General features: G+C 42.2%; 1 protein-coding gene and 1 long non-coding RNA gene across 2 annotated transcripts; both read right to left on the bottom strand.

Moving 5' to 3' along the window:
* Positions 1–39,542: 39,542 nt before the first annotated feature.
* UNC5D (unc-5 netrin receptor D) lies at positions 39,543–88,893 on the bottom strand. Its single transcript, XM_042886340.1, has 16 exons — positions 88,857–88,893; positions 80,741–80,959; positions 75,156–75,299; positions 74,968–75,071; positions 61,064–61,244; positions 60,543–60,710; positions 59,406–59,570; positions 52,282–52,467; positions 50,352–50,729; positions 49,338–49,422; positions 47,310–47,478; positions 46,068–46,295; positions 44,640–44,789; positions 43,019–43,183; positions 41,426–41,604; positions 39,543–40,113 (listed from the first exon to the last, which is right to left on the bottom strand). The coding sequence occupies exons 1-16, from the start codon at positions 88,891–88,893 to the stop codon at positions 39,909–39,911; spliced, it is 2,763 nt and encodes a 920-aa protein (XP_042742274.1). The 3' UTR covers positions 39,543–39,908.
* Positions 88,894–98,476: 9,583 nt separating this feature from the next.
* LOC122188178 lies at positions 98,477–131,130 on the bottom strand. The gene is made up of 3 exons (XR_006181500.1): positions 131,107–131,130; positions 105,899–106,092; positions 98,477–98,538 (listed from the first exon to the last, which is right to left on the bottom strand). It is a non-coding gene; the product is annotated as an uncharacterized LOC122188178 (long non-coding RNA).
* Between the last annotated feature and the right edge of the window lie 13,049 nt (positions 131,131–144,179).

Here is a 144,179-nt window from a genome sequence, read left to right as displayed (position 1 = left end):
AAACTGTTGCTGTCATGAAGCTTAATAAATGTTCCTTTGATTTTTTGTTAATTAGATCAGATGATAAACTGCCAGGGAAGGACAGCTTCAATAAATCTGTTTTGAAAAGATATTAGAAGTCACCAGTCCTGGGCAAACATCTGTTTGTCATGGAGTCAAAGGCAGGGCTTCCTAATTACGTGCCTGCTTTGGCTCTGCAGCTTCCCAGTGTTGTGTTCCTTGGCACAAGGAGTGAGCTGCCAGAATTATGCTGACCATCCGGCTTAATAAACAAGATATGAGGGTTTAAGAGGAATCTCCGACAACACAACACAGTCTCATCTTGATAGCAGTGTATACTTAACAGAAAGGAAAAGAGCAGCCTGCTTTAAAGCTCTACAGAATGATCAGCACTTCTGGGATTAGCACTCTAATCTCTGCCAGGATGTGGGTGCTTCTTTGCCTTGCAGTCTGAACGGCTTTAACTGATGTGTTTCTTCAATCTAATGTAGTACTGTGTTTATTACACACACGCACAGCCCTTCTTTGAGCAATCTGAACATGAACTGTATGATGTCTTGTCCTGAATTGCACAGGCTATGCAGAAACATTTGCTAAGAATCTTCCCAAACCGCACGCTTGTTCACTGTCATTTTTATTCTCAAATGTTAATTTGCTGTGTAATGTAACATACCACTTTCCCCTTCTCTATTGATGGCTTTTTCTTCCCACCTCCTTTCTGAAATAACCCATTGTACTTTTGATAGTGTTTTCTCATACAGAAGTTTCCAAGGCCTCTTGCTGTTTGCACGTTGCTGTAGTAGCTCAGCTAAAGGTAGATGGGACTTCTTTTAAACAGCTGTTTTATTTTCAGTAGTAGTTCTTACCATGTTTGTTTCATCCGGAAGATAAAGAATTGCTGTACTGAATCAGACCAGATCAAAGCTAAATGCTGTCTCGTATTCCAGCCTCAACTCTTTGTAACAGATATGATGTACATGTATGCCAGCATAAGAACAACCATGCTTTGAGCTCCCTCGTGCCTTTGATAGACTTCAAAGTTAGTATACCTAATAGATATTGATGAAGCCACTGTACTCCATTAATGAACCTCTGTAGGCTTCTGGCCATACAGTAATGGGTGTTGAGTTCTGTGATTTACCTGTGAATTTTGGGAAAGAAATAAAAATATATTTAATTGCTCTTCAGAAACAGAATTAGGCACTGCAGCTTATAAGTGTTGATGCCTTACAGTGCAGCTTGTGCTTTGTTTGGGCCATGGTTCAGTGGGGTTTCAGTATATCCTTTGGGATTCTTAATGATTCTTCATTTGGTTTGAAGCCAAACCTAACTTCTCAGTGTTAGAATACTGCAGGATTTGCTGTGCCACTATGGTAACAAAAGCTTGCCATATCCAAGCTTGCTTTCACTCATTACATATTGCCTGAAGAAATCAAACCCAGTCCTTCTCACACTCACTCTGATTTATCCAAGAGGGCACCACTAAGTGGTACTAACATGAAAATAATAACTGGGATGGAGAGTCCTGCTAAGAGTTTTTTCTTCCTATTCCATCTAAATGTTGTGATTGGTTCCATGTGGCAAATACTGATATTAAGCTCTTTGCTGAATTCTCAGTAGTTCATTGGTTGGAGAGCTGGGGAAAAAAAAAAAGAGAATAAGATACTGAATTATATGAATTTTTTTTTCTTTATTTTGCCTTGTTAGTCCAGTGACTAAAGTGGAAACCCTCTGTTTCTCTGATTTGGATGGAGCTGTTGAGAACTTGTTTCTCTTAATTAGCATCTCTGCTTTGTTCCCTCAGTTTAGACTCGTTCTCAACGTGCTGGTTTTGGATGTGTGTTCTGATCTGTGTTGAGATTGTTTGGGAGGAAAGCTCAGGTTTTACCTGCCAAAATGCCCCTTGGAAAGCTGTGTATAGCCTAAGTCTGGACTTCTTTTCTGGTGTCACAGCAATAGAGTAATAGGCAGCTGGCTTCATTAATGTCTAAGTCCTTGTAAACTGAGATTTGTAGCCTTTATGAAAGGATATGGCCTGCTCTGAGTTAGCTGTAATGGCTGCCAGATTGCTTCCCTGTTGAAAAGAAGACTGTGCCTGCATATAAATAATTACTAGAAACACTGCCAAGATGAGAAATCCCTCTCTATGAATCAATTCCATGCAGTTTGAAATCTATATTTATAGTTGCTTATTTTCAATGAAGATGCCTTCTGAGCCAAAATTCACACGTGGAACTTTAGGGTTAAAATTGTCTTCAGCCAAAGTTGAATTGGATTTTGGCTTAAAAATGGAGAGAACTTCTGATGTGGAGAACAGAGGTATAAATCAAGTATTTGTACTGGCATACTGTTTCTTAGGCTAAAATATATTAAAAATAGATTGCAATTCTGTAGAAGTATTAAGCCAATCTGGGATTGAAGTCCACTGTATAAAGACATGGAAACCTTTCGTAAATCACAATGGGAATGGGCCAACTAATCTCTTATACAGCACTTGTTTATTTTCTGGTTTTTTAGCTGTGCAGACAACTGCTTGTGCGTACCTTGTCGAATAGCAAGAAAATAAAGAGAAATGTGGCCTTTATCATCTTCACCAGTAATAGCTTAATTGATGGAGTTGGGCAAAGTGCTGTACGTTGGATAGTCAATATCTCCAGTTCTTCCCGCTCCTCCTATTGCTTTGCTGGAGCTCACCTTGAGGTGCAAATCCATTCGGAGGAGATGGTGACAAGAACAATATATTACTGACAGAGCGTGAGAGAATGTTAGGAAACATCATTCCAGCTGTTAGAGTCAATGAGCAAAACTGTGAGTCTTGTCAAGTCCTTTTGCCATCTCGCAGCACAGAACTGTCACCTCATTAATCAGAGGAGCGTGCTGCCGTGGTGCTCCAGATGAATAGCATTTATTGCTGATCTTGTCAATTTCTTGTGATAAAACTACGATGTGATAATCTCCTCCTTATGTGTTTGAAACTTTTACAGTGGAATTCCTGGTTACTAGGGATCAGTCAGACTGGTGAGAATGTAAATACGTGCATTAGAAAACAGAATTAAAAGACAGACAGCTAAGAAGCTTGTCAAGTAGGGGACTCGGGATGCTTGGAGAGTAATCTTTCAGATGTACGCAGTTCTGATATGGTTGTAAAGCACCTTTGTACTCTGAGAAGAGCTGCAAGGTGAACGTGGAGGGGGAGCAAATAGTAAGGAAGTAACTGTTCATCCTGAATATACAATAAAATGAGCTAAAACTGCAGCATGGTCAGTTCTCAGCCTAAAGAGAAGGCTTTCAGTTGGCTGTGAAGTATGGTCAGTCTGAGGTTGATAGATGTGAACTGCCTATACAAGGTATAGATGCAGCACCAGTTCCAGAAAGCAGCTCAGGAAGCTGCTGGGGAGAAATTGAGGAATGCTGCATGACAGCACCTCAGTTGTTGGTGTGTTTTACAAGGACAGTTGATATTGTGTCTGTAATATCACCCTTCCTTTAAAATAAGTTGATAACAATGGTCAGGCAATCAGTCTGTCTATGGAGATATTAATTTGTGTTCTTCCTTGGAGAATTCTAGGCTCTGGCTTTGTGTTCCTCCGCAGCTTTTGATGGTGTCCTGTGAAAGTAATTTGCTTCCCAGTGCAACAGATGCCTTCAGCACGATCCCATTAAAGAGGAAAGAATGACTTAAAACTACACGCATTTAAACATGTCACTTCTCATAAATGCCATTAACTGGTGTGTTATGGCCTCGGCGAAGCCAATAATTTATTAATAATTTATCACACAGTTACAGAAGCAAATATAAAGCCATGCTTTGATTAAAGCCACAGAAGCATAAGCTTAAGAGGTTAAAACGCAAGAGTTAAATGCTTGATCCTAACTGCACTGAAATAGTAGTAGGCTGGAGAGGGGTTTGGAATTGGATGATAAAGCTCAATCACCTCTAAAATATCCCACATCAAAGTTTTTACAGAGGTTTGTAATAAGCAAGGTGTCTCAGGGCAAGAAGCTGAGGTTTGGGACTGCTCAGGCCAATAAGAACCAGCCCAACAAACAGCAACAAAGTTCAAGCAGCCCCTGGAACCTTCTTATAACAGTAGTTAGGGCTGAAAGCCATTTTCCTGACCAGCAAAATAAAACAAACAAAAAAACCTCTATAGGCTTATGTGATATGGAACGAAATCAGTACGTTCTTGGGTATAGTGCTACAGCAATGCAAGGGGAGCTCCACTCTTAGCATAATGAGCAATTTGTTTAATAGATCTTAAAACCAGCAACTTTATTCTTGCTTTCAAGGTTTCTTATTCCTAAAACTGCATGTATGGAAGGTCTTCATTTCTCTTGTGTGTGTGTGAAGAGTATGCATGGCTGTAAGATAGTAAAGAATATTTTATTTAACCTGGGGATTGCAAAGTCTTCCTAAGGGTTTTGTTTCATCTTCCTCTCCCTCACTGCAGATGCTCATACAGGAATGTGCTGCCAGCCCTGCAAAGCAAAGAGCCTGCAGGTGATGGAGGGCGCTCCTGGGGAAGGAATGGATAACTGTGTGTGTGTGTGCTCAAGGGGAGAGTCTGCAGGCTCCATAACAGCCTACATCTGCAGGTGGGCTCAGGTTATTTGGTGGGTTTCTTTCAGGATAGAAATCTGATATAGGCAGGAAATGCTACTTGATAGCAGATGCATTGGTTTGTAGTTGAGATGCATAACAGCAGCTCTTCGTTTATATTGCTCTGTTAATAAACAGTCTCTGATAGAGATAGTGTTTCTGCTTCTGGGTCTTCTCTAATATTAAAGGGCAGATTTCTAGTTATAATTACATACGCATTAGGCTCTTCTCCTTTCAGCAGATAACATTAAGCTGTTCTGATAAAGAGACAAAATACAAACAGACCAAAAATATCATGTTGATCACATTTTAATTCAGTGTCTTTAGTTTTGTCAATGTTTATAGATGTCTGAGGCGACAGAGTAGGATATGAATGCATAAATACCTTCACTTGTTTATAGCAAATGTTCTAAACCAGGGACACGTTTCCTATTGCTGGAGGAGATGCTCTGGTCATCTGATGAGCTACAATACAAAGTGTAGGAATCTTGCAGCCACAGTTGGTCTAGAGAGGTAAAATGAAGGCAGCTGTGCTGTCCATGTGTGCTGATGCACCTGAAGTTTTTCTCCTGCTGCTTGAAAGTAACATTTGTTGATGCTTTGAACTTCCTTGTGTAGGGATGTCAGCAGTTGGAAGAAAATGAAACCAAGGTTGATGTTTTTTATCTTTGCACTGAGCTGCAGGGTTCAGAATCAAATATGTATGCTATTAAAGATGGAGAACTATACTTACTGGTATGAGAGTCAGAAAGAAGCCCCTGTGCATCCCACCTTTCTCTGTTGTTGAGAGGATTTTAGTTTCCCACCGAATTGTGGCAGCTCAGTAATAAACCTTAATCTATAAATCATAGGCAGTTGTTTTTTTGTTTTTTTTTTTTAATAAATGGTTAAGCATGTAGAATATTCACCATTCAGGTTTGGTAGTCAGAAGAATTAATCAAACTGTCAGGCTTTAGAGCAGATGCTGCAGAGAATACGCAGTGGTTTGTCATGGTTACTTAGCAACTCTAGCTGAAGAGGTTAAGGTGGAAAATACTGTCATTTTCCTATGCTGGAGATCCACCTCATCCCAAATTTGGATGCTTGTTTTTCCCACAACAGATAAAATCTTTTATATGCTTTAAATCATCTTTGTTACAGCTTTCAAAAGAACTCTCAATTTCTGTAGATCAATTGGAGTGAAATGAAGAATGCTGAGTATCGAAGTGTTGCTTGTAAGAGCAACAATCTCCACATATGCAAAAAAGTAATAATAATAAAATCTCATTCTTTGAATGGGAAGGTATTTAATTTTACTGTAATATTTTTGCTTTAAAAATAGAGATGAGAGAAGGCAAGGGTGGTTTGGACTGAATCATTGAGACAATGTTCTGCAGTAACAGCAATGGAAGTGGGAACTGCTCTGCACTTATGTTGCTGGTGGTAGTATTTATTGCCCTGATAAGGAAATTGAGTTTGCTTACTGGGAGGAAATAAATGACCTCTTATAAGTGCATTCTGTTGGAGGATTTGCCTCCGGCAGTAGGTTAAAAATAATAGCAGTTCTGAAAGTTTTATGAAAGCTTCAGGGTAAGTGTTACTTTAACATCAGCAGCTAAAACACAAACAAGCCTTAAATTGTGCAAGTTATGAAATGATAATGAGAAAAGAATCCAGAATTTCCATTGTGTTTCTGAAGGATGTGGATGAAAGCACAAGAGTGTGTTTGTGCAGATGTAATCTATACAATGGGAGCCTTTGTGGAAGGAGCAGCAAGGGAGCCAGGAGCCAGATGTAGACTTTGGGGCCATTCAGTGCTATTAATCTTCTGCGTTAGCCAAAACGATTGTTGGTTTGGACAGGAGCTGATGAAGATTGGAACCTTCTTTGTATGGGTTGGGACTGCATAGTTGCTGTTGTGTGCTAAACCAGCGTTTGTCAGGCTAATCAGCACTGACTGGAAGGCCAAAATTGAACCATCTGAAAGTGCTGTGCCTTCTGTCAGCTTAGCTGGCAGTCAAGGGGTCTCTGAACGTGCTGCAAAATGAGCACCTTTATACAGATGTAGGAAAAAACACCCAACGCCCAACTATTTTTTCCATCTCCGGAAATGTTTTTGTTGTGAATACTGGGTTTTTTGTTTTTTTGTAATAGATTTGCATGTCTCCAGGTGATGAAACTCTCAGATAAATGCTCTGTATCCTAAGATTCTCTAAAATAATGAGGGAAACTCATCGCTTCTATAGCAACCCTGAGAGGCAGAATGGATGTGTGTGGAAAGAAGATGCCTAACATCAGACCATGGGACCACAGAGGTGCTTAAAGACAGAGTTAAGTGGGCAGTTACAGGTGAATCAGTGCAGAAGAAATGGAGTCTCTTTAAGGGCGTGTTGTTCCTGGAAACCAAAATCACATGCAATCAGTTTAATCAATACATTCTATAGGTATATCATCTGTTAGCTTGCAGTTATGTATGCTCTCTCATTGTTTAGAGAAAGACTTAAGAACAAAGAAAAAGTTTAGTTGAATCACTCTGGAATATTTTAGAGTTGATAGCGTATGAGTCTTATGAGTCTGATTTGATTGCCTGATGTATTTGGTTCCTTCAAGTACTGGTCCTAGTGGAATAAGTGTAATTATGCCACAATAGCCTTTCTGGGGACCAGGGATAATGTGTGTTGCATTCAGAAAGGAAAGGAATTGGCTGTAAATCTGGAGATATGTGGTATTTAAGGGAAATGTGAAGTCTGGACATGTTGTGTTTGTTGGCTTTTATTTTTGGCCAGCTAAGGTGCTGATGTGCCCAAGCTCTGCTTTAGACACAGGTAGCAGAGTAGTCCCTAAATATGGGTCTGGTTTATTTACTGTTTGTAGGATTTTTCTATCCTGGTGTTACATCTTGTGATTCCATTGATTTTAATGGGTTGTGGAATTTAATCGTATGTTAGAATTAGAATTTAGAATTGCTTTCTAGAACTCTACATCTGTTTCTGTAATCACCCAGCTTTGGGGTGGGTGTTATGTGAGAGAGATGAGGAATAGCTATGAAATCCAGGTCTGTTCTTGCCAAGTTTATTCACCAGTTGCTTTTCCGCTTTCTGTCCTTGTTGGTTCGTGGTTGGCATTTGGTTTTCTTCTTATTTACTAATAGTTATTTATTACTTTCTCTGTGATTGCATCAATTGGGGTGGAAACAAACTAGAATTAACATGCCATGTGGTCAGGAGCTGTGGTCATCAGGTTCCTCGTGCTGAGGGAAAGCAATCTTTTGTGCAAGGTACAGTCTTGGCAAGAATTCACCGTGTTTGGGTGAGGAATCCTCAACAGCTGGAGGGGGGAACTTGGCACTGTAGGATCATTGCCAATCCATAGTTCTGTTGTCTCCTGCCCAAAGCAGATGCTCCCAGTGAGCCCATCAACAAGCCCTCCCCATTGCTGCACTGCACAGGAGGCAAATGAGGAGCAGATGGACAGTGGGAGGAGGTCTCAACGCAGCCCTACAGGCTTTCATGGTGCTACCAGAATTGATGGGCAGTGCAACTTATGTTTTATTTTTTCATCCATCTCAAAATATAAAGTGCAAATCAATGTAGTTTTGAGTGTCTGCCTAAATGCACAGTGACTGAGTTGTTTTTCTAATGTCATAGCACTTCTGAAATGCTTTTTCTTTGTATAGCATCCAATTAAACTGCATATTGCCAATGGCAAGAAGGAAGTTTGTCTTGAAACTGCAAACAGAGATTGACGCTGTTAAGCATAATACTACTTTGCAATTGCAAAGAGCTAGAACTAGTAAACTGCAGGCAGTAACTGTGGGTGATTCAAGATGGATGGAGATGCTTAAGGACAGGACAGTGAGATAGGTGCAGCAACTTGCTTTTAAATAGAAAAAATGATAATTTAATGAAAATGATAGAAGAATTAGACCAAATAATGATGCATTTCTTTAAAGGTGATTAAACACTTGAACACAATGGGAAACATTCTAAGGTTGAATGATTGGAGACAAAATATTGTCTATGTCTTTTGATTCATTATTTATTGTGCTGTGGCTGACCCACAGATCGATTCCTCCTCCCCTCTGCCCTTCCCTCCATGGCTCAGGTTTTACTCTTGCATGTCATGGCTTGTGGTTATGGGTGATACATGAAAGCACTGTATGCAAAAATGAGAAACTGCTCTCATGGAGGAAAAAAATCCATGCTAACTGATGACTTGTGAAAGCTGGAACTGGGGCATCCTACAAGTCTTCCTCTGTGCATGGAAATCCAGCTCATGAGTAAGGGGGCAAAGTCTATTTGTAGTAGAGCAAGTAATCTTCCATGTAGTGCCATATGCAGCTAGCTAGGGAAACCAAGGAAATTGTTGCCCCTTCAACACTTGGTGCACAATTTTCCAGCTGGTTGCTTTAACCCAATGTTTGGGTAAACTTGGTTTAACTTCCCTGCATGACTTTGGTCCCATTAGAATCACACAGCATCCCCAGTTGGAAGGGAGCAGAAGTCTGATGTGCTTTCTGACGTGTAACAGCACATGCAAGAGAAAATGTTTGTATGTCCTCCTAGGTCTGGTCTATTTGCTGCATGTCTGTTGAGAAGCCATTTCTTTTAGAGGAGGCAGCTTCAGATTAATGAGCCATCCATGAGTAATTAAAATGGTTTCTGTAGAAGTGTTTTGATCTAATGGGCCCAGATTCCTGCCCCCATTGCTCAGTTGGGATGGTGCAGATATAAATGGTAGCAAAGCTGTCGGGCAAAATGTACTTGTGTTAAAGCAGTTAGGAGCCTGTAGTTCTCTGAGATACCGTGTAGCCTGCGTGGTGGATAATTGGTGTGCTTCATAAAAGGAAGGCTGACTTCAATGAGACTTAAAAGATGCTTTTAGCATTAGGCTTATGTTGTAAATGCATTCTCCAGTTGAGGTCTTGGCTGTTTATCTAGGACAGGGACTGTCACAATTGCATGTTCATGTAGTGCTTAGTACTGTGGTTTGCCTGTACAGTAATATAAATAATGCATTAGAATCTCACTGGGTGATCTCATGAAAACAGACCATGCCATCTTTATAGATGCGTTGTCTAAACACCAAGCGTTGCCTGGAAGAGATTTCAGGAACTCTCAGAAGTTCTGAACAGAATTGCAATGCAAATGTCAGCTGTTGTCAGCATCCGTTCAGGGAAAATTTCCTCTGCTGGAGTAATTGGTTGGTGTAAGGACATCATGTTTGAAGCCTAAAGAAGAAACTGTGTCCCATTGTGGGCCTTTTTTTTTTCTTATTTATTGATTGCTATATTTTTTAAAAGCATTGCTTGCACTCAATTTACAATAGATTATCATGGTATGTTTATATCCTCTGAAGACTTCCTGACAAGAGAAGAGAGAAAATCATTGTTTGAGTATTTCCCGACTGTTAAATGGTTTGGAGGTGTTGTTATTGATGTGATTTTTATTGGAGCTATTTTCCCCAAACAAGTTCTCAGCAGCAGTCCACTAGAGTGCAGTTAATTCATTAGAACAAGAAGAACTTGAGTTAAATGCATTATAGATGAACTGTTTGCATGTAATAAGGTCAGCTCATACAGGGCAAATGCTCTCCTGGTTATCAGTGTTTGTTACTGGATCTTAGAAATGCACGCAGTTGTTTTACCTGAGCTCAAGACAATTTCTGCACAGCTGTTGACTGGCTGTGCTTAAAGTCCCTTTACAAATCCTGGTGAAATCTGTAGGTGATGCTGTTCATTTAATGCTCAGATAAACAGAAATGTGGAATCAAGCTTTAGGCTGACATAGAGATTTATGTTAAAAAAAGGATACTACTAGGTTGCTCCAAAAGTAATGCTTCCTATTTATTTCCATGGAAAATATAACAGATACATAGAGCACACTAACACTATTTACAAGGGGAAATGGTTTTAAGTTGAAGTAAGGAAGATTTAGGTTGGATGTCAGGGGGAAGTTCACAGAATCACAGAATTGTAGGGGTTGGAAGGGACCTCCAGAGATCATCGTGTCCAACCCCCCTGCCAAAGCAGGTTCCCTACAGCAGGTTAAGTTCTTTGCTATGAGAGCGGTGAGGAGCTGGAACAGCTGCCCAGAGAGGTTGTGGATGCCCTGTCCATCCCTAGGGGTGTTCAAGGCCAGGTTGGATGGGGCCCTGGGCAGCCTGGGCTGGTATTAGGTGTGGAGGTTGGCAGCTGTCAATGTGGCAGGTGGGTTGGAGCTTCATGATCCTTGAGTTCCCTTCCAATCCAAACTATTCTATGATTACTTGACTGTTTGATAGAGAAAATTCTCAGCTGCAAAACATTATTATTTTTTTTTTTTTTTTTAACATAGCCATGACCATTAGCCAATCAGTGTGAACAAAACTGATCAAGACAGTCTTCATTTCATAGTGTGTTTGCTGTGCGTGGCTATGGATTGTCTTTATGTCACTGATGGCACTGCTGAAGCACACTGCCCCCATGGTGGGGAAGGATCAGCCTCTGCTGCCATCCCACCAATGTCCACCTCTCATGTTGTGGGCCAATGCAAGGCTTTCAGAGCAGCCCTCATATATGGCAGCATTGATGTAAGTGAGCTTCTACCTTTATGTCAAGCATTGCTTCAAAGCAATTCAAAGCAAACAAAATAATGATAGTAAAAACGTGAGAAATGGAAGAAGGACAATCTCTACGTAGGCTGTGATGTCTCAACTTCCTGATGACGTTTTTTAGAGGCAGCTGCTTCCTCATGCTCTTTATATTTGCTTCTCCAAGCTTCCTGATAAGACGTGCAGGGTGTTGAATACTTTGTACAGTAATAGTCCCAATCATTTTCTACGTGCTTCAAAGAAATACCTTTGGCCCAATATAGCTGTGACCTCAACTTCTGTGAATTGGCAGAGCTCCCTTTCCTTCTGTGAAGCAGTGTTGATTTAGGTGTCTGAACTATTAGAGTGCATTGTGCAGGATGGGATTAGGGTAAGAATGGGATCAGCACTGCTAGGAATGTTGTTTTGTGTTGCACTGGGGGGGGGGACAACAGGTTTTATTAGCTGTTTTGTGAAGGGTTACAGCAGTGTTGTAGGTCAGCATGCTGGTTTTCAAATCTCATCTCCCCTGGGAGAAAAGCCAGAAAGGACAGAAATTGAGGAAATATGAACAGATAAATAGCAGAAATGATTGTTTGTGCTTTTCTGTGCACTGCTGTGTGTCAGTCATTAAGTCCATGGTTACAGCATTGAATAACATGGATTGCTTTCACATTACATGAGTATCTGGATTTGGTTCTTAACTAATCATTAGATCCATTCCTACTTTGAGTCCTTAACATCACTTATTTCCTTATCTGTAAGCATTCCATGCACTGAGCAGTTCTGGGCAGTTCTCAGAGCAGCAGTTTTCATGGGGAATACACATAAGTGATGGTCAGGTGGGTTTTTGTCTGGGTTTTATTGTTTGGTGGCAGTTACTGTGATCCACTTACGCTCTTGATGTGTAAGAAGTGTTTCTTTAGTGGCTTGGGAATGGCCATATGGTGTTATCAGGCCTGGTGGAACTTTAATAACCTCTCTGATAGTGGTTAGCACTTATGGTTATGTTGCAAAATGATTCTGTGCACTTCTTAATGAAGACCCTTTTGCAGGAAAAGTCCTAATCCATTAGAGGTCGATTTATGCCTTGAAGCAAGATCAGTTTTCCTTTCTTTCCTTAAATCTCCGTGCAGAGGTAGATTTTCCTTAATCTGTATATATAAATCACTTTTTTTATCCTGTTATTTTTCTGATTAGCACTTCTTGGTATAACTCATGGCACAACAGAACGAATCATAGATTTTGTTCTCAATGTTTCCTCTCCCCTGTCTCCCTCACTCAGACTATGAGAGCTTTGAATGAAAGTGTCTCATCTACCTTATTTGTGCTCTTTAATGCAATCTCTTTTACATATAAGTAATAAATACATATATGTGCAAACACAACATGTGTATATAAGAATACATAGAAAAATGCCAGTGGTTACAATTATTTTTATTGCTGATTCGAATGCAGTTGTGAAATTGCTGATAGGAGGAAAAGAAATCTGAGCTCAGTACAGAAGCTGTAAGTTCATAGGCATCCCTGAATTTGCCAAAATCACTGAGCTCTGCTGTATCTGACACAGGCAGTAGGTGAGCTCTGCTGTTTCTAATTGCTTAAACCAAAACGTGATGAGGAAAACAGAACGTTTTTTTCTTTTGCTGTGCTTTTCAGCAAGATGTTTTTGGAATTCTCAGCAGCGCTTTGTGCCCCTTAGAGATGTCCATTCATGTATAATGTGCTGTAGAAGAGCAAGTTGCTAAACTAACCCTGATAATCCAGGCCCTTAGAGACCCTCGCTGTGCTGGTGAGACATGGATTAATTCCTTATCAGATTCTGTTCCACAAATGCTGCCAAGGTAAAAATAATGTCCTGTTCCTACAGCTGTGTGTGTACAAAAGCTGAACAGAGGAAAATGCTATGAAAGAGCCTGGAGAAAATTCTGGATGTGTATAAACCCAGCCCAGTTCTGATTCTATATTATCTAGAGCTGGCTGGTTAATATCTGATGTTAAAGCCTGTTGATTCCTAATTATTTAGCAATCAGCTCAAGATTTTTGCTATTTCTGGCTCTCTCATTTGTTGGGGCATTTGCATGAGCGTGGCAGATTTGTCTATGGGTGTACAAATAGGAGTTCTTCAACATGAAAGAAAATGAAACATTCAGGCGTACTACTGGTGATCCACGTGTGGGGAAAACATGTTTTCAGTTGTGATACTTGAAATGAAAGCAGTTTTTTCAAGTAGTTTCCATTTGTGCCAGAATGAGGAGGGGCTTTCCAGCTCCCATTCATACTTGGATGTTTCTAACGCTGTTTTATAGCTATGAATAGTTAAGATCCTGACACAAAACAGGGCTGCAAAATGGACAAAATAACTCTTGGTGATCACAGTGCCTACAGAGGTGATGCACCAGTGGTCTAAATTGAGTTGTAGTTGTTTTCTGATCTGACTTCCAAAGTATGTGTGAGCTGTATGGCTTTGTGCAGTTGTCTGCCTCAGTAATGTGAGTGCAGAAAGCTGAGCTGAAGTTCATAATTTGGAAGTGCTTGTGGAGAAGGAAGGCAAAATTGGCTCAAGCTCTGAATACCCTGACTTGGATTGGGCATCTGTCTGTGGGACAGGCTGGGAAATATCCACCTCTGGAGAGTTAACGTTGTATATCCTTGAGGGAGTGCAACCAGGGCTTTGCTGCAATAAAAATTTCCCCTCTGCAGACACCAGGGTTGTTCAGGGCAAGAGAAGGAGCAAAAACCACAATGACAAAGTAGCAGCTGGTTTGCAAAGACAGATGAAGTTGTTCCTCTGGAGGGGAGCTGCTATCTGCTGTCCAGCTTTTCCAACTTCTGATTCATCATTCACATTCACTACTTCTCACATAATGGTATTATATTCTCTGAAGGTTTTTGATTTGATTTGATTTTTTTTTTTTTTCCTGCTCTTGCTCTCCAAAGTTCAAGCTGCTCTCCTGGAACTTGAACTTAACCTTTAAGAAACAAGCTGAAGTGTCTGCCTGTGACCTCGAAGGATGAGGGCAGAGAGGTTAAGAAATATCACCCTGTCTCTCTAAAGACACCTTTAGAAATATCTAACGAGGCATTTCATCTGAAAGGGGAGAAAAGGGCGTGTGATGTGACAGGATCCGGGAGGGGAAATCTTGCCATAGAGACTCAAAGTCCCCTCTAGGACAAGCAGTGACAGGCAAATGAGCTGGAAAAGTGGTGTCTCTTGTCATGTGAGGCTGCTGAGCAAATGCCAGAGAAGTGAGGGTATGAGCAGTGCAGGTGTGGAAGAGAATGGGAGCCAGTTCACATGGCAGGGTGATTTTTGCTAATAAATGTAAAGGTTTTCAGATGATAAGCTGAGACAAAATACCATTTTTCCTCATGCTTCTCTTTCTTTCTCCTTTTCTGTTGCTCATTCAGTGCTGTGGTACAAAGGGGGGAATATTGCATCTGCATCTGTGATGCAATAAATCATTTGCTCATGCAAGAAAGCAAAGCAGCAACTCCTGCAGTAATGGATTTGCTGCCGCTCCCATCAATTTTTGACATAATTAATTTGATAGTAACCTCAAAACAGGCCTTATCCACAGATGGGAGCAGCTGATATTTTGGATCTGTAAGTTGCTTAGGAATCAACCAGGAGTCCTGATCTTACGGATCGTGAAACTGAAGCACAGACAACAGTTTGAGTGACTTTTGTGCAGTGTCACAGAAAACCTCTGATAGAGCAGAATGTTCTGTTGGGTTCAGGTAGTTGATCTCTACTGCTGAGGTCGTGCAGGTCAGCCTGCTGTAGCTGCAGGCCCTATGAGTTCATTCATTCAGTGCAAAGCTGCAGTTCTCACCCAAACTCTCTTCCTCTGCACCTGTCGCGTTGCTGTTCTAGCTCAGAATGGAGCCAGTGGAATCAGTTGTGTCGAGTCGATTAGTCTGGCATAAATCTATTGCTGCTGCTCCCGTGTTGCATCAGCCCTCAAGAAGCTTCAGGTTGGGTTGAGCTGTAGGATAATTCATGTCGGTGGTGACCACTGGCCTCAGATCGGGTTAAGCACAAATCCATTGCATCAGTTGTGTGACAACGACTGCACAGCGTTGTTATTTTTGTGATACCTGTTCTCTGCTTCACTTTCAGTACAAGAGTTACCTGCTTCTCTCGTAAGCACTCTGCACCTCTTTGTGGATCCATAATTGAGTTAGGAAGGTTGCCATAGCAACTGCTGCGATTAATTAAAGTACTTAGGCATGGTAAGCTTGTAGATGCAGAAAACATTTCCATGTATAAATAGTACAATCTGTTTATGCTCGAAGGATTTGCCCCTTTCCTCTGTTTTTCTTCCAATCTCAGCTCAGAAATTGGGCTTTTTTTTGTGTGTGGTGGTGGTTCTTTGGGGCAATTAGCATCCACTGGAGAGCTAATGAATGCTAAGTGAGGAACCCAGCATTGCGTTCTTCATGCAAGTGTTTTGAGGGCTGTGAGGACAGCAAACTTGTCCACTGTCCACACATCTCTTTCTGTCATCCTGTGGTAATGTAACATGGGCATTTTGCTGCTGCTTATCTTATCAGTTCTGCAGTCCCACTTCCCCAGTCAGCCCCTGCTCAGTCTCCTGTCAGTCTGTTCCCAGCTCTGCCACAATCCTGGCTGGTTTTGCTTCTCATAGGTTTGGAAGCAGCTTCTCCAGAACACCACCTAAATTTATCCAATTCCTTACTGCCCAACAGCTTGTGCTGTTGTATACAGTTGGATGGTTTTAGGTAGAAGTCTTTGCCTAATGAAAGAAGAATCTGCCTTGCTACTGAAGCTGAAAGGGTTGCATGCACCAGAGAACTAATTCCTTGCTGCTGCGGTTTTTATGTAAAGGGGCATCTGAAATCAGAAGGCAGCAGCACTGATAGTGGATGAATATAAGCACGAGAACTTGTCTGAGCAGACAGCTTGCTTTTGGTGTTTGTTACATACTCCATTTCACAAGGGAGGAAAATTGCATGCAGCAAGACAAGGCATTTCCATTAGAGCAGAAAGTCAAACTTTTGAGTTCTAACAGAATCCTTTTCAAACTCTAAAATTGGACTTTAATTATATTGGCTTTCCTGGTTTTTTGGGGTTAGTTTTTTTTTTTTCTCTGAAAGACCATTGCTGGCTCTGCTGAGTTGAAGACAAGCTTTTCCTTTGCGTGCTATTTGTGGCCTGATGTGTGCTTTCTGTTGCAGTGGCAGCTGAGAGGTTTTTGAGAATTTGCTTTGACTCTTTTTCTTAGAAATGCTTGGAACCAGTCAACGTGAGAGACAAGATGGATGGTGAGAATACATAGCCAGCAATTGGTCTGTGTTTCAGTAAGTGAGGTGAATCTGTAATATCTGACTGAGATGGGACACTGTAACTGTGAGGACCCCATGAACCCCATGCAGTATTTTAATCAAATGTCTGGTCAGTAGAATTGCCTTCATCAGTGGTTTGCCAGATAAAAGGGGTGAAGGCAAAATCCCACTGAAAGAATCAGCTTTTTGTGCTCTCAGCTATGAAATTATGTTCTAAACTGATCGGCTTCTGTTTTAAGTCCATTCCTGAAAGCTTGTTCATTAGTCATTATCAGAGCACTGGGTGTAAATAAACTCCTTAGTAAAATGTTTTTGGAATATAACGTAACGAATTGTTCAGTGCAACATTAACAGATGCTCGTTTGCAGACTGAAAGCTTTCCCAGCAAGAATAGGAAATCAGGGAGGGTGCTTGGAATCCCTGGTGGAGCAGCAATCGCAGGACAGTTGGGCCAATCCCTACAACTGGCACCTAAAATTTGGCAGTCCTAGGCCCCACAGCAACAGTTTGGTTATGGCTGTTAACAACTGTGTGCAGTTACGACCTGCAATAATCCATCAGCATTCTTGAAGGTGGAAGCACTGCAAGTGCAGCATCTGTTTATTTTCTTTGTTTCTCTGCTTAGGGATCTCACTGCATTGCAGGGAGTTGTGTGCGGAGCCTCTAAGATCCAGTGATAGAATGACAGATCTCTTTTAAATACTGAGGCATTTTGTGGCTTTATGATGTTGTAAAGCATTCTCTAGGCATGACGAGCACAGGCTGACAGGGACAGTTTTATGTGCATTGCAATGAAGGATAAGTGCCATATTGGTCAAGGGTAACAGAAGGAAAAGTAATCTCTAAGAAGACAGAAGAGCTCCAGAAACAAGTGGGAAATAAACTCAGTGCAGAGGAGGTAATTCCCATTAGCTAAATAACTACTGGAGGAATGGTTTGTGTTTTGTGTTCTTTCCAACTATCTGCCAATTTTGTTCGTGTTGGAGTCTTTAGATGCAAGGTGGATAAAGTCGATAGAGCCATCTCCCATAGTGGAAACTTCCAGTTGTCCTATTAGAAATTTCTGAATTAAATCTGCCCACAATCTCAGTGTAATCTTCTGCATGCCCGAATCCGTGTGTTTTTCTGTAGTGGGGAAAATGCAAACTTCACTTTCCAAGCACTATTCCATTTCTCCCTATTATTTAGTCGTTTTATCATCGTGTAATCAAACGCACTGGGGATTTCTAAATGGTGTGTAAAATGAACATCTGCCTGTTGGTGGGACTGGCACATCTGGAGCCATCAATTCTTCATTATTTCCTGATGTTGGAGGTCAGATGTTCATAATGTGGGAAATTGCAAGAGTTTCAGCTGGTGAATTTAAGGTCTGTGAAGCAGATAACTCAGCTTACAAAGGCATTTTAAAGAAGCCACCAAATCCACAACATAGCAAACAGAAAACCCACCCTATAAAGATTTGGTTTGTCTTAAATACAAGAATTCTACAGTATTTATATGAACTTCAACCTGTTTATAACTGGCAACAGTTTAGGCAACCAACTTCTTTTTATCCATTCTATAGATGAATGGGGGCTCTCTTCTAGTATTTTCTGCTTGTGTGCTTCATTTCCCATTGGTTCCAAGCAGGGCAAAAGGCTTCATGATGATTCTGAACTGGAATAGTAAGGTAGAGTGACATCTATTAAATATGCAAAGCTAGTAGTTTGTAATAAGATTAACACATTTGGGTGCTAAACACCCAATTTGGTAACAACCCAGATGTGCCTTGAGGCCATAAACATAGGGGCTTTGTAGAATTGTCAAGGCAGAATTATGCTCCTCCAGTGAAGAATAATCAATAAACCTCATAGTTATGCCCCTCACTTCTCAGTTTCAGTGCTTTGATTTAAGGAGCCTTCCAGAATCACGAGAATTAGCACTCATCACAGCAGTCTTTATCATTCCCTGCTGCAGACATGGTGCTGTATTAAGGGATGGTTACAAGGAGGAATGGTCTCTCCTGGTACGCATATGCAAAGAAAATGTCACACAAAGGTCATGCAGCATCCAAGTGCTTCTCTAAGATGGATGTTGAATTTCAATGATGTATCTTCCTTTAAAAAAAAAAAAATAGGAAAGGAAGACAAAATAAAAAAAAAGTTCTTAATTTTTTTGGCATTTGCTGTATGTTCAGAGGTGCTGCCTCAGGCTGGCCTTGGTGTTGGGAGTACAAACAGGGAGACACAGTCTGCAAAGCTGAATGTTGTTCCTACGTTGTTTATTCCATTCACCTAGAAGAAAATATAAAGGCAGAGAAGGCAAGAATCTAACTGACAGCGTGACAGAGGGCAAAGTTTCTGCCTCAATTTAACGGGAGTGGGTATATCTCTAAAATGCAGGGGAAATCCCTTGTGTGTCTGCTTCCACCTGCTATTTGCTTTTGTCTTTCCATTGGCTCAATCAACTCTTCTCTGATTTCCTTTTCTCAATTTAATGCCACAAGTTGGGCATGGGCTTTGGATCTGAGTGCTGAGGACCAGAATCAGGAATGCCCATTTACTTAAGCAAGGTTGTGGCTCATTCCTCACATTGTGCGCTGGTGGCACACGGTTGATGAGCTCAGTTTTGTCAAGCTGGTATTTCTGAATCTGTCTGTTATCCATTGGTGCTTTGGGTAACAGCAGCACAGGTGTGTAAGTCTGCTATCAGCCTGACTCTGTTCTGAAAACAGAGAAGGAGGCCATTTAGAGGCAATGTTTCTGGGGGAGGGTTTTCACTGTGTCTTGTTAAGAGCCCAGAGGTTGAATCGGAGATCTGGTCCAGTGCAGCTCTTAATGTAGCACTTGACACTTAATGACAAGCTTGGTTTTGCGTTGGAGAAATGAATGACTGTGTCTTCTTGCTGGCTTTTCACTGGGCTCTTCTCCATTTGCTTCTTATCCCAATCTCTCTGCCAGATGTCAGCCTAGCATAGGAGTAACAATCGCTGCTGGTGAGACTTGAAGTGATAAATGATGCTAAGAGCAGAAATGGTGCTTTCCTGTGTTGTATGTAAACTGTTTCTTGTGCTCAGTCCCAGAGATTTTCTTTGTTTCTTGGCATTTGGAATAGCTAAAGGAACAGCTCTCCTACCTTCTGGCTCACACCTCAGACCAACGTTGTGTTGCATGTCTGATGTAATGAATATTCTTAGGAGTAGCTGTAATGGGCAGAATTTAGCAAATGAGGAGAGAGCAAGTGTGTGGGCTTGAAGCTTTTGATCTCTGTGAAGGCAAGGAAACAACAACCACTTGGAGAAATGAGGAGGCAGTGAGCTGCTGATCACATTCAGGTTTCTATTTGTGAACAGCAGGAAGAAGTTTGCATATCACAAATGTTCCATTCACACCAGGCTTGTGTTATTTCTACTGGGAAATCTAAGAGACGAATGGAGCCTGCAGTGTAGCAATGCAGTCAGCCTAAATGGCAGAATGCTGGTGCTGCTGAATATTTAAATGGCTGTCAACTACTTGTTGCTTTGGGAAAAGGTTTAAAAAAAACAAACAAAAAAAACCCACAAAAACCTACAAACCAACTCCCCCTGTGTGTTTTGGGTGGTTTTTCCTCATGACTACAAAATGAGCTCATCAATGGGCAACATAGAGAGGGACCCAGAGCAGAAGGAAGGTTCGGTCAATGGCTGCTGTAGGGTTATTTTTCCTGTTATTCACCAGCTAGAATCTGGTCCAATTGCTTATGTATGACTTGTTCTGTCACAGGTGGCTGATGGCTTGTGCTAAATTAGTCTGTGGGAAATGGGTCTTGGTATAGTTTCCTTGGATCGGGTCTGTCTACTTCATTGACAATCACTGCAACAAGGCTCTCATGCAGTCATGATGTTATTCCCCTTTCTTTAACTTGACCCGAGTTCATTTCCCCCAGGATCAAGAGTTTAGCTCATGAATTTTAAGGTTATTCTAAATTTCTCTGCTATTCTGTGACCTTGGTTGTCCTTTCTGGATTCTCCCCAACACCTAACCTTCTCAATGACAGATTGAACGTGTATCACCATGTTCTTGTTCTCTTTCATTTCAGGTGTAGCCTTTAGACTTGAGCTGAAAGTCACATCTCTGAGTGAGGCTGCTTTTAGTGACTGGTAGGAAGGGCAGTGTGATTGATTGATTGATTTATTATAACCACTGAATTGAATTAATTAAAATGATAGGTTTAAAGTCTCTGCTTTGTAAGTCATAGAGGAAAATAGAGCAGGCTTTGAGATTATGATATCTGTTCAACAGTTGCTAGTTTTCTTTGTGGGTGGCTTGAGGGAATCTCTTTGATCTGGCATGACATCCAGGACGTATTTTACAGTGGTAAAGGCTGTTGCAAGTAACCAAAATTTGCATGGGTGTGTTCAAATGTGCATGCAGGGAGAAAACAAGCCAGGTTTAAATTACAGTCTGCAGCTGCCTTAAAGACAGCAGCAGAAATAAGCGGATGCAATTTGTTACTTTTGCACTGCTGCCAAGATTACGGCAGAATGCTGTCAGCAAAGGCAACAGCAGCAAACTCACTTCTGCCAACTGTTCTGCATCTTGAGAGAAGGTGCTGATTCATGAAGCTGAATGAGCTAAGCCATTTTGCAGCATGCATGATCCTTTCCTCACATCCAGGCCCTTAATGACCTTACTGGTATTGTGCTGATTGTGTACCACCATAACAGCATGCCCTCCTATGCAGGGAAGCAGCTCTGGAACTCTACCCACAGCAGTGCTGTCATGTTCCAGGTGCTCCATCAGTCACACGAAGTAATCTGTGTATATTCACCTAGATTGCACGGTAAACCAACTAGAAGGAAGGTAACTCAAAATAGTGAAATACGTGAGGCACTGGAGAGGAACAGAAACCACTTTTAAGTTGGATCTTGGCCAGGTTGGATGGAGCTCTGGGCAGCATGATTAAATGGAAGGTGTTCAGCCTGGAGAAGAGAAGGCTGCGGGGTGACCTCATTGCAGCCTATCAGTACCTGAGGGGAACCTACACCCAGAAGGGGAGTAAACTCTTCAAAAGGGCTGACAATAGCAGGACTAGGGGAAATGGATCCAAGTTGAAGGAGGGAAGATTTAGGTTGGATGTTAGGGGGAAGTTCTTTACAAGGAGAGTGGTTAGGCCCTGGAACGGGCTGCCCAGGGAGGTTGTGGATGCCGCGTCCTTGGACGTGTTCAAGGCCAGGTTGGACGGGGTCCTGGGCAACCTGATCTAAATGTGTATGTTTGGTGGCCCTGCCAGGCAGGGGGGTTGGAACTACATGATCCTTGGGGTCCCTTCCAACCCGGGTGATTCTGTGATTCTGTGTCTATGGTAAGGGATTGGAATGAAATGTTCCTTAAGGTCTCTTCCAACCCAAACCAGTCTGTGATTCTGTGATCTTAAAGGAGATCTGCTTGCACTGCTGATCTGTGGCTGATTCAATGATGCTGTGGCAGAAATACATTTTTCTAGCAATATAAATGAGGAACACACAACACAAAAAGGAGCAGCTGATAATCTTGCCAAACCTCCTGGGTGCCCAAACGTTGAATTAGAGTTGCTCTTCAGTACTCCAAAACCAAATTTGGACTAGAGGCCTCCGAAGTACTGAACCTGCTCGATTTAAAGTCCATTAAAGATGTTAATTTTCACATTCAGAATCCAACAGAGGTGTTTAAATTGTGTTGATTGCCATTAATTTCCAGAGCAATGTATCACTTTTAGTCATTAGTGCATCGCTTTTCCGTGGGGGAACTCTGTTTTAGCAGCCTGTAATATTAACAATTCTCAGATTTCCAGGATGAGTTTACTCTAATTTTAATAAAAGGCCTCAACGGAAGGGTCAGTGAACTGTAAGAAATCAATCTTTCATAAGCAGTCTTTGGTTCTCGCTGAAATATTTATGAATGATAAAGCTATCTTGACAAGGCAGAGTTCAGCCTCAGAGGCCACTTGTGACAACATGGCAAGGTTTCATAACGGACAATGTGTATAATTAAAGCAAAAATGTAGAATGAAAACAGAAGATGTGTCTGTTTCATTAGGTAAGTCTTCAAGGAGTAGTAATGTGATCTGACTGTGCCTTGCAAGAGGCTGTTGTTGAGTCTAATAAAGGCTTCTCAAAGAACATAGCTGGGAACAAGTGAATGGAATCATGTATTTTGAGTCCCAGTTGCAGTGAATTTTCTTCATGAGTCCCTGAAAGCTTAGTCCAGCTGTGTAAATGTGTGTAATGGGGTAGGTCAACAATTCTTCCTGTTCTAGCTCACAATCTCTTGGCCCTGAAGCGTGACATTAAATGCATTTTGCTTTGTAAAAAGGAAAAAAAAAAAATTATACATAATAGCTTTTAAGATCTCCTCCGTTATTTAAAAATGTTTTTTTGTCCACTGGCTCCCACAGATTAAATACAAACTGCCTATGGGATTCAGCACCAGAAAATGCTTGAGAGGCAAATAAATACCAAAAAGTGAACTACACTTAATCACCCACTGGGAAAACCAATGCTGTAGTATGAGTACTGCACTTGAAGCTGCTTTTCTCTTTGTGTTTGATGTTTTGCACAGGATTCTGTTCTTTTCCTGTGAAAATCTGTTCAATTTAACCAGAGATGGTAGCTTGTTGGTGTAGCCATCCCCAGCTGTAGGCTTCTATGCGCAGCAGCAGCAGGAACTGGTGGATCTGCTGGACCTTGGGTGCCATGCTTGGAAGTGAGGGAAGGAAGGGAAGTTTGGGACAGAGCTGCTGCACAGATGTGCCTTTAGAGCTCCCAGTTGTGATGCTAAGAGTTGTTATCAGCAGATAAATGGCCGCAGCAACTGCTTTGCCCACAGCGGCTATTTTGGTGCATTAACTTCTATTTGTGATGGGATTTTACGTCTGATTGAAGGTTTAATTTACTGGTAAAATTCACTTGAAAGCGTTTGTCATTTAAACAATGCAATCTCATGCCTTTGTCTTCTAATCCAGTCGATAGCATGCCTTGAAGCAGGAGGTTGTCTTTTCCTGTTTAGGAGGCAGTTGAGTGAAGTGCTCAGCTACAACTCACTGTTTGGCATTGAAGTATTACTATTTCTGTTCTCAGGAAGGGCATCAACAGCACATGTCAGATATTTCAGCAGGTTTGATAAGGAGCACAGAGACAGAGTAGAACACAAAGGCCATCACCAAAGACATCTTTTGTTCTTCCCATCACACCTCTTCAGCAGTGCAGGGCACTGAATGCTCCTGCTTTTCCTCTGGGCCTCAGGGAGCAGCGTTTGCAGCTGCTGTGCATTGACAGGGAGCCCAAAAAGCTGCTCTGTCCACACTTAAGCTTTGGCATTCGGGTTGCTAAATAAAAGAAGGTGTAATGGCAGATGCTTGTCTGTAGGTAGAAGTGCCTATCTTCAGTTACTACTGTGTTTTTTTTCTTACTTAAGTGGCAGCGTTCACAAAGAGTGCTGGAATCAATGTGTAAGGGATGGAAGAAGAAAGCCAAATAAGCTGCAGTACAAAACACAGTCTGCAGCATGACTACGTTAATTTAGAGTGAAATTAGCAACTGTCTGCTAACAGAATAATGAATAGCTGTAAAGTTTTATCACATTCAGAAAATAAAATGAAAGGAAAAGCACTAATTGTATTTGTTATTTCAGAACCTCACCACTATTGTGAGGAAAACTAAATGTGAACAAAGCAATAATGTGCCTTGTGTTCTTGGCAACTGGCACAAACGTTGGTTATCCGTGTCCATTATTTCAACAGATCTCATCTTAATTAAATGAGAAAGAGAGAGAATGAAAGAGCCATTTCAGATTAGACAAAACTGTTTCCTTCCTAAGTTGTTTAACAGCAGTCCTTCTAGGGGTTTATATTGCTCTTCTGCTTGGTTCTCCCCTTCACGTGGGGATGGATGCACTGCAAATTTATTTCTGAACTCATGCTATTTCTTAATTCTTTTTTATTGTAGATGTAGGGTACAGATTGTCTTTTTTTTTTTAATGATGAATTTTCATTTTTTGATGTGTTGTGCTGATCCAAATGCCTTCTGCTATTCTGTCTTGTATTGTGACTTGTATGACTTAATGGACGTGCCATTACCTCATCTCAAGGCATAATGACAAGGGAAGGAGTCTGTATGCTGCTGCAATAGAGTGAGATCTGTAAATGCTAAGAAAGAAATGTTCCACAGTGATTTTATTCTGAAAAGTCATAGAATGACTGAGAAATGAATCCGTTGTGTTGTTCTTCCTTTCATTGTGTGCCTCTGAAGGGACCATGTTCCTTACTTAGCCAGGTAGACACTGCCACAATCCTCACATCAGTGGGATGACCTGCACAGTTCTTAAGGAAGTGTATTGGTCCAGAATTGAGTGTTCACAACACCTGGAACGTGATTGATTTCAGTCACTGGGCCAGAAGTGCCCTTCCAAATCGCTGCTTAAGAGCTCTGCTCAGGGAAAATACAGACACCAATCATTCCCCAAAATAAAAAGGTCAGCTTGTATTGAATTAGTTCATTTACAGAACTCTGTGGAATTAGCAGTGTACTCTTAAATTGCTTCTTGATTGAGGACTTTTGCCTCATTAATCCCAAACAACCTATGAATGCCATTAAAGCCTAATAGAATAATGAGACTTCAGAGGCCGTGCACACATACTGTACTAAAGGCAGCCACAGGCTGCCTACTGATGCTGAAATGCACAGCCAACTGTAGTTCAGTGCTGTAAAGAGCATCACTGTCTGTAATAGAAATCCTATCCCCTGCTTTGGCCATGACTCAGGCTCATGTGAAGTCACATCCAAGCAGTACAAGCACATTCAGACAGCTCTGGTAGATGGTTCTGGGAGAAACAGTGCCTTATTTTCCTGATGTTTCCCATGAGTTATTTTCATTTCTAATTTTCCTCTCTTCCCCTTTTAAGAAATGCAGGGCCAAACCAACCCTAGGCCAAGCTTTGGTTTTGCTGTTGTTGGTGATCTCTCTTTGCTGCTGTCTGTGTGCTGTTATCCCAGCTCTCTGACCACACAGAGGGTTGTGGTCGAATGCGAAAGGTTTTGCAGATTGCTGTGGTTCCATAATGTGCTGTTATTTCATGTTGTTTTGCAATAGTTTGCTTCTCCCCTTCCGTTTGCTTGTTCCCTCCCCATCCCTTTCTCTTGGCTGTTCAGGTATCACCACTTCATCCAAATGTTGCACCTGGTTTGCATGTAGAAACAGCAAACAGTGTCATTTTATTGCTCTCACCTTCATCTTTCCTCGTCCATCTTTAGAGGCGCTGTTTTAGTCTGACCTGGAGCTGCATGTGCAAATTGCGCTGTAAACCCTTCAACTCTGGGAGTAGGGTTGTTTTTTTTATCTGCTCTGTAAATTACCTCAGAAAATTTCTGGCGCTGTTATGAATAATAATGAGAATAATGAGGCAATTTCCCTCGTTAATGGTGGGGAAAAAAATCCTGAAAGCATTGGGAAGAATGAGAGGAATTACTGACTGCTGCTTGCCACTTCCCCACAGCCAGCAGGAGCGTTCACTTGGCTTGTCAGCAGTAAGGAAGAGCACTGTCTCTTTCCATTTATTTTCCCCCCCTCCTGCTCTTCTGTGGCATCAGCACAGCTACTCTGCTTCCCTGTATGTCTTCACAGGTAACACCTCCTTTTTTTTTTTTTTTTATTATTATTAATGCCAAAAGACATTTTCAGCCCTGCGGGAGACAGACAGCATTACCGTCTGGTCTCACGTTGAGTTATTAATTTATCCCAAAATTTCAATTTCAGATAGCCTGAGGTTAGTCTCCTGCATTGGCACCCCCTCCTCATCCCAGAAGTGTCCCTAGCAATAACCTTTGCCTGCCTCATTACTTTTTTGCATGCATAATAGCACCATGTACTGTAGGATTAAAATAAGGAGGGGTAAAACGGTGCGCAGTTGTCTGGGATGTTTTATGACTGCTCATTCACTCATCCAGAAAAATGACATTCTGTTCCACGTGTTACTTCTGCTCCCAGAAATATAATGGAAAATTCATTTTTCTTTTTTTTTAAAAGCCCATCACTCGTTTTGGTACACATCTGTAATCTCTGTTCTGCAGGGTTTTAATGAGGCTGATATTTGCAAAGATCTTTCTCCAAGTGTATTAGATGGCAGAGGGCTTTGAGCAGGAAGAGTAATTAGTGGAGGACAAAATGCAAGGAGAAAACACAGCACCTTTTTTCTAAGTCACATTTTAATTGAATTTGTATGCAGCAAAACTGTTAAGTTCTCTTTCCCATAAATATTAAGCACAGAGGTTTCACGACTCTGTATTACAGCCCCATAAATTAGTTTGATCATAACACCTTGTTTAAACAACCGTTGCTTCCTAGAAAAGTTTGTAAATCAAGCCTAGGCTTAATGTACTTCCCTTCCTTTGAATTTTAATGGTATTGGTGTTTCCATAAAACCAGGGTCTCTGCTTCTCACTGCTGTTTGCCTGAATGCCTCTACATGAAATAGGGATAAAGAAACTCAGGGCTCGGCTTTCAAAAGCGCTCATCACCCACAAACAGGATGATGTTACTCAAAAACCTCAGCTTTTAATTAGCACCTCAAAAGTCAGGTTTTTCAATAGCTGCGTGTCCCCATAACTCTCAAATGTGAGAAGAATTGTTGGTGTGTTTCAATGATGCATCTCTAGGGAAGACCTGGATGCAGTGCACACCTCAGGGCTGTTGGTGAGCGCTGTGCTGTGCTGCACATTAGGCTCCTGTTTCTGGGATGTCCCTGTCAACGTTAGGGCAGCATTATAGAATGAAGTATAAAACATAAGGAAAGAATGCAAGGAAGCTGTGGATGCTCTTAATACCATGGACTTGAGAATTTGTGTCATCCTTCAAATCACGTGCAGTGCTTACTGCCTCTAATTACACACAGCACTTTGATAGCCTTCTCAGACTCTTAATAGCTGTTGAACCACATTATTGAGGTACCATGTTGTTACCCAGAGCTGAAGGTTCCTCCTGCAGGCAGTGATGGGCCCAGGACGTGTGGTCACCAGATTCTGTGTGAGACGGATCCATGTATCTCAGTGGCTGTGGCATTGCTTTGCCTCTTCCCTTTTGGTTGCTCTTTGACTCGATAGGGGACTGCAGCATGTCTGTTTTCTGGGTGATCGCTGCTCTTTTCTGCTTTCACAACTGCTATGGTGGGCACTGTGCCACGTTTTTCCATGATGCTGTCCTCAGATGCCTTCAATCTGGGCTGTGCTCCACTGACTCTCCGTGCTGTTTGGGTTTTTGACTTGAAAGGAAAAGCGAGGACAGGAGTTGGGGGCATCTGAGAGGGCGCTGTAATGCTTACAACTGATGGAGATTTGTGTTATGGAGCAGCAGAGAGGAGAGCTGCTGGAGAGGACTCCCTCCACGTGTGGATGTTGGGCCCAGTGCTGCAGTCAGTGAATGCTTCTGGAGTGCAGGTTTATCTGGAAGGAGTGTTTTAATGGAGAAGTATTTTTTGTGTTTTATTTTGGAGCTGTCCAGAAATTCCTATATGAGGCTTTTGTAAAGGGTTTAAAGATGTTAACCTCGAATAATTTGCTATGGTGCTTCCTGTGTGTCACCTCCTGGCCACTTACAGAGCTGGGGCTGTCTGATCATGGGGGTGTATCTACTAAATAGAACCCCAGGTCTGGTCCTCTGTGAGTCATTAATTATATTACATTCAAAACTCTAACCTAGCTGCAAAAACTGAGCTTGCTTAATAATGCAGAGTATGATTCTACTTCTTGACATCACTAAGGGCAGCTTTGTGCCATAGGGAATAATGGTTTTAACACTTGCAGAGGTATTTACTTCTGTTGTGATGGCAGCAGCCCTTTCTGCTTTCACTGGGATGCTGCAAAGCACTGAATAATCAAATAGGTCATTTCTGCTCAACTGCTCTAATTTATTGTCCCTCCGAATCCAGGTTTTCACAATGTTAATGGAAAAAAAACTACCTTTCACACCAGCTCTTGCCATTCCATTTTATGACCTTATTAAATCTTGCACTTACTTATCATGCAGTGACAATTACCAGAGTGTAGGACAGAACTCCTTCTTTGCATCAGCCGTGGCATGTTGGCTTTCTCCTGTCAGCAGCACAGGCAGAGTGATTTACACCAAATGAGCCGTCCTGAGAGAGATCTTTGCACTCCTGACAGGATTATATAGCGAGAGAAAGGCCATTAACCAATACAAAGGAATAAGCAGAGGGGAGAAGGCAGGTGAGGAATGGGGAAGTAAATCTCCAGATCTGTCACTTCATAATAAAATAACCTTCATGTTGAGATTTAATGAGCTGGTTCTCCACTAAAGAGGGATTAAAATGCTGTCATCCTGCATATCCCAGGGATTTTTGGCACAGTTTGTATCTGCATCCCAAGGCAAAATGTGTGATACCCGTATGCTTCCCAGTGCACAGCCCCTGTTAGTGTGAGCAGCCTGAAACAGAAACGTGGTGACTGCAGGCAGAGCAGAGCTCACGCTCTCCTTGCACTGATGGAATAAGACTAGAAGACCTCAGTAAATGTTTTATTTTTATATAATGCCACAAACCAGTGTTACTTTCTTTCCCCCTATCATGAGAACTTCTTAGCTGCTGCACTCATGTCACTTAGTTACCATTCATCCACCCTCCTTGTTAATTCTGCGAAGTGATGCTTGTAATGGGCATGAAGGAGAAGTGAGGGACAACTCTGGATTTCTGGGGCAGTAGTGCTTCCAAAAGCACAAAGTTCCTAAGAGTTTTAATTAAAACTGGGCAAAAGTGTACAGAAATGATGTCTTCCCCTCTTGCTGTGGGAGGAATGATGGCATATGGGCACCAACTCCAGCAGCATGGCAGCAGCTGGGATTGCTTCCTTGTGGTTCTCTTCTCCATGAATCAAGATTGCTGTGGGACTGAGGCTTTGAGCACTACTTGGGTTTGAGTCTGACAGTGGCTGCTGTTACTTATTAAATAAAAATGAACATGGGGGGGGGAAGAACAAAAATATAATATGGGAAGATAGCCTTGAAGTTGAGGTAAATATTAGAGGGAACCCCGACTCCATAACATCAAACATCTCACCAGTAGAAGAGGGGGGATGTAACCAACCCACCCAAAAGCACAAGGCTGCTCAGCAGAGGACAGATTGGGATTTATTCCGTTCAGTTTCAATCAGCCCATGATGTTTGTCACCAGCAGTTCTCTCCGTTGCTGCCTCCTGTCGCAACAGAAGGGTTTGAGGATTTGAGTAAGCAGCCAAATGGCCTTAAAACTAAACAAAAACATGCAGGGAGAGAATCCACTTCTCTCCCAGTTTATTTTTTTTTCCTTTCCTCTATCCATCCAAAAGCTGCTCCTCCTGACGTGGGTTCTGTATGAGCTTCGTCGGTGCTGTGAGAGCATCTTCTGCTCTGTGTGGAGGGCACTGAGGAGAGGTGATGTCACTGTGACCCATTCAGGTCTCTGTGCTGCTCCTTGCAGGTTCTGTTCTTGTTCCCAGTTCTGAGACAGAGCAGGGCTGAATGGGGGACAACCATACATGGTGTGTGTTGAGCTGAAGTGTGCTCCCACTCCTCGGGGGAGCTCCTGTTTGTTAGAAGGCCCAATGCTCCTTATATTGTATGCTTACCCCCCAAATAGCCTTTGTTCTGTAGGAGGGCATGAAAAGCAAAAGGAAGCCACAGTTGTTGGGCGTTTGCATTTCAGTTCAGACCTCCAGCTTCTTCCAGTGGTAGGTGTGATGTTCCAGCAGTGTCACCTTGCTTGTAGAGACACATCAATGTTTTTATAGTTGAGCTTGTGAGCTTACATCCTCTCCGTGTTCCAAACAGGTATTTGTGAGCAGGGCATGTTTTAATAAGCCCTAGTCCTACAGAAAAATCCCCACATATGTACAAGATGAGGGTGAATGAGAGTAATTATGTAACTCAATCAGTTAAGATTACCTCCGGACTCTGGCAGGTGGGAGATGGTGACTCGTGCTGGGTTCACAAGCTGGCTGTTCAGAAAAGTAGGAATTAGTTTCAGTCTGATAACAGATTTACCCGGTAACAGTGAGGTTCTTTGCTAATCTGGCTTTGTCTGGAAGCAACAGGGGAGTGCTTGCATTTGCACAGTGTCTGAAGAAACCACTTCTTGCAGAAATATGAAGATTTGTGTGTGTGTGTGTGTAAGGACTCTGCCAGGTTCAATGCTCCCTTGGGCTCTGCACTGTGGGCTTTGTGCTGTAGGTGCAGATGGGGGGGAGGGAGGTGGGGGAAAAGAGTAAGCAAGCAGAGGGAAGATGTCCAGGCACAGTGCAGGTAGGAGAGACAGATAGGAGTATTTTTGGATTGCTGCCTCCAGCCAGGATTCGATGTCTGGCACTTAAGTTTCATTTGTAAAATGTAGGAGCAGTGCTTTGGGAACACACAACAGTTGATGCCTTGTATTCTTGTTCCTTCTCCCTCCATGTTCTTTTTGGATGAAGCACCTCATGTGTCTCATGTTGTTCTGTTCAATAACCCAGGTCTTCTTTTCATGGGTTGTTTAACAATGAGTTTGGGAGTTTCAGCTCCATCAAACCAAGCGTGTCTGTTATTGACCCTGTGGGTCCTGGTGTAACTAACTAAATTTTCAACCTCATTAGAAAATGAAGATACGAGAAGCAGAGTTTCTATTATGCCCTGAGAACCATGCTTTCAAGGTGCAGTAGGCACTGGATTTAATTGTGAACAAAAGGTACCTGCAGAGCTCTCTTGAAGAAAGCCTTTCTTTCTATATGGAAGTTGAGATGGGAAAAGGCTTTGGATGCTATGAGGAACTCCTCACAGCAACGTACATTATTTCTCTGCAAACACAATTGATCTTGAGTAATTTTACAATGAATGTCTAAGGCAGTTAACAGGAGAGATGTATTTTTTATAAAAGGTGACCATTACATTGTATGGTGTAGGCTGTCCCAGGGGATAACTGAAACGACTGTGATGGAATGTTTGAAATGTGTCTTGATTTATAAAAGCTTGTCCTAGCATCCCATGGTAATAAATATGTAGTAATGATATCTTTTATAACACTGCACTTAATGTTTTTGCCCTCTCCACGTTCTCATTTTGTCAGGCTAATGTATTTGTAGATGATGCTTAATTGCATGTGTTAATGTGGCAGCCGTATCTGGAGAGTGGATCCAATCAATCCAGAAAAGAGGTGTATATTGTGCCAAACGGAATGCTGAAAGTTTTGTTTCTCCTTTCTGACTTTATGAAACACAGCATCTGGTTATAGTGACTGCAGTAAGGATTGTAAGGAGGTATCCCCATTGCTGAGACAGTTGAAGCTGGCAGTGCACAGAAATGCAGAGGTCGTGGTGGCTCAGTCTGAGGTTTTCTGCTGGCAGGACCCAGCGCTCTGTTTTCCAGCTATTTCCAGTCTTCTAAGAGATCTAAAGTTATGAGCCTTTATGAAGACAGGCTGAGGGAGCCGGGATCGTTCAGCCTGGAGAAAAGAAGGCTGTGGGATGACCTCATTGGAGCCTTTCAGTACCTAAAGGGAGCCTACAAACAGGAGGGGAATCAACTCTTTGGAAGGGTAGATAACAGCAGGACAAGGGGAAATGGTTTGAATTGAGGGAGGGCAGATTGAGGTTGGATGTCAGGGGGAAATTCTTTGCTGTGAGAGTGGTGAGGTGTTGGAACAGCTGCCCAGAGAGGCTGTGATGCCCCGTCCATCCCTGGAGGTGTTCAAGGCCAGGTTGGATGGGGCCCTGGTCTGGTATTAAATGTGGAGGTTGGTGGCCCTGCATGTGGCAGGGGGTTGGAGCTCTGTGATCCTTGAGGTCCCTTGCAACCTGGGCCATTCTGATTCTATGACTCTGTGTAGGGAGGATTAACTGAGAAACGAGTTATCAGCTGATGCTTCTCAGTGAAGGGTGTTACAAACCAAAAGATTACATTTGCATAATAAATGGGTGAGAACTCATTGCAGTGAGATGGGATTGGAGGCACAGCCACTTGTTGAGAATAACAAAGAGGAGCATCTGTATTTTGGCGGTCAGCTTGGGCAGGTTTTCCTATCCTGCACAAAACAGCATAGATGTTGGTTTTGCAGTGCTAAGGACAAAAACTTCCTTGTCCTAGATTAGAATGTGTGATTTAAGATAATCCGCTGCAGTGCCTTCTATAGTTGTGTGCACAAACAGTTTTAAGTTAGAATGTAATTTGCATTGTTTGGGTTGGAGCTCAGATGGGTGTGAAAGCAAAAAAGATATTCTTGAATTGGTTCAATGCTGGCAGCAGAGGGTAAACTTCAGTTCTGGTTGCATTTCCTGCAGGGTTTCTGGGCAACGGTGCACAATACGCAGCTTTCCATCACAAACTTCCATACAAAGCTCACTTACCAAACCAGTGATGCTCTCATGTCAGAACATCTTGTTTTAACATAGAAATCAATGTGCCACTCGGACTGTCATCTGGGATATCAGTAAAAGACTCTTTATTCATAAATAACTGATATGCAGTAATTTATGTCTGTACATTTATTTCCAAAAGGCCATAGCCATACGATTTTTGCAAACTCTACATAAAACATCCAAACTGTCCATTATTACTTCTTCAGTACAATATAACACAGCTGTTTGGCATTACCAAATATATATATGTATATATATTTATATATGTACATGTGCTGAAAAAAGAAGCCAGTGCAGCCTTTTCCTAGGAGTCTTTCCCAAGTATTTTACTGTACAACATTCAGAATTTACATCGATAGAACAAGGCACAGAAAGTGTGGTATGAAGCCAAGGCCATGCTTTTTATTTAATGTTTTCTGTCTCTTTCCTATTCCTTCAGCTTCATACTAAAGAAAGCATTCAAACCTCTGCTCCTTTTTCAGTCCTAAACACGCTTAAACCATGGGGAGAAGTGGGGGAGGGAAGAATGCTCAACAGACTGAGCAAAAGCCAACATTTCAGAACCTGTCTGTTGCAAAAATGGGGGAGCAGAAGAGAAAAGGGGTCTCGTTATAGAGGAATATTATTAATATTTATGTATATATTTATGGTAGTGTGTGTTTGGGTTAAAGCATCTGCCCCTCGTTTTGCCAAAAGGCTGGTCAGTAATTTTGGAAGTTGGAAACGCATGGAAAATGTTTGGTTAGCTCTGGTTGTGTATTTGTCTCCACAGACTGACCAGCATTCTGTCCTGCCTCCTCCAAATTAACAAACTTCTGAAGTTCTTGTACCCACTTACAAACTGAGATCAGTGGGGATGAATTTTGAGCAGGAGGTGGGAGGAGGCAGCTGCGTTTCTGCAGTCACGAGTTGTGTGATGGTAGCTGGTTGTTCCCAAATATATACAGGTAGATGGGTGCTGCATGCCCAGCAAGGCACTGTGTTCTGCTTACTGATGTGTTGGGAGATGTCTGAGGGTCAGTAATGGTATCTATCTGCTCTTCAGATTGAAAGGGGAAGAATGGATGTAAAAAATATTCCTCCCTCCCCCCAGTAACTGGAGTGTGTGAATAGGGGAAACTGAAAGAACAAATGTAATCACTGCCATTATGGTAACATTCCACATTTCAGTAAGGGAATTGCCAGGTCTTATGATTTTAAACTGCAAAAACAAAGCTTCAGGCAGTTCTAAGTGAGGATTTGTTAGGAATCTCTCCTGTTCTCTGTATCAGGCACACCTGTTGTTAGATCCATGTCATCCCCCTCCTGCTGGATCAGAAAAAAACTTACACCAGGCTTGGTGCACAGCACCCTTAACTTCCTATTGTGCTACACGTTTCCTTTTGGGATTAGACAATAAGATTTATATACAGAGACCAGATAACACGGGGGGGTGAGGGGGTTGACATCTGAAATCTGCAGAAGTACATTCTCAACCAAGGTTATCACACCGGGGCAAACAAACTAAGCAGCTGCTGACGAAACCACGGTTCTACGGTAGGTGAGTGGCTAATCTCATTAATTACAGGACACTACATTACAGATCAGGGATGGGCTGTCTAATCTCCCTATCCCTTGGCTACATTTTTCACAAGTGACTTCAGCTCTAGTTACCCTGTAAGGCAAGGAGGCTGCCCATTGAACCCCAGCTCACCTGGATTCCCTTGTAAAGCACAAACCAGTTAGTCAACACAACTCAACAGCTTATTTAAAAGCAGCTTTGCAATAGCTTGAAAATTACAAGACACCCCTACCCACCCGAGCCCCAGACAAGAAGCACTAGTAAAGTTTGTACTATTCACCTCTAATACAAAAAATATAGTGTCAAATTCCTAAACACTTGTTTTACTTTTGGACAGAACAGTGAAGGTGGATTCCAAGAGGGTTTTCTCCTGCAGCAATGAGTGAAACATTGGTTCTGTTGTCTGCTTTGTGGGCACTGTTACTATCCAGTGATTCTGTGAGTGGCCCTTTAGTCTTAGAGAGGTTGTTCTATTTGTCCATGGTGGAAAAGAGATTTTTTGGTACTGTATATGTTAGTATTGGTAATGAGAGAGAGAAGGACGGGGCTGTGGTATCAGAAAATGGTTTGCGGTCTTTGCCAGTGGATTGAGGGTTTTTGTTGTTGCTGCTGCAGTTCTTATATACCTGTGCTATACTCCCACTGCTTACAGTCCTGTGTTCATCCAGGAGCCCTGGATGTTCTTGGCAATTTTAGCTAGGCAATGATTATCTGTGCAGGAGAGGATATCTGTGCATTTTATACACTGCTGTGGAACAGCTGCCAGCCTCTCCCCAAGCAGGAACAGTGCCAAGGGAATAATTTCCCCAGCACATATCACAGATGAACGACCCACAGAAAACACTTTTTCAGCAGCTTTACCATGAAAGAAGTTCTTGGCCAATGGCATCAACCATCTCTACTGCTGTGTAAGATGTGAGGGTTTCCCGTGTACAGCTCAGCATAGTAAAGGCTGGAAGGACAAACCTGCAGTTCATTCACAGTTGTTAAGGATGAGGAGGATACGGTTCCCTGTTTTCATTCAGTTAATCTGAGATGGAATGCAGTCCTTTGCTTCAGGTCTATATTTCATAGGCTCAAACCCCGAGGATGATGAGAATTGCCCCAACAGTTTGTGGCTTGTTTTTGTTTTGCTGTATCCACACACGATACTTTTTCTAGTGGGAAATAAGAGCTGGAATGTTACTGAATGTTTTAAAACCTACTCATGGAACTGTCATTCAAGTGGCATGAAAGGAATGGATTGCAGGGCAGTGCTAAGGGGGGGGGCTGGCCAGGAGCCCTTCCTTGCTCTCATTGCCTGCAAGGCCTTGGGGGGAGCAGCTGTTGCCAGGGATAAAAATAATAACAGCAATACTTCTGTGTGCTATAAGAGAATAGCACTGATATCTTTCCATCTGTTACAAAATGCCCCAGTAATGTTTTTGTAGGAGTGCATGGTGGGTTTATGGCATTTGCTGTAGTAAATGAAGTTAGAAGGTAAACTCACAGAGTAAGGCTCTTTTCTTTGTGGCTTAATGTCTCTTCGTGTAAACTACGGGGCTGCAAAAGCAGTGTTGCAAAGCTGGATATCAGCTTTCTGATACTGCAGTTCTGGCAAAAGCTGTGCAGTGTGTCACTTTGGTGGAAAAAGAATTGTTTAAAGTCATTTTAAAACATATGAGTCTGAAAGGGGTCACAGCACAGAACTACCTGGGAGTCTTTGGGAAGATGGAAAATAGAGCAAGGCTGTGTCACCATGGCAGCCCTGTGGGACCTCCAGTGAGCAGCACTGCAGTTCTCCCTGCTGCCTTTTGGTTTGCAAGGAGGCTTCTGAGTTATTTTTCAAAGGGTCATAATTTATAAAACAGAGGAAAAGAATCAGATTTGGATTTCTGGCCCCTAATCCTGCATTGGGAGCTCCTTTACACAGCTGGGTTTGGGATCAAATCACAGAAACGCAGTTCTCAGAAAAAAATATAACATAGATGTTAAAAAATATGCTCCTGGAATGTTAAGATTGCAGATCCTTGTCAACATATCTATTTATGTAAAATTTACATACTAATTCTAACTTATTCTGAGTGAATATTGTATTGCAGAGCATCCTTGCAGCAGCCTTTGGTGGGGAGAAAAGCTGTGTTTTAATGTGAAATAGAGAAATTAAAGCACCATTTAACATCTCCTGTTGTACTGCCTTGCTGTTAATGGTAACAAAATCCATTTGTGGCTGCCTTGTTAAATGGCAGCAGAGACATTTCCCCCTGAATGTTAACATTTCTCTCTCTAAAACTGGGACAACACAGGAAGAAGGGAGGATAACTGGTGCAAGCCTCTATAATTAAAAGTGCTAAGTTTTATTAATATCATCCCATGACACTAACATAAAACAACAGAAAGAGAGCATCTGAAAACAGCCGTATCTGCAGCAGATATCTAAGATACAAGAAATGCAAAGTTCCCAGGAGTGGGAGAAAATGGAACAGAGAAGTCTGACTTAAATACTTGCTGTCTGATTGCTGCCCACTAAGACCAGCGTCATCAAGGAGAACAATTTCCTCTCTATGGAAAACGTTTGTGGTATGATGCACTTCTTTGTCACCTCTCATGCTTATCTTTTAAGCTATATGGGGTTTTTTTTCCTCACCATTTTATTTTCTGGACGTTCAGGCAATTGCATCCTCTCTGATGATGCTGGAGTGATTTGCGCTGCAAAGTCACTTACTGTATCCTAGGAGTGCTGCACTCTCACAGCTGTTTCTTGTGGTTTTATGCTCTAGCAAGATCTTCATCCTCTGTGATTGATACTGAGTGTGTGAATGGTGAGAAATGAAGGGTTTGAGGCTGTTCTCCTATCAGGTAGCAGCAGTGGGCTGACTGAAGAAGCCCTTTAATACTGAACTCATTTCTTAGACCACTTCCCTAGACTTGCAGTGCCAGTCGCAATCAGAGATACTGTAAGGCTAAAAGGATGTTTTCTATGGTACAGTAGGGCATATCCTATACAGCACAGAAGTACAGCCAGATCAATACAAGTTAGAAATGTAGGCTAGAAGTCCAACTCCTATTTCAAATTCCTTTCCACTGAGATAAATGGATTAGAAATGTTAGAGTAATATTTAAACAACTAAAGGTCATGAAAACAATACTAGGTTAGAAGTCAGTTCTCAGTGTAGATTCACAAAAGGAAGGTCAGCAGCAAAGAAGCTGCTTTGGCATAACTGAACAAAAGCCAGGAAACAGAATAACAATTCTCTACTGAGCAAAGCAAAATTGAAATCTTACCTCAGGCCCAAAACAGAACAGTTTCTGTTCCAGCATTTTAAAAAAAGAAATGGCATTCTTTTCAGTACGTAATTCAGAGGGCAGACTTCATGGGAGTTGGGGTTGGATGTGGATTTTGGTATCAACCCTGATCCCTTCCATCTGCAGGTTTGGTGCACACAGAGGAAATCAGGCTGGACAGGTCTGGCATCTCTCTGCTGCACAAATAGTAGGCAGGCAGAGCTGGATGGTTTCTCACATCTCTATTCCAGTCCAGGATGTAAACACTGCATGTTTCCTGAGTGAGGTGGTGAGGGCTGAGCTCTGCAGAGCTTTGACCCCTGTGTGTGGCTTAGCAGATTGGGACAACAGAAGCAGGAGCCACACAAGAGCTCTGCAGAGCACCACAGCAAGCTGTGGCACTGCCAGGGGATTCGTTGGGTCGTTGCTGGGGTGGCAAACTGGAGTTAGATTGAAAAAGCAGCAACCAAATTAAAACTGCATCCGAGGAGATGCTGAGAACAATTAACTGCTGGAGAGAGTGGGTTTCCCAGACAACCACAGCTCACGAAAATTCTGTTGCTTTTCTAATGATGTCATTGGCAATTTTTTTTATTCATGATGTTTTGTCCAATGAAAAATAAGTTTCTGGGGAGGAGGAATGGAAGTCACTGCAAGTATAATTCAAAGAACCACGTGCTGCTGAGAAAAGTGACAGCTTGCTGCCTGCTAAGCTGGTATTTTTGTCTTGGTCTTAAATATGCTTGCAGCAGTTATGGGTTCCCATTGCAAACAGGAGTGCTGATGTCACACTGCATGAAATACTAACATTTAAAAAATGGTTGGGAAAGTCCAAGTGTTTCTAAGTCTGCCTGCTCAGCTGGGAAAGCCATGAAATTGGCTGTTTCAGGTCAACAAGAGCAAGCGAAGTCCCATTCACAGCCATTGATTGTACTGTTCAGATCTGGGATCCCAGATGAAGAGATGATTTTGGATCTTTATGGATTTCCCCACTAAGTACCTGCCCTGTCATGCTGCTCTCAGCCCAATACGAGTACTATGGGTAATTCTCCAAGACAGTACAAGTGAGAACACTGGTGGTGTTTGGTTTGGTACCAGTTCTGCCAGGATGCTGACTCACAGTGACAGCTTTTCTCTTTTTTTTTTGGTTCAGTTGAAGCAATGAATCATATTTGCATGAGATGGGTAAAAAGTGATGAGAATTCACTAGCTCTGTTCCAGATGTGGGGGTAAATAGACCAAAGGTAATGCAGCCAGCTCTATCTCCTGCACAACATGCAAGCTGTACAGTAAATCAGGCTAATTTCTGGTAGTGATAAGTGGGGGTTATTGTGTTGGTATGAACCTAAAGCAAAATTAAGGTGTGCAGATTGAATTTACCTCCAGCTTTCAGTTCAGGACTGGCAACCTCCTGCATTTTATTTGGTTGTTTAAATCCTCCCCAAAGCAACAAGTTTTGTACCTCATGAAATTCTGCAAATGGAGAACTTTAGGGCATTGGTCACACATGCTCACAAACACTGACTGCACAGAGAAGGGCTTTGCTCTGGTTTTGTTATCAGAACAGCCAGGAGAATCTGCAGCAAGGCTACATTCATTGAATGACTTTGTAAAAAGAATTGTTTGGTTGACATTTGATATCTATTAAATACTTAGACAATCTATTAATTCCTCAAATCTCTGAACAGGAGAAGGTCAGATTTTCAGTTTTCCTTTAGCTAAACTGCAGCAAATGCACAGAGTCAACATGATGCCAGCAAATGACATTTACATCCACTTTTCAGGTAAGTTAAGTTGGAAACTGGGGGACTCAGGGCCCCAAGAACACAAACTCTTACACTGAGATTAACCTCTAGTGGCTCTAAATACTCACTGCTTAGCACTAGGCATTGTATTTTAGTAGGCATTGTATTCTTCTTTAGCATCACTGTTTCCTAAATATAGGATGTCATAATATTTACCTTGCACAGCTCTGTACCTCGCTCCTTCCTGCCCCTGGGAATGATTGATGTGCAGTCTCATTTTTGAATCTGAAACATGAATTTTAAATGAAAGAGGACTGTAGCACAGGGACAGCTTGTTTTCCTTATTACGGAGATGATTTTTAATAGGGCTGCTTCTGCTCCTCCAACTGAAAATGGCATTGTGGAGACGCATCTGCTTCCTTGGGCAGTGTGCAGAAACCCTTATTTCCTCCCTGCCAAAGAGATTTTCAGGTGTGAAAGTCAGCTGGCCATCGGTTCTTCAATGGAAATGAAGGATTAAAGTCCATTCTGTCTGCTGTAGTTGAAGTCAGGCTCCTCGATCTCAGTTTCTGTTATGTCTGAGATTTTAGAGTGTGTCCTTCCTATTTCCTCCAGGGCACAAGCGAGGGAGTCGAGGTCTCCATCATGTTGGTGTCGGGCTTCCCAGAGGTCCAGAATGACTGCAGATGGGCTGCTTTGTGTGGCAAAATAGGAGAGATTCCTGAGAGGAATAGGGAAAGGTGGAACAGACGGATTAGAGTAAAGAAACCTGCAGCAAGATCTAGCTGGATGAATAGAGGGAATCCTAGTGAACAGCTCATATGTGCATATGTGTGCAGTACAAGTTTAGCTTTGAAGTCTCTTATAGCAAAGCTCCTAACTGACGGTTTCAGAACTATGAAAGAACAGATCCCTGTCCAGAATGAGGACTTAAAGCCAGAATGTCACTCCTGTCAAGTGAAACTGTCAGCAGAACTACAGCTATGGCAGTGCTCCATTTTCTGATTATTATTTTTAAATAGATGGGGGAAATATGATGATGATGTTAATAGATTGCAGCTGGATGAAGGTTGGTGAAGTCATGATTTTTGTTCTACCCTCTGAATTTTATCATTTCATGTCTACTTATTTAAACTGCTTGAGAACAGTCTTTTTCTACCTCTGAATTTGATTGATAAAAGTGCATGCTGCACCATCCAAATGCATCCAAGGGAGAATCAGAAGTTAAAGAACTGTCACAAACTCAGTCTTGCACAAACCATTGTAATCTCTATTCTGCACTGTCCTTCAGTTTCCTGAGAAAGCCAAAATTCCTCAGGATTGAAGAGCATGACAATGCATAGCAAACGCTGCTAGCTAAAGCACAGTGCTGTGACTCACTGCTGCCTGCCTGTAACTTCATTCTCTTCTTTGGTTCGGTTTTGATTTATTGACAACCCTGTGAAAAGGAACTCGTCAACAGGAAGCTGTTTTGTTTCATCCTCTGTGCTCCTGGGCATGTACTTATGGAGGTGGTGACAATCAGAAACTATTTGAGTCCAATGCCTTCCCCAGTTCCGTTTAGCCAAGTGGGAAACGCAAAATAAGCAGTGAGTGAGTTTTTAGAGTGCCTTTCCGTTTTAATAATCATAACGTTATTGCTCCTAACAGTAGAGTGTAACTTTCTTTGAAATATTTTTTTTCCTTAGGAAAAAAAAAAAAATCTATGAAACCCATAATTCAGTTTGGAGATGGCAGCCACACAACAGCTGCTGTGTTCACAATCATTTCTAAGTGCTCTGGTGGGTTACAACCTGAGCTCAGGATAACACCAGGTGGGATGGTTCAGAGTGGAAGGCAGGTCCTGTTTTCAGTCACTAGTAGTATATAAAAGAACATACCAACTACAGTTTATCCTTGAGAGGAGGAAAGGCAATTACTATTTATGCATCCTTAATACCAGCAAATAAAAAAAAAAACCCATAACACAATAGCAGCAAAATTATTCTTGTTGCATATGTCAATGTTCACCTTTCAAAATTGCTTCCCATTACCTGCTGATGCTGTTTTTCTGTGCTAGCATCTGCCAGTCTTTGCCTTTGGCATTGGGTGTGTCAAATGTTGCACAGATTCTTTGTCTGATGGAGTATGGGATTTTAAATGCTTTTGCACCCATCTGTGCGGGGAAGTTGCTGTCGTCATGTGCAAAGAAAGCAATGGTTTCTCTTTCGTTCTATACAGAAGATAAAAGCAAAGCAGTTAGTGCAGCACTGGGTTCTGATCTGGAGATCTGCAGGCAGCTCTCCATTGCAGAAACAGTACCATCAACGGTCCTGTTCAGGAGCCAGAAACTGAGACAGGAGTTTTGCATGGTCTCTTCAGTACCAGAGTGCTGGGAGTGCACTCTTATGCAAGGATCTGCCTGCAAGCAAAGCATGTCTACATACATACATGTCTACATACATGTGCTGCTGCCCCAAGGCTGCTTGTGGACAGAGAATGCATGCAACTGTATCTGAGGTCCCCCTGATAGTTTGCAGACGTGACAACAGAAAACCAAACAGCCAGGAGGGTGTTTTACCTGACTTGTGAAGGAACTTTCTAAAGCGTTTAAAATAGTGTCATTTTTCTTTCACAGGAGTTTTGTTTATGGTGGGGTTACAAAGTGCGATAGAGCAGTGGAATTCAGGTTCTTTTGGTGGACTGGGCCTGTTCTGTTCCTATGCAATTATACCAGACTTATGTAACAGTCCCACTTCCATGCATTACTTGTTTCAGTGCAACGCGACATAAATATTAAATAACAGTGATGCTATAGTCTCTTCATATAACATTTATGACACATTCCAAAAGTCATCCATGCAGAGTACTAGAGGTGCTGCACATATATCACAATGTCTGTTCAAATTAAACCTGCAGAACAATGGTAGGTTTCATACCCTGCACTTGTGAGATAAGCTGCTGCTACCTGGTTAGTTTGGTGCATCTTAAAGCTGTGAACAATTCAAATACTCAGTTGTTGATTATATTTACTTTACAGTCTAATTATCCCCACTTTTCTCTCACCTTTTCAGAAAGCTGTGTCAGCACATCTGCTTGAGGGGACAATTGTGGCACTCTGAGGCTTTGTGGACAGGTATGTCCCTTTTTTTTTATTATCTGAATTACATTAGAGGTTTTCTTATTTAGATCTACATTCTGTGCATATTGCTGTTTGCACAGACACAGATCTTGAATCCAGAAGTTTCTGCATACTTTCTAAACAATCAGCAAAGATGCTGACTAGCCTAAGCATCTTAGTTCTCCTAAGTTCCATAAGTTCTCCTTGCCCTTTGGAGGCATTGACTGCTTGAACACCATTGCTGTGGCCAAACAGCATCCAGGCAAGCTATTCTTCTTTAAACTCTCAAGATACTCAAAAACTTTCCACAAGAAAAATATCACCATCATCTCACATACGTATAAATTATTTTTAGTGTTCTAGAATCTCAGTAAATGCTGGAAATAGAACCGAATGCTCTGTGCTTGTTGCAGCGTTAAACAGGGCATGAGAAATGCCAATGAGGTAGAAGGGGCAAAGACAGGGCACAGTTTGTCTCATGCTACACAGCCTGACAAAAGAAAATGAAAAGGAAAGGATGCTTTACCTCGAGGATGGAGGTCTGGATCTGTAGGATTTGCTCGTGCCCCTTGACTTGCCGGACGCAGATCTTGCAGGACAGCTGTGTGGTTGCAGGAGTGTAACGCTCCAGGGAGAAGGCACAGTGCAGTGGCTTCTGGTTACTGCACCACACACGGGAGAATGGGACCTCCTGGGAGAGAAACAGCCCACCAGAATGGGGGAACGAGAGTGAGATGCTGGATCTTCCAAGAGGTAAAGATGCCAGGAAAACAGCTGCTGTTAACCCTGGGTGTTGCCTCTGGTTCTTACCATGCTCACCGCGGCCCCTTCCTGCTCTATCAGCCCAGTTGTCAAGGTTTCCCCTTACTTATATGTCTGTATGGTGGGAAGGATGCCAAGCACTGAGCACCTGCTCCTGTAGAAAGGCCAGGACAAACAAAGGCACTAACAGTTTCTCTGGGCTCTGCTGTCTGCCACCTGCTATACACTGCTTTAACGCTGCACTTTTACATGGTGCTGATTTGTCCCTTCAAGCCTTGAAATGGATTTTGCTAATCTGAGAAAATCATTAACATAAATCATTTCCTCATCGTAGTGTCTGACAATGGTTTCATTGCATCAGCTCTTTCAGTTGTTCTAGACAACCCAAACTTAAAGCCTTGGTATGTGGGAGAGAAATGAGTAAACACTCCAAGGAGCCACAGCAGAAAACATTTCACTGAGCCAGTGCAAGTTGGTCAGCAGTTTCTGTTAAGAAACAATCATCATCTTCCTCAGCTGCCGTTCAAATGGTACTCAGTTATAAAATGCAAATGTTTCTTTGCCTTCAGTATCAGCATTGTGGCACCGTTCTGCCAGCAGAGGATCTTCACACCCTTCTCAGAAACCTCGAGTCCTTGCTGTGCTCAGAGCCTTCCTTAAAGCAAACACAGCCCCACAGTCTTCAATGATCAGACAGCAAATCAAAAGACAGGGCTGTTTTTATAATACAAGTTGAGGCAAAACCTGATTTGTTGTATTAATAGAAACCTTCCATGTCATTACATTGAAGACGTGTTTTTTTTTGCTAAAAATCAAGATGAAAGACATCTGTATTTTAAAACACCAGCTCACTCTATTTGCCAGCACATGGCTTATAGCTTCCAGTAACCAATACATTTGAAATTCATCTTATGTTTTGATTTACACTTTCCTGTTTTCAACAGCCTCTCTAATTAATGTCTTACAGGAAAAGTAATTTGCTCTTCATCAGTTCTAAGAATGCGTGTGCTGTAATTTGAAGTCATGACATTTAAATACTGACATATATCCTCTCATTTTCAGCCATACATTCATAATTATACTGAAATTGGAATGACAAAGATATCAAAAATGTTTTCAGTAGCAATAAACACCATTGGAGGTAGTTTAAATAAGGAAATGCACAAGCTTGCTTTCTATTAAAAGATACTTGTTAAGTATTCTGCTGCATTTGAAATGTTTCATTCTGCTTTTGACAAAATCATAATGCAATGCATTTTTATAGCATCTCAGAGATTAAAACCACACCATTCAAAATTAACAGGGAGTTGTCCTGTTATGTTTGTGCCAGTGGAAATTCTTACTGCCTCCGAATTAAAATGCAAACAATTAAGATGGACAATTACCTGACAGGCAGTAAAAGGTTTGATTCTCCAAAGGAAAGGAGGGATATCGAGGACAGATATCTGGAGACTGAAGGTATTCCCTTTGAAATGCAGAAGTTTGGGTTCATCCAGTAATTGTCCTCCTTGGAGCCTTTCATCCAGAACCACTTCCTGCAATGGCAGAGGAGAAAAGAATTCTTTACTATTAGAAACAAACACCGACTGTGATGAAAATTCATCTTTGTGAAAGGAACTGAGGCCATCCACAGCAGTGGGGTGTTTCTGTCACACAGTGGGCTCTGCCATTTGTGCTCCACCACTGGACTTCCAGGGATGCCATCAGGCTCTGTCAGCTCTTTTGCTGTCCTTGATGCTACTTAGGATTATTTTCTTCACTCCCTCAGTGTCAATGCCAACACACCTTCCCTAGGACTGCAGTAATTGAGAAAGAGACCACAAGGGTCCTGCAGCTCTTTAACGCCTGTCTTCATGTTTCAGTTCCAAGTTGAAGCTGGGCTTTTCCACTGGAAGTTACTTTGGTGGCTCTGCTGAACGTCACAGTTTGAGAAACAAGATTATTTTTATACAACTCGAGAAATTATAGAACATTATAAAATTGTACATTAAATATTAACTAAAAGCATATAAAAACATAAAAATTACACTACTTAGAATTTCATTTTTATGAAATGCTATAAAACTGCTACACAATACTAAATGATTACAGCTAGGGCTTATTCATAACCGATGCTGAGTCACTGAACTGTGAACACGAGAGCCAGATTTTCCTTTATATGTTCAACAAATACCTGAAGAAGGAATTTGGGCCTCTGAATTTCAGGCAGATACATCCAGGAAAATACTTCCAGCCCACAAATTGTGTGAATAATATAAAGGGTATAATTACAAAGCTACTGTAAATCTTTAACCATCCTTTCAGTGGCTTTGATTTTATTAGAGCACAAAGGCGTTAGCGTGTGCTCCATTAAGATTTGTGTCTTTATTCTGTACAATAGGAAGAGGAAGTAAAAAAATTTGGTTACAACCGTTTCCATTTCAGCTCTCAAAAGAAAAACACTTTGTTAAAGCTTCTTGAATCACCATGGCTACAATAGCCTGCGAATCTTATTGTTTTGCCTTGGAATGCAAAGTCATACTAATTTTAATTTACGCTTGGGGATTTTTTGGTTTAATTGTTTTTTTAAAGGAGAAATGCACAACTATCTTTTCCTACAAGAATTTAATTATAAGAATACAATCTCTTCTTGCTCATATTATAAAAAGGAGAGGAATCTCTCAAGTGATTAATGACAGCTAAGGGTAATGAGCGTGATAAAGGAATACACATCACAGTTCCGAACTGCTGCTGCAGCCCTAGGGATAAAGAGATGCTAATATTCTATAAGGGAAAAAAAATTAAAACCAAAACATCCACGTGAAATTACATACCTGAAATGCACAAGGTGTGTTATCCATGCAATACACTCTCAGATTGTAATCCAGAGAATTGCAAGACAGGCAGCCAAAAACCGCTACTTTCAGCTGTCGGACGGCACACTCAGAGATGGGTTCTCCAATAAGTGCATAAGTTCCAAAGCTGTTTAAGAGAATGTGACAGGCATAAGGATCCAGCAGGCAGTAGCAGGAAGTAGTTTCCTCTTCCACAGACATCACTTCCTGCAAAACGAAATTCAAGTTTAAAAAACAACCACCAACAAAAAGGCTTTGATAATAGATGTCATGACATCATTTGTATACAACTGGAATGCAAAGTTATTCCCAAGAGCCAGCTTCATGTCCTTAAACTCACGTTGATCTCAAAGAATGAGGAAAATTGTCTAACTATGCAAGTGAATAGCCTCCATTTAGCCCTGAATCAGCAAGAGGATTTCTGACAATACACTGTACAGAATTCAATGCATACAGCATATAATAATGACAATGCCTAAGCAATTTGAGCTTCTTTTTTCAAGTGTTCTTGACTCCCTATCTAATTTTTTTTCCCCCAATGTCAAGGTAAGAAATTACCTCGAAGATTGAAGTCAATAAGCAAACCTTGAACAATCGCAGGTATTTGACATCCTTTCAGAACATCCGCTACAGTTGTTTAGCTTCATCAAAAAACTACCTAACCCACTCTTTTGTATTTCATGCTTAGTTCTGCATTACAGCATCGTTAGATGAGATATCTGAGCAAGCTACAGCCTGGTGTTACGCTCCTCATTAATTCTGGGCTGCTTGTAACCGACACTGATGGGGCTGACAGTGGATTGAATGAATTTTATGAGGAAAACGAAGCTGAATTTGAAATGGTTTAAACAAGAGCCACAAGATGGTGGTTTACAGGAGGAAACGGATAGAGTTAAGGTATCCACAAGCGTTTTAATGACTCTTTGTTTTCTTTACAATGCAGGGAATCAAACAGTTCCATCAGGAGCAGTGCAATAAAGTGTTGACCCTTTTCCTCTATCTTTCAGTTCAGCGCTTGAACAGAATTCAACTACTTTGAAACAAAATGCAAAATCTGTTTCATTTTTTTTTTTTTAAAAGGAGAAAAGATGCTTCCTTTAAAACTGTTTTGACTGTCCTGTCCCTTGCACCATCTTCAACCAGCTCCTGCCTGATTAACAGCAATCATGTTTTCCATTTAGTGTATATAACTTTTCAGTGGGAGCAGAAGGATGAACGTACCTCCCATTTTCCTTGCTGAGTCCTTTTCTTCAAGTGGATATTCCAGTGCTCTGAATTTACTTCTGCACAGTGTGGGATAGTCAAGGCAAATGGAGAGCTGACAGAGACATCCGAAGGGCCACATGTCACTTCTGGTCCCAGGAGGACATCTGGGCCTTCTGGCTGTAGGCTGGGGATGAATAACAACACTTAAGGACCTTTTTAAATGAGTGAAAATGTACTCACACTAACTGCAATACGAATTTTAAATGTTTTAGTTAAAAATCCAAGTAAGTGCTTCGTTCATCTGTTGCAGAAAAGATAAGCAAGCCAAACTACAGCACTAATTTTCATATAGATTTGGTAGCAGGAAGCGAAACAGAACTATTGGGCCACAAGTACTTAAATCATTGGCTGCCTTTTTAGGTTCTGGTCTTTAAAATACATTTTGATTTGCTTAAACAAAATGAAACACTGGAAACTATACAAGTAAGCCTCGTGTTGTGCACCAGCTGGTAGTGCTACCATCTAATTCTGCCTGCAAAGAATGCCATTAACAATATTTCCACAGCAGTGAAGATTAAACAATATTTCCCCAGAGGAGATGTGAATAGAGTTTTGGTTAAGTTGTGCCATTGGTGACGATTCCTATCTAAAAAAAGCCCTGATTTTTCAAGGCCCAGGAATGAAATAAAACACTGCAGATACAAACAGTTCCCCCCCATCACCTCTGTTCCTATCAACATATATCTCATACCAACCTATTTCAACGTGTGAACGAAGACTAGAATATAAGTGACAGCTAAACCATTCCCAATTAACCTAAATCAGAACAATACCACCCTTGTTCTCTCCAACACATTTTATATTGACTTCAAATCCTTACAAGAACCACAGAAGTCTCCATTCTTGTATGCATCTACTTATGTGGTTAACTCCTGCGTTAAATTAAATTGCACTGAGCACGATACGATGTGCACAAGGTTTCATTCAGAATCTACAACACGAGCTGCTGTATTTTTAATGGTTATAATTCTTCTGCTGGTGAGGTACAGCACAGCTATTCTCTCCCTCAGTTCAGACGGGTGAAAGATGCATCAACATTGCCTCAACTGGCAGTAAAACAGCCTGTGATCATTTTCTGTTGGGTTTGCTCCCTCCGTTTCTGCCCACGATAAAGAGGAAAGCAGTAGGCAAAATTTGCTGCTTGTATTTAATTAACCTATTTTAACTCCCTTCTGCAGAGCCATTGCAGATAAAACAGCTGTGGGTTTGTTGTTTTGTGTGGGGGGCCCCCCCCCCCCCCCCAACTTCTTCTTCCCTTCCTTTTACATATCTTAATATTCCACTGAGAATGATCAAAAACCTGTAGCAGCAGATGGGGACAGAATAGGAAAGTTCTCACAAAGGAATGCAGATAAGAGGGGGAAGAAAAATTAGAATAGATTTCAGATTAAGTTTCAGAAAACAGTTCCAAGCTTTAAAATTCATAGGAGCTTTGTATGATTCAGTTTGCTCTCTTCAATTCATTTCTTAAAATCTACCTCACAAAAAAAAATAAAATAAAACCACACCAAAAAACCTCCTACAAAACTAAAACAAGCACCACATCTGAAAACAAAGACTGTGTTCCACCAACCCTGGCAGCTAAAAGCCAACTGGGAAGTAAACATTTCTGTAGGAATGACTGTAAAAAAAAAAAATCTAAAATAATCTGCTTCTCTGACTGTGCTTTGTCATAAAAGAAAGGAGAGGACTCAATCCCAAGCATCTGACTTGGGACCAAAATCTCTCAGCCTTCTAATATGGAATGAAGGCCACTGAAGTGATTGCAGCAGAGTTGATGAAAACACCCACAGCTGCTGCTGGCAACAGAATTTAAAGCCATGTATCTAACAGAGCATCGTACATCACAGCAGTGTGGCCCTACCAGCACCACTGAAGACAGATGTTCCATTCCTATAGACAATCTTCACATGAAATCCATGAGATGAGCCACTTGCACACATTCTGCATGCTACTGACGTGGGCTTTTTACATATGTTTTACCTGGACTCTCTTGGGTTGATAGCAAGATAGATCTCCCATGAGCTCTCTTCAGGAATTGCTCCATGTGGCACCAACAGACTGACTCCTACAACAGAGCAAAGGCAGAAGTTACCTTTGGGAAAGATGCTGAATGTAAAGCTGAGTTTAAAGGAAACCCTGAGTAAAGATCATGAGAATTCAAACAATAACCTGCTAGCTAGAAATGGGGGCATCCAACCATTATAGAAACTACTGAGTGTGAGAGTTTATTCAGCAAAGTATGAACATGGTGGTGTAGTGCAAACATGCTGCAGGAATATGATCTCAGCATCCTTTATTTGATGTTATATGTTCCCAGCTAATTTAACTCAAGTGAAAGTCTCAAATTCTGTCTCACAAAACTCTCAAGTCACAAAACAAACTGTACTCCTTAAACAATGCAAATTGAGCATTCCTCTTGCAATGCTTCAGTGCATAGCCCAACCTTGAAGTGCTCATCTCAAAGAAAGAGAAAACCAGAAAGCCAGGAGCACAGTAATGAAAGCCACACCAGAGTTCTCCTATTTCTCCTGAGACGCCTTAATTGTTATGTGCTGCAAACTTTAATAATATAATGAAGCCTGACAGTGTTAATGCAGTCAGGTGCTGATGTGTGTAGACTCTGCTTTGAATTTGACCCCATTATCTGAGATCCTGATCCAAGAGCAATTTCCTTTCCGGGGAGTGCTTCGTTTGGATCAGGATCCAAGTGAGCTACAGCTTTGATTAATATAACTTTCATGCTAAAGACATCAAGAGGTGGTAATTTGTAGCAGTTCAAATAGGCATAATATGTCTTTACTACTAATCCCAAGCTTTGTTTTTTATCATAGCCACCTCCTGTGTGGGCAAGAGGCTCTACTTCACAGACTTTGCATTATGGAAGCTCCTACTTTTTATGTATTTAATTCATAGAATGAATGGATAGAACACTGCATCAAGCAAAATGAATTTCATATAAAATTATGTGCTATTAATAGGAAAGGATCTACTCACCTGTATTTGGAACCACTAAACGACCTCCCAGGTGTCCAAAGATAGCAGTTGTCTTCAGCTCATTTCTTGTTGAAATTGAAGACAGGTTCTGAATATATGCAGCCTTGTTTCTAGCCTGCATTGTTCCAAAACCTCTAGCATTCCCATGAGGAAAAGTTCCAGAATGTGCCTTTCCAGGATATTCAGCCCTCTCTGTCACCCCTAGGGAAACCATGAACGAACTCTGAACTTTGACTTTGATGTCTGACAGTGGGTTAAACAGTGAAGACTCTGTCATTAGCTCCTTGTCCATTGGATCCTGCAGGCAGATAGGTCCACTGTACGTTCTGCTCACTGTCAAGTCAGGCTGCATGGATGAATTCAAAAGCAGGGAGTTACCTGGTGAAATGAAGTGGATCAGGCAGTTAGTTACTGTATTGTAGAGCATGCAGTGAAGCAGAATAATGCACCTAGATAACACACTGCTGAAGAAATGATACTGTGGATAGGGAACATTCCATCCATTTTGTGTAGATCTTCATAAATCACAGAGAAGTGGGAATGTGGAATCTTGGACTGCAATCCTAATCATGCACTGAATTTGAGTTACAATCCTGAAATGAATAGATGTCTTTGATTTAAACTATGCCCTTAGGTTACAAGAGCTGCATTTACATTGAGAAGTGAGAAATAATAGAGACATGGGTCTAAGTAGCCCAAGACCCATGACTCATGTCTGATTCATGCATCGTGACTGGTGGTGGTGTGTTTTCTTTACTAAACAGCCATGGAAATGTTTACATACTGTATGATATTCCATGCACACCTGCCTCAGTGCCCCATTAACCCAACCCAAGTTCCAGCCTGAACTGTGCCACTAAGCCTGCTGCAGCTAATTCCTCCCTCCTTAGCAATGTCTGGAGCTTAAATCACTCTGCACTCGAGAGCTGCCTGCAAATAAAAAGTCAGGCCTGTATTTCACTGTCACTTTCAGTGAACCATTAGATGCATTTGTAAATCCTAAGCAGTACTCAGCTGCACTTTGATTTCCCCATCTATAAATTGGAGCTAGACAGGTAAGACTTAAGAGATCTCTCTGATGTGCATCTAATGCTAACTTGTTTGATGCACTCAGCACACACTGCAGCCCTGGGAAAAATAATTGTATTTGGAGAGTAAAAGCTCTCTTTGCTCTGTTCTATGCAATATAAAAGAAAAGTACCAAAGTAAGCACTGGAAATGTACATAACTGAGCTTTAATTCCTTGTATCAGACATCTCTTCCTGACCTCACCATCATTTCCTTTTTGATTTACTCTTCTTCCCTGGCAGCCTCAAATCTTAAAATCAAAGGGGACGATGTTGAGACCCAGATGAAACCATGCAGAAGCTCCATCAGGTACTTGATCACTGTTCTGCACTTCAGGCAATTCTAATGTGCATGAATCCATGAAGGAACTCCTGCTCTGTTCTGGATTTGGTTCTGTGTGCGTGCTTTTGTTTTTAATTACATTGGGTAGAGCTTTTTGGTGAGCTTGCACAAAAGGACAGCTTCATGCCTGAGGAAAAGTGGACTGAAAGTAGGACAAGACTAATAAGGGGAGAAATACCACAGCTGTCCATCCAGAAGCATTCTAGCTCAGATAACTTCCTATGAGTCACAAACATCAGCATAGAATCTAATGACAGTATTTCTGAAGCGCATAAAGCATGGTCAAGAAAGACTGTATGTCCAAATTGCTGTGACAAATCAGTAACAGAGATTACAAAAGACATCACTGTTCAACCCCCAGATCCCACTCCACATGCCAGATCTGCCCTTCCCTGGCTCCAGATGTGTCTGCCTTAGCTTTAGGCTGGAATGCCCTCCTGCAGCCAGTCATCGCATATGAGCTTAGTATCTCTTTGTAGTAGGGGCTCTGGAGAGAAGAAAATGAAATCACAACACTAACCTTGTCTGACTGTCTTAAAATTAAATGTCTGGAAGCCTCCTGTCAGTGCAGATGAATCAATCACATCCACGCCGTACTCACTCTGACTCCGTCTGTAAAGGGTAACACCAACCACCAGCACAGCTACAGCAATCACTGCTGCTCCCAGGCCAGAGTACAGGGCAATGTCACTGGCTGTCTCTATATCTGAAGGACAAAAAAAGCGGGTACCGAGTCAGTAACACTCATGAAAATGCCCAGTGTGTTCCTAGCAATGGGGATTGCCCACAGCCACAGACTCACGGCCAGAGGAATAAAGCTTGAGGCATAAACCTGGGGCAGATCACAGCAGGATAGAACACCGAGGAGCAAGCATTTGAAAGCATGAACAAATTTCCTGGTGCCTCATTCTGTGTACTAAGCTTATATTGATTTAGGAGTTGCATCATGGTATTTGAGGTTTTCTTGAAGTGGGATAGTTGGACTTGTAACAGTCAGAAGCAGAGTGCTTACCACTAAATACCTTCTCTCCTCAGCACACCCTGCTAGCTCAGGCTGTGCACTCAGGTATGCCATCTTTTACCATTCTTGCCCAGTGGAGATCATTAAAGTATGGTAATACAGCCCTTAGAGGGGAGAACGTGGAAGAACTGAAGCCAGGGGGAGTTGTTTTATGTACTGCAGGATTCTCATTTACTGACGGCTTCCAGGGACATGTAAGTTTTTTGTTTTCAGTTCTAGAACTAATCCAGGATGCCATAAATCCTCTGAAAAAAAAATTCTTAGTGAAGATTTTCCCTTCCTTCCCCTTTTGTTTTTTTGTGAGCTTTAGTTTAAGAAGGAACAATCCACCCTCTCAAAGCTTGAAGAACGGCTGACAGTATCCTGCATATCTTGGTGGAATCCTGCTGTTGGAAACAAGCTGGAACACAAAGCCTTGCCTCTGACCACGTCCACACGTTAAGCTTACAACCAACTTTCCTAAGACTTCCAACTTTTTACAGCAGAGGAATTTCTTTTTTTGAAAGAATGAACCCAAATAAAACCTGCAAATGTTATGTAATTGAATTATCCAGTCCCGCTGTTCTAGATCTCCTGGGATTTAGGACCACATACCATGAAATTAAACTACTTGGAAGTGTACGTAGTGAGTCTTCAGACAGCTCCCTTAATGCCAAACTCCAGCTTAGAGGAAGAGATAATGGTGTACGTTCACCCCGTGCATCACCTGCTATCTCACTCCACTCCACTGTGGAGTGAGACAGAATAGCACCTTCTTGCTATCAGGTGAGGAGCATGTTGGTACAAAACATGCATTTATAACAAATGACAGTGACAAAAAATGCTCAGGAAAAACAGACTATTCAGTACCACTGAATATGTATGGTAGGAAGTCAAATCCAACATGTTAAGTGAAACTACTTCATGTTTGGGAGGAGGCTTCTGCTGTGCATCTTATTTTTTCTGGAGTCAGATGACTTTATTTCAGCTGAATTCTTGAACATGAAACCACAAACCACTGAAATGGAGGAAATTATGACCTATGGGCAGCATTTGAAAAGCTGGTGTTTGTGGCTCACCAGTTTCCCCACATGAACTACATGGCTGACAACAATGCAAAGCTGAACTTCCTAGGAAGGCACAGCAGCTGCCAAATGCAATCATCAAGTTCAACTGCATTCTAACAGAAATAAAATCACCATACGAATTGCAGCAGTGAGGAAACTGAGTAGGAAAACACTGCTCTAAGTAGGCTGAGGCACATAGAGATTTGCTATTTTCAAATAACCTCATACTGAAAAACATTCCAATTTTTAACATGTTTGCAATCTGCTTGAAAAGGAAAACAACAACAAAAGCACCACCGAGCTTTTAGTTAGTGCAAATATCAACTTCCAGGAGACATCCATCCGCTGTGGCCTCTCACAACAAGTAATCACAACTGAGAAACCTCAGAAGTAAACAGCTCAGTTCCAAATTCACAATTACAACACGCTTTTACCAAATAAATTACTGAGAAAAAGATTTCTTTTTCTGCACCATTTTGCAATTTTTAATTCCAGAAAGTCAGCTTTTAGCTGACAATGGAAATGCATCAGAATAACAAAGGGAGTTGCCTCTATTCTACATTTCCCATCTGAAATAAGAAACACAGGAAGACCAGGGCACAAAGGAAGACCCTGGAAATACCTCAAACCAAGAATACTTGAATCCCAATCCAACACATGAATCACATACTGTTGTACCTCCATTTTATTCTTTGGCACCACGTACAGAAAGTACAGAAATTGATCATGTTTCCATCCTTGCAATTTACTATTTCCAGTCTATTTTCTTGTTACGGGGAATTAATTGTGATACTTCATCACCAGCTTCATTTTTGTAGATTGGTACAAACAAGTCAAGGGAAAGAGTGGTATCTGTCGCCAACAAACAAATGGGAATAGTTGGCCAATGATGGGTTAAGAATTGCATCCTCCCAGCTCTGACGTATCTGCTGCTAAGGGCTTCAACTTTTACACATTTCAGTTACAGGACACACGTTGGTGGTAATTGTAGCCTATATTTCACTCCACCTTCTGACACTGTTACACAACATTTATTGAAAGCACATTTGATGGTAATGAAGTTTCTATTAACTATGATTAAGTTTTCTACAGCACCTGAAGATAATTTAAGATGCGCAGGAGCAGAAAATGAAACATTTGGTTTAGTACATTAGGAAATGTAATTGATTAAATTATCTCATTTACAATAAGTGCTTTCCAGGAGATATGCAAGGCGTGTATTTCCCCCAGTCTCCCATTAGAATTTGCTAGGAGATTGGAAAGATTCTTTCTGCTTCCCATCCTCCCTTATTTTCCACCTCCCTTGCTTTTGATGCCCCTTAGCAACTCGAAATCCATTGCTTCACACAGCTAGTCCTTGAGAGTAAGGACCAAAAGCCAGAATATAATGTAAAGGCTAGTTAATAGAACAGGTTGTTTCTCAATTATCTTCATAATTGACTTTGATTTTGCATCAGTGATGATTCATGCAGTCTTAAACGAAGTTCCTGTTTCACTGAATAGCAGCAAGCTGTACGACATGTTTCTAACCCCACAGCTAAAGAAACCATTTAATTCTCCAAGGAACCTTACGTGCTAAAAAATCAATGCCATTAAGGTATTTTTTTGGTTGTTTTTTTTTAATAAATCAGAAATTAAAGCAATTTAACCAATGTTCTTTCAAGACTCTCTAATTAAATGGGAACAGCACAGATATACAAAAATGCATCACTTGCATTCAGTCTCACACAGATTGGTTGGTGCGACCCAGCGGGAGGCAGTTCCAGGAGCACAGAACATGGGATGCACCTCCCATGAAATCCCATAATGGGATTCCCGTGACAAACACACAACTCAGATTCATCACAGAAGACTCTCTCTTTAAAGAAGATACAATTGCATCCACTACATAGGATGCACAGGACAAATGGATTCTCGTTCCAAGTCCTTCAGAGGAATTAAACAAAAAAAAAGTATTTATTAATCTAGTTATTAGTCAAAATTCAAAGAAATTTTGTCGAAAATTAAGCAGTGAGTAATCCTCAAAATGCTGTATAAGGTTTGTAAGAGAAAAGCAACATCTTAGCTTTAAAAGAGAATAGGCCTCATGGATGTTGTGACTTTGATGGAAGGGCGCCTTCTCTTTTAATGAAGTCTTTCAATTAATCAATCCAAACCAGAGGTACCACAGAATCACCTGGGCTGGAAGGGACCCCAAGGATCATGTAGTTCCAACCCCCCTGCCTGGCAGGGCCACCAAACATCCACATTTAGATCAGGTTGCCCAGGACCCCGTCCAACCTGGCCTTGAACACGTCCAAGGACGGGGCATCCACAACCTCCCTGGGCAGCCCGTTCCAGGGCCTGACCACTCTCCTAGTAAAGAACTTCCCCCCAACATCCAACCTAAATCTTCCCTCCTTCAACTTGGATCCATTTCCCCTAGTCCTGCTATTGTCAGCCCTTTTGAAGCGTTTACTCCCCTCCTGGGTGTAGGTTCCCTTCAGGTATTGATAGGCTGCAATGAGGTCACCACTCTTATTTTAACTAAAATTCCATTGAAAACAATGTAAAACTGAGAAACAATGCAGGACGGGAGCTCCTGAAAAGCAGCATACAAATGATACGTAGTAAAGCACATCAGCACCCTTCACCAGCTGATAAATCAAGTGAGCTGACCAAGGCAGAGCAAGTAGTGGAGACAGATTAGAACCAAGAAAGCCAAACTCCTGTATTACCTTTTTAGTTTTCCCCTAATCACAAGTCCTGAAAAGATTGATGTGAAGATATGCAGGGCTCAGCAAGACACAAAATTACTGAAGAACAGTCACTCCTTTTATTTTTAGTCTAAAAGCTATGATCACCAAGCCGCTAAAAAGATGCTTTCAGTAGATATGAAAGCCTTTCATATAACCTTCAGCTGCATTCAGTTTCTAAACAAATAAAACAGAATGGCAGAGAAGATGAGAAAAATCATATTTACAAGAGGAAAGAAAATAACTTACTTTGGGATTTTATTTCATGAAGAGGTTTTTTATCTAGAGAGAGAAAGAGACAGAGACAGAGAGAGAGAGAGAAAGTTGCACTTAATAAATTTACATGGAGCATATCTATTTCCTACATCGCGTCTGTCTTGCTCTATAAATGAAACATTTTCTCTGTATTTGCTGGCAATATGAATATTTTACGTTGTCCACATATTTTTTTTTCCACCTTCTTTTTCTAAATCTCTTTCGGGAAGTTCTTTTTCAGTCATTTCTCACTTGGTTAATTGGAATATTTGTTAGCTTTTTTTAGATGCTCTTATTTTAGAGCACAGTGCATCCAACAGGGAAGTTCAGTACATGGTAGTGGATCACTTGACAGTCCAGTTATGAATTTTTTCTTTGTATGCTTGATATATTAAAAAAGTTGGTGACATTTTGAAAAATTACCCCTCAAAATATACAATATACTCATATTTATGTCTCTATTAAATACACAAAACTATTGACCTGTATACTTGCATAAAAATAATGCACAGAACCAACGCACTACCTGAACATGTAAGTATGTATTTGCAAATGTGAAATCAACTTTATCAAGCTGGGGTTTTACTAAACTACTAAGGTTTTACTAAGCTACTAAAGTGTGGACTGGGCTCTCTGGATCCATCCACAGTCAATCAAAAACCAAAGCAAGAACTGGGAAAAAGTGACGTTCCTGGGACTGAAAAGATGCCTTTTTCCTGTTACTCCCAACTTCTCTGGTCAGGGACTGAAGAGGGGATAACCTGAGCATGCACAGCCCCCGAATTCTTGCTGTTTCATTCATTGACTCCAAGTCAGGAAATTCACACTGGGGATTAGAACTGTTCCTGCTTGTTCAGAACACGGCCACGTATCTCCAGCATCTTATGTTCTTCCCTTTACTTTCATTAGAGTTCCTCCTCGTTAACCAGAGGAATGTTTCATTTCTATTTTTGCCTCATGAAAGGAACAAAGTTAACAAGTTGTGCCTGATAAATAACCTCCAAGAGATTAGTTATCTGAAGCTCTGCACTGCATTTCCTTCGCGATTCCCAGTGGGATGAAAAGCAGAGAAGGAAAGGAACATATCAGAAGATGAGCAGGGAAAAAGAATTCAAAAAATAGGGTAATTGCATCAATTCCTATTAGCTGAGAAAGCAATTATGCTCCTAAAAATAATTTGACATCAGTATATGTATACAGCACAACCCATAAAGGAAGATGCTCTAAGATGAAAGAAATTAGACATTTAATACTTCAAATCTAATTGAATGCACATGGAAATTTCAGAGCCAGCACGTTCTCTCTGCTACTGCGCAGCAAGAAGAGGAGCAACAGCTTCTGTGTCATGGGGCTTTGGATTCCTCTTATGCTGTTCAAGTCCCAGTGAAAGTCTGTTGTGTGTAAATACTAAGAAGGCTCTCAACACCAAATTACTGTGCATTGGTACCAGGCCTGTGAGTGGAACTCCAAGCACTCTGCCCTTTTTCTTCTACCTGCAGTAAAACCGATAGAGATGTGACCAGTACTTGAAACCTTTGTTCATGCTAAAAGCTTCAGAGAGTTTTGTCCTAAAATACTTCTTGAAAATTCACTCTTGGAATCAGCATTAAACAGAAGAGCTAATCCTTGAAAGAGAGCTGCCTAGCATGGCACTGACCCACTGCACTTCTGTTACATCAGAGAGCAACCGGAGCTGATGCTAGAGTGATAACTCAATGCCACAGAGACTGATAGAGGGGCCTGGATGAACTCAGAAGCAGAGAGACTGAGCAGCAGAAGCTGGGAGGGAAAGCCTGTTACCACAGCAGTGCCCAGATGCCCAGTCTGTATCTGAAACAAACCGTGCAACAAAGACTTGGGGAGTTTCAGTGACTGCTGTCATGGAACGAAGCCTGCTCCATCAGGGAAAATGTAAATCATCCATCTCAGTGCGTAACAGGCATGGTTTTTCCCCAGGCCATTGCTCCTTCCAGGTTACCAGCATGAGCATAATACCGTATTTCTTCCTTTGCCTCCAAAGCATAAACACAGAATAGCACAGGAATGCAGAACTGACATGCAAGCACACAGCACGCAAGGATATCACCCCCAAAGTAGGACAGGTGGTCTTCACCACCTTGCAGGGTCATTAAGGAAACACTACTTAAATGGGTTCTCCTTTTATTAAGGAGATGCTTTCCAGACACTTAATAAGGGCAAATCCTGTCCCAAGGGACTGACTGTGAAGTCGGTTTGCCTTTGTTTATTACTCGCAAGAAACTGGAAATCAGCTTTGACCCAAAACAGCTCTTGCACCGTATTCATGTTGGTGCTTTGCCAGTTCACTTGCATTAAAAAGTAGGAAGCTCAGTAGCACTTTCTATGAAATATGTTGTAGCAGATGGCCATAATTACACATCGAAGAAAACCTTTACTTGCATTTTCAGTCATCTGATAATGAATAGGTAAAGCACACGCTACAAAGAAAAAAAAAGAAACCAGCAAAACCACCCACAGGAGCTCTGCTGACACAGATGTGAGGCAGATCCACCACAGTACCTGGATTGCCCTATCTGTGTCAGGCTGCACAGTGCCAACTGTTACCCACCTTGAATGCAAAGCCCTTCGGTGCAGTTCTCCGACTCCTGGCTCAGGCCCTCGCAGTACTTCCCTCCATTTCGTGGAGCTGGTGCAATACATTCCCGAACCCTCAGATGCTCACACTCCGGGCTGCACACAGACCATTCACTCCACACCTCCCAGTTTCCATCCACTGAATGGGGAGGGGAAAAAAGAAGCAAACGTTGTCATTGCTTACCAAACTGATGCAGTTCCAAGATCCTACAAAGAAAACATGTTTTATATCTCCCCTCCGGTTGCACCAAATAGAACGCAAGGCTATATTTATTTCTCAACAGTTGTACAGCATCAGATGTGAAGTTAAAATGCAGCATTAAAATGTGTCGCCTTGAATGTAAATGTAGAAGCTTTTAGAATAGCACCAGTGTGCAACAGTCTGCAAATGCAGTCAATTAAAACTGCAGGAGGAAACGTTTCTGGTGCCACCTATTAGCTTCTAATGCTTCAGTGCCAATTCTGCCTTAAAACAGGCTGATGCAAAGAGGCCACACATAAACCTACCAGAGAAACGATGCTGACATTGACACAAAAAGCACAGTTGGCCTTGCAGATCTCTTGCTAATGCCCTGTGCAACATGAGAAATCTGTATGGTGCTTTGCTGACTGATATTTAGCTGTGTCTGACCCTGTCCCAAATGAGAAGGGATTCCAGAGTCTCCAGTCTTATGCATGAGAAAAAAATGAAGAAAAAAAAAAAAAAATCAGATCAGAGAGACAAGTATAGAAAAAGTTAATTTTTTTTTAAATGCCAGTTCAGAACGTGTTGTATCAAAAACTCATGAAAGCTAGAAGAGAGATTTGCCGAAGGGGCTGCGCTGTGACCCCAGGCAAACAAGATCTTCGAACTTGAATGCATACAATCCTACTATTGCTTAGTATTGCTAAATTTCCTTAGCAATACTTGCGAAGCAGAGATTCCAAAATTAGAGAAGGGCAGCTTTGTTCACTTGCACCAGATGCAAGTAGCTTTTCTTCTTTTGTTTTGTTTTTTAACCTCAGTAGGCTTGTAAAAGCACAACTGCCTACCAGGCATTGCCGAAAGCAAAAGGTCTACCTGAAGCACGCCATTTAAAAGTGATTCCTTCTAGGACTGTGCATATCTCACCAGGGCAAAGAGAAGTGCAGGTGATCTTCTGCACGGACATTCCTTCGCAGAATGCCCCTCCATTGAGTGGGGCAGGGTTGGTGCAGGTCCTCGATCGCTTCTGCCAGCCCCGACCGCACCGCGCATTGCAGTTGGACCACTCAGTCCACGACGACCAGCCTCCATTAACTGCAACACAGAACTGTGCTTGAGGTGCTGAAAGAGGCTCTAAGAGACACGGAACAACAAATCTGCTCATCTGATCGCTTCGTTTGTAAGCAGAATGAGCCTATTGGTATCTGGAATGAGGCCTTTGACAGTATTGACAACTTCTGGGAACCTTTCATCACAAACAGGAAACTCATAATTCCAACCACTGTAAAAACAACAACGACCTCAGCAGAAATAAATGTGACGGGAGTGAGGTCAGCCATTTGATTTAGAACCAGTTGTATGGTAAAAACACGACTTCAGGCAGTAAAAGTACAGTCTTATAAGCTTTTCCATAATAATCAATATATAATTATCACATTTCCACCAACCATAAACCACGACTGTCGCAGACATGCTCCTCCTCTTGGCAACAATGTTGGCAGCCATGCAGGTGTAGTTCCCAGAGTCGGACAGACGCGCCTGTCGGATGATCAGGTTGTGATCTGCTCTGGTGTCGATGTTCTCATCCAGGTTGGAATCTATGGGCTCCTCATTCTTCAGCCATTCCACCTGGAAAGGGAGGGAGGGAGAAAACAAGGTGAGGTATGAAGAGAGGAAGCAGGAAATCCACTTATCTTTCAGTGACTTCACCAATAAATGATACTTCAATCTTTATTATAAACAGTGGAATAGAAGTAAGGTAGGATGAGATTCCCAACAAAGCAGGCATTCACAAAGTCAAGGAAAAAAAAAATCAGTCCTTATCTGAAGAGCCTGGAGCTAATTAGCAAAGACACTCCAATTGAAATACTGAAATAGGAGAAAATGGCAAAGAGCTGGTTTAGACTTGTAAGGATGTGGGTTATGGAGATATTATGTTTGTTCTACTTGGAAAAAAGGAAGGAAAGATGAGGGAAAAAAGAAAGAGCAGTTAATCACAGCTACCTTGCAGAACACAGCACTTCATATGCTCAAACCACCGGACAACAATCAGTTAAATTTCACACTCCGAGTTTGATATTAATCTAAGCAATGACATTCACCATTCAAATAATTCACAATTAAAGTTCACAACTTGCAAATAAACGGACTCTCAGCTTAATTAAACACTATTAAACTAGAACATTAGCATTTGTTTTCAAAGCACATAAATACTGTGAAATACTGTATGCAATGTACTTCTGTACACCTCTAGTTCACTAACCAGCATATTTCTGAGCAGACCCAGAACTTTCCACAAGGCATTGCTATACCTGAAACATTTAAACCAAATATTTAAGGCAAGATGAGGTGTTGTAACAGAACTGGAAAATTAAAACTAGAAGCAGAATCTACTGGAAGCCTGAACAAATATGACTCACTTTCATAGCTATTCCAGACTTGAAGGAGGTATGGCCATACCCTGAAGTCAAACACCCTTCTCAGCTCAGTTCTCTTTACTGCATGTAGGACTGCAACACTTGGTGGATGAAAAACGTTCACATTAATGCAGAGCATTTAAAAGAATGATGTTCACTATGAAGGGAGAACGTTAAACAGACAGAATGCAAACGTGGAATTGTTGAGAGATGTGCCATCAAAAGCTATTTGTAAACAGGGGCATGCGTTGCCTTTTGCTTCTTATCTGGAGGCCTGATGGCACTACGAATGCACATCTCTAATTCCAGCACTCAAAGAGAAAAGGAGCGCTTCAACCTCAGCAGATGAATGCTTTCAAAGATGCAAAACCAAGAGATGAATTCAAAGGAAAACCTGATAACTGTAAAGGCTTCCCAATGCCAGCAGGTTGTTGAAACTTGCAGTGCTGCAGCCATCGGAGAATTTCATCACACAAACATATGCAGAACCAACACACAAAATAATCATGCAAAATAAAGGCAACAAAGGAAGTTACTGCATCTCCGTATTGAAATGAGGTACGTGGGCTGAACTGCCAACCTGCCAGCTTGGAACTGCAGACTTAAAACCCCCTGGTATTTAACTTCACTCAATTTTCCACCAGTGGAGGTCACACAGTAGCTCATAACATTCCAAAATACATTTCTTTCTAAGCATTAGCCTGTCTTGAGGCCTTACATGTTTATATCTTGAACTAGACTTTAAAAGCCTGCCTGTAACTGCAGTAAGTTTATAAAAACATATCTGATTTTTTTCTTCCTGAAATAGATCTGCTCAGAACTCAAATACTGCCATCAATTAGTAAGAAAGGCTAATCACGTAATGATCTGCAGAAGAAATGGAGGGGCAGATATGGGTTAATTCAGCTACTACTTATTGGGTGGCAGCAGATGAATTAGCATAATCATAAATTATTCTAATTACAGAAAGCAATTATCAAAGACCAGTATTATAGAAACAAAATCAGTTAAACACACCATATCCCAGGTAGGTTACCATGGGAGTCAGTGAATTCTTTATTCTCTATTTCCTCAAAAATTAAGCTGATCAGTACTCATCCATACTTTTTGCCTACTGTGGATAGCACAAAGAAGCCTGACAGTTTCATATCATGGGAACATTTCGTTTGCTGCAGGTGATGGGAGTCTTACTGCACTATGTGCAATGTAAATACAGCATATATAGCATCCTTACCTGCAGATACATCTGAACAGCTACTATGGAAACACCTCCTTCCAGCTGCCACCTAGCAAGTCCCCAGTGCTCTGGGGACTCACAGGTACCCCTGAAACTATTGGTGGGAGCAGAACCACAGCTGAATCTGGACTGTAGGTTGCTCCCTCCTTTAAAGCTGCCCAGCAGTGGGCTACAGTTGTGGTTTCTATGGGAGCAGAACGTTACACTGTACTTATTCACATTAACAGAAATTACTTTTGTTGTTGTTTATAATACCCAACTTAATAGTTAAACCTTGGAGAAAAGGCAGTAGATGAGAAGCATCTCATGGCATGATTTGGTGCCTGAAGGGTTCCTCAGCAGCTGCTGCAATTAAAACACCCCAAGAGCCAACTGGCTGCCCATCGCTGCATCTTCTATTCTTTCTAGGGTATCTTGCTTGGGAATACAAAGATTTAACACCCAAAAGAAGAAATACACTTCACATCTTTGGGCACACACGATAATTTCATAGGTCAGAAGACAAAAGACTTTAGCATTCCTGCCTGTAGATTATACTATCCTGCCCTTTAAACACAACGTCTGACTTTCTCATGTGGTCAATAACCTGAGTACACATATATCAGAGATAATATAGTTAGAATGTCAGCTCCTCTTGAAGAGAGAATCAATCGCTTTCTGTATGCTAGATAAATGCTTCATGATTTTAAGATGGGAAAAGGTCAACACCTGACTAAAGGCAGCACAAATGTTTTTTTAGAGTGCAGACAGTTTACAGCTTTTCTTCGACAGGAGAATATGAGGCGTTAGAAGTAAAGATGAATTCTTTTCTCCAAATAAGTTTCTTTTAATAAAAAAAAGGTTTCCAACAGGTTCTCCCGCACATCAAGACAAAGGGAAGGCCTGGAAGGCTTCCAGTACCTTTTCTGCTGACTCCAGAGCGCACCCTGGGAGATTACAGCACTAGGCTAACATTGGTGTGGGTGAATATTCCTCCCACAGTGATCAGCCTGTAGCTAGAAAAAACCCTTTCTACTTTATCACCTTACTGAAAATCTTACTAAAAATGGCTTTCACTGTGACCTACAGTGTTTTATGGAAGGGAGTGAAATCCATTCCCTTCAAGACTGAGCCTGATGTAGCATGAAATTTACATTTCTGAAAATGCAGGTATCTAGCTTAGGAAACCTTCCTCAGCACTACAGCAGAATGAATGAGGATGAATGGGGCAGCTTCTCTGCTGATAGTGATGCACTAAGATGGCAACAGATCTTTGTTTTGCTTTCTACCCTAATACTCACACAGATACAAAGGAGAAACCTCCCATCAGCATAAGTCATTGTGGGAGATTAATAACCACAAAAGCCAGTTTGCAGGATCCAAGCGATTCACATCTACCTTCACGACCACATACTATTTTATCAACACAATCAAAAAGCATTGATCTTCCTTGCAAGGGGGCTACCTGCAGAAACACACAGGCAGCAGCAGGTCAACTACCTGCTGAAGGTTTTTAAGTTAATCCACCGAGAGAACAGTGTTACCGAATCATTTAATCACAGCACTGTCATGCTGCTCTGGTAAGCATATTTTTCCTTCATTAGATTGAATATATAATCTCGTTACATGAATCTGACACACCGACCAACTCATAAATCAGCTTGCAGTCTTGTTGGCAATGTGGCAACGGTACAGGAACCTTCTCTTTGAAGAGATGCTCTCAGTGGTTGCAAAAAACCTCAAGGGCAGTGTGCTGCTAATGCATTTCCTTTCTGCTTGTTTTGCTCCAGGTGCCTTGCAGGGGAACTGAAGCCTCAAGCAGCAAATAAGTCCAGGGAGGCTGCCCTCCCATGCAGGACAGACAGCATTGCTGTCTTCTCTTCTGGAGCCTATTCTCAGAGCCACATCCAATCTGCAACGAAGCAAGCATTTTTGTGTGATTTAAAACCTCAAACAAACTAATACTGGTGAATAATCAAGGAGGGGGGAAAAAAGGGAAAGGTAAGAAAATAAGCATGTATTTCATGTATGCTCTTGTGTAAATATAATGGGAAAGATACACGGCTTGTATGTGCTTCTCCATTTGTAATGCTAAAGATGAAGGTGAGCAACAGGTTGACTCAGACATGCTATTTTAAACCATTGTTAAGAACACACATTCCTAAATGCACTGTTGCTAATGGTAGGTTGCCTGATGGTTAAAAATAAAAGAATCAGCATTAAAAGCCAAAGCTTTTCTTTCTCTAGATAACACGAAATCTAAGGGCATATACGAATCCACAGACGATGTTTTACAAGTGCGCTGCACAAAGCGTGCGTTCCTCAGTGCTGTGATGTGGGATGCTCAGAAGGAAACAAAGAGCCCACAGCACTGATGTTGTGTTCACAGTGACACCAAGCTTTTTTTTTTTAACCAATTGCTTTTGTAAGTGGCAGCCTTCCAATACAACTTCCAGAATGTAACTGTGAGATACCTCTAAGAGAAACCCCTTTTTATCCATTAGTGAACCCTCCTGTTCTACACACTAAAAACGTATCTAAAAACCAACTCTCTCTATATGAAAAAAATACAATTGCTAGTTAACAAACATGCTACTCCTGCTGTGTCACTGAATACAGCCAAGCAGACCTGCAACACAAATAACTTACTATGTTAAACGTATACCTATGTGTCCAGAGAGATAAAACATCGCTGGAATCTGTGATGTTATACAATATCAGTTCCACAGTACTTCACTGATACTCATTTTGGATTATAAAGTGACTATAGCATGAGTATACTGCACCAGCAGAACCTGAATAGAGAGAACCCTTGTTAGCTTAGATAAAAAGGTGTTTTGTGAGAAAGAACCACAACTAGAAAGTGCAGTAACAAATGCAACTGCTACTTTGAAGTCGTAAACCACTTAGATATCTACCAGGGGGCATTTTCTCATAGCAGCTTGGCTGGATAGGTTGAACGTTTCAGCCTCCTAACAACCTTTTCACCTCTGAAACAGCATAACATTCTGACTACAATAGCACACAGCATCATGTGGTCACTTGTTCTGCTTTCCTTTGATCTCATTGTGATAGACGAAGTTACTCCAACTGCACAGTAACTACATGCAGCTATACATAACAAAGGGAAAAAATGCAATTGCATTAGGACTGCATGCAGCACATGTGTTAGTAATGAGATCCAGGAAATTGAAATGCTTGGCAATACACAATTAGATGAAGATTTAGACAGCAACAGGGGAATGAACTGCAAGAACTGATCATCAGGGTAATACACGTCTCCCTTGCTTGTCGAAGATGGATCAAAATATTTGGGAGCTCCCGATTTTAGAGGGGAAGAGCTTCCTTTGATGTAAAAGGGAAACTCAGTTGCACAGAAGTCACAAGAATAGGAAGGAAGAGCATCAGAGGCAGTGAAAACCCTGCGTGCACATGGGTTACGCTTCATCACAATACACGTTCTGGCAGATGATTTTTGAATCTGCACTGAAATGCAGTAGATATGGAAATATTCCACTCCAAAGGCATCTCACATTTTCCCCTGCTCACCACCCCCTTCCAATTACAGCTCTAGTCACAACTGACCATAAACCAGCTGCTCTTGCTATGATTTTGAGTGCAATTTACCAAAATGGGCATTAATGTGAGTGGACTGAAAATTGCAAGTGCAATCTGTTGTACGTCGTGCAATCTGTACCCACAACAGCATTCTGTCCTAAAATCTAAGACAAGTTCTTGTAGCTGTACCTCTTACCTGCTTCTGTAAGCATAAGAAGATGCCCTCCTTCCCAGGGAAACTCCCCTTCCCTGCAGTTCCTTTCACAGCCATCCACTCCCTGAGCAAGAGATGCCACGTGAGTCCCAGGTGTCCATGTGAGATGGTCACATCTTTGTAGATGTAGGTAAATAAAACATTCAGTGGGAGGCAATAAGCAAACAAACAGGAGGGGGAATGGCTGTTTATAAGGCTGGATAGAACAAGGGGGAGCGGTTTTAAACTGAGACTGGGAGGTTTAGGTTAGATATTAGGAGGAAGTTCTTCACCCAGAGGTTGTGGATGCCCCAACCCTGGAGGCATTCAAGGCCAGGCTGGATGTGGCTCTGGGCAGCCTGGTCTGGTGGTTGGTGACCCTGCACACAGCAGGTGGTTGGAATGAGATGATCTCCATGATATTCATGGTATTCATGGTCCTTTTCAACCTAGGCCATTCTGTGAGCCTGTGATGATTCAAATGAAAGTCTTCTGCCAAACAGGTCTGATCCTTCTGCTCACAGAAACGTGCACTTGTACTCAAGTTTCAAAATCCTTGATAGGAAACTTTCACACAAGCCTATCATCATTTATAATTATAAACATAATGATAAAGCCTGATGTTCATTTCCAAGCATTCAAATTGAACCTATTTCTGAAAACAGTACCAGAAAAATATATACTGCTGCAAAACAGTACCTCAAAAGAAAAAAGCCCCAGAGCAGAGGTCTTCAGAAAAAGGAATTATCTATTCAGAGGAACTCACTTCTGTTCAGGACCTCTCACATTTCACCCCTTCATTCTAACAATTGTTTGCTTCAGCATTTCTATTTCATGACCTCTGTCTGTTGCTCTTGGGCGCGCTGACATACTTAGAACACAAGTCAGACCTCAGAAGGAGAAAAGCATGTTTTCTACAGGAAGAAAACACAGTAGAAGTTCAGCTGCCTGCTTGAAATCGAGCATATACTCATTTTAGACAGCTATGAGAGCCTATAGAGATAAGCAGGTCTTTTATGATGAGTAGCAATGCTGAATACATGAAAAGAATTCAGTGTTTCCCTACAAGAAGCTCAATTTTCTCTTAAGATTCAAGAAAAATGCTGTTAACTCTTGGTGCTTACAACAGAAGATGGTCAAAGTATTAAACCACGTTGTGTATGCAGAGCACACAGCATGCAGCAGCCATCTCTGTGCAACAGCCACTGCCCCATCCCCTCCCTCCACTATACCTTAACATGGGATGCTGATCCACACAGGTCAGCTGTGTGGAGCAGAAACATGGATTAAACATCTGAGGACAACAGGGCAAACATCAGCAAAATTACTGAGTTAACAGTGTGGGCTATCTGTAACATTTCAGGAGTTTGCAGTGTTCAAATAACATCCATTCCAACATTGAACTTAGTGAGAAAATCTTTAAAAATGAAATTGTAACAAAGGACAGAAGAGCAAACTGACCTCCAAGTGTGGCTGCGCAGCCCTTCAGCCCCTCCATCATTCTATGAGCTGCAAACCCCAGAGGCTGGGATGAGGTGAAACATCCACAGCCAAACCCCTCTGTGACATTTGCAATGGATTGAAGGAAAACCACCACTGTGCAAAACCACATCCTTTTTAATCCCCCACTTTCACAGAATAACAGTGAAATGTAAGGCTTTTTATTTTTGCATATTGAGCAGTAGCATTAAAGTGGTTCTTACGAGCACCGATAATCAGAAGCCGTTTTTGCTTTTGAAAACTATTCTCTGTTTGAACATGGAAAGTGTGACTCCAGGCTCTGTGCATTACAGTTGCTGCTGTAATACCTTGTCCATGATCTAGGTTAAAGAACAATAATAAAAATATAAATGTTCAGGGCATTGAAGATGAAGTGCTTCAGGGAAGAAAAAAGAAACACACCAAAAACCAGCAGAAAGATAACAAGGCAGCACTTGGCTCACAGAGTTGGGGTGCCAAAGGGAAGGAATGAATGCAGGACTTGAGCAAAGATGAAACAGCATATTAAGCAAACAGAATCTTTATTCAGTTTGTGTTGTCCATGCATCTGTGGAACACAAAGGCTTAAAGAAGAGGCTTTAATTGAGCAAGTTTTGTACAGAATAAGGGCCTGCATACTATTAAGTAGGACTACATTCTGCACAGTCAGATCAGTGGGCCGTGCATCACACCCCAGTAACAGCACAGGTTTCCATCTCTGCCATATATAAAGGCACCACTGAGGAAAATGTTCTCCTTAAAACACTGGTTTCTAAAGCAGCATTCCCTGCCCCCACCTCCTGAAAATTATCAACACTTCACAGTATAATTCATAAGCAGACATTCCATGGGGTATCTGTACCAAAACAAATCATTCAGAACTTGAAGGCCCCACTGATCAGCTGGCTTTGCCAACAAATTAGCAGAAGGTTACATATACCTTATGCTATGTGTAGCACCTCGGAAGACCCTATTAGTGATTTTTCTATCTTCCCTCCCCAGCAGTTTGGAGTTCTGCTTCAGCCTGAAGATCTAAAGCTGAGACATCCTTCCTGCAGAGCAGCAGTACGTGGGATGCACCCACTGAGCCCTGGCTATGTGTGTGTGCTTTCAGCACCTGCAGGGAAACACTCTGTGTTGAAATCTATTTGTCACTGCTCACATTTATAAGAAAAAAAAAAAAAATCAGGAATTTGCATAATTCCTTCATAAAGCAACAAGAATTCGTTTCACTGTTCTGAATACAACCACGTGTAATTTTGTCATGCTTAAGTTAACTACTGAATTTTTTACCATTCCCCATCATTTTATGATGCTAAGGAAATGGATGTCGGCAGTAGTCGAAGCGAAATCTGTCTTTAAGAAGAGATGAATAATCACCAACATGCACTGCACGCACTGTGAAACATTTCTGGCATACAACAAAATGCACGTATTGTATTTGTAACCAACATGCCTTAAAAGCAGAGCAAAGATTGATCTCTCAGACACGGGGATGAAGATCTATAGCAAACTCTATACAATGCATGCTGTTTGCATTTAGTAATCATACTCAGTTCTGTGTAACTAGAAACAAGATTCATTGAAGACAATAACTCAGCAGCCTTTTTTGCCATAGTGTTTTACTACAATCCCATTATCCTGCCATATTACGTTTTACAGTATGTGTGCAAGTCCCATAAATACATGAGCCTATGTAAAACAGGCAGCAATGACTCTCACTGCTTTCTGAACTCCACAGCTTGTGAATTTTATGTGGGTTTTGCATTTTGTTGATGTGTTTGCAGCAGGATGTATACTGCCCAGAAGAGAAATTATTTTATATTTCCATTAAAAGCTACAGCAGTAAATAAGCCATCAGAACTCGTGCAGATATTCACTGGAACTTCTGCAGCAGTCCATTAAAGTGTCAAAATCTGTGTTAAAAATTTGAAAAAGTATCTGGATACAGCTCCATTTAAACCTTAAATATATATTTGGATATAAATGATAAAGATATGTTAGAGTATTCTGCAGACCTCTGCAGGGCTCTCGAGTTCACACTCATCAACAGCAGTTCAGCACAACAGCAGATGCAGAAGGGTCTGCAAGTCATTGATACCCAAATACGAACTATTCAGAGATTTAATCTCAGAAGGTATTTACTTATAGTAAAAGAGATTTGGAATAAATCTCCAGGCCAACTTCTGCTCCAATTGATTTTTATCAGCGCTCCAGCACTTCCAGTTGGGACTTGGCTCCTCGAGCTAACACCATATGCAACACAGAACTGCAGCTCTCCCATTTAGCAGCATAAGCACTGCAGCACTGCTCTGACAAAGGTGACCAGAGTCCAGAAAGCAAAAGGGTTCGTTTGATTTTCTTTATGTGAAAGCCTGCTGTTTAGAAATGCTGATCTCTAGAATCAGTGAGTTGGAATTTCTCATTACTAATGTGCCCACTACCAACATCACAGCCCCTAACCAGAACAGTGAAGAGAACTTAAAACCAGGTGCCTAAAAAGATTACTAGCAAAAATCAGCTACAAAATTATGTTTTAATTTGTTCCCATGCCCCAAATCCCACTCTTATGCACTGATAATGTACTGCATGGAATAAAGATTATCCTAAACTTCACTTAATGTATATTGACCAAGTCTCTTTCAGGCTCCAGTTCAACAACCATCACAGAATGCAATGTCACGACCATCAAGAAACAGACAGGAAAGAAATGCCATCAATGAACCAGAGAGGATGCTGTCATTTATTCTGTTTGCTGACTCCAGGATCCTGTAGAAAGCACCAGGATCTATTAATATTATTGATTCCAGATGCAGCCCAACTACAGACTTGCACAAAAGGACAGAATCAAGTTGTTCAATTCTTCATTGTTTCACTTCTAAAGTAAACAAACGTGCCACTGAGAGGCACCGAGTCCAGTGCTCAAGTATGTTCTTAAAATTAATAGAATATCCTTTGGCAAGACAAGAGGAAAACATTCAGGCATGACAGTTATGGTTACCGGCCTGCCAACATTATGGATATGAAATCTTACCCAAGTTGCTTTATACAGTTAGTGACAGTAGGTATGAACAGAAGTAGATCATGTTAATAGTAGACTGTAATACATAGAAAGGAGCCGTAAACACATACTTCTTGAGGATGAGAGCTTAGCATCCATTGCAGAAATTTACCCCTCCTTTGCTTTGCACTGATCTAAAGCCAAGATTTGTAAAGAGAGTAATGGGGCTTAAGGACCCAGCTGGGTTTAACTCCTTTACATCCTAATAAACACAAAGGGTTTTGGGTTCTTTCTCACCAAATATGGCAGCAGAGACCTGAGGCTGAGCACCCACCTGGCAGCTCCCCCAGAAACCACCAGCAGACATGGATTTATCATCCTATCCAACTCCTGTGCTACAGCACAACTGCAGCACTGCACACACACTCTGAGCTAAATGAAGCCTCTACTGCACACAATTAATAAACCTATCTATGGGGAGAATCTCTTGTGGGGATTGTGAGCCAGAACTGTCTCTTCCCTCTGCCAACACTGCATCAATTGTGATTGAAATGGCTCTGGTCTCATCCAATCTGAGCCAGCAGAGATTGTTACATTCAAACCAACATTTTGCCACAGCAGGGTACTATCAGATGCTTTACTTGAAAGGCTGGATTTTCTTTTTTGTTCTGTTAACTCATTAAAAAAAAAAAAAAAAAAAAAAAAAGAATTTATTTGGGTTGGGTGCTGATGCCTGCAAGCACAGCTGCTCACCAGCTCTGTTTTGCTTACCATGCAAATGCATGTGAGGAGATGATGTTAAACCTTTCTGCATTATGCTCAGTTCTTACTCATACTGCTGTGGCAATGTGCATAGAACGCTGCATGCACTCAGCAACCTCCCAAAGCAGAACTTCCCTTACACTCCTCTACTTACAGGAGCAAACTCTAGAGGTGGGCAACACAGAAAAGGCAACAGAGGCAGAAATACAGGCTGGTCTATGGGGCTGACAGCAGCTAATTCCTGGGCCTGCAAACGAACAGAAAGGCTGAGCATCCTAGGAGCAAGGCGCATTGATCAGGATGCTCCAAAGGGCACAGAACGTTCATTACTGGTCATAGTTGGGCACTTTCAATAGCATTTCATGCATGAGAGATGAACTTCAGCTCAGAAGATGAAGACAGTCATCACATTCTCGGAAAGAGAATGCAGATTTAGAGAGATCCTTTTCTATATGTCTTTTACTTCTTCAGACCCAGCTGACACAAGCAAGTGCAATTTGCTGCTAAATGAGTCAAGACAGCACAGTGCATTTCAAAGCAGCATTAAATCCAGAGCTTGCCTCAGCAGGATTTGGAGCTCTTGATTCGTGCCTGTGTGACATTAAAGCTGAATTAGAATACGGCAAATTCCTTATTTGTAATCCTCCTTGGTTGTTTGTTTTCACTAATGCGTTATCCATCTTGAAGACCATTTACTACAAGTGAACTGTGTGAGCACACAAAGCACTGACAATGTTACACTGGCTCCCATTATGTGTAAATTAATTCATACAAGGCAGGTCTTATGTCATATATGGTCTGGATACATTACAACTATGGATCCAAATCTTTAATCCATACTTTACTACCTCCTCTTTTATATATTGCATGCAGAAAGTAATACTAATAAGAAACCTTAATCCAGATACTTTCACTGCTGCCAATGATGAGATATCAAAGTCATATTAATTTTGGAACAGTATAAAAGTAGAAATTTCTCTCAATAAAACCAAACTTGATCTAGAGAAATTCTCTCTGGAGAATATCTCCATGAGGTTTGGTCTTCACCACAGTTATATCACCCCCAAAAGAAAGAAAAAGATCTAATACTGAAGCACCATTGGCAGAGATGCTGACTGTGAGGACATCCCAGCAGTCTCACAGAGCTAATGACTGAGGATTTCATTCCATTCTGGAATGGACTGCCAAGGGAGGTGGTGGAGTCACCGACCCTGGGAGCGTTCAAGGAAAGGCTGGATGTTGTGTTGAGGGACATGGTTTAGTGGGAGCTATTGGGAATAGGTGAACGGTTGGACTGGATGATCTTTTAGGTCCTTTCCAACCTTGGTGATTCTATGATTCTATGATTTGGGAGGGGAGATTAAGCCACAGAATAGGACACTTTTATCCTTAGGTTTAACAATTCCTCAGCACCTTTAAGCTGCAGAAAAATAATTCCAGAAGTGAAGATTTATATTGTTGATAATGGGGCAGGCTCACTGAAATAATGGAGTTAAACTTAAATTTCATTCCAGCGTGAAGTGTCTGTCCCTCACAGAGCTGCATGGTGCGATTCAAGGTTTGGCTGCATCAGTCCTTCATCGCCATGGTCAGAAATAAACCACTCGATTAATTTGTTCCTATGGCAGGCACAGAACTGTGTGCTCTTTGGGAAAATAATGGTGCTGCATTTCTGCACTTGATGGACAGAATAATCAGAATCTTCTCCAAGGGGCTCAGGCAGACATTGGCACAGTAACACAGATGGGGTGAGAGTCTCCTGTCCATTTTCTCCATACCACTATTAGCATCTATTCTGCATCAACTGAAACCAACATGAGCTTCATCCACAGTTACGTCAAGTCTTATCATCTAGGACTTCATCCAAACTCTAAAGAGAGAAATTCTTGTTCCCAAACCATTCAGCCTCAGGTTTTATAGCATTCTACGTTTCTTGGTACCATACACACACCCAACAATTATTGAGCAAAACGTATGGGATCTCTCTGTTACTTCTTATCCAGGGTAGGTCTCCCATAACTCAAAAATACCAAATGAGTTTACAACATGGAGCTTACTGCCACAGACCAGAGCCATTACTCATTTGAACACTTAATTATTTTCAGAAGACAGTTTACCTTGATGAGCATAGAATTAGCCTTGAATCCTTTATGTGAAGCCTTTATGTGAGATTTTACTGTCCAGAGCAAACATGACCTGTTACAATATATAGGCTTTATTAGCAGCAATAACAATCTTACCATCAGCATCAGTAAATCAGGGCTTTCTGAGAACTCTGCAATTTTATCTGTAGAAAACAACAGAAATGCCAGTTTTTCCATTCAGTATCATTCCTAACTTTCCAAAAGGACAGATACTCTGCTCAATACCAGACAAATGCAGGTAATCAGCTCAGCAAACCATGCTTGTTAGGTAGAAGTTCACCTATTTACTCAATAGGTAACAGGTGCCCGTTTACTCATTGTTTCTTTCGATCTTGAGGAGTACAAATGGGATTTACACAAATTATCACCTCAAAACTTTCTGCTCACCTCTTAAGATCGTATTTTTAGAAGTAGCAACAAAAGCAAAGCAACTCAAATCCCCAAAATTGTCAACGTAGATCAACACATGTTGATCCCGCGTGGAGAGTGCAGCTTTTTGCAATAGGGAGAACTGCCACCAACGCTGGGCCTGGAAACCTGCAGTGCTGAGCCTTTCTTGTGTGTCATGCAGAAAAAGCTCACCTCAGCTGCAGGGACGCCCTCGGGGGGCCGGCAGTGCAGAACGATCATCCCTTCAATAGGAACCTCCTTCCCCTGGGGGTCTTGCTCAAAGTTTTTCCTTAAATCTGCAGAGTTCAATACAAAAAAAAACCCAAACTCATTACAACTCCAACACATCCGAAGAACATCAGAAGGTTTATTCTACTCACAAGCGATGCGGACGGATGCCTTCCTGCTCTTTGAGGTCCCCAGATGGCTCCATGCCACGCACTGACACCAGTAATCTTCTGGCCCATGAAAGTCTTCCACCTGCTGCCTCGTCACATTGATGAACACCTCTCGAACTTTCAGGCCTGAAGGGAAAAGATACAGAAAATTAAGTGATATGAGCTTCCTTCCTCAGGCATAAAGCAAAGGTTAGCAGATGCTTTTCTTTTAATTAAACAATTCCATTTTTTTTAATCAAGGCAAAGCTTTAATTACTTTGACAATAATATATTACCATTAATTAAATGCTGAAAGCTGACTAGGTCATAATGCATCAAATGAAACAAATTACCCAGCCACTTTGGCCTTTGCAAGAGTGTAATGCTTCAGAAACCTTTTCTCACGTGCCTTTTGTCACTTGGAGGGATTATTTGGCATTGTATAACATAAGATGAAATTGTATTCCCATTTACCACTCTCAGTGCACTTGAAGCTCTTTCTGAAGCACCCTGGTGGACCCACATCCATTACCCCCAAGTCAAGTCAAACAACCAGAACTGTGCATAAGTGATAGGAATTAAACAGGTTCATCTAAATAACTCAGAAAAGAATCTCATGCAATAACGGAGGCAAACCAGGAGTAATGATGGGAAGAGTCTCATGCTTTTTTTTTCCTCCTGCTGCCATTTCCATAACTCCCCATACACAGCCAACATTCAGCATCACTGCCCTTCAGAGCAGAAGCTTTTGTTTCAGACAAGATAACAAGTGGAGGCCTTCTAAACCTGACACCTTATTTTATACACTCGCAATGTTTGCTATATCTATATGCTAAATACGTAACTACCTTTGTATGACAACGTTGGGGAGAGAAAATATAATCCAAATCACTGTTAAGTGGCACTAAGAATCACTTAGGAGAGCTAGTCAGAAAAACATTAATTTGAAAATTGGGAAAAAAAAAAAGATCATGCCTTCTACTTTCTTCTTTCTCTCCTCTGATGCAGTCCCAAGGTACTTATTTCCCCTTCACTGGAAATGAATGAAAACTCAATCTTAAAATATTTCATGCCTGTGAATTTATAAAGCACCACGAAATTTCTAAACCTGAACTCCATAAAAATTGGCTTCCACTTAATCTCAGGCATCATTAACAAATGGTTGGGTACTTCACTCCTGGAAGGCACCAGGAAGTCAGCCTGGTCCTCTGACATACAAGAGCTGAGGCCACTGGGGATGCTCACTGGAGAGCAGTGGGGGAGGGCAGAGGAGCTATAAAGCAACACAACATTTTTGTTATGTTTCCAGCAGCAGACAAACTATTTCTTTTCATTTCTCTCCTGTTTGGCTTGTCGTATTTCCCAAAGACATCTTAAGATATGGCCAAACCTACAAGAGTTTCCTCGGTTGTCTCAAAAATCATTTTAGCAGCTCAAATATTTATCCATGCTGTAATAAACAAACTGGTTGTTTCTATTTGTGCTTTGTTTTTTACTATGTTGATGCATTTGTCAACAAAATTGTTTACAAAAGCTTCCCTTTGTTTCCTGTAATGATGAAAACATCACTGGCAGAACCCAGCAGTTCTGTTGGAAATCCTCCTCCCTGCTGACACGGGCTATAAGACGTACAATGAAACTGCACCATCTCAAAGTAAACACCCAGGCTGCTCTGAGAGCAACGAATTCCCAAGTTCTCAGCCATACAACCTTCCTATAGAATGATGTTTATGGGCAAGTGATAAGAGCAGCCACAGTAAGTTCCATTAGAGACCCCTGGAGTCCTGGCAACCTGACACAGCAGGTCCCAGTGGTTGAACATTTCTCATTCTGTCATGCTGGATAACACTGACAAACGCATATTTTACTGTTACTGTGTACATGACAAATCAAGCTCTGTGCAATCCCTGGATGATTTCAAAGCTCCAGAGCCTCAAAAGCTCAAGCCTCCAAATCCAAGCTAATTTGCAGCCACGTCCAACGAGGTTGCAACCCATCTACTTAAAGACTTCTTTGACAAGGATGAAAAACAATCAGTCCTTGACAAACAGTGACCTTTCTGAGATGGCTGTCTCCGGTCAGGGATCACTCACCCAGCACTCAATTAGCTGATGCACACTGCTGTGCAGCCGTGTCCTATCAGCCTGTGAGTCTGTGTTTGTAGGCAGTGCAATGCTGCTCTGTGCACTGCCTGAACTGCTACCAAAGTGAGAAGTTCACATGGCATCCTGCTGTACCTAAGTACCTATAGCTGGCCTCCCACAGTCAGCTTATTCCCAGCATGACCTCAAATAGCATCTTCCTGGGGAAAACCCACTCATCCCCTCACCAGCCATCAGCTCCTACCTCGCTGACCATTCCCCACTTGGTTTCGATACAGCCCATCTCTACTGAAATCTCCCACATTTCCAAGCTACTCAAGGAATTTTTGGAAGCAGAGAATAGAAATGAGGAGTTGAGAACTCACAGCTGCTGGTGCAAACAACAGAGCCTTTACTGATACCAACCTGAAAAAATCATCACGTGTGGAAGAGCAGAAGCCATTTCTAGGCTCATTGATGCTGCACAACACTGAGCAGTCACCACTGAATAAAGGCATCTACAAATTTGGGTTTGTTAAGGTAGAATGCTCTCCACCTCAGCTCTTCCTTTCACCAACATGTTTATTAATATTAATTGATATATGTCAGCCTGAAGCAACACTTAATGAGCTTTGAATCAGGCAGCCAAACAGTGCATGATTTTGAGAGATGCACTGAAAAGGGGAGAAGGACAGGAATTCTGTCCCTTGGACTCCATTGCTTTGTCAATCCACAAAACAGATGCATTCGAAAGAACAGAATCCAGGTTGGAAGGGACCTCCAGAGAACATCCACTCTGTGGGGAAAGCTGTTTATGTGTTGTCTATGGAGAAAGTACACCTATTTTCACTTATTTTAGAACCAACTACAGAAAGCAAACCCACGGGGAGCAGAGGCATATATTCTTCATTTATCATCACTGTATTTCACGAGCAGATATATTCACTCACCATCTGTGTCTCAAAAATGCCAGAGAAAACATTCATAGGAAATGACACAGAGCAAAAAAAAAATATCCAGGCAAATACAAACAGGCACATCATAAACAAGAACAACATTTTACCTGTAACTTGTGTAACTCTAATAAGCACTGCAAGTCAACCCTTTAAATTATTGTGCAAATTATAACCATCATCTTTTGTTACACAGCACAGCCTTACAGAATATAAAATTATGACTGTGGTACTGAGATGCTAATAAGCTTTCTGCACCGTTGGATGGTTTAGCTGCAGATAGACTAATGTTGGCAGCAGATGAATAATTGCTCTCCATGTACTAAACATAACAGAGCTGCACAGAACTTCAGCATTTGTCAGCTTTATTTGTTTAAATGAGAAAAACGCTGACAGCAGTTATTGCTGCAATCCTTTTATTTATCAGACGTGGAAACTCAAGTTACTTTTAGTGGTCTGATCCTGCAGTAAAACCAAAAGCTGAGATATTTGTAAACTAATTTGGAGGTGAGGTCCTCAACATTCAGGAAAAAAGAGAAGAAAAGCAGAAAGAAATGCATCTAGCTATAACTATATATTATATATTATCAGATTATATCATATACATCACATTATATTATATTCTTATCACAGGAGGATCTATTAGCTCAAGCTCTTATTTTCTAAGCACACAGAGTGAGCAAAGTTCCCCTGCTGCAGTGCTTATGGAACCAAGAACAAAAGGCAGACTGTGGATCGCTCTCCCCTTTTTTTGTAGCTCAGGAACTAAGGCAGAAGATGAAATAATTGGGTTTGTAACTGAGCAGTGGACCACAGCAGTGCATCCATCAGTCATGGCACATGCTGCCTTACCTGCCCTGACTTCATGCATCAGCAGCAGCAAAGTCACCACAGCACAAGCTGCAATGCAAACCATCAGCCTCCCAGAACCCTTGATACACCCTCAGGCAGCCAGCTCGTGTCAGCCCAGTGTTTAACTACAAACCACACAGAGCTACAGAATTGATGCCCTTCCTCTCAGGTTCACATACTGGCTCTCATTATGTGCACTCCTTGCACAGCCTGGCTAAGAACACACAGGCAGGAATTTGCAGAGACGCTAAGATGTGTGTCTTGCTCACTTATTTGTTTCTATTCTTCACTGCTATTCTACTATTCTTCTCCAAATTTCCACCACATACCAAAGAGTGGAAGGATGGAACAAGGCAGCCTCATTTTCGTGCAGCATGACTTCCTTTTGGTGAATGCATTGACACTCATTAACCAGAGCCACCACTTGTGCCATAAATTTGAGTGCAGTTTCTCACAGATGGAGCCCACGCAGTGTGCAGAACACGAAGTGTTTGGTAGCAGAAATGTTTATTCTCTGGATTTGGCTCCAGAGATGAGAGGACTGTCAGAGCACTCATTTACTCCCCTCAAAAAACCTCACGTCTGATGTTTCCTGAAGGCTGGGGAAAGGTTCTGAAGTAGTTTGTGGCTATGGATACATCTAGGAGAGAAGAACATCCAGGCCTGTCCTTCACAGCTCACCCAACGTAGCCGTTCCTTGTGCCTTTCTGCATGCTGAGCATCATCACGGCTGCTTTTAGAACACATTAACTATTGGGATCACGCCCACGTGCAGACAGCAAACAATACTTTTACTGCTAGCTCTGCCCTTGGGCTAAATTCAAATCTGCATCATTTATATTCCAGATCCCATTCGCTAAGTCTGTGCCTCCATGTCTCAAAACTCAATGTTACCATGTGTTATTTAAAAGCAAAACAGAAAACCTACCACCTAATGTTGCTTCATTTTTTTTTATTCTATTATTAATCCAAGGCTTATAAAACATAATTGCAGTATTCACAAGACAGCTTTTCATTAACCATATGGAAGAAAAACATTTAGGAGCGACATTTCTTCTATATTGATTCAGCAGTGCCTTTAGAAGTAAAGGTTACGCCTATTAAATTCTTTTTGAAAAGGTAACTGTAGAAATTAGAGCTCACTCAGATTAGCATTTACAGAAAGCTGCAAGGATGAAATTTCTTCAGAATGTGTCACTTAAAGTGAATGCCAAACACCACTGTCACTTCAGGAGATGTATCTTCTTCTTTAAACGTGGTTTTTCCCCCCTCTAAAGAGGAATTTCTGGTATTGATGGAGAGGATGTTGTGCCTACGCTGCTATTTCCAACCCGTGGAGTTGCCTAGCAATCGTGGAAGTTAAAAAGAGGAGGAAAGCAATAACAAAACCGAATTGCGAAATTACAAGACAGCGCAGCGTTAAATTGGTTTGCAATAGTTATCAAGATGCTTTTAAATGAGAAAAGATAGAGGGTGTGCTGGAAGCATGATAAAATCTGTTGATCGCTTTCAACTTTCTCCCTTCTTATTTCTCTTCCTTTGAGAGAGACGCTTTTACACAATGGATTTCTCCTGCTGAACTTGGTTACTTAGCAAATAACCATTGCTTCAGCTCAGTGCACCCCGCAGCTCTTTGCCATTCAACTGTGTCACGACCCCAGTGCAGTTTGTGCTTACATCTCCCCAAGGACACTGCCCTTACCTGTGGTCTCATCCATGCTTTCCTCCGACACGTGCTCGTTTTGGTGGACCCATTCACCATTGCACTTGAAGAAAATCTGCATGGCTGGCATGGCTTTGCAGCGTAAGACAATGGGGTTGCTTTTGATAATGTAGGCATCATCTGGTTCCTCCATGAAGTGAGGCAGCGTTCCAGGAGCAGATGGGATGGACTCTGGAAGGGCTTCGCTGTTATCATTTCCTGAAATGGGCAGAAAGGAAAACACACGTTTTTCACGTTGCTTTATTTTTGTATTAAACGGGCTGTAAACCAGTTAAACGTCCGTATTTTATTAAAAACTAATTTTATTAAAGAAAAACTTGAAGAATGCAATAGTTATCAGGACTGCTTTGGTGCACACCAAGACAAAACAATAATGTAAGAACTTCCAGGGAAATCAGAACGTCACAAAAAGGCATCATCCGTACTGCCAAGTTTTATAGATGGGCACAGAAAGACTAAATGGGTCACCACAGATCATACAAGATGCCCGTGGGAGAAGTAGAACTAAACCTTATTCTCTTGAGCAGCATTCAGAGCTATAACCACCAAAGCACCCTTTTTTCCAATGCTGACTTTCCTTCAAACAGCTGTTGCACATTGAAAGAGGCTCAGAGTACATGGAGAAATGATGTGAGCAGCACTACCGCAGCACTTCAACAGTGAAATAAGCAAACCATGTTTCCAAACCCACACAGAGGGAATGTTCAATGTGCTCCTACACTGATCCCCCTTCCTGCAACCCCTTAAGGTGCTGCAGAAATTGAAAGAAATTGGAAAAATTGGTTTCTGTAGGGCTACAGCCTGTGGGGGGTAAGGCTGCACTGTGGGCAGGAGGATCCAAAGGCACCCAATCAGCACACGTCCTATTTTCCTCAATTCCTCTGCTTAGATGTGAACACAGAAGCACTCAAACAATAATGAGCATATGACATCTATTTTTAATAGAAGTAACCCTGCTTAACACTCTGTATCTGTATTTGAAACTATACACCCTGTACGTGATGGGAAATGATTATATTTCCGAGTGAGACTGAGAGACTTCCATTTTTCACAATGTTTTAAACTACATTTTTAGTGTACTTTATAAAATATTATCATAATTCTTAGCGTTTTACTACTGAACAGTTATGCCAATTTTCATCTTGTCAGTCTTCAGTAATACTGTGTCCCTGCAGGCCTTATTAAATCCATGCTTTATAGAATGACACTTTTTCTATTTCCTGTGAATTCAGAGAGGCACAGGAATCCCACTCCTCCATCAATTCTATCAGTGCTCCACGAGGCAGCAATGAGTTTGTGTGGGTTAAGGCTGGGTTGGGAAGGGACCTCAAAGCCCACTGCTCCCATCCATCCCCAACTGGGCTGCAAAGGGATGCAAAGCCCCATCTGTGGCTTCAGGCACCTCCAGGGATAGCAGGAATAGTGGAAGACTTTGGGAAGAACAGTGGACAACTTTACAGGGATCCTTTTAGTCAGAGGACTCAATGTTATTCTGGGAGCCCTTCAATTTGTTGTTCAGAGTGAGTTACAAAGGATGAAACCCAAACAGTGCTGAAATGAAGGGCTGGGACTTAACAGCAACACAGCCGTGGTGTTACTGGCTTACTGACGAGCACCTGCAAACAACAGACATCACTCTTTTACTACTTGTGCTTAATTTCACACATCTTTCTTTTCTGTTTTCTTTCAGTGGTGCCTCACTTGTTTTAACATCCATCTAAAGCCTGCTGGAACTTTATAAGGGTTTTGATTTCAAGTTATTGCAGCTGTCAGCCTTCAAGGTTCAGCCATATGTACTCACAGGAAGGCGGTTGTTCCACCACAACAGTGAATGACAGAGGACAGAATTACCAAATGCAATCCCTGTGTGGCACTCATACTAATTAAGTAGTTCTGTATCATTTACCAGCGGTGCTGAATAAGTAATAATTGGATTCACTTTCAATGTATAGAGTTTCAAGAAAAATTATGCAGTGAGATTCATCAGCATGCATCTTTGATTACTGACCACTCTTCTGTTTCCTGCATCGTCAATCTTTGCTAAATACCACGTCCCTATAGACTTCAGTAAATCCATGTGGCAAAGGAAATAACAAAGGCATTAAAGGATTTCACACAGGCAACAAAATCTCGTATTTCTATCAATGTCTGCATGGCTGTCAAAAAAAAAACCAAACAACCCACATTTCTGCATACGTGGCAGGGTCAGATGGTTAAAAGAATGAAGGCAAATCGCATTGAAGTTGCTTTTCCAACTAACAGCCCCAGTTTAGTTACAAAAACTGCTCCCCAGTGAAGGAATGTGTCTAAAGGGGATTGCAGGTGGGAAGTCAGGCATTGCTTGCAAACGTGCCGTGCAGCCATTGTAGGGTTTGCCATACAATTCCCATTGGAAGTCACAAATGCAGGGCATGTCTCAGAGTGCCAACCTCTGGTGGCAGTGTGTGAGACTCAGAGCCTTCCTATGGATATAAAGTATAAACTCCCAGCAGCTGTACCATAATACTCCCCATCAAATATTTGGGCGACAGGTGGAAAATTGTTCTGCCAGCTGAGGGAAGACAAAAATCCATTCCTCCTGGCAATTTTCTGCAATGAAAACTCCACAAAAAAAAAAAAAGAATGTGCAATAAGTTGTGGAAATAAATCTAAAATATTATCATGCAAAAGCAGCGTGCTCAAAATTTTTAGCTGCAAACAAAGCTCACTTATCTAAATTGTAAAGAATTCTATTTCTTCAGCAGAGGAGTGGATGCTTCCACTTGGAGCTTCATTTTACATCTGTTTCTGCATTGTTTTTTTTTTCCATTTCACTTTGACAGCACTGTGTGGCTTCTTCAATCACTGCTTTTAAAGCATCACGAAGCCTGACAACATATCTGGGCAGGAGGCATTGGCAGTTTCAGTTTCCCAAAGGGTGAATGGTCAAGTCTGCAGATGGACATTGTGAGCTGGCAATGCAGCCAGCAGCCCAGCGCCACAGACCTGAGTTCCCATTCTATTAAAACCATACTAAGCTGCATATGATATTTCCTTGTAGTTTAGAAGGCTTTGGGTGACATCGTGTCCTCTTGAGCAGAAAAGGAGAGCGAAACACTGGAAATCTGTTGTCTTCAACACGATTAAAAATCAAGGCAAATATTATTCATCTATTTGCTTTAACAATCCTTTCCTATGTAACCTACTCTACATCTACAAAGCTGTAAAGGTTCAGTGCTTTTTCCAGCAGTGATAAAATGGACATTGGGTGAAAGTCCTGGTGTACACAGAAGGTTATCTGTGGGCTCAGGAGTGATGAGTGGAACTCAGGAGAATGACAGAACGACCTGAAGCACTTGGAAGTGACTGAGGCAACTTTAATAATTCACTGCTTCGTGGTGAAAAAACCCATAAGAACTGCCTGTGTCTGCTGAAGGACGAGCCAACACTTTGATGTGAACCAACCAACAAGAAACACACATGGGAACCCTCCACTGTGAGCTGTACTTTCCTTAGAGAGGAAAGGAGAGAAGCTCCTTTCCTTACACGATCCTATTTCTTGTATTTCTCTGAACCCTTTTTTCCCCCACTTTTCACCACACAACAGTAACAACACTACAATCCAAACGCCTTTTCTCACAGAATCCATTCGAAAGAAACTCCACCATGTCAACAGCGTTTTGCTGTAACAATAAAAGCCTCTGAAGTACCGCTCTGTAAGTGAGCACAACCGCTTTCACTGCGAAGAATCTGTGTGCCAATGTGACCCAGGCCATCTCCTCAATCCTCCTTTATTCCGTTCTCTTTCCCTCTAGCAGCCTGTTTCAGTAACACTTTTCCCCATGAATTCAGCTGACGTTGTGCTGTCCCCTCCATCCCTGCTGTTGCACAGAACTCACAGCAGCAACTTTCAAGAAACATTTTTAATGGGTTACAGGAGGACACCGTGTTTGTTTCCATCCATAAGGATTAATATGCTCATGAAACAGAAGTCTTTTTAGTGCCAACAGAGATTAATGTTACACTACCATAATCCTTTATGTATTCTAAACCTATCTGTATCAAAGCTATACATGCTTTTAAAAATGATATATTCAATTTATTAAAAATTAAGTGGATTACAAACTTGAGAAATCTTTCATATGTTCATACATTCAACATCCACTTTTTTTTGTCCTATATGCATTAGCAAGGAATATCGATCTTTAAAGGAAAAAGACTCCCTAGCATTCTAAAGAGACAAATCAGTGACACAGAAATGCAATGTGTGAATCATAGCAAACCACAAGAAACAGAAAAAAAACCAACTTTAAAAGCAAAATGGGAAAACATGTGATAATACCTGATTGTATGCATACAGAGAATCAAATGGATGAGGACAACCACTGTGTATTTAGCTAGCAGTCAGCCTGAAAACATCACTGCCTCACCAGCATTCTGAATGAGCAAAACACACCTAAAACCTTCCTAGGTACAACACAGCTACCACAACATGCTGACCAGACAGAGGTCAGCTTCAATGGCAATAGCATCAGCTACATAATCATTAAGAATTTCCTGCAAACACATCATACTTGTCAGCAGGTTGTAGGAGATGGAGGAGACTTCAGCATCTCACATCTCCAGATGGTGCCACAGGACCACCAGATGTGCAGATTGCACTGAAGGTTCAGGCTCTGCTGTTGCCTGTTTTAAGAACAAGAAATAAATAACAAGGAAAAAAAAACCTGAAGAAATTAACACACATCATTGGGTTAGATGATGTTACAGGTGCCTCGTATCGCTGCCAAGTGCAATGGTTACCATTACAAAGTCAGTGTTTCCTTACAGCTCCTACACTATGGAACAAGTCTTGAAGGCAGCTGGAAAAATTTAGCATAGATAGAAGTACATGACAAAGCAGGAGAGGGGGGAGGCTCTGGAAAGCCTTACTTGGATTCTGATGCGTGCAGATACCTCACATTGCCTTGAAAGCTACACATATTTCTTAGTAGTCTGGTCTTCTGCTCTAGGAACAGACTTCTCCCAAGTACAATTATTGACTTAACACAGCTGCTTATCAAGTCCTGGGTCAAAACACAGTACCTGCTGATGCAAGCAAGCACTCCGAGCTCAGCAGCAGAGCAATAATAAATATAATAAATTTGTACCCAGTCCATAATCACACCTGTGGCACAACGCTCATTCTTAGCTGCAGCAGCATTTTATTTACTGAATGAGCCACCAGAGCTCCTTCCACGAATTCAATTCACACATCAATTGTCATTATTAAGGCTCAAGGCTTTGACGTGCCCAGCAGCCAATGCAGCTGCAGGAGGAGATGCTCACTGCAGAGACATTGGCATTCTGCTTCACGAAGAGTTCTGTTTTGTTTGCAAGCAAGTAATAAGTCTGTCATGCATCTGCTGATCATATATTAAGAAGGGGGCAAAGAAAACCCACACGTACACCAAACTGATTTTCTTTTAAAACCACTGTAACAGCAAAGCTGCTCTACAGATAAATGTCAGTTTAATTTTTTGTAAATGTTGAAGGGGAAAAAAAAAAATTCTTCCTCCACCATAGAATAATGCCTGCAACTCCTGAACACGTGTCACCCAGCAAATCTTCTCAATGCTTTTCTTTCGCTGCCTGCACAGAAAAGCAAGCAGTATCTGTTCAATGCTGTGCGTAAGATCTCAACACAAACTCTCCCTGGCTGTTGTCCATCTGACCTTTTCAGGTCCCTCCAATCCAGCAGAAAAGGTGCCAACGACCTGATGCTCTCAAACAGCACATGACTGCATTGAAGATAAGGACAAAAAACAACATATACTGCTTTTAAGACAAAGTATCAGGGAATCCTTATTTGGCCAAGAGATGGACATCTAAAGTAGAATTTCTATTCAGCTACAAAAAACTCAAAGCAGAAAAAAAAAATAATGAACCTGTAGGTTGTAAACATGCAAACATTCACCATCAAGTCAGAGAATTCTGAAATTCAGGTCAAAATTTGGCTGAATCACTGCATAGACAAAGCCTGGCTTGGCCTTCAAACTTCACAAGGTCAAGGTCTGATCCCAAGCACCAAGCCTTCCAATGGTTTATATAGGAGCTGTGATAACCAGGGGTGACAAGGATCCTGAGGGGTGTGCAGAGAGCAATGGAAGCATGCTGATTTGTACTTTGGTCAGAAATAGCTCCTATGCTTACAAGCTCTAATCATAGTCTCATCTAAAATATCTTTCCCATTGGAAAAGTTAGTACTTTTCATTTATTTTCTTTTTTTGCCTTATATCGTAACCTTGCTGTGCATCAAACTCAAATATCAGTCACTGTTAGAGGTAAATTACAGTATGGCACATGACATTTAAATCACTCCTATGTGAACAGACATTATCACAATTCCAAATACAAAAAGGAACTTCCCCCTCTCACCTATTCCTTTTTTTGCCAATGCTCATTACCAAACGTGCAAGCAGAACAAAACATGAATCACTGGGCTTCTTTGGGCTTAAAGATCTCTTTTATAAATGTATACATTACATTAAAACCAGAACCTGGCCTGAGGTGAAGCACAGATATACATCACTTGGCATGAAAGTCAACGACAAGAGAAATAAGAGGTCACATTTCTTCCCTTGCGTTTGCAAACAGTGCTGTCAAGCTCCTCCTTAGCAACATGACCTCTTACAGCCTACTTTATCCAAAACTGTACTAATAGTCATATGTACATGCAGTTACTCTATCTTAATTCCTGCCCCTGTGGTATTCACTAGAAAATCCAACATTACCACCAGTAATTCATCCCAAGAAAAAGTGAAAGTGCATTTTTGCTCACAAATCATATAAAGCTCCTCAAAACATATAAATAAAATAATCATGGAGTTTTCAATACATAAGCTGTTCACCAGCAAACACTTCCCTTTTTTTTTTTAAGGTCATGTTCTCACTAAATATCAAATATGTCTCTCATACTCTAAAATACCTCTAGATAAAATGGACCAAGACATGAGAAAGGAGGAGAGCGCTCTAAACTGCCTTATTTGCTCCTGAAACGTAGGAGAAGACAGCAATACAGCTATGATGAGGCCTGAGTTCAGGTGTCTTGGTAATTAAGGTCAACACTCAAGTGTTCATTTGCAAAACCCATGAACTAAGAGACAACCACAGCTGTGAGAAAGCAACAGCTTCTTTTCCTCCTGGCAGGGTTTGAGACATCGCTGTCATGCGTACCTTGAGGCACTCGATAGCCAAGAGTAGAGAAAACAGTGTAATTCTCAGCAACTGCCTTCTAAATCCCTAATGATCCAATTAAAAACTGGACTAAAGATTGCTGTAGTTATTTTTGTTGCTTCTTCAGGTATCTCAAACCTAATAACGTAAGAAAATACCCAACGTTATGCATTGATAGACATCATTCTATCTGTAACATAGAGCACACACTTTAGAGCAATGAGTTCAGATGAGAAGATCACTACATTTCCTAATACACATAAAATACAGAATTAAAATCACACGTTAATTTTTCTTTGCAAGTGTTTTCATTCCTTGTCACATTTCACACAAATTAAGCAGAGCTCAATAGAGACACATTACATTTAACTTGACTTTAAGGGTCCTGCCTATCCTAAAACTCACTCTATTGTGTATTGGGCATTTTAAATATAACTGAATTTATGAAGTATACACAGTATCCCACAACAGAGGAAAAATCCAATTAGGAGATAGGTTCTGTGTAATTAGAGAGACTCGAGTCCCAGGTGTTTTTAAGTCTTTCTGTAAATACTAATCAAAGCAATGTGACATTTGCATTATCAAATATTTTCACATGCATATTTGCAGTAACTACATGTCATACAACAAAGGAAAAAAATAGAAAGCCAGAGTGATGGGCACTGTAGTGATCCTTGTGCTCCTGCAGAAAGGATGTGCGAGTTGGCCATTAACTTTCTATCTATCTGCTTTTTCAAGGTAACCCTCTGCTTCAAATACTTGATGAAATAGACATAAAACCAACTGCAACAGCTAGATGAAATAACCACAGAGAGAAGCAGGACAAGGAAATGGTAAAATAAACATCTTTCACAGCCTTTTGGTGGAATGGCACTGCAGACTGGGCAGTTTATTAACCCACCTGCCACATACTGGTCATTTCCCATCTGCAGCAGCATCACCCCCAATGCTCTGCATGCAACCCTATCCACCCATGAAAGTACTGCAGTGCAAATTCTGAAGCAGCAGTTGAGATGAGAACCCCAAAGGACATCTAGACAAAAATATACTCGTGTATTCCTGTAGGCACCCTACCTATACTGAGAACTTTCTTGAGAGATCCAATCTTAGAAGGTCCTTCATAGGGAAGAACTGAAATACCACTCACCAACAGCTGCAGCATGTGCAGAACTGCACCATCTGTAAAAAGGAACAACCTGAGAGATTCTGAATCACAGCAATTCCAGATAGCTCTGGAAAGATGTCTTCCCTTGGCATGGAATGATTTCTCATGCAGCTGCTTACCAATTTCCTTATTTTTTTTCCCTATCATTTTCCCTTACAGTGAATCAGAATCAGTTCTCCAACACTTTTGCTACCTGGCAGCTGCTGTCCTATTGATCACCTGCCTGTTTGTGCAGCTGCTGCTGGGGGAGAAATAACTCCAAAACAAAGCAAAAGAGGAAAAAATAAAGCACAAAAAGATCAATTTGGAAATACTGTCTCTCAAGAACCTCCTACACCAAACGCCCCTTCAGCTGACAATTTTGTGCAGCACAAAGATTTAATAATTTTCAAAACCTGACATTTTTCCATCTGAATCACACCTCATGCAAAATCTTTTCTGTGCTCTGCTGCGTTTCAAGGAGAAGGGCATTTTAAGCTTTTGTCATATTAAAGACCTGGAAAGACATACAGCTGTTAGCTCTGCAGCAGTTGCTCGTGAGAGAAACGCACACGTTGGGTGAGAATGGCAAGCTATTCAAATACTGGGAGATTATCTTGTTATGTGCATCAGCTAAAGTCTCTTGTCCTGAAATCTCTCTACAAGCACAGATACACCTTGAAGTAATAAAGCTCATCCACCCTTCTTTCTCCTCTTCCACCCTTCAGATCAGTTTGGGTATTCATCAGTGTTAGGGTTTACCCTTGCGTGAATTCCATTGATTTTAACGTTGTCTGCCTGTGGGGTTTCAAGCAATTTTACTAAATACTGCGTTATCTGATTCTCCATTATACAGAATGATTTCCAAAGGAGCCTCAAGCAGGCTCCTTTTTGAATGCAGGCTCTGGAACATAGACTGTTTCCTGATGTTAAACATCCCTACATTTTGGTGAGGAAGCATAAACCCTGTGTGCTCCAGTATTCCTGAGAGCATCCCTCATTTATCCTCTACACAGCAGTGGAAACAAGGTTCAGAATGGGGCTTTTCATTGATTTTTTTTAGAGGAAATTCTGTGCTTTTTATTTTTCAGATTCCATGAAATCAGAATGTTATATGCTATTATTCAACCAACAAACAATATTTCTTTTCTGTATTGGTAGAATAACCTTGATTTCCAAGAGGCCAGGTAGAATCAGTGACTCACAAGGATGTGAGTTTCTATAGTGGCATCATCTCATACCACACATCCCATCTCCAAGGAGGGAGGACAATCAGACTAAGAGTCCACTCACATCAGTACAAAAGCTCACAGCATCAAATACCAAAATAAGGGCCCTCCAATCTAATAGGAAGGTTCATATTTGTAACAGAATATTCCCACCCTGAGATAAAGCATTAAGAATGCCTGGCACAATAAATTAACAAACACCTTCTGTAATCTGATGAATAATAACACAAAGATGATTGACTGCAAGAGGTTTAAGTTGGGGTTGGCTTCCAGTACAGACACACTTCACATCACTTTCACAACTTCCTTCAATACATTCTTTGACCTTCAGGTTTTGTGATTTCAAGATCTGGACCCAAACACCAGATGCCCCCCACACACAAAGGCCAATCAATCTGGCAGCAGCAGAGCCAGACCTGCTGCACACATCTCAGCACAAGTTCAGCAAGCAGGCTGTATTTCAATAGCATTAATTTCAATAACAGTAGGGCTACTTTAAAAAGCAGAAATACGTTCCTACGTTTCAAACTGCAGCCACATCCCCAAAGGGAAGAAAACTAAAGAGCTCAGAAACAACTCTTCATAGATCTTCTCTGTGGTTTTTGGCTTCAAGTTATTCACAGATTACAGAAGCCATCAATTTCTCCCCTCCTGAGGTTACTGTATATATACCACCAGATAAATGCCAGAAAACTTCATTAAACACCCAGACATATGCAGTTTTCAGTTACAGGCAAAGAACTTGCTTTGCTGCTTTACTGAAAAGTGAATGTCATCTCTTCAGAGATGCTTGACAAGCCAACGATGCCTCGAGCTGCAACCACTGATCCATTCCTGACCTGATCACTACTTCTTGTCCAACAATACATTGCACTCTTTATCTCAGTTTACCCTCAAGTGGCTGCTAGATGTTAGGTTGAACAAGCCAAGTCACTCAGTAAAGCTTTGTGGTTTTTTTATGCCAGTGTGAGTTGGACCATTTCAACTGTGCAATGGCAGCTGCTTGGTGGTGTGAGAAGCACTGCTGTTGTGTGTCATACAGTCCGCAAGCAGAAGCACTGGACTAAATCAAGAAGTCTGCAATACAGATTTGTACTGAATGCAGTCTATTTTCATAACAGGCACATGTAATCCATAGAAAGAAACTTTACTTGACAGCAAACTGCAAGGAATTTCCTACCTGGTGAGGGGAAGAGGGGTAAATGACCATGTTCACACAACTCAGCAGCTGCTCTTAGAGCAAAAAGCTGCAAAAAACATCCCAGCATGCTCCCATTTTCTCCAGCACGTCAAAAGCTACTGAGTATGACATTAAAATCCATCTCCTTTCAACTCCACAAACATGATACGTTAGCTGGATTGCTCTCTGTGAGGAGACGTGGTGCTTTAGCAGCTGTGATAAATGCCCACGTTTGGTTAGTGCTGTGATGGATAAGATGCAGCTGACAGCTGTTCCCACTGAAGCCCCGTGCAGCTGTGGCTGCCATATCTCACCTGCTGAGCCCTCCATGGGTAGGTAAAGTAACATCCTGGGGGTGACATAACACAAAGCATAAAGCTGATCCAACAATATGCCCCTGATACATTCCTTCACCATTTAAAGCCATAACAGATCATTTATTCCTTACAAACACGATGTCTGTGCTCCTATTCAAGTCCTATCTACCTAGAATCTGTCTAGAACCTTCTTTTCCTGATTCTGTGTAAACAGCTAACAAGAAACTTGAACTGTTGACAGTGAAGTTGCATTTCCAGTTCTGCACTCATGTTGCTTTTAAAAAGCTGATCAGATACAAACATGTGCTAGCCTTACAACTTATGCTTATCTCATTGCCTTAGCATGGACAGTACAGACAACTGCACTGATGATACAGACTCCCTGCAACCTGTCCATGCTGTGGCACCTCTTACAGCTGCCCAGCTTGATCCCATTGATCTATGGGAGAGGAAACAACGTGAAGCAACAAGGTTTGCATGTCAGAACAGTTTCACCATTCTCTAACACACCCAATAGTCACTTGCCGGCAGCAAGTTCTTGCCTTGCTTTTAGGAACCGAGAGCATTGGAGGCTTGAACAAATTCCTTGGTTCAGAAGTCAGATCATCCACAGACATTGCACAAAGAACAGAAAGCAGTGCTATGAGAATCAAGCTGATATATGTGCACAAATCCAAGCTCGCAACCACACGTTACACAATATATTATTCAAACAGACAAACGTGTATTACTAAAGCGTGACAAATTTGTTCTGATGCTTAAGAACCTCTGCAACTTTGTCACAAACACAGAAGCAGCAGTTCTACAAAACCAACATGTACTCACACGGGGAGCTGGGAAAAGAAAGAATTACACTGATCACATTCTTTTTATTAATAATGTACAAAGCCTTTGCTTAAATCTAGATTGCTTGTCAAGACAAAAGCATCCTCAGCTTTCCTATTTTCCTAAACCAGAACAAAGCGTAAAGGTTTTTCCTCTTCCTTCCAAATGCCTGCTGATCCCCAGAAGTCTCACATTCACTGCTATTGCCACAGCACAGGTAAAGGCTGTTGTAATACAGCACAGGTAAAGGCTGTTGCAATACAGCACAGGTACACGACTCACTGAGCTAAGTCCAAAGGGATGACAACAACTGACCTCCAACATTTCTCTGTGCCCTGATTCTTCCCCCCATCCCATCAGGGCTCAGCAGTAGCAATGAGCTCCCAGGCAGGAGCTGCGTTGTGGTTCATTCTGCACAACGTGGGCACTGTGAGCAGAAGGGGAACTGAAGAGAAAGGAGTTTCACACAAGCCTGACTGCAGCACTGCAACCTGTTGGAGAAGTCATGAAAGCAAGGGTTTTATAGTAGGAAAAATAAAACCATTTTTGCACGTTTGACCAACTAGATAAAAATGTGTAGCACCCTGAACTGAGCTATTGCTTGCAGTCAAATTCAACATCAGGAGGAAAGAAATAGCATCTCCTGGAAGCTGGTAGCCTATAATTATCTTCACGTAGTTAAGTATGTACATCTGCACACTGAACCTGGCATCTTGTGTTTAGGAGATGCTCACAAAGCAGCATGGGGCTGCCCAGAGCCTTGTCAGCTACATTCAACATGTCTTCCTCTGTTTTTTATGAAAAGCAATGAGAAAGATGAGGAAATTATTCAAGAACTGTGTTCAAATGTCTATGAACAATATCCTTTTCATATCTGCAAGATGATGAAAACCACTTGTTACTTCACTGCTGTTTGAATCATCATCTCCCCAAGAAAAGCAGCATTATTAATCTAGTATGTTTATCACAGCTCTATGATTGAAAGGCTTTTTGTTCCAGGACTTGGAAGATGTATTTGTCAAGTCTGACAGTTCTGATGCAGCCTTGCAGTGAACATCAGTGTCTGAGAAGGAATTTATGCAACCCTGAGCCCTAACAAGCAGCTAGAATCTTGGTGAGGTCTGATACTTGAACTGAGCAGGAAACAATCCAGTATCCGGATGGAAACCCATATTTCCATGTAAGAAAAAGACTCACTAGAAAGATAAAGTCCTGTGAAACAGTGAAATGCTAAATCTCACGTGTTTAACATAGGCTTTATGTATTTCATGCAGATACATCTAAAAATTTATCTAGATATCTTTCATTTTAGAGCTTGGAAACTTAATGAGCAGATGTGTAGCGTAGGAGATGAGCCATAATCTTTGCTCTTGCAGTGCAGTAAACTCAGTGGTGCTCCCTAAGGCTGAACTTAAACACATGAGTTCAGACAAACAAGTTCTCTATATGACAAACCAGAGCACTCAGCCACAGTGCTACGTGATGCTATGGTTTAAGGATTTTCTTCATTAAGAACAACTGTAATACACACCAAAAAAATGTAACCAATGGGCCACTCCGTGCCCACGCTCAACTAAATCATCATCTGAGCAAAAGCAAACACAAAAGCAAATACAACCACTGAAGAACAATAAAATGACCGTAGATCCACAACACACAAAATTCAGTGCATGCATCCAAAGGAATGTTACACACTGGGTACTTTTAGCAAATCAGATTTGGGTGATGTCTGCTCTTGGTGTCCATAAATGTGCATCACATGCACAGGAATGATGCATCGGATCTGCCTTTGGCATAAAGTTGCACTGCTTCATTTTAGTGAAGAACTGAATACCTGAATCTTCTCATTGTCCACAAGCACACTTGGAGACTTATGTATACATAATTGGCTTCGACACCAGATTTGACATTAAACATAAAGCTGACAGAACCTCCATTATGTGACTTCCACAAAGGTGAGAGCACAGCAGCAGCAATAGGAGCTGCCTGCACTGTGCATCCAGCCAGACTTGGACAACCTCCAATTACACCACAGCTGTTTTGTCAACGGAAGAGGAATAAATCAGAGAAGCCTTATTTCTTTTGGAAAGCTGAGCAATCAGCTTCATCCATCATCTTCCATCAGCAAGAACTTTTCTAAATAGGAGCAGAATAGGAGTCAATAAAATATGCTTAAATACCACCCAGGCCTTTCCTTGCTGTGCTTTTAATTTGGTAAATAGATGCCTTCCGTTGGGCAGCACCCTGGAGCCTTTGCTGTGACGTAGATTAAGTGCTCTGTGAGCACTGTGTTGCTGAATTGATCTCAGAGGTATAGCTAACCGTAATGGCCTTGAAACACTGCCTTAAATCTCCCTGCTGCTTAATTCCAAACATTAAGGGGGGCACGTGGGGGCAAGGAAACTCTGAAGTGAAAATATAACTCTTTTTATGGTTTTATTTAAACTATACAAACAAGGGATGCGTGTCTTAGAGGCAAGAAGCAAAAGTGTAATAATTTTTTTTAAAAATCTGATAGAATATATTGTTAATTAAATTAAGTTCAGCCCCAAAAGACACGTTCTGTCTCTTTGATGAGGCTTAATTAAGAATAATATAACAAACACCACCTTGAAATCACCATGTATGAATTAAGCAGCGCGGGGAGGAGAAGAGGCTCTGGTAAAGGAGTTCTTACATCGCTGTGAGGATGTGCCATTCTGGTCACCTTTTATTGCTTTTTTAAGTAACAAATCCTATGTGGCAAATACTTTGGTTTTTGTTATGTTGAAACTGTTTGCCCACAGAACAAAAGAAAGCAGCACAAGGGATGCAACAGAGACCCCATGTCCAGAAGCTCTCAAGTGTTGCTTTCGGTGTAGAAGAGCTCAGCATCACCTTCAAACCAACCAACCCTAAACACCATTGGATCGTGTCAGGTATAAGCAATGCTTGGAGCAAATCAGCCATGAGTCTGGCCAAAACCAACCTAAATTCGAGATATTCAACCTAGCAAGTCCTGTGATTGCTGTGATGATAAAAGCTGTGAAGATTTTGGTCCACTGAACCGCAGAACTGTTTGTGTTTTGTCAGGTTGGGCAGAAGTTGCTGGGAGCAGTGATTTGAGCAGCACTGCACTCCTGCAGCTCCCAGGACAGCAAACAGCTCTGAGCTCACTGAGATCACAATGGGAAACATCAGAGCTGGGCAGGACAACACAGAGAGGCCCAGAAATTAACATGCAAAGCAATACAGACAAAAATTCACTTTAACCACCGTCAGCCAAAACATGACAGCATCCAGAGCCTCTCAAATAAAATGATTCCTTTGAATAAAGAAATGATGGGGGAGACAGAATGGTAAAAAAAAATAAAAAATAAAAAATGAATGCATTTCTCTTCCAGCATGAATTCAGCAAGCACGAATAAAAGGAAGATGCTGACAGCTGAGAGCTTATCTTCCAATAGATGCATGTGATTGTTTCCAATGTGATTTTGCACTTCAGGAGAAACAGAGGACATCATGCAAAGAAGTCAGCAATGGTGAATGCACATAATGAGTCAGTCAGGGATTTTTGCATAGAATTCAGGGATTTAGACAGATGTCCTGCCAATTTTTAGCAACAACTCATTCAGAGGCCGGCATGGCAAAGCTGCCAGCCATGCACTATTTTTGGTATCTTCCTTCCTGCCATTTAAATGACCTTTACCATTTTTTATAATTCTTGCCTGCAAGCCACGTCTGGTTTAATACTGAATAATTAATCACAGCATGTAGATTCTTCACAAAAGCTCTTTGGGTGCTCAGTGCATCTCAGGAGGGAGCATAAAACAAGTGCAGGTTTCCCTGAAGACCACAAGGGCTCGTCCTAATGCAAGGGAACGACTTGTACAGAGGAGGACAGAGTGCAGAGTGATGGAAGCACTGTGATGGAAGCCCGTTATCTCTGCCACTTATTAAACAATGATCGTTGCACAAGCAAGAAGCAAGTTTTGGATTTGGTTGCAAAGCCTGGGTGTGAAAGCAGACAGAGCTGCTATTCTCTCCTGATATCAACAGCGTAGCTATGATCTATTCCTATGGTAGATAAGGTTTCTTTGCAAAATTATAGCCTCATTGTCACAGGAGGGGACAATTCATTGTGGTGTTTGCTATCAGCCAACAGGACAACACCCCCCAGCAGAGCTCATACACTCCTATATGAGAGCAAAGGGCACCAGACAGAATGCCAGAGAGACCACATGGGGGAACAGCAGCACTATCAACACACAGATTTATCTGAGCCATTTCTACAGCTGAGTAGCATAACCCACCACACAGTAAGCATTCTTACTATCACGCTGCAGCTGCTTATGGCCCTGTCAAGCAATGAGATAAGGATATCTTTCTAGAATTGCAGAACCAAAATGCAGAAGCGTCTTTGAAAAACACACAACTGCTTCTTTGTGTTGCTGGCAGATTTCATACATAAATTAACTGATGTTATGGATGCTTCAAGAAAAACTTCTTTTTATTCCCCACGTGCTTTGCTATTATGCTTAGTAATGCATTACACAAAGCATATGCATTGTCAAGCACCATGGGGAAAAGTAATAAAAGTATCAGTAGGGAAGTAGCAAAATGAGGGGAAAAAAAAAATTGTTCAGCAGTCTTTAATGAGGTCCTTCTGGTCTCCAGCCAAACCTCTAAGAGTAAGGCAGCAAGATTCCAATTAATCGTAAATGAATAAATAAATCCACAAATACAAAGCTTGATCAAAACTCAGTTTTTCAAGGCAACAACACACTGTTCCTAATATAGAAGGGGAACCTTATTAACAAATCCTGTCCTCGTTTTTATTACTTTTCAATTTGAACTCCAGATTTTTAATCAGTCTGAAGCACCTTGTTTGGAACAGAGGCAGTTACTCTCACCTTCATCCTTAACACCTGGCTCAATGAGTGTTGAACATTCCTCCTCACATCTCTGCTCCAAGGACAGCATTTACACCTGAGCACAACTTCCTTCCATCCGGCAACAGCATCTTCTATGGAGTGAGAGGAGTGCATTTTGAAGACATGAGGAACAAAAAAGGAATAACCCCATCTCCTGGCTGAGTGAGCTGCTGTGGCTTTATAACCTCACCCACAGAACTACTGAGCAGGCACTGACTGCTTTCAGCTGAGGCTATAAAAACTGTTCCAAAAGATCAGGTCTAAAGAAAAAAATAAATGTAAGATGCACCTCTGCCCCTTCAGACACTGAGCTCAGTGACTGTGAAATACACATGTGCGTGTGGGAGAATTTCTTTTGAAAATGCTGATTTGTTGAGGCGGCTGCAATTGCTGGGTCAGGAATGGGCTTTGCTTTCCTCTCCTCTGTTAGACTATTCCAGTTGAACCCATTTTATGTTACACAACCATACAACCAGTGAAACAGGAATTGAACAAGAGGAAAAGAAAAAAAAAAAAAAAGAATTATTCCAGGCAAGGAGAAGGGAAAATAAATTTGACTTCTATACACTGCAAGTCAATGTCCCAAGGCCTGAGCTCACCTTGCAGCGACAGCACAGGGCTCATTTTGCCATCATCTCAGACTGAACACTGCAGACCCTGTCGCTCCATCAATGCTGGGCAGCCCAGGCTGAGCACCAGGGGTCAGATACAGCCACCAGGTAGTTCTTGTGCTTAACACAGGATTCACTGCTTCGTAGACAACACAAACAGTCCTAGGAAAACGCATAGCCTTCATTGGCAATTCAGGCTCAGCATCCACACGTGCAGTGGGATGACAGATTTCCTCCCCACATGCACTCAAAGTTCTTTCCCTCCCGCAACACCTCCTCTCCTGCTGCTCCACACAGCCTTCCTCTGCCTTCTGTTTGTCCTTCCACTCCATAAAACTGTGTTATTCCCCCTCCTTGCTGTCCCCTGGAAAGCAATCACAGTACTTTTATCTCTTTTAAAAAGCAATATATATATATATTTATTATTATCTCTTCCTCTGTAGTGATTTAAGGAGGAAAAGCTAACTGTATTTGTTATTAAGAAGAGTTGGAAGGCCTGGCCTGATTTGTTTTCTAAAAGTCATATTTTATGGCAACTGTATTATCACTGTGAAACATCACCTCCTGCTGAGGACACACAGGTCATAAAGCCCTCAAAGTGCCAGGATAAGAGCTGAGAGCCATTGAGTGGGGATGAGAGAAAGGATGAGAGCATGAGAGTGAAAAGCATGTAAGAATTACTGCCTCTGATATTCATTAGTCCAAAATTGAGAAAAGGAAAAGCATTTTTCAAACCTTCAGAAATACTTCCATCACCCTCTGATTATCAGGAATGAAATAATCCACTCACTTGTGACAATGCAGCCTGAGGCAGGTACAGGCTGTGATAGCAACTGTTCCCCTTAGGACAGTGCAGTCGGGGAGCAAACTGCACATATTGAGGAGTGCTGTACCCAAACCCTACAGCTGCCTTTGAGTGCACTGACAGAGGCCCTGAAAAGCAACGTGATAAATGGGAGAGCTGACAGCAGGATGGTTTGCTGGAGTCTCCTCCTCACATGCTCCTTTTTGGGGATACCTATCAGTATCCTCCCACAACCACAGCCTACAGAGACCTTCTGTAGCAGAATGGTGCAACCCGATGATTGCAGCCCTCCCACCCCATTAAACAGTGAGATGTGCTGCAGCCACCTGACTGCCAGCTCCCAACCCAAGTCCTCCATCAGCTTCTGAACAGGGCAAGGACTGTCAGGTACCGTTTTGCACTAAAGAAAATAACTGTATTTTGGGAAAGCCAAACGCTTCCCAAAGCTGTTCCGACTAATGGCCCTGTAATTCACTATAACCTCCAAGTTTATCATTTCGTTCTGTTTGCATGTTTCCAAACGACACGAGAACTGTGTTGTTTGCACTTTTAATCTCGTAACAACTCTCTGGCAGCCGTATGCATGCCATGGGGGAGGCTTCCTAATTTATGTAAAGTATTACAGAAAAATGATCTATATGACAGTTAGGAATAAAAATACTAAATGCAAGTCATTACTCACTGAAGATAATTTGAGAGCATTTTGTCAGGGGACACATTAGATTACAGAGGATAAAGAGTAGGAATAGGTATTCACACATTTATTCATATTTGCATAATCAACTGAAGGAGATAGCGGATGTTCTCTTGGGCCCAACTAGCACACAATGAATTGAACAACAGTTTGCAAACTTTCTATTATTTTTCATGCTATCACCATAGTTGTTTTTTTTTTTTCCCCTGCAGGTTTTGCAAAGAGATGCAGCTCTTAGCCCAGAACTAAGTATGGCCCCTCGATTCAGGTTCTGCTTCCAACTAATAAATGATATGGTGTAAGCTGGCTTACATAAGAAAGATAAAGTGCTACTTTGAACATCATCAGTGTTCCTAGGTGAGCATTCCTGCCACATCTGAGAGCATCAGATGCAGCTTCAGTAGGTCTGACACTTTGCTTTATCCAGAATAGCCACTGTCCACCTCCCAGAAGGAGCACAGACAGCCCCAGCCAGGATGACATCCCCAGAGCTAATGATAAGTCCAGCCAACAGATGGGAGATTAAAGCAATTGTTCAAATCCAGCTTTGAGCGACCGGCTTTTGTGCATCACTTAAGATTTTAAGTGATAATTTTATTGCGATGAACCTGCACATCAATTAGTTCAAGAGGAAGCAATAGCTGCATTATTTCAGGCATGAAAAGTCCAGGCAGATCTGGACTAAATTCCCCAGAATGGGCATTAGGAGAACGTTGTTATGGAGTTGGATTACACAGCCACAACCCACGGCCAAACATCAGGGATGCACAAAGCCACAAGCTGGGGAGCACCAACCACTGTCCCAAACACAGCTGGGTTACAAAGGCAGGTTGGAATTGTAGGTAAAGTTTTGTTCCCTCGTAGGAAACAGTTGTGTTTGAGTTCTTAAATTCCTTAAAACTAAACTGAAAATTAAAGGAGAAAATGTTTGCAAGACAGTTTCCTGATAAGGAAAATTTTCAAACTCTGATGAACTTCATTTGAAACTGATTCTCTACAGCAGATGTTTCCAAGAACCTTCTTGCATTTTCCAGACTGGCAGAACCATGATTTATGGAACACCGGATGGAATGACAAATGTAATTCAAAGCAAAGAAGCAGAAGTATCTCAGAAGCTGCTTCTCGTGCTGTCATTTGAGTTCAGAGGTTTGGAGCTGTTTTCATAACAGAGAGTATGTTAACAACATAACATGCTTTATTATTTTTTTCCCCTTAAATGCAACATCCTGAACAGCAAGAAACAAGCATCAAGATGTCAGTCAAATTACTTTGCTTCATACTCTAGCAACTGTTTAATTTTAAGCACACAGCATCCACATGAAATTTCCCAAACAATTGCATCAAGAAGGTTTCATATATTTTAAAAGACGACAGCAGCGTTGGTTAAATGTTGTATGAAAGATTCATTGCAAATTAAAAATTAAGAAGTACTCAACAGATCCAAGAAGAGTTCAAAACCATCTGTTACCATAAATTACCTTTTTTTTTTTTTTTTCCTTTATCTTAACATTGCCATATGCCATGTTATAGGAACCCCTCAAAGCTATGTTTAGCATTGGACACCCAGTGCTCTCAGTACAGTTGCCCTCAGTACAAGAAAGACATTGAGATTTTGGAAAGGGTCCAGAGGAGGGCAACTAAGATGATCAGGGGGCTGGAGCACCTCCCCTATGAGGACAGGCTGAGGGAGTTGGGCTTGTTCAGCCTGGAGAAGAGAAGGCTGCGGGGTGACCTCATTGCAGCCTATCAGTACCTGAAGGGAACCTACACCCAGGAGGGGAGTAAACTGTTCAAAAGGGCTGACAACAGCAGGACTAGGGGAAATGGATCCAAGTTGAAGGAGGGAAGATTTAGGTTGGATGTTGGGGGGAAGTTCTTTACAAGGAGAGTGGTTAGGCCCTGGAACGGGCTGCCCAGGGAGGTTGTGGATGCCGCGTCCTTGGACGTGTTTAAGGCCAGGTTGGACGGGGTCCTGGGCAACCTGATCTGAATGTGGATGTTTGGTGGCCCTGCTAGGCAGGGGGGTTGGAACTACATGATCCTTGGGGTCCCTTCCAACCCGGGTGATTCTGTGTGATTCTGTGCTGGTACTGAGCTCTCAGTGCAGCACAACACACAACTTGGCTTCGTAAAGAGGCCCAGGCCAGACTCATGGGTTCTAACATGATTTTGCATAACGCACCACATCCATTCCACCACCACATGGTTACTGTGCTTACTACTGCTCCAAAAATCGGAGCAAAGAAAGAACTGTCTCCCTTTAAAACACTGTTTTATCACTGTATAGGACACCATCACTGCAGTACAGAGCTGGCAATCTGAACTTGCATTACTTTCCTCCAGCTCTCCTCCTTGGAACGTGATGAAGTACGCATGACTGCTAATGTGCTCTGTTATGACATGAGCTGAGAAAATAATTTCCATTAATCTGAAGTGATTAAAGTTCATTTGCTCCTGTCTGCAACGCACCAGAGAAGAATGTATAATGCACCCAAAGTTGCTGTAACATCCTTTAACACTCTTGTGCTTAGTTTGCTTTGTTTTAATGGTACTATCAAGTTCATCTACACCCACACGCTGACTTCCAACGCAACTGAAATGTAAATGATGATGGTTCTGCTCTCTGGAGGAGCACAGACCAGCACCTATGATACATGGGCTGCCAGAAGCTCCCAGCTGGGATAGCACCACACAGTGCCAGGATAGGAGCAGGCACAGCACTGCATGGGATTCCCTGGGAACGCAGGCAGCATTCCATAAGGATGGGACACATCCACCAGGCAGAAATCCAACCAACACAGCACAACCCAGGAAGCTCAGAAAACCCCTCAGAAAACTTCTTCCTTTACATCCACCTTGCTGAGACCCAGGAAACCTTGTAAAGCCCAAACCACCACATGGCTGGTAAGACTGGGTGCCCTGGGGTTCACTTACAGGTATGAACAGAAACCAACGCCAGGTCTGCACAGAGATCTCTATCAGCTGCATGGAAACCTGTCTTCATGGAAGTCATCCTCTAGCAGCTGCCTGAACCTCTTCAGGGAACAGGAGTGGTTGGAGGATTAAATTTACACGTTCCCATCATACCGAGGGCGCTACTAAACACACAGGTTTCAGTTAGGTGATGTTTATGCTCATCACAAGACCTCACAAGCACTAAATACAGAATTTAAGAAAAAGCAAAACAGATCCAGTGAGGGCAAAGAGGAGTTAGAGACCTAAGTCTGCACTTCTAGACATTTACACAACATCCATATTAGACATCTATACCCATTTGTCTGGTCAATGTGATGGATGATTTGATTGACTGGTCAATGTGATGCATGTTTTATATTCCCTGTTCTGTTTCTACTCCAGAGAACACTGAAATAGGCCCCCACAGAGCAGCTCCAACAGAACAAACACCAAACTGCTCTGCTAGATGTCTGACTGCAATGGAATAGACATGGAATAGAATGGGCTCACTGCACTGCACGACAGGCAGCTGCAGACATGAGCAAATAACATCATTTCTTTGCAACGGAAAGAAGTCAGTTTTCCTAAAAACTACAGTTGAATAGGAGGAAAAACTCTTGACATGGAGATCAATGAGACTTTGGAGGGGGCTTTCTTGGGAGAAATGGTGCAAACATCACCTGAGACTTCTATAAGCAGTCACAGTTCAATCCTGGAAATTGTTCTGTAGGGAACAGCTCTGCACTGACAGAGGGGATTAAGGTGACCCACAGTCACACCTCCATCTGCTTTTCCTTCTCAAAATCACACGACACACACATAAGTTGTACCCATATGAATTCCTAGTATTAAAAAATCCCACTATAATTTTAAAAAGCATATTTCCAATGCAGTTGAATCTACCTTACAACAGCTCCACCAAGTGCATTTTTTCAGCCCCCTAACACAATTTCAATATCATTTTTGCATGTTAGAATCCTACTTCCGCATGAAAAGAGAGCAGAAAAAAAAAAAAACCATCCCAAAAATGTTAAAAATAAATTATTAAAATGGTTTGCAGATAATGCTGGTGCCTCGGTGCCAGGTAACTGCACACAGCAGATTCGATGCTGTAAACCCTTTTATGAGACTTCAGTACTTAGAAATGAAATTGTAAATGGGAAAGTGCAGATCGCTTTGATTTAGAAAATTGCTGCCATTAACCAGTTTACAAAGCATCTACTGTTTCAGCATCATTATCCCCAATGTGTCAAACTAAGTGGTTTCACAATATTTAAAGCACTCCCAACTTCCTCATAAATATCATTTATATTCCACGTCTGCTATTCAGTGAACTGAGACACATCATTTACATTCCTCTGTAGTTACATAGCATGATTACCTGAACAGATACAGCCTTACCTGACATAAATAATGAGAAAACAAAAGGCCATGGCTGTTCAAAAGGTTTAATAACTCAGGTAGCATTAAGGCTTGTAATGCACTCTGCGTTTGGAAGCATTAAAATGTACAGTGTACAGAAAAAGTAGAAATGCTCAAACCTTTGGGTCACTGCACGCTTTCCTACTTGTAGTTGTGTACATGTGGATATTCCATATACCTCAATGCATGGCCAATGTTATGCAGTGGGTATTTTCCACTTTTATAAAAGGTCTGGTCAAGTTTGTTGAAGGACAACTGAACATTTCCATTACTTAATTGTAGTACAGCTGAACGTTGCTATCAAACTGAATATCAGGAGATGATTCTGTTCATCAAACCACTGCAACTTTGCTCGTATGGATATGCACACATCCTGGAATTGTAGATTTGAGTGTATTTACATTTGTCCTTCAACACTTCCATCACTGATTTCAGTTTCAAGGTCCCTTCCAAGCCAAACCAATCTAAGACTCAATGAAATTCAGCAGATTGTGGCCACATGCAAAACCTTTCCCCGTTCTTTGGCATCTGAATGTACACGGCCCAAGGTCAGGTTTTCAATCAATATACTGATAAAGTGTATCAAAACCAGCAGGTTATTGCACTGCATACACAGCATACAGCAGCACAACTCCCAGGTACCCAAGGTTAAACCATTGAGAAATTCACGATGAGAAAAGCATGGACAACTGGCATAGAAAGGAAGGGCAGAAACAGGCAGAAAATGCTAACAAATTGACAGGTTCCTGCATACAGACACTCAACTTCTCAATGCAGACAAATGAACACAGCAAAACGTATGCTCTAAGTGTACATTTATTGCTATGGAAATGGCTGTTTGCCAAGAAAATCCTGACACAGGTAAGACAAACTCCTCTAGAACTTATTAAGGAATCCACAAGCATCAAATAAAGATAGATGATTGGTTCTCCAGGTGGTTTTACAGGCCATTTTTTCCATGAATTACACTGCTGACCTGATAATTCATTTTCACATGGAGACAAAGGGAAAGGAAAAAGGAAAAGCATAGAACAGGAGAGACACGGCTCAAAGGTAAAGCAATTAGGGAAAGCAGAGAAGCGTAATGGTATCAATAGAAACATTTGGGTTAGAAGGAACCTTAAACAACACTGAGTTCTATCACCCTTCCCACCAACAGGGCCAGCCTTACGTGGTAAGGTTGCTCAAAGCCCCAGCCAAGCCATTAATTGAGCACTTCCAGTGGGGAATGGGACATCCCTGGGCAGCCTGTCCCATGTCTTCCCATGAAATATTTATATATCATCACCCAAGCGACACTGCTAACCCTATCAGCATCCAGCTCCTTCTTCCCTTCCGTTTCTCTCTATTCAGTTTGACTTTGCCAGAAGCAAAATCAACCCGGTAAGCAGCTGCAGAAAAACAAGGAAATTTATCTCATTTTATTTCTTTGGAAGAAGACATCAAAAAGAAATCCAGCAGCGTTAAACGTTTGAGGGGAGAAACACATCTTTCTGCAAAGATGTGCATCTTCTATCATTTGGCAGAACTGCAGCCATTCAAGACCTATGATTCTGCAGAGAAACTCAATTGTGATGATGTCCCAAGGCAGTTTCAATTTACAATTAAACCCCTCTGCATTGTAACAGTTTGTTTCACTGCATCACTGATGCAAATTGCTGTGCGTTGCTTAGTTTAGAGGGCGAGTTCTTCCTGCTCCTGCCCATCTGCATGTGTTTTTCTCACCCTGCCACCTCCTGCCCCAAGGGGCTTCACAGAAATTCTTCTCTGTACAGCAACAGCTTAGGAATAGCTTTGTTCTAAACCCAGTGCTATAAAGACATTTATGAAATCAATGAAGATTCTTACATTCATCCAGCAACAGCATAGAAACTGTAACCTCTGTTCAAGTGTAGCACAGTGCTCTACTTTGAAGCATTCACAGCACACATCTTTCCATCCTCTGAATGCATCTGCGTGTGACAATAGTGCAGTCTATGAGACGGAAATTGTGGGACTTGAATTCAATGGCCACTTCTATGTATTGCTTCATAGAGCCTGGGCTGAAAAGAAAGCAATCAGCACGAAGCATCAGCAGGCAAGTTTTATCCTTGGGTCAAGGAAAACCTTCTATTCTATGTTCTGTGAAAGATGTGGAAACTTTTTTTCCAACTTGCAGACATCAGATTATACAAACATCAGATTTTTTTTCATGGCTGTAATCAACATCCTAAGAAAACCTTGGCTTCCAATGAGCGGTCTTGAATGACATGGGTCAGCCTTAAAGTATAGTATATACTTTATATAGTATATAAATATAGTATATATTATTATATATATACTAAAAAGTATATATTAGTATATATACTTTTTATAGTATAAAGCCAAAAACATCTGATAGCATTTATTAAAAAATAATCAGTGATGTATTCATTGATCCCATCACCTCTCACTTTCCCTTGCTCAAAACCCAGCTGGAATAGGGAAAACCCACCCTACTTCTGAATAATAATATCACAGCACTTAAAGTAAAGATATACAGAAGAAAGCAAAGGAGGACCTAGATATTCTAAATCCCACTTTTTAATCATTGCTGTGTTAGCCAATAGAGGTCAGCACTTTGGGTAGCGTAAGCCCATGCAACTCCACCAGTTTTAGCAGAACAGTGAGAAATTACAGATGCTGAGAATCTCACTCATTAACTATTTGATCTTGAACACCTTTCTGAAGGTCGTGTTTTAATAGCTCCCTGTCTGCCTATCATTCACCTTTTGGTAAATACAAAAAACTACTAAAGTTCAATCCAAAGAATAAAATGAAACATCAAAAATGACTGAAGTTCCCTCCATGCATCCCCTCCTTCAACACTGACCACACTGCAAATAGATTATTTCCATCAAGAATAGATTACAGTCATCCCAGCATGACTTTGGCCACTCCTTATTGATCCACCCCTCCTTACTGATCCACCCCAGCCGTGCCACACAACCAGAGCTTCATCAAAAGCCAAACACAACCAGCAATGCTATATGTATTCATCAGCAAATTCCTTTGCACAGACTCTGCACTTTTTTTTCCCCTTTTTTGATCCTCCAATATTAAAGGTGCTCTGTGCTTCACAGACATTAAGTCAAGGGCTTTGTTCCTAGGCTTCTAACAAACACGTACTGGGAGTGTTCTATCACAGCGCATCGCGTACAAGAATGAGATCTTCATGCTTCAACAGTGTGCTGGTGGGTTTTGTTTTGTCTCCCCTCTGTTTGTTTTTAATATCACTCTCAATTAACTGAGCTCAAAAATCTAAACTTGGACTGACATTGACGGACTTCAGAAACGTTGCCAATGAAGCCACTGTTTCATGCACCTTCCCTCAGAAGATCACTTGATTTAAACACAAGTTTAATTATAATTTAAGTAAATAATAATTTGGGAGATCTACAAGCATTCCTTTTCGCCTAATTTGTACATGCTGAAGAAAACAGAGGTAGACACAGAGGCAAAGATTCAAGAGTAGCTGCTCCCTTCCCTATTGCCAGAGCCAGCTCCAGCATTGATCGTCACTTGAGCAATTGATTGATACCACAGACAAAATGAAAGGCACATGGGCTGAGTATTGGGGATCTGAGGGCTTCCATCTTTTGCTCTTTACAGCTCACAATGTACCACTATTTAGAACAGCAAGATTTAGAGAAAGAAAAGAACAGCTTCAAGGAAAATGCAACTGCAGAAAACAGCACTTCCAAGTGAAGGAACAACACATACCAACCCATGTTCTGCTCCCTTGGGCTTAAAGCTTTATGTGATGACATTGCACAATGCTTCTGCAATAATTTTTAAACCCACTTATCACTTCATCCCCATTTTGTAGAATAAGACAAAAGAAAAGAGAAAGCTCAAGCATCAGCACACTGAACAAGTCATGGTTCACACCAAGTTCAATTTCAGGTGCTTTTATATTGGGGCCTGCAGCATGATCACTGTATGGTAATCACAACTCCAATGATCCCTTCTCCCAGCATATTCCACATCTTCAAAACACAGATCACATAGAACTCACCTGGGCCTTTTCCTTCATGCCACACCAAGCTTGAAAAACAATTTCAGATTAGAGCTTAATGGAATTACACTGCTTTAGTTACTGTTGAAGCAATAAATGCAGTAATCCTAGGCTGCTCCCAGGCAGTGCCGTGCAGGTCCCAGGCTGCCATCTGCTATAAGAGCCTTGGGGGGGCTCCTTCCAAACAAAATCAAGTTCCCAAAGTTGCATCTAGATGGATTCAGTGACTGCAAATCTACCGTGGGTTGCAATTGCATTTTCTTTTCTCCTTACAGCTCCAAAATGAGTATTCCGTTACACAGTCATCTTCTGCTTTCAGTGTTTTTGACTCAAACTAACACTTATTGCATTGATACCTAAAAAACAGCTCCAGAGTTCTAATGTTCCTATTCAGGAAGGCAAGCTGTTCCTAAAACAGGATTCCTGAAAGCTGTTTGTGGAGGCATGGAAGCAGAACTTCGTGTCCTGCTAACCAGAACAGACAAGCAATGCACTATAGGAAAGGTACAGTTAGTTTTCTCTGATCCTACAGCACTGCTTCAAATAGCGTAGATAATTATTATTATATATTCTAAATAACTCTTCATGCAGAAGTTCTTAGCTGCCATCCTAGCAACCACCTGAACATCACTGACCAGGGAGAACCCCACTTACAGAAGCTTTAAACATCGAGCATGCCCTCAGTAATGGAGATTTTACAGTGCTTTTGGAAATAAGTTGAGCTTGTTGAATGGTCTGAGCATAACACTCCACACACAGCTCAGCGTGGCTGCTGCTAAGCAGACAGAACTGCTTGAAAAAGATTGCCAACATTTGCCAGATTTTCAGTTTCCTAAACATTTAGCACTGTTAAGTCTCCTGAGAATCTGACCACGTGCATCTTTCAGGACAGTTTCCAAGAGCTTTACTTTGAATAAAGAAAAGTGGAAGCCAATATCACGTACGCTCGTATGAAGCTATAAAATAAAATAAATGCAGTCACTGCCAACATCTCCAAAACATTTTAACAAAAACATGCATTTAAGCAAACCCTTCGGCAGCACTGCTTGGCTCCCACTTCCTACCATGCTGCTCTCAGAGGGAGATTTGTCACTGAGCTGAGTGATGGCTCACGCCGGGCAGATTTACCTCGTTCAGATTAATCGAGTCACAGAACAGCAAAACTTCTGCCTGAGGTCTTTGTCAAATCTACAGAAGCAGATCCAAATCGCAGCGCAACGTTTTAATCAAGTGACATATGGCTCCTTCTACCTCTATATTTCAAAGCTACGCCGTGAAGTACCCTTCTTGCAAAGAGTTCTTTTTTAAGAACTCTCTAAAAATATCACGTGTGTGTCACTAAAAAGAGAAAAAACTGAGCTGTGGGAGGAAAAAAAACAACAATTTTTTTTTAGCAGAGCAGAAAATGAAGCATTGCTCTGGTTGCTCTCACATTTGCACCTTGAAGTCTTAACACAGCAGTGGTTCTGTGCTGGTGGAAGAACCACACCGGACAGGCAAAGCTGGGAGGCAGTTTGGAAAAAGCTCTTGAAGATCACAGCCACAGAACAGCCCCTTCACTTTAACCTGATGGGTTCAACCTAATCTTTCTATTTCATGGGTGTTTAACCATTCCATACCCTCTCCCCATCAGGGGCAGCTGCTTACATCCCTTGGTCTCAGCACACAGCAGTGCAGGTGGAGTCGGAGCTCATGAAGTGCTGCAGAACTCGATCTCAGTGCTGAAGCAGCTCTATGGCCACCTTCAATGACAGGATTACTACAGACATTAGAAGCAACAGTCAGGAGCATCTCTGCCCAGTCAGTACAAGAAGTGTTCCCATCTCTGGATAAAAAATACCACAGTAGGGAAAATGTCCTGAGAGCAAAACTCCTACATTGACTAAAGCAAAAACTGCAGCTTGGCTGGGACAAGGAGCAACCCCCAAAGCTGCACTGCCAAATACAGCCACTCCTTGTCACTCAACTGTGTTAAGAAGGAAAGACTGTCAGAGCCCAGACAGGGGCTCAGATATTTCTTAACCTGCCATTTAAAACTCTTTTGTCACACATCAGCATTTCTGCTTTCAAGGAAGTGCACTGCTCTGAAAATACATTTTTAAAAAGACAGCTCTGAATGGCACAGCTGTCAGCAGAGCTGTGTGTTCACAGTGCCATCCACACCTCCTTACAGCATCGCAGGCAGAGCTGTGATGGGTGCCTCAGCACCTCGGGGTGCCAGCAGACAGGGAGGGCGAGCTGCTAAATGCAACGCAGTCATGGGATCGTGGGGATCTCCCACACGTGTCTCCAAAAAAGGTTTTGGCACTCATTGTTTAACAGCAGTGACTGACGTGACCTCGGTAAACAATCTGCTTCTAATTAACAGTTATGCTTAAAAGAGCAACTCCCCTGTCAAATCAGGACATAAGGTTAAGTGCACTGATGGAGCAGACTGGTACCAGGCTGTCACACCCTCTGATGTGCCATCATGGTGTATGTGTACACTGGGTAGCAACCAATTATTCCCAACTTCAGAAAACGTGCCAAAAGCCCTTTCTAATCACATATTTCAATAGCTCCTATCCTGAATTCCTATGAAGTATCCCACATCCAATTCCACACGATGATTCCGAGCTCTGTGAAGGGATTCAGAGGTCGTATGGATGCTGAATGAAACAATCCCTCATCATCAGACAACGCTCACCAGTACACATCGTATTAGAGTTGTCTGATCAAGCAAAGAACATCCTGTGGACAGACAGTAAATGCCTGCACAGTCAACAGGAGAAGTTCCTGCCATCCCCAAGTGACAGCAAATGCTGGGGGCAGGCAAAGCACAGCAACGTATTTGACAGTTGGCATCGTGGTTAAGCAGCTTGAATATTTTTCCAAGCCTTTGAGAGAAGGTTGCAGAGTTGAGGTCATGGTTTATAAAATTCATTGACAGCAGTAATTTGTCTAAAAAAAAAATAAAAAAATCACCCAACTTAATTCACATGCAATTAAATCATTATTTAAATGGCAAACAGCAGAACGGCGCTTTCAGCAAATGCTTCTGTAATTTACTGCTGGGACCAAACATTCATCCTTCCACTTTCCTGGTGCTCATCAGGATGACCCATAGCCACGTACCAGATGCAGGATCTGGATCTCAAACCCCAAAAAGCCCTCGCAGAGCTGTTCTCCTGCTAGGAGGAGGCAGTGCCACAGCCTCCAACCATTCATCTGCTCAGAACAAGTTCTGAACTTTAAGGTGAAAAGGAATGAGGCCAGAATCTGTGCTGTTACACTGTGCAAAGTCAGCACCTATCCCCAGAGAGCGGGGATGTCATTGGAGGGGGAGAGAAAATAAAACTGTGTCCTGAAAGAGGGTCAAAGCAGCAGATATAGTGCTGCAATTGGCTGCTTCCCTAAACACACATCCCCTTAGCAAGGCAGGGTTGAACTTTTAATAGCTGTTCCACTGCTTCCCATGCAACACTCAGCTGATAACTCACGCTCTCAGAACTCAGACCCAGTCAGCCCTCCCAGTGCTCCCATCATGGGCTGCACTGCATACAGATTCCCCATCACTTCTGATAAGAGCCCCTTTTCTCCAAAACACTCACAGAGGTCCTCCCTCATTCAATCTGATGCAGCCAATTTATGGGGCTGGAGTTTTGCTCTTCTCACAAGGAGGACCTAAAGGGCAAAGAAATACAGTGCTGGACTTTCTCAGAAACCACCTTCAATGAATCGAACATATTTCAGTGGCTTCCAGAGCATCCTGCTGCAAATGATCCTAATAACTTCCTTTTGTTCACAACTGAGTGCATTACCCCAGCATGATCCCAGGCCCAGCACTGCAAGACTAATTGGTTTTTTACCATGTATATAATAGAAAAGCTTATAATGTTCTCAGTCATAACTTTAGGAGGATTAAAATGAAGAAAGTAAATAGGGCTGAGAAGTCACGTGATGCAGATGTAATTTAGGAGAGGCTATTTTTATACTTCAATGCAATTTAACATATCAAACTAAAACAGTCCCTTTGGGATGGACCACAACACTCCAACTTCCAACAGCTTCCCAAGTCTGAAGGATAACACACTGTAGCTCTGCTGCATGCTGCTATTTTATCATTTTTAAAGTCATTCAAATTCAGGTTTCGATCTATTTTATGTTCCTTGGCACAGATTAAGTTATTGCAAAATTAATGTCAATTGCCTGCGTAACAGCAGATTTTTTTTTTTTTCTTTGGACCCACAAACGTAATTAACCAACCACCGAAAAGAAGGGAAAATGAAGAGAGGGCCTTTGCTGCTGACAGACACTGCCCTACATTTTTAACACAGGGAGAAGAAGGTGCTGTCAAACATGCAAATCATTTCCAAGCAAACAGCTTCCCCAGGGGCCGCATTTACAACAGCTAAACCAGGAATGGGGAGCGCAGCTACTTTTGTTTTCATGTTAGCAGGAAACAAGGCAGCATCAAAGCAGATCTCCGGTGAGGCTGCAGCACACAAAGTCAACACACTGGCAATTCTTGCTGCCAATCAAAGGATTTTCTCTGGATTTCACAAGCTTTGTAAGCCAGACCTCCTCATGAGTAGATCAGCACTCCTCCCTTGAGAAAGGCTAACCAATAAACATCTTTTGTTTTGATGTGAGAAAGGCATAGAGAACCAAGACAAGGACAGATATCACATACTAACAAAGCACAAAAGCATATTTTTTTATTTAAAAAGTTGCTCAGCTGACCATTTGTCCTCCTTCTGTATTACAGCAATTAGAAACATCCTGCTTCACTTGTAAGAAATTGTCTACAGCGACAGCAAACAGGGCAGCCAGGAGACATGACTTCAGATCCCATAAAGGTGCAGATATCACACAAGAAACATCAGTACAGAACAACTGGCTGCTACCAGGACACAACCCTTGCAACCAAGGGTTAACAAAGGTGTGCTCTAAGCTACCCTCACCTTCCAGAACAACAGAATAAGATTCTGTACTCTGAGCCTTATGAGTTACTAATAGGACTCCAGGCAATGCCCTTCCCCACAGCATCACCAGAGCAAACATCACATCACCTTTCTGATTGCCACAGAGGTGAAGGTGGCCCACAGCACCTGGTCTGGAACAACAACAGTCTCCTGTCCATTCATTAAATGGAGAAAGAGTAGAGTTAAGTAGTTCATGCACTGCTTTGGATCCGCAGCAATGAGTGCAGTCTATGAGTTACAGGAGAAAGCCCACAGGGAAGGAGAGCTGAGCCCTCCTTTTGGTTTGGAAAGTCACATAGTTAAAGAAAACCACACATTCTGCAGGTTCTTCTTGTGGTTTAAATGCAGCAAGGCATGTAAGAGATTTAAGGCTACAAAATACCTGACCAAGACAGCTAATAAACAGCCCCAAACTTATCATGTACTGTCCTTTCTAGAACACATTGGGCACAAAGCTTATGCAGTTGTCTGAAAATGACCCTATTTGAGACCAAAACCTATGGAGAGAAGACAATTGCTGCCAGTCACAGCACTGGGCAGCATACAGGAACCCACCCCATTGCCAGCATCTTCCTATCATACCCATGTCCACACAGCCACCATCTGCATCACTCGTAGCCCACTCCAAGTCAGCTCTAAAGCAGCTGCCCAAGGGATGGAGTGATTTCAAGAGTAAGATTTGAGGGAATTACTCACTTCCTTTCTCCCCTCAGACACTCAAATCATGTCCCTAAAGCTCATGGTGAGAAAAGTTAAGAGCCTGAAGAAGAGAAACCAGAGGCTCATTCTACAGAGCCACAGGAATCACACTGGTTAGAAATTGAAGCCATGCTTCAGGATTGTCCTTTGTAATACCTCTAAGTATCCATCCCAACAGATTGGAAGTCTTCAGCACTGTTTGCCTTCCATCTTGCTCTATTCACTTCAGCTTGTGGACTACAATACTCCCACTCACTGTATCAGATACATCACAGCACACAAGATGCATTTAGCCTTTAATCTAGCTCTTCCCTCAGCAGCAAGCCTACACAAACTCCCATGCCATTTAGAATTGCTCAGATATCTCCAACACTGGTGAAGTCCATTTGTGATGATAATACCATTAAACAGTTGTCAAGACAGATTTGAGAGAAGATGGCAGTTTAAGGTTCTAAAAAGTGTTTTTCAGCCCTTTACGAAAAACTGGGGAATCTGAGAGACAAAAATATTCTTTTGAAGTTTCTTTTAAAGATGCAGGCATCGAGATGTGACGTTCATATTTCTGATAAGCAATAATTCATTAGCTCTGAGCATTATTAAGAATGCCCCAAACTTCGTGTGAGCTGGCACAGGTTTGTGTCATTCTCTCTCCCAGCCAGACCAATACAAATAACTGATGGGGGTACCCATAGGTGAAAGGCAGCTATCTGTTTAGGTCATCTGTTCTGCTTGCCTTCAAGAGCTGAATTATTTCTTCTAAAACACTGTGTATTTTATCAGAGTGTCAAGGAGGCCTTGTCATTACATTTGGTGGCATAAAAAAGTAAACCAAGCTTGGCCATAGTGTCTCTGGAGCCAAGTTTAAGGCAAAAGAGGACAAAACACATGCTGGGTGTAATAAAGCAACTGCAGATAGATGGAAGTTGCATAGGCAGAGAGCCCAGAGCAGCTCTGCAATGTCAGAACACCTTCCTGAGTTCAGGGAATCCTACAAACCCTGCAGTGTTCCCTGCTGGCACTGGGGGCTGTGTTCAAACAGCTGGAGCAGGAGGGCACAGCTCAGCATCCTGCCTCCTGCACAGCACTATGGGAACCACTGCACAAGGATGGTAAGGAAACCACCCTGACCATGGCATGAAGGTCATTTCAGCATGTGGGAGCTCAATTCTTTCCAAGTTTCTGTAAAGCCTTTGCTCCAGATAACAATTATTTTTAGGCAGTAGTAACCTGATAGATATTTATAGATAACTCCTTTCAGGACGCAGCATAAAACAGTAATTATTCTCACCTGTCTTCTCATCACAGCCTGAATTCTATCTAGAACAGTGCCTGCACCTCATCACACATGGCCAAAGTGCAGCAAATACTCTGAACAAGATGCTGATACAGCATTAAAAAGAATAAGAGATCACCATATAACATAACCTCCTTATGATATCAATGGAAATTATTTTCCACAAAGCTCTCTGATAAAGGAGAAAAGCAGAAAGCAACATTCTGCATGAACAGTCAGATGTAAGGTCATCGTGACAGACTCAAATGAACCTGTTATGGATTCAGGCCACGCAACAAAGCCAAACTCATGCTATGAACCTAGAGGGAAGGATCAAAACTTGGGATGAAATAACACAGAATGACGTGCAGTAATTCAGAGTATTTCATCTTCTCCAGCTGTGCTGAGTGAGCTGGGATTCCAGAGGGGTGCTCAGCATCACAGGGCAAAGTTATATTCTAGTTCATACATAGAACTGGGCTATGTGAACATCTCCGATTTTTCCATACGGTAACACTCCACCATACAACATAAAGTAACAGTCCACCAAATATAAAATACAACCATTCTTGCTGATCCTGTTGATGCATATTCTGGAGTTGTTTGCGTCTTGGTAGCATACAGCTGAGTATGTGAATTCCATCTTTTATTTCTTTGTCAGCTGGATTTCTTCTGCAACTAATTAGGAGCTAGAGAACTCTGCCGATGGGAAAACCAGCAGCTATGGCAGCCTCTGCCTTCCCCAGAATTTGTCTTTTTGAAATATAACAAGGTCATTCTTACAAGATGCAAATAAATTGGGGGGGAAGGAGGAGGGACCCACATGCAGCGAGATGCCCCAGGTTATTAACTGCCATAAAATGACAGAAAGGAGGTGGCACCGTTCAAACCCCACACCTTTGCTCATTAGTCATTGCTGTGACACAGCTAACCCAACTGCTCTGTGTTTGGCCAAGTGCAACGCGTGCTAGGAGCAATTTCCAGGCTACCAGAAACTGTGGATTGTTATGTTCTCGTGTCTGCATTACAAGCACAGGTCTACAGGAACATGGTGGTGTTCTTCCCTGCTTCCCCCTTTCAGAACAGATAGGGATGTGCAGCGTTTCCTTCCACTATAAATAAGAGCCTGTTGATTTTACTTGACACTTGGTTCCATTTCCCACCAACGGCTGTCCATGGAATCAACTCCTGAGCCTCCTCTCTGAATGCCATGTGGAACACACTGCCACAAATGCTTCATGAGCCCCTTCCAATAACATAAATACACACAAGCTGGAATACAAGTCAGTGCTTGCTAGAATAACTTGCCCCCTCTGTTCCATTTCCATGCTTGAAATGGAGGCGAAGGCAAGTAGTTTACAGTGATCTACAGTTGGAGTAATGGTCCGAGGGAGAAGCCAAGTCAGAGAGCAGCCACATCACCCACACTTTGTGTGCTTCATCAATCCCATAGCTTCCCAGTTCACCCAGAGGTGCAACAAAAGGCATTTCCTTTATCAACCTAAAGATATGTTGGCCATTCTTTGGAATAATTCTTTCATACTCTTTGGAAAGTTAGGAGAGGTCCAACAAGCATACAGCTTGCCCAAACTGTTGGAGAATCAGATCTGTTTCTTTTTTTATATCCTTACACTGCTAACAAATAAGGGAGATGCACATGGAAGGAGCTGAGACATGGAGAACTCATTGCACTTTTTCCTGAAGCTCAGGCAAGCCATAAAGGCTGGCAGGAAGCTCTGCACAACCCATTGAAGGTGGTCCAAAGTCTCCTGCGTCAGCTGGACCTGACACATTGAAAAGCCACATCAGAGCGGATCCAGATGCACTGATTTTAGGTTACAAGGCAGAAATCTGCTAAGAGAAGGCTAAATGGGATTCCTGTGTAAATGCTAATTTCTCTTTGCAACTAAGCAGATTGTGTATTCTCACAGCAGCATCTCAGTTACTGCTTCAAGCACAGAAAGTAGACGCTGAATTAGGGACAGCAGCTACTGACTGTAAACTCAGGATTGCTCACTGTAGCAGACACACAAATTTAACTTAACAAGCAGCCTATAAGGAGGAGTATTATAACCAAGAATCATGTCTGTCATTTGAAAAACCAACAAAGAAGATCAGAAGAAATACGACTGCGCTGTCTGCAACCATGCTATGAATTAAATTACATGTATTGTCTCAGATGTCAGCACTGAAAAAAAAAAAACCAAACCTGTTTTGGAAGCATCTCAGAAGCAACATATAGCAATCACAATTTCTGGACTATTCCTTCTGTCCTCTTCTGGTTGCTAAACTGAATGCAGGAAGCACGTAGGCAGCCAATACAGCCACGTGTCTGTGTGAAGTCTTACAGACCCCTAATATGATGAAATGACATTCTCATAGTCACCTCATTATAGGCTTCTCTTTATTAAAACAATTTACTGAAAGATTTGTAGCGTCAGATCAGTGGAATAGGTTACCAAGTCAGTAATAACCACCAGAGATTTGCTGATCTCCAGCAGAAATTGTTTAATGACAACCTAGAGGTTAAAATCCCTGTTCATAAATACAGCACATCATCTCAGCGCTCTGAATAGGAATCTATTCATGGAACATTCTCAGTCTTTATTAACACTGGATCTGCTTTACAGAAAACCACTGAGATGAGATTTTAAACAGCCATCAAGAAGATTTCTCCTACTGCTTTCCACAATGGGAGGAGATTTAAAATATACAGGAGTGCAAGAAGAACAGCTTGGGCTTAAAATAAGTTTCACAGCTGATGACAGACATGAATTTGAAGCCACTTGCTGCATCAGCCTAGCCCATGAGAAGCATCACAAGCCACCACAACATATCATCAGCTAAGATTTAATTGCAAGCCTTCAACACAAAGAAATACAGCCTGCTTGCAGGACACTGGAGCCTAAGTCAGGAAGAGCATGGCTAAGCTGCTCTAGGAACACTGTGCATTTTGCTCTCCCAAACTTTCAGATGTCTTTTCAGGTGGAAAACCTCGAGTGTCCATACAACACTTGGCCCTTCTAAAGCCATCAGAAATCAACGTAGAGCTCAGGGGCCTCATATTTGGGTCAAAGTTGATTCCTATTGGTCTCATTTGAGATTGAGTCAGTTGTCTTCACTACCCTTCCGTTTCCTTCTGCATTTATCAGGCAAAAAAAAAATATCCAAAGCACTAGGAAGCGAATTGCAGTCCTACATTTACAAGGCTCCTTGGCTGGACACATCACACATCATTCTGGGCGCAACCACCTCACAAAACAAACTGTTTAGGGGGCTGTGGGCTTTGTTTTATTCACAGCTGTGAGAGAAGCTGTGCACTGAAAAAAAAAAAGAATTCCTCCTTTTGCTTCCCCTCATAACAACAGCTGCGTTATTGAATCTCTTTCCTATCTTTCTGCCACAAAAGATGGTTCAGCTCCATAGAAAGTATTTTATACCTTTAATAAAGCATTTTAAATATGGAACTTCCACAGGATTAAAAACATCTTGGTGTGAGCTGCTAACATTTTGTGGCTGTATTTTTTTTTTTTTATGGGTATACTCCCAAGGAAAGTAAAGGTTAAAAATATGAACCAACATCAGGCCCAGCTCTATTTCCCCACTCACAGCTTCTCCTACTTCCTTATGTTAAGCTGCTTTAGAGGTTAAGCATGACAGGCTCAGATGATGGAACACTGCAGGCTGCATGACATGACAGTGCAGCCAAACACAGGGGGACCACAGCTTGTTATTTGTCTCCATCACAAGAAGTGTACCCTTTGTCCCTGCAGGACCAAGGGGACTGTAACTATAAGTGACATTCCAAAGGCACAAAGAAATCTCTCAAGAGTAGCCCTGCCAAGCTGTTAGTGGCTATGATCTCATTTATGGGGCTGCAGGATGGCCAGATACCGCTGCACCGACCAGTGGCAGCACTCAGAATCTAGCTGTAAAACATTAATTATTACTTCCATCTATGATATTCTGGATACAATTCACAATGCTCTACTGGCCCTCCTCCCTCCTACAGAATTCCATCACTGCTGGACCAGCAGAGGGGTCTCACTCTTACATACAGAAAAGGTGGCAGACATAATATTTGTATAAAAAACAGTCATAGAAATAGCTAATTAGAGAAAGGCACTAAATAACACTGGAGACTCAAAGTCTTTTAATTACACACAGAGCCCAGAGAGGTTGTGAAATTCACAGCAGAGTTTCAATAGCCACGTAATCCAGTTTGACATCACAAACTACAGAGATGCAGAGCTGAAGCTGGGGATGATTACAACTGTATGAGGTTGGGACGGCCCTCATTGACATCTCCTCTCTGGTTTATTTTCTGCTAAATTCAGAGTCCAGTGGGAGCATCGGTTCACCCATACCTGGATAAGGCAGCCCCACTAACCCCAAAGTAACAACAAATCACCCCAACCTGCACAAACTTAACCTTCACACACGACTCAGGGGCACGTTGTCTTGTGGAGCCATTTGCTGAAACATACACTGTGAGAGGGGAATTTATTTGCAGACCAATACTGATATTGTATGGTTTCCTATCACTGCAGTACGTCTGACTGTTGGACTGCAAGACCTTTGTGAGGGCATTACTGCAATCAAATCCTACAGCCTGGGCTCCATCTAGAGTCAGGAAGTTTCTCTGCTATGTACTCCTCTCCCTCCTCCCCACAGCTCACTTGGAGTGATGGTAGGAACACACAATTGCTCCCTTTTTAATCCTATAAGGTAAGAAATGATGTTCTCCTTATTTGTCTTCAGAAAACCTTCACACATCAATGACCACCGAGAGACCTTGGAAATAAGAATCCCCATCCTTGGGCTCTTTCCCTACACTTGAGTAAGCACCAGGTCTGCATCAGTGCTTCTGATACCCATCGTAAGGGCAGTGCTATTTGTTTTGCCGTTCCTCAGGAAGGAGGCAAAGAGAAGTCAGCTCCAACTGTTAGGTCATGTTTAGCACAACTCAGATCTGAAAACTCCACGTTATCAAGAATTAAAGATGCTCTCATTCGAATGACTGAAGAGAAGTTACCAAGCTCAAAACAAGTCAGGCACCACATTACTAACTCAGATTCAAATCAAAATAGAGCAGAATTATTTAAATCATAGTCTAAATTAGATCTGTAAAAATCTTCACAGAAATAGGCAAGTCAAGTAGCAGAGTTATCTCTGGAAAAAATCTATTAGCAGTAATGGAATGATAATCCTCTCAGATTCATTGATGCTGACAGATTAAATACTCTAAATTCATCTTTTATTTTGTTAGCTCATTTGACGCAAAATAAGTCCTACGTTTTTAATGCAGTGGGAGCTGAGGGAATTTGGCTGTTACTGTGGCAAATTTGGTATTAACAGCCTTTAGGTACTCAGCACAGCCATAAGCTGTTACCAAGTGCCAGCTGGAGAAGAATGACTTGTTTCCTCTCTTAACACAGTACCACTGCTTCTTAGAAACTAATTTAACATCACTGAAGTTGCTTCTACCAGGAAAAGAAGAAGGATTAGGGCTGATAACAAAAGCAATGTATGATTAAGTGCCTTTTCCCCACAATCCATGGTTAAATAACAGGGTGACACACACTGCCGACCTCCTCGTGTCAGGATGGTGCATCTCTGGAGCAGCCTAAAGCTCCATGCAACCCTTCTGCCTCAAGGAATGCACGCAGCTGGACAGAGCAGGCAGAAATAGGAGACGGATCTCAACATCTCAACTTGAGTGACCCCATTTCGCACAAGTTATACCACGTTACTCGAGGTCAGACCTACAAATCTGACATGATTCTATAATATATAATGATAAATAGGAGCAGTGGGTTTTTATTTGCACTTCTATTTATCCCTTAAGCATTTTTTCAGCTACTTTCCCTCTTAGAAATAGAGAAATCACCAGTCATTTGCCCATGAACCATATCAAGAAGTTCATAAAACCTTTGGAAGCACGCAGATATCAAGAAAAAAAATAATTAAATTTCAGAATGAGAGAGCTACTTTGATGTACGGGTATTTCTCCAGCATCACTGAGCTCTGAGAACCACACGACGAGCACAGCACACACAGCTTCGTTAGGACACAGTAAGGACATGCATCACCCTGCATCCTGCAGCCACCCCTCATTGAGCTGCACGACAGCTGTGACAGGGAAAGCACTGCAAGCTGCGACCCAGCATCACTCTTCTACTCCCAGCAAACAGCCCATGTTCTCTACAGCCAAGTTAAAAGATAAGAAAAAGTTCCAACTCAAATCCATTATTAGCTACGTCAGCAGCAGCAAATACCTCGCAATAAATCAGTGGCAGCAAATACCTCGGAATTGGAAGGCGAAATTAATATTTCAAAGGGTAATGGCTTACCACGGACCCTCAGTGGTTTTAAATCTGGCCCAAAACACTGCTAACCTGAAGCATTTGTCACCATAAAAGTCACAGACGCATCTGTTGAACAGCAGATCAGATGCGGTTTTATATGACAGGTGAATTCAATTAATAGAGCAAATTCGTTTTTCGGCAATGCAATCTATTATTAGGAGCATTGTAAGCATGGAAGCCATTCTGTGAGTAACTATTCAGCACTTCTAAGAAGCCTCCACGTTTGCTCCTTTCACATCCATTGTCTGCCAGGACTCCAGCAATTTAATTTCACATGCAGAAGTGCTTGAAGAAACAACGGCAGAGATCCACAAAACGTATTGCTGAGAAAAAAAGAAAATACATCCAAACTTGAAGCAACTGCCCATTCAGCATAAAGGTAAGAGCAGGTGTGCTGTGTGTTCTGTGCTTCCTGACAGCTGCAAAGTTTGGACGTTTTGCACAGGAATAATAAATAAGAAGCTTCTGATTTTCAAGTTTTCCTATTGTTACAACAGGCACCAATATAAGGAACACCACCACCACCACCCACCCTATTTCCTACTTCACTTGTTTTGCTTACACTGCTCATCTCCAGACACACTCAGGTTTCATCTGCACATAAGCTGAGCTCTTTTATTGCACCATTTTATGTAGAGAAGCATCCAGTGCACCTTCAAAGTACTGAAGGAAAACACAAACACAACCCCAAACCCCAGCAGGGGGCACTGGGTACCACCCATCACCCCAACAGATGGAACTGCACCACAATGAGCACTTCTTTATTATTGCTGTTCCTGGTTGCTGCTTTAAAAAAGGCCTCAAAAAGGAGGTGGGAAGGGGGAAACGGACAAAAACCACAAACCAAAGTGATGGAGGTAGAATTTTGAGGCTGAGGTCACCAAATCGTGTATTTAAATTAGAAGCTTTCGATGCCTTCTTGGCAAGATGCTCTCCAATGTGGTTTATGGACCAAAGATATGGTTAAGCATTTAAAAAAAATGGCATTTACAAATAATGATGTTGTAAGGTGAGGCAGTGTGATATAGTGTGGCATTTGAGGTTCTCTAAAAGTGGAAATGGAAAAAAACCAAAACCATTTCATAGAAACGAAGCTGACCATCTGCTGCACTGCAACAGCGGCAGCTGCTGAAAACAACAGAAACAGCAGCCTCTGGTGTTAACATTCTGCTCCTTCCCTCTGACTCCACCTTTCCCCAGAAAGCAGGGCTGAAAATACAGAAAACATACATCAGATGGCCCTGCGGGATCCTTTGCACCATAAGTAATTTTCCATCTAGGCTTGTATCAGACTGTTGATGTTTGCGTTCTGTAATTCGCTGTGAAACAACCATCAGATTAGCTTCTCTTCTTCACTGCTAACAATTCAGCCTGATATAGAGTCCCCTGCCTCTGCGAAGATGGACATTTTCTTTCATAGCTTGGAAAGCTCATTTCATTGTTGCAGAGCTCGAGCTTCATTCTTTGCATCAGAAGAGATAGGAATTGCAGAGCTCTACTGTGTGGATGTGGAGAAGCACAAGTGTACAATGAGGAGCCAGGGAGAAGCAGCACTGCAACACACTGCTTTGCAGGGAAGGGGTTCCTTTATGGAAAGACAGGAGGGAATATCACCCAGAGATGCACATGTCAGAAAGGAACAGCGGGATGGAGATGCGTGCACCACACTTCCAACACAGGATCATATGTGCAACTCCTCAGCTTTCTGTCTAAGCAGCATTTAGCACCAACGTTGGCTGCCACAGGATGCAGGAAATAAATTCAGTGTGCTCTGAGCAATGCAGCAATACACCCAAGTAGATCAGAGAACAAATTAAAATGATCCCAATAAGTGTTCTACAGAGGGTCCAAAGTCAGCCTCACACTCAATAGAAACGCTTCTCCTATCCCACCTCATCTCATGAACTATGCTATAGCAGATGAGCACAGCAATAGATGCAGAAAAGAGCAGGACTGACTGGAAGCCAACATGCCACTGAACAGTGACTTAAAAGAACTAATACATGCACTGATTCTGTCAGTCCCAAAGCATAACAACTTCCACGTTCTGATAGCAGCGTTGAAATGCTGCTTTCGGAGCCCCCAGGCTTCTCCATCCTCCTCTCTCAAACCTTCCTTTCTCTTTCTACACAAAGCAAGACCTCAGCACAAGCAAAGCAAGCTTGTATCTTCATGGAGACCATAGAGAAGCAACCAACTACTCAGTAACCACAGCCCCAAGAAGTTTCTTCCCTGAGCAGCTGAGTAGATACAAACACTGGCAGAGAAACAAAAGCACAGTGAGAAGAAGGATGGCTCAGAGATGGGATTTCTTGTTTTAATGAACGCTTTTTCCTCACGCAGCAACTGCGTGATGTGTGTGAACACAGTCATACAATTGATGCACACAGCTCATGAGAGCTTTTCCTTGATTTTTGTTCACCCCGCATCAGTTGTTAATATCTCAGTTCTCCACTTTGCTGACATCCTGGTGACATTTGTACTTCAAGATCACATAAATCCATATGCTGACAGCTTCTGTTCAGTTGAGGTCGGCACATGAGAGATATTCCAGGTAGTAAACTGGTGAATGTAGGAACAAATAAACAGCTTTACTCTCAGCGGGGCACGAGGAACAGAGAATGAGAACTGAAGACAATCTAACGCAACACCAGCCATAACACACCTCCTTCAGATGCAGAAATCAGGACACAAAAAGCCTCCCTGCTCCTTGAATGCAGCACAGCAAATCCACATCACCCTGCAAATAAAAGCAGCAGCGGTGGCTCCCAGGCTGCTCTAAGCTGGTGGCAATGAGGTACACTGCAAATACTGAGAGAATCTAGATACACAAATGCAATTCCAGCCCGTTTGTAATGAAGCAAACAGAAGTTTATCTAATTTGCACAAGGATGGCATTAAATTCCCAACAAAAGGTAGAACCAGGACACAACTCACCTATCAGTCCTGTCCCTGCCATTGGATTCATCTCAGCATCAACTGCTTTTATCTCTCTAAAGCGTTATTCCTCCAAGAGCTCTGTTGCCCAGAACCTGGTTTGTCTGCTGAGTTCCCACATCAGAGCAATGCCTTAAATTCACAGCTCTCCACACCGCATATTTTGGGTGAGATTAAGAAAAAGAAAAAAAAAATCCCCCAATTCCAAACTGAGACACCCGCTCCTATGGCTCGCTGCTCAGCCATGCCCTGTTCCATGAGGAGGCTTAGCAGAGCATTTATTGTAATAAAACCAGAAGTGAGATGCAATGGCTGCACTGGTACTGATGCAACAAGAGAAGGAAAATCCCTAAACGGTGCTTATTTACAACAAAACGCACACAGATGTAGGAACACAATGTAGGAACACAATGGAACACGTAGCTTTAGGCTTTAATATCGAGATGCAGAGCAAAACCAGCATTCAACGTTTTAGAGACATCTTTATTTGGATACATGCAACCTAAAATTAGTTTCAATACCTCAATGAGATTAAAAAAAATTAGCTACTTCCATCTCATTTTCAAATTCCCTCAGTGTCTATGCATTGTTTGCTGTAAAATAAAAGCCCAAAGCAATGCACAGACATTCCTTCCAACAGACAAATGCAGCGTGAAGGTTATCTACAGTCATTTCATTTCTCTTTAAACTCAGTTCAAACCAAGGATCTCGGAATACCATTTGTTTCAGAGGAGGCTTGAAGATAACTTCACCTGCATCCCTTACAGCTCAGCAGGTCGGTGATTGGGGTTCATTGCTTCGGCCAAAGCCACAACCAAACACAGCACATCACAGCTCAGAGACCGCAGCCAACAGCTGACCCTAAGGATACCCACAACTCTCAAACCAAACCATCCTATTTCAGCCTGAAACGTCCTGGATAGGAAATTTTAGTTGAACAACTAAAACTCTTTAACAGCAACAGCCCCGCTACACCCCACACGGTTTGCAGTGATATTTCTGAGGCTCACGGGGCCTGATCCCAACCACACTTTCCCAATACGAGATCCACCCCAGAGTCCTTCCAGATGCATACGAAGCACTGATTTAAACACACACGTGCAGTCCCTTATGGTCACAAATGCCTTTTGAAATAAATACTAAGTAATATCAGCCTTCCCCCCATTCTCATCGTTCAGTTCAGTTCTACAAGGGATGCTTTGGCCCAGCAGCCACCTGTGGCCCAGCCCCGCGTCTGACCCACAGGCAATGCCCGACCAGAGGATGGTGTCCCACAGCAGCTGATGGAGGCACAGCCCCAGCGGGAACGCGGGGAGAGATCGAGAAAGGCGACAACAAGAGGGATGTGCTCGGATCTACAAAGCCTGCTGCAGGTTTGCTCTGTAAAACCGCAACAGCAGGAGGGAACGTTCTGTGCTGCCCTCAGCGCCGGGTCCAACGATGCGCGGTGCCCGGCCCTATCGGAGCTCAACGTACCGAGGTGCCAGCCTGGAGGTGAGGACGGACCCCGACATCGCACGTACATCAATTACACCGCGCGTACGCGCACCCAAGCTCAGGCACTCGCATTGTCTGCCAGGTGTTGGATTCTCTCGCTGTCAGAACAGTCCACGATCTCGCAGCCCCATCATTTCGGGACGGCTCTGCCACTCCCCGCGACCGCTGCGGGTATCCCAGCGCTGCCCGCAGCCCCGCACACGCCGCATTCCCGAGGATGCTCCGCAGCCCGGAGCCCGCAGTGCCGAGCTGCGTCCCGCCCTCGGTCCCTGGCCCCCGTTTCTCTCCTGCAGGGCTGTATTCCCCTTACCCCAACGTTGGGGCATATCCGCTTCGCCTCCCACCGCGATCCCGTGGGGTTATGGAGTGGGGAGAGATTTTTTTTTGTTTTGTTTTTGTTTTTTTTAAATGACGGGGGTTTGCCCAGCAGAGCAACCGGTGCTCGGGGCTGGCCGAGGGTTTCTGTCTACAAACTTGCCGGGGAGGGATGGCTTGGGGATCCCGCTTACCTCTCAGCGCTGCCGCGCGGCCGCACAGCCCCAGGAACAGCAGCAGCTCCAGGCGCGGGGTGCAGCCGCCCCTCTCAGCCCCTCCGCCCATGCCGGCCCCGCAACTCCGCTCCTTCCTCGACCGGAGCTGAGGCTGCAAACCTCCGCCGGAACCGCAGGTGAAGAGAGAAGTCGCTTCCCGCGTTGTCTTTTTTTGGGGGCGCCCCTCCGGGGGCGGGGATTAGGCGGGGGGGGGGGGGGGGCGGGGGGGGTGGGGAACGGCGCGGACCCCCCCCCCCCCGAAGAGCTCCGGTGTTCGGGGCCGAGCAGAGAGCGGAGGGGGTGGGAGTAGAGCGCATCCTGCCTGCCTCTCCCCCTCCCTCCAGCCACGCTCTCCTTAGCAAAGCACCGCCCTTAACAGGTGCGCGGGGAGCAGCGCCTCAGCCCGAAGCAAACAGCGCTTGTGCCATCTTTACTAACAGCGCCTGGCCCAAGCGTGCTTCTCCTTGCCGTGAGGGGCACTGTTGCACGCTCCCTTCCCCCCGGCTCGCTGCAAACCGCCTATTTCGGTGCACAGAAGGGCCAACAAACCCAGGTGTGCTCAGGTACAGCCGCTCTGCCTTACTTAGGCAGTTAAGAGGTGCAAAGCGGCTGCAGGCAGAGGAGGAGCAAAGCTTTGGGGTTCAGGGAGCTGCACCCCACGCGTTTCAGGACTCGGTGCAGCCGCAGGGAACGGCGGTGGCAAAAAGCAAAGCGCTCAGAGCACAGCGTTGCTAACAAAGTGCTCACCGTGAGGCTCCTACACAACTGTAGGGTAAAGGGATTGGGTTCGTACCACCGTGACTCCGAATCCTCTTTGCGGAAGCCAAGCGTGGCACGCTCCAGGTCAATGCATCACAACGCGCACCAGTGAGCAAAGACATAAAATCTAAGATAATGTATTTGTTCTCCATTTGCCATTCTTTTGGAGACAAGCCCTATTCGCACTAGGCAACAGGAGCACAGGAATCAGCAGAGGGGCTGTATTCCTTATTTTTGAGTTCATCCATTAACCTCACCCTACTCCACCTGCATCACATGCTAAGGGTGCTCGGCTGCTCCTGTCAAAGTGCTCAGAAATCCCTGACAGGTGAGTTTTGGAGAAATACAGTAGGATTAGTTACATGGACTTAGAATGAAGGCTTATCAATTGGTCCTGCAGGCAAGCTTTGTACTGCTTTCAGCCAGAAACACATAATTAAAGCAACAGGAATTTGTAAACAGAATTTTAAGAGGGGGAAAAAAAATAAATCAATATCTGAGAACATCACATCGGAAGCTCTCTTATTTCTTTTCTGTCATGCGTTTGCCTGACCACAATCAAGAGCAGAGTGGCGAAGGCTGAGAGCAAGCACATGAAAAATACATTTTCTTCAACAGCCTAAGGTCATCTCCATGGCCAATGGGCTCTGAAAGAATAACAACAAACAGAAAGCCACAAAGGAACACAATCAGGAAGGCACACAGGAATGGTTTTGCACATTACAGCATCTCCTGTGCTTCTTTAAGCCTTTGCATGTCAACAACCACAGCCTTACTTCCAAGGACATCCATTCCGTACAGCCACGTGCTCTGAGTTCAACTCACAGACTGTTTCTGCCCATGCCACTGAGTCAATGTTTGGCACTTTGGATTAAAATACTGAGTTCTCAGTTGATAGAACTATTAGGATGGGAAAGGAGAGAGCATAAGCAGAGAAGGGCAGCAGCTGGTAACTTCAATCAGAGCACTTGACATGCAAAGATGCAAAGTGTTCTACAAAAAAAATAAAGACCTCAGTGGGGAGAATGCAGCAACCTCTGAGCTGGTGAAATTGAGCTGCAGATGAAACCATGTGTTCTTTAAGCACTGATGCACACTGGAAGTACAGCACCTTACAGAAACAAAGCTCTAAATCTGCTCTGGCAGCCCAATGAGCCACCTCTGTTAGAAATATAGTTGCAATTCACACTGAGGTTTAACCAGAGGGAAGTTAAAGGGGAAGGGAGGATCTGCCTTTCGATAACAGGGAGTGAGCAAGAAGGAAAGTGCATCTGGAATTCAGTCAGAGGGGATTCATGGCATTACTGGGGCAAGAGGGAGAAATGCTAATGGAGAGAAGCTGAGAATGCTGGAAGGAAGAAGTTTGTTCATCCCTTGCATTTCAATGGTTAAGCTTGGCAGCAATACTTGTTTTCTAACACACTCCTTATTTCACATCTGGCTTTCTACATTTTCAAGAAACTGAAAGTCTGTCAGCAGAAGCCTCGAAGTTCAAAGAAAAACTAAAGGCAAGAAGGAACAAAGCAAACCAAAGGAACCCTCCTGAATGGTTCCAACCACATCCACACACAGCACAAAAGCACCAACCAGAAGGACAGACAGAATCTGCAGCCATCAGTTCTGCCACCTGTGCACTCAGTGTGGTTTTCCCCACATCTCTGCAATTCAGGTTGCACCTCATACCGTGCCATGAAGATAGTTGAAGAGTCTATGGATTTCTAGCCTTCAACCACATGAACTTAAACAACTGCAAAAGCAGCTTTTCTCCCTGGTATGTGTCAACACCCCAGTAATTTTTAATAAACCACACAACTGCAGTCTGAAGGAAAATATTAAGAATTACCTCCTCCACACCAGCAGCTCAGCAAAATGTTCCAGCTGAGTTTTCCAAGGTGCTCCCATCCCTCTCTCTGCCCAAGCACAGCACAGAAATCTGCAGCAGGTGATGACGTTTTGTTTCTTATTTCATGTCCAGCCTTGGAGGAGCCCACAGGTGATCTGAGTTAGATCAGAATTCACATCACCTGGGGGTCAGATAATAGGCTGGGGGTCACTGCTGGGATGTTCTCAGGAGTAGGTAGAAAGGAATTGGCCTCATTTTGCAGCTCTTGCAACTAAAAAGCATTCCATATTCAAATGCCACCTCAGGTATAAGTGTACAACTGCATGCATAATGGATGGAATGATAAAAGGAGAATAAATGCACCCACCCCACTGATGTACTTCACAGAGAACATTACACATGCACCAGTTGGCTCTAATGCAAATACTCACACCTGTACAGCAGGTAAATAATTCATGAGCAGGCAAGAACTGTAACAACAAATCACTAATGAAATTACACTAAGAACTCTGAATGGGCTCTGCTGTAAGCACACAGAAGCCAATAAAAGCCCTATTTACTCTTTGCATATTTTGGTTATTTATTCTTCCCCTTCTCTCACTCGCAACAATTCTCTAAACGAAACTGGAACTGAAAATTGGTTAAGATAAAAGCCTCAAAATAACACCATGCTTTGCCTCAGCACCCACTGCTTCTCTCAGACAGTACCAGGGCAGGTGAACCAGCAGGAGGTAACAGCTGAGTGCAGCACTCCATGAGATATGAATGTGCAGAAAAGCAGCTGAAATCCATCTTGATCCTTTGGCCTCAAGTCTGTGATTGAATCTATCTGCCACTCCACAGAACTTTCTCATCCCAGTGCATGGATGTGTGAGTGAGGAGCTTTGGACCACCTGATAGTCAAAGAACACAGACCCCCAACCCAACCCTGCTTGAATCATACACAGTTAAGCCAGCAATAAAAACAACAGCTGGGTGCTCCTTCTGCCCAGCCATTTCTTCATCTCTACAACAAGGGCTGGCTCAAAAGCTCTTCCTGAGCACAGAACATCCCTCAGCAACATGGAATTTCACTGCACACATCTTGCAGGTAAATGGCTGGGGGTTCTCACAGGCAGAGAGAGCAGCTGCGAGATGAAGGCATGGCATTTCCACTGCTTATAATATAGGAATTAATTAAAAAAAAAAAATCAGCTAAGTTTCATTATTTTCTTCTCCTCCCATGTTACATCTCTCACTCATCTGCATAAGGTCAGGATTTCAACACTGCATTTCCTTTAGCAGTAGACCCATATTTCTTTGGGTTTGTCAAATCTCTCAAAAATCATATGATCTGGAAAAACAACAACATTTAGCAGCAAGATGCAGTACTGGATCCAGCCACATGGTACTTAGAATCAATCCTTAACAGACTGAGTAGCTACAGCATTTGCTAAGCCAGTATAAAAGTACAACCTGTGTACATGATGGCAATTAATCAGCCAGTCACAGCCTGCATGCAAACCTGCTGTTGAGTTGTGTTTTGGAGCCTCATTTTTGGTTGTGTTTTAGAGCCTCTTCAGCAGTTTTCTAGGATCTGCAAATCCATGGGCTAAAAATATGCAGATAATCAGCACTGAGTCCCAGGTTTGTAATTTCTGTACATCACTGCTCATGCTGGATTTGCATCTCCACACATTAGGACATCTAGTGGCTGAATAATTTACTGGGCATACACACACACCTGAATACACCATTCTGATCCCCTGCCTGGAAGCCCATATCTACTCCTCCAAAGCTTTCTGAGAGAATCTCAGGATCTCTGTATGATTGTGCTCTGTGATGTAACCCCAACTCATTGCTCAATAGAGTGCTCTGAAGTGTGAGCACAAAGTGGCAGGTACATATATCAATTTCTACTTTATCTTTCATCAAGACACCAGAGCAGCACGCTTACTCTGCCTCATAATGCAGTCTGACTCTTTACAGCGTGCTTATTTTTTTCCAGTTCTGTGTTTATAGTAACTTAAAACATTAACACTTGTAATGCTGTAACACAACGGAAAACACAGCAACGACAGCAGAGCAGCAAAGCTCCAGACAGCAGCAAGCGAGGATTTGCTGAGACACAACAACCAGGGGCACAGAAATAAAGGAAAGAAGCTGCTTACCTTCAAGAAGCCTCAAGTACACAGGGATCTTCAGGGAGATAGTCACATCTCCATTGCCAGCCCTTAAAAGGGTTGGGAAGGGGTGGATCCTGGCTCCAGCCCTTCAGGTCAATCAGTGCATTGCATTGCATGCAGCTGAGCTCCCCTGGGTTGGCCCTGCCTTCCCACCAGGTGCTCCATCACTGCTTCAAGCCATGTCTCAAAATTTCTGCTCCAATACTACTCTGACATTTTGGCATGTTGCTTCCACATTAATAAAAATCCTTTTATTCCAAAGAATAAACCTCAGCATTCTCAGTGATGGGGAAAAATACATCTTGAAAAGCCCACAATGCTTCTTTAAACAATTCCATCCCACTTCCTTACAGTGGAAATACCATTTGCGTTGGCAGAAGCCATTATTTCTGATGAGTTAAAATCTATATTTTCCAATTGATTAATCTAAGATGTAATACAATTTGCATTTTCCTGTACTTATGCATGCAAAAATTAATAAATAAACATTGAAAAACACCACAGTTTGTCTGATAAAGAAGTGCAGTGCTGAAGTGGTCATCTTTGCATCAGAATATGAGAATATTAACACTCTGGATTAACATGCTGGGGGGTGGGGATGAACATTTAAACTTCAAGAATTGATTTTAAGATTGTAAGAAATAGATACTTGGAAAATGTCATCATCTTAATACCTAATTCACTCCTTGCTTCATAATTTGGAGAAATCAGTTGCATTTGAAGACTTACCTGCAGCATTTCCCTCAGTTGGGCAAAAGAATTTCTACTTCAGCATTAATTACTGTTATTTCTGTGCCCTTTTAGATTCCTCCACCAAAATTAATAAATCAAATCCTTCCTACATTCCCTTGTCACAGATCCAGGCCTTTCTGCTGTGATTGCTGCTGGGTTACAGGCAGACAGCTCCTCAGCCTGCTCCAACCTCTGTAGGAAGAGCTCAGACTGCAAATAGGAAGCGTCCATCACCTGTACTTCCCATCCCTTACAGTCACTCACTAAATATCTATTCCAGATTTAGCATCCTGGCTCAGATCTTCCTCTGTGAACTTTGACTTGGGCCGGGAGGGGCACGACAAGAAACAGATGATGTAAAGGTGAGATGTGCTTGGATTAGAATGCGTGCTTGGAAAGCAAAGAAAGACATTCAAAAGCAGCAGGGCAGTAGACAAGCAATTCAGTCGCTCAGCTATTTGTAATTTGTGGTTAAGCAAAAAGGGAAAAGGGTAGGCATACAATCACCAAGGGACTTCACATATCAGCTTCTTTAGAACATTGTAATGCTGTTGTCCAGAGCACAGAGCAGCTCAGAGCTTGGGGAAAATGGGGTGCTGCTGTCTAAGGGCAGGGGTACAGTTATACAGTTAGAGGGACAGGGATGGGAGTCGTTGCACGAGTCTGGTTCTGCTCTGCCTTCACAGGAACAAAGATTGTGAATGGTGTGAGCTATTTCAGCCTCAGTCAGAGGGCCTGCAGCTCTCAAAACTCTGTTACTGAGCCAGTCTGCAACCTTCTCATCAAGTGGGAAGTTACTGCCACTTTTTTCATCCAAACTTACACAGCTAAATTCACAGATTGCTTCCTGGGGCAGTTAGGGATGCTGATGGATGCTCAACGACTGCGCATGATAGCTGCTCTGTGATGAGATATGGATGGAAACAATCACAGGTCCTAAGATGATGGAGACCCAAACAGGAACTTTATAAGGCTCCGGGGAGACCGCATTGTGGCCTTCCAGTATTTGAAGGGAGCATATAAACAGGAGGGAGAACGGCTGTTTACAGGGGTGGATAGTGATAGGACTAGGGGGAATGGTTTTAAACTGAGACAGGGGAGGTTTGGGTTGGATATTAGGAGGAAGTTTTTCACCCAGAGGGTGGTGAGGCACTGGAACAGGTTGCCCAAGGAGGTTTTGGATGCCCCATCCCTGGAGGTATTTAAACCAGGCTGGATGTGGCTCTGGGCAGCCTGGTCTGGTGGTTGGTGACCCTGCACACAGCAGGGGGTTGGAACTTGGATGAGCACTGTGCTCCTTTTCAACCCAGGTCATTCTATGATTCTATATGATCTCTATAATTGGAGAGTAGCAAAAAAGGATAAAACCAGAAAAGCTGAGAAATTGTTTTGTAAGGAGCCTGAGAAAGAAAGAACACGTGCTAACTAGCAAGATGGGAGGCTAATGCTCTGTACTGGGGTTAATGAGGTGGTCCAAGCTTTAGCCCGAAGGCTGGCTCATGCTTCCTGCACGCTGGGAAGGATGCTGAAGCAGGCACCAGGCATTTGCATTGCAAACATGTTTGCCTTGATTAGGGACACTTCACCCTGCTTTGATTTGCTGAATGCATTGGACTAATCATACATACACTGTTTCTTTCTCTCCTTTTTGCTAACTGATGCACCAAAGCCTCACAGTGAGTCATGAGAGATTATTTTTGCCCTAATTAAGTACAATTTTGACAGGACTGGAAATACGCAGGTGTCATGTTATTAAGTTACCTAATTATGCCTTTGAAATGGTCACATAATAATAACTCTTCAGTAACAAGAGGAAAAGGGGAAGAGAACTCTTTGCATTATTATTTTCATCTTAATCTCCGGCAGAAAAGCAGAGGGTGACCATCCAGTAACTATTGCTCTGAATTACTCATAATTACCCACATTGTGAAACTCAACTGCTCGATGATCTCAGGTGTGAATGAAAGACAACAGCAGTTGAACAGTTCCTTTCCTCAACCATTAAAACATCATTTCAGCAACAAGGCGGAGGAACAATAGGAGCACTTTGGTGCAAGTTAAATCATTTTCTGAGAAATGCCAGTTGACATTCATCAATCAAACACCAAACACCGAGGTAAACTCTTCTCCCCACTTCGTGTGATTAAGCAGCAAAGGGCTGAGTTATTGGCAGCTCCTACAGTTCTCCTGACACAAGTTTGCTGACCTCTTACCACTCCCTGATAACCCCACCACGAGGAGATGGCTCTACGTGTTCCTGCAGCGATGTGTGTGACCCCTGGTGATGCTTCTCAAGCTGCATAAAGGCAGAGCAGCCTCTTGTGCTCTGCTCTGGTGACTGCAGCAGAGAAGCATGAACGCTGATAAATCATTCCCAGGTGGAGGTCGCTGGAGCAGAGAAGTGATGCCCTGTGACATGTCCTGCTGTGGTGCTAACCAGGATCTGCTGTGACACACAGGGCTTGCCTGGAAGATTTTGCCTTATTCCAACTCAGTTACATCCGTATAGATGGAGGAGCAGCTCGTGTGAATGCAACATAGGAAGGATGGCAGATAACAGCCATCCACTCACGTCAACAATCACTCGAATATTTTGAAGAGAAGCTCAAGAATCTCAGAGTCGCTGATTAAAAAAAAAAAGAACTAAGTAATCTCAGACAACTGTAATTTAAAGAGCACATCAAAGGATCTGTGTAGCTCCACCAAGAGATGAACAAGCGCTCCGTGGCAGTGATGAGGCAGTTGTTGCAAAAGACAAGAGACTTAAAGGAACTGGCTACAGCTGAGCAAGCTGCAGGGAGAGATGAGAGCTAAACAAACAATGCAACCAATTCCTGCACTGTGAGGAGATTCCAGCAAGAAAAGCTGTTCAGACATTAGCTTTACCCATTTTGAATGAGAGCGTGCCTCTGCTAGTAGACACAAACTACTCAATCACCAGTTTGTATGTTTCAGCTTCAGTTCTCATATACTCATAACTTTCTTCATTTTTTTTTTTTTTAATTTTAAATGCACAGCATAAAAAGAAACAAACAAACCCCAAACTCTGTACATGTATAGAAAAAAGAAAATGATTGGTTTAATGGCCCACTCTTCCAGTGTTCACATTTTGAACGCAACCCAACATTCCTTGCCTCTCATGCACGATGCTCTCAATACTGTTAGGAAGAAGATGCTCAAGCTAACAAACCTGTCACATGGCTTCAGCCCAATTTGTCTTGGGTTCACTTCACTATGTTTGGGTTATTTGGGTTAAAGTTGAGGTGAATTCCACTGCATATCCCCTGTCAGCAGGGGTGTTTAGAGGCTGCTGAATGGAATTTTATTTTTATTTTCAGCAGGTGTGGACAAGAGGAAACCACTAACCTATAGTTGCATTTGATAATAACCAGCACAAGGTTTAGTGTTACAGTCTGCAGCATCAGAAACCCAGCCTATAGAAAGGAATGGAGAAAAGAGCGTGTTCAGCATTTCAATAATCCCTTTCCTATCAAGAAAAACATAGCTTCTTTCTCAGATGAATTAACCTATTTCACCTGTCAAAAACAAACCCTATAAATGCTTTACCAAGATTTGACACACACATTACAGTGAAAATTGATAAAAGGAGTTGACTGCACGGAATTAAGTAACCTCTCCTGCAAACAGCACCAAGCACCAGCTGTTTTTTCACCACCTCCAAAAGGTTCCTTACGTTTGTATTACCACAGCATCACCTGGCAGACTGAAGCACAAATGGGACCCCTGGTGTGATAAGAGCAGTCCTCGTACTCAGTATGTGTACAAATGTGTACCCAAGTGACAGCCAGCCCAGCTGAGCCCATCCCTGCAGCCTGCAGATTCGAAGGTCTGCTCAGAACGCTACAACAGAACACTGCTGGCCAGAACACTGCATCACCCACACCAGGAGCAGCTCGTGTAAATCAGACCCCTCCTGGGGGGCGATTTGTGTTGAAGTGGAATCAAAATACATGCCAAATGACCATAAAGAAGAGCTGAGACACAGGTAAGGCAGTTCCAAATACAGCGCTGATGGGAGCAGCCGCGGTCAGTCCAATTAAACCCCGGGCTAATGAGCCTCCAGATCCCATCACTGCACTCAGGTTCACCCGCACCTCCATCCCACGCCACTGCTGTCTCTCTGCAGCAATTCCAGTTGCGTGCAGCAGAGGGAAGCAGCAAGCACCGTAACGGTGACAGCCACCCGGCTGTCATGCACTAAGGACTTAATTATGTTCTCAAACAAAATACAATGAACTCTGTCATGAGTAATCACACAAGAGACCACGAAGTCGGTAGCTCAGTCGAATGGCCTTCCATACAAGCTAAAGAAGGATTTTCTCTGGCTACAGGGGGAAGAGTGACCTCTGAAAATGGAGAAGTGGAATGCAGGATTATTGTTTGTTCGTTGTATTTTTGTTTGATTGTTTTGCTTTATTTATCAAGACCTGCATATGTTGGCATGTTTTACATGAGATCTTATTCAAAACAGTTTTCTCTGATCTTCAAGACACCTTAAGGATTCAGTTGCAACTGTGTTAATGCATGGAAATTGTCAACTGCTGGCAGATAGCATAGGAGGAAATATTTTGCTTACAATGTATTTGAAGTACTTCACACTGATCCTACATTCTATTTGGATGTGATTTCCCTTAGCACAGGAGTTAGGCACTGCATAAAACTCAGGCTCAGTATTACTTGGTACAGCACTTAACATGGAGCTTTTCCTTCCAGGCTGGTGCTTGGAGTTCTCTTTCTGCCACACAAACAGCTGAAGTCCACAATTCCTTGATCACACTATAAAGAAAGTTTATGAGAAAGTGAGGCAGAATAGGACAGAGCCCACAACAATAATTATGATGTTATTAAAAGCACACCTCACATGATACAAACCTACACAGCTCTGAAATACAGATTTTGCCTTTCCTCAATGCTTAAGATAAAATAAAATCAATTGCTGTTTCAAGAGAGAACTGAAGGTTAAAGGGTAGTAATTAGCAATTATTTAAAGGGTAGTTGTAATGAACTGCAATAAAAGGATGTCATACTTTTAAGCCAGTGTATGGGAACTGCTGAATCACAGTCTGAACCTCTGATTGACCACCTGAGGCAAGCAATGAGTCAACCATGGCAGCATAGGTGAAGGCAATTCACCTGTGCTACAGGAAGGGATGGAGCCTGGTTCCACCTCTCCTGGACCCATTTAAGTGCTGACAGCCATTAAGGAAGGATTTCTTCCTGGAGATTTCTCCTCATGGAGAATATTGTGAGCCTGCAACATCGTTTAAGTATTTTCCATTTATTATCTTCCCATTGCACTAATCTTACTTAGCCTGACTTTCCTGTATGCTTCTTAGTTATAACATCTGCATATTCACTGATTATATAGCTTGGCACTATATTTTAGAAGCAAGCTGTGACTTTCCTAGAAAGTTCCCACAGTAACAGGGAGTCTGTGGGGCTTCAGTTCGCAGCACTTAAACACAGACATCCTAGGGAGTCCAGGAGTTTTGCAGAGTGAGGCATAAACCCATTTCTTTCAGTGTCCTGTAACTGAGAAGTGCACTGCAAGTGACGACGATGTACAAATCAAAAAAGCAAGTTGTGTATGACCATATCCTCAAAGCCAACCATCGCATCAGGCATTCAGAACATGGCACCCAGCAAGGGAAAAAAATCACAGAGTCGGGAAAAGAATTACAACGGATGATTTCCTTTTCCCCCGGTTTCAAAGCCACCGGTGATGGGTTATAAAACACTTCTGTTCAGCTTTTAAAAGCTACAAAATACACAGAAGGCATAAAGCAAAGAAAAGTACAAAAATTAATAAGAACATTTCTCTCTTTCAGAAGGTTTTTATCAGGGAATTCAACAATTCAGGAATTCTAACTTCAGCCTTGCTGAGTAAGAGCAATTATTTTCCCTTAAGTCAGCTGATCTCTTTTTTTCTTTTCATCCACTGTCATCCCTTGTTATTTAGGACATTGTGTAGCTCTCATTGATTGTGTTACGGTGTTAAGAGAATGAAATTCCAATTTAGAAGATGCTTAGCACTTGAAAACTCTTAGTATGTTAACTTGCTTCAAGGTAGATGCCCGCTTTGATGTGTTGCTGTGTCACAGTTGCACCTTCAAAGGGAGAGAACTTCCAGTAAAAGTAAGTGATGTGCAACTTTGCAAATGAGCCTTAACTTCAAGTCCTGCAGAAGTACACGGTCTCCTCTGCTGCCCCGTAGAAAGCTGGGTCGGGATAATTCGACCTGTTCTTAGAGGAAATTCTCATAGGAAAAAAACATCCTCCTCTTTCACCAGCCATTGCCATTATCAGTACCTCGATATGTCCTACAGCCACCATCACAACGTGATCTCCTGGTGATCTCTGATGGAGAGACTGGGGGAGAACAGGCTATTGTCAGTATGAAACTGAATTGGTGAGTAGGAACAGGGACTGCAGAGAGTTCCTAAGATGGCAGATGGAAGAGAAAGCAAGGCTCTGCAAACAGCAGATTTTTTTTGATAGCCTGCCTTTAATACAGATAAGGCAGGACTCACTATCCCTTCCCTGATTGCTCTAGCAGGGAGCAGCACAGAGATAAGGAACCTGGCTGGCTGGGGGCTACTATTGATCTGTGAATTCTGATACATGAACTTTGAAGTTGGAGCTTTGACTCTGCATGGGGCATAGAAGAGTGTGTTCAGAGAGCTGCCAAAAGCTTCTCATCTACGTAGGCACTCAGCGCCAGCATTAATCTGATGCAAGATACTGAAGAACTAGCTTCAAGTTATAAACTTCCTTGGATAACACGCGCTGTACAGTGGACAGGAGATGCTTCCCCACAGCAAAAGTTGTTTCTCGGGGTCAGGCAGCCTCGGTCTTTCATGAACTCTGAATTGCAAAGCTGTTGAACTGTAGGAGGGGAATGTTTGTATTTTCTAAACCAGCCTTTATCTGAAGACTTCTGCTTACAACACTGAGTTCTCTTGTGATAGCTTGCCCGGGCCTGACCCAAATCCTCTCTCAAACAGAAAACACTGTATTGTTGTCATGAACTCTGATCATCTTGTATTCCACGCTGCAAAATCTGAGGTTTGCACACAGGGATTTCCAAGACTAATGACCAAAAAGCAAGGCACAGCCCCTGCTATTTCAGTTTTAGTCTGTTTGGGGACCTCCCAGCAGTGTCCATAGGTATTGTACGTCTTCACAGACAGCTTACCTTGGAACTCCCAAGTGCAGTTACTCCAGCCAGCAGATGATTAACATGTCATCAAAATAGTTCTCTACCTTTTCTCTGGTACCAGATGAAAGACATTTATTACCTTGTCCTTTTCCAGTCTGATGTTACAGAGATGCCAGACTAGGAAATCTAACCTCTGCCGTTCCATATTGTCATTTTAATTAAAGCCATATCCTGTAAAATGCTATATGCTGCTGAAACCCTGATAAGATCCTATTATCAGAAAGAAGCAAATTTGCGATGCTATCTGGGCCAGCCCATGATTATCTGCCAGAACAAAAGGAATGTTATTAAACAAACTCTGTTAGATCACAGTGGGAGGATAGAATGAAAATCCTGCTCCAGTGAAATCCCTTATCTCTCTGAGGTCAGACCTGCAGCACGCAGTTGCAGCTCTGTGCTGAAAGTGGGAGCAGAGAAAAAGAGGAGTTGCTCAGTCCTGTTGTGCTGTGGAAACTTTTCTTCATTTTCTACAATTTATTACCAGAAGAGATACGAACTTTAATATGAATTAACTCCTGCGAGATGATAGTTTCTTCAATATATTTTTCAAAAACCTCATTACAAGGTGAAGTGTCTAGATTTGCTTTTCTAAACACAGCCGTTATGATTTTAGGACACAAGGAAGAAGGGGTTACAATATACCTCTAAGTTTTAATGATCTTTTGTGAAACAAAAGCAAGAATAGAGAATTGGCACACGGTGGTTTCTTTACCTTGACTTCATTCTTTCCCTCTTTTGAATAAGCCAAACAGCATCAGTCCCCTCGAGGTGGATCCCACCCTGGTGCAGCCAGAACAAACACTCAGCAGTCCTACACTGGGCAGGAAGCTTTGTCACAGCTTTGAAGCCTGCCAGGTTTCTTGGTTCTACAGGCATCGAAAGCAAGCTTTCAAGTTTTCAGATAGTTCCACTGCACATGACATGTTTCTGCTCTTCCAAGCAAGTACTGAGCTAATGCAAGAGAACAAGTTAGGTCACCTGTCTTATCCCAGAGAGCTACCTAGCTTCTCTGACTCCTGTATTACCAACAGACAGGCTCTGAATCAGAGAAAATCAAATTACAGTCTGATTATCTTATATTTAGTTAGCCTCTGTTAGTACACAAGAGGCAAGAATAGTCCTACCATGCTGTGCAGTTATTACTTAACTATCCTTCTCTGCTAGGGACCTCAAACAAAGAACTTAAACTACTTTGGGAATGGTTACTTAGGGGTCTGCACAGATGATCACAAACTGCTCTGGCTTCATTAGTCACTGTTCATCAGATGAGCTGTGTTAACTCCCATGTCCACGCTCTTTCCTGCTATGAGAATGTGTTATTTTAACACTGCCAGGTGGCTGAATGCAGACAGCTGGCTTTACTTAACTACTGCAATGAGTAGAAAGCACCTGTGGGCCCTTAGCACAGCTCGGCTGGAAAACAGTAGTTCCCTGTGCTCGTGGAGTTACTGCAAATCTTGTCGGCCTATCCTAACAGAAAGGAAAGGATTCCCCTATCCTGGGAATGCAGCCCTTCCTACCAAATTTTTGGGAACTAGACACAGTAGTAATAGCAGTTCAATTAGCAATAAAGGGATCATACAAAACCAAGACAAAAATGAGGGACTTCAGACCCCAAAGAAGGCTTAAACTAAAGATGTAAGACAGAATACATTTTTCTGGTCAGATGCTTGACTCGATGCACATCACTAGCATCTCTAAAATGTATTGCTTTATCTCCAAAAAACATGAAAGAAAAGTCACTGGAAGGATTTGGCAACTGATAAAATGAATATTCAAAATACACTAAAGAACAGTAGCAGGTGCATTACGTAAATTCCTCAGAACTTAATGAACTGGCCTTAAAAAAAAATAGTTTTATCTTCTTCATCCATATGCATTATGATAGGATAACAAATGCAGATACAATTTAAAAGGGTCCCGGTTCTGTTTGATGTGTTTTCAGGCTGCAGTAAATAAAGCCTGATGCTGCAGGCCTGCCCAGTGGTCTTCCCACTGCTCTGCGCTGTAGCAGCTGCACCTATCGCTGGAGGGAAGGGAGGATGTGCAAAGCATTTTGTCATAGGCACTTTGCACCACTAGAAAGAGGTCTAGATCCAGAAAGTCTCACAGAAAGGAGTCCTGTGGTCTTCATTTAACTAGGTTGCATCCTAACTCCAGAGCTTGGCTTTGACGTTGTCTGTATGTGAGTGAAGAACTTTGCTTCCTAGCTCCTTTGCCTAATGGCTCTCTGCTGGGCTTCCTGCTAAGGGCACGATGCTCTCCTGACGTTTTTGGATGTCTGAGGAAATGAGAAACAGCTTCAAATTAACAAACTGTGAAAGCATCGCTGCTGTCTTGCAGATGGCCCTGCCTGTCCTTGGAGCTGAGGCAGCAAGAGTCCTTTTTGAACAGATAGAATTTGGATTGCAAGAAGTATTCCAAAGGAATTGTAATGTGCGCTAGATGCACAGACATTAGTGTTTCCCTCCTGGAAATTCAGTGATGAAATGGAAAAATGGCTTTTGAATTTCATCCAGGAGTATTTGTACACTGTAGTTAATAGCATTTGTTCCCTGTACTTTAAATGGGATGCAAAGAGCTATTAGAGTGATGTGATTCTGGTTGCAGGGATGTGGTAATTACTAAAATCTCCTGGTGAGGGGCTGTAGAAGCTTTGCAGATTTATTTTTGTTAAATCATTTGCCGTCCTTCCTAAAATTGATTTTGATCTAAATAGATTTTTTGTTCACAGACTCTTAGCTTGTATCTCTCCATTCACTGATATATGATGCTATTTGACCACTTTAACCTTTGCTTCTATGTGATCTAAACAGTGCATGTTTCCAATATCTGTCTTTTAGTAATGAATGCTACCCTTCTACACATATATTTTTCCTACTACCTTGGGCTTCAAACTCTGTATATGCAATTCTACTTCATCCATTTGAGTATCCCAGCTCCTGTCATTAAGAGATAAGCATTTCATTCTTAATGAGCAGGTAAGGAAGACAGAAAAAGCCTTCAGACTAACTGGCAACATCAGTACTTTGTGGGCTTTGTTCATTCCCAAATCCCATCCTGAAATATGTGAAATACACTTTGCAAGATCAGTCAGCTGAGTTCAGAGATGTATGGAGCACCTGGGTCTCTTTGGCAGCAGGCGGAGTCTTGCTTCCAGTAACTCCTTAAAGTGTTTCTTTGGTCCTCATTCCTAAATTTCAGTAGTAGAAAAACATTAAAAAAGTCAAAGAAAGTACATTCCCCAATTTTATTTTTGGGTGCCCCTAAATAACGTTAAATTCTATCTCATGGAATTATTGGAACTGAATTTCCAATTGAGAAACACTGTTGCATTTCAATTAGCTTTTGTCACTTACTTTTTTTCAAAGACCTTAATACCAACCCAAGCTTCAAACACTTCTGCATATTAAACTTCAACTGCTACAGAAGGAATTCTGCTTGAACTCTGCTCTAAAAACACAACAAATCACCTTCAATGTAGAATTAAAATATATATATATATATAAAAATTACTCAAACAAAAGAAGGGGAAAACACAGACAGAAGAAAATGTGACTGCATGCAGTATAATTAGCCGGACTGCTCAGAACAATATCCCCTCTCTCAAAAAATACCAAGGGACCTCAGCAACTTCGACCATCTGCTTTTGCTGTTGCAGTTGGCATGTGTGCACCTGGCTTAGAAAGCTAAATAAGATAGAAATTAACATGTATATCAGTAATAAGATCTATGGAGAATTGTAGTTGTAAAAGACGGAAATAAAGAGTTAACAGAGAAGAAAAGGCAGGACGGTTTTTCTTCCATCTAACCCTTCAACCAACAAACTCCAGGAGAGGGATCTGCATGCAGGCAGTTGCTCCTTACAGCCAACAGCTCGTCCTGTTGACAGAGCTGATATTCTCATTGGATGGCTCATCCACGGAGCTGACATTTCCTAACGTGGAACACTGTGTCACTAGCACAAGATGGCAGTAAAACAAGAAGCTCGGAAACAACGACAATCTGCCAGCTTGACTCTGGGAATAACATGACTTTGTCTCTTCCCCTCCACCAAAGCCAGCAAAGCTGCTCTCAGCTCGCACTGTGGATTTCCCCAGGTGAAATGCAGATGGACAGAGAACTGTACAAATCATAGCGAACTTAACACATAATTACCTACTGCGAGGACCAGAGGCAGCCCAGATAATTCAAAGCTACTTACCAATTCCACTACCAAAAATAAATAAATAAAGCATGAGCTGCTCCAATTCATTACTGTTTATTCATCCTTTGAGTGTACTACACACAGCTGTTAAATGGCTAATAAATTCTTCCCATTGCAGTGAGCAGTCCTCAGGTTTAGAAGGACTGCCTCAGCTACTTTTTTGGCAGCACCTAATGGCCAGCCATTCTGCACATGGGAGCAGAGGAAGCACTGCTTTGGACTGGGCTTTGGACTGTGATATAACAGCCTATTTGTTTTTGTAAACCAGATATTTTTAAGCATACTGGGGAGCTTCTGCAATGACTACAAACTGAGGAAAACCTGCTATTGCCCTGAGAGTTGTTTGTGCCAAGGAATGTGAAAGCCCATTGTCATACTGAAAAGAAAGGCACAGACCTGAATACAGTTCTACAGTACACAGTGTGAAAAAATCCCTCTGATAAACAGAAAAGTGTAAGAAAATAAAGAATTGAGGGGTTTGTTTGTTTGTTTGGAACTTTTTAAAAGACTCTCTACTAAGCAGAGCAAAACAAATGTCCCACAAACCAAAGGCTTTGGAACAGGCAGCTTTCTTTTAGAAAAGGCTTCATAACCTTGTAGCATCCTCTCTTAAGGACAGTAATAAATAAGTAGTGGGAGAGAGGCCCCATCATTTCTGGACAGGAACACATGACCACCGTCACTGCATCCAAGGATGCTTATTTTCTACCTGAATCACAGCAAGTGTTGTTTTTGGAAAGGAAAAAGAAAGAATACTCTCTGCTGCTGAATCCAGGCTCTCTCTGTGAGTCTGAGGCACCGAGTGTGCTGCATTTGGGTACAAAAATCACTGCAGCAGACTTATTTACAAACACTCTTTTTAGTTGAGTTTACTACTCT

This window comes from Lagopus leucura, unplaced genomic scaffold, assembly GCF_019238085.1.
Source record: "Lagopus leucura isolate 7727_CA_CO unplaced genomic scaffold, USGS_WTPT01 Super-Scaffold_100056, whole genome shotgun sequence".
Classification (NCBI taxonomy): Eukaryota; Metazoa; Chordata; class Aves; order Galliformes; family Phasianidae; genus Lagopus; species Lagopus leucura.
Note: the sequence above shows the minus strand (reverse complement) of the source record. Positions and strands in the feature narration are given on the sequence as shown.

Excerpts from the sequence above, each read along its gene's own strand:
- UNC5D (XM_042886340.1), bottom strand. The coding sequence starts at position 88,893 with ATGCTGCTGCAGATGGGAAATGACCAGTATGTGGCAG. Across the intron at positions 60,711-61,063 it reads TGCGACAGTCGTGGTTTATG|TTAATGGAGGCTGGTCGTCG; the intron begins GTTGGTGGAAAT and ends TCTGTGTTGCAG. Across the intron at positions 46,296-47,309 it reads CTCAGCAAGGAAAATGGGAG|GAAGTGATGTCTGTGGAAGA; the intron begins GTACGTTCATCC and ends TTCGTTTTGCAG.